Source organism: Vanellus vanellus (assembly GCF_965231255.1).
Source record: "Vanellus vanellus genome assembly, chromosome: 3".
Classification (NCBI taxonomy): domain Eukaryota; kingdom Metazoa; phylum Chordata; class Aves; order Charadriiformes; family Charadriidae; genus Vanellus; species Vanellus vanellus.
Window position 1 is genome coordinate 14,953,708 of NC_138907.1, and position 143,863 is coordinate 15,097,570.

Sequence of the window (143,863 nt, forward strand, 5' to 3'; positions counted from 1 at the left end):
TGCTGTGCTCTTGGATAGAAACGCACAAGGTACCCACGGTGTGCCAGCAAAGCTCTCCTCGCAAAGCAGCAGCTTTTGAGTATACTACAGGATAATAATTTCCCACCCTGCCGTGTCAGGGGAACTTTCAACCACAGTGCCAAAATTCACAAACACCAAGAGCGTGAAAATAAAGCACAAGGAATTTAGGTGCAAGGGGCACCCAAGCTAAAGGCATCCAGTGACTATTCGCATCTTCAGGGTGGAGCTGTGTTTGGTGGACTACTGCTCTGTGGCACCAACCCCACTCAGGTCGAGAGGAACCACTCATGTTGGGAGATATGGTCTCCACAGATCACAGTTCGGTATTAGAGACAGAAGCGGCTGCAGTATGCTCCCTTCTACATCAATTAGCAAGCGCTCTTGATTTCCCAGCAAGCTACCAATACACCCCTACTTCCACCTAAATACCCACCACTGCTGAAACAGCAGCAGTGTCGCTGAGCAGCAATGCCAGACGGCCTCCTCTGTGGGACATACTGGAGCAGGTAGGAGCATCCAGCGAGACCTGCCTTTCTCCCATTCCCACCTGCAGAGGCATCTCTGCAAAGGAGAGAAGAGCCCCTTCCACCCTGCCCCTGCTCTTATCTCAGCACACAAGGACGCATCCATCCCTCTTGGCTACGCTGGTGACAACCCCTTGCTAACACAGGTGGCAGGAGGTGAACCAACACTCAGGTAGATGGTGGTGGCCAAGGCTGGCTTCTTCCCAGCAAGGAGAGAGGAGGGAGCTGCCTGCAGGACAGGAGCCTTCCTCTCCAGCAGGCCTTGCTCTCGTCACCTCTGCTCCTCTTTCCAAAGCCAGGATCAGCGTTGGCGACTGGTATTGCTAACAGAGAGAGGGGAATGCCCGGGGAGGGAGGAGGGTCAGGCACTAGGCAGGCTGCCTGGGTCGCTGCTTGGTGCTGTGCGTTAGCAAGCGTGAGCTGCGGGCTGGATGTCTCCCTTGAAGAAGGCTCCGTGGCTCAGAGGGTCTCAGGCCCGAGGGAGCTGATCGCGACGGTGTGGGGTGAGAGTGAGTGAAGCATTGAAGTACAGCTACTGCTATACACTTGTGGGTCCAGCATGGAAGGCTGTGCTGCAGCATCTCAAGTGTATACTATATGCAGAAGTTACCCAGTCTGTTGGGCTGGCAGAAGAAGATCATTATCTGGCAGCTGCCTTACTTTCCAGGGATACCTGCTTTCCTTTGGTTGCTGGACTCTGAGTCTGGGTTTTTCCTCTTTGTCGTTTTTTGGCCACACCAGGAGAGGGCAGGGAATCTCCTGTTGGCCCCAGGGCCTGAGCTGGGGGCTGAGGTCGGGGGGAAGAAGGAACTCGCTGAAGAGCAGTCCCTGGCTTATGCTGTCGGCAGGGAGAAGGACTTTCCCTCCGAGGTGGCAGCTGGCTTCTGGGGGAAGCACTGGGGTTTCTTGAAGGAAGGACAGGGCTCCGAGGGGATGCACAGCTGGATCTCTGTGAGCTGCTCCGTGGAGGAAGAGAAGCGGAGCTTGGTGAAGGAGGAAGCCGACTTTGTATCTGTGTTGTCCGGCACTCGTTTGGGACACTTCCACCTGGTCTCTGTGCCTGAAGCCTGCAGGGGATGAGAAGAAAGAGGATGAAGGGGAATTTCTGCAAGGGGCTCTTCACTTCTGGCAGGTTTGGCACGAATGTTGCTGGGCAATTACAAGGAGTCTCCAGCACCAGGATGACAGGAGCTATGCTGTGAACAAGATGGGGCACTGGTTTGAACACCGTCTTGTAACTCTCGATGCTGTTAACTAGTAAGTCTTTGCCCTGATCCTCCAGCACCCTCTGGGACACCACACAGGCATGGTTTGGCCAATAGCACAAATCTGGGACCCTTCTTAACATGCAGCATGGATGCAGAACCTCTTTCAAGGCAAGAGATACAATCTGGGAACATGGGCATGAGCTGGATTGCACCAGTTGGCCTCTGATGGTAACTGTGCTGGAAGATAAACCAACCCACAGGGATCCCCTCCTTTCACCCCACATCTCCGAAAGGGCAGAATTTGCTGGACCTGTGGCAGAGCCACAGCAGCAGCTCTGCTCCTTGGCTGGACCTCCAGCCCCAAGGCCCGGCAGAAAAGCCAAACACTGGTGAATTCAGAAGGTCCACCTCTACTTACATCTCTGTGCTTGTTTGATAGAGAGCCAGGTACCTCCAATAAAACCCAACGCACAGGGATGTATAGGGAATTCAGACCATGTGGAGGTGGCCCATACTGTTCCAGGTGACTGCCAAAGCCCATGCATGTGCACCTCCCTCTCTCCAGCTCTTCATATGCTGGCTATCTTCTGAGGCAATCACAACTGGCAACCTCACAGCCTTTGCAGCTCTAATCGCAACAGCCAGGCCAGGTCTCCCTGCAGAGTCATGGCTGTGCCGAGTATGCTGCAAAACTGAGAGCTCAACACCAGAATGATCTGCTATTAGCAGCATCAGACCAAATGAAAGAGCTCGTGGAAGGGAAGAAGGCCTCCAAGCCAGGGCAAGTGAAGAAGGGCTTGGCCCTTTGGCCAGACTGACCCAAAGAAGACAGTGAGGTGGGAATTTCACACACCAGTGGGCTGAAATGGCTGTAGGAAACAGTAATGGACCACACATTCAAGCCAAGTGAAAGGTAAAGCAGTGGGAGTGGAGCGAAGCCCTGGCTGCGCCTCCTTAACAAGTCCAACATTTTGCATTGCTCACCGTTTTGGTCTTACCTATGGGCAACAGCTGCATCCTGTGGGGAGCTACATAACACTGCCATCGCGACGGCCGTGGAGCTCTCAGACTTCACCATCTCTAGCGGTGTTTTCACTGGCGTGATGGGCCGAGGAATTCTGCTCTTTGTGCTTATGGGTCTCTCTTCTTTCCCCAGGAGGGCAGCCTTCTCCTTCCCTGCCTTCCTTGGGATGGAGTCATCAGAGTCGTGAGTGTCCTCCTCAGAACCAGTGGCCGACAGGGTTTCTGAGGCCCGTCGCCTCTCATCACTGGAGGATGCTGAGGAGGAGGCCCCTGAGGCCAGCCGAAGGAGGCGGTTTTGCCTCTTCTCCATCACTAGGCGAGCCAAGTCAGGTTGCTTTGTCCTCTTATAAAGCCTCTCTTTGGCCGAGAGTGAAGTTGAAAGGTCTGAGCCAGTGTCCTCCTCAGAGAACAAAATGGGTATCCGACTTCTATACCTGGAGCCCAGAGGTCTCCTGGGGCCCTGCTGCGGTGTGTTGAGGAGGGTCTCTGCTCGCTTAAGGTGTTCTGCCACCGATGCTGACTTCTCAAGGTCAGGCTCCCTTGTAACCATCTTGCCAGGCTCTTCCAAATCCAGTGAGAGCACCACTTTGTCGGAGAGCTCTGGCTTGTCCTCAGGAGGCTTTGCTATGCCATTGGGAAGCACCAGCTGCTCCCCCACTGCCTCTGAGGTGGTTTCAATGTGATTAGCTGAAAGTGCACAGCTCTCCGTCTCTGCCCCTTCCAGTCCCGAATGTATGCTTCCATTCTCTACCAGCACCAGGTTGTCCTCCAGCTCTTCTTCAATAATAACCTCCTCAAACTGACCCGGAGGGCAGTATTCCTCATGCCTCATCAGCTGGCCGCTGGAAGACATCACATTTAAGTGGGTCTTTTCAGCAATATGAACAAATGTGCGCTCAACTTTGGTAAAGGGGGAGGAAGCTGTAGCCACTGCCACGGGAGGCTTTGGTTCAGATTTAAGGACTGAGGACAGGGTCCCTGGCTCGGATACATCCAGTTGGCTACCCATAGGCTGTGGCCGCTCACTCTGAGGTGTCAGTGCAGCAAGAGTGCCCAGATCAACTTCTGGAGCCAAGTCTGTGGTCACCGGAGACTTTTTCAGATCACCTGGTGAAAACAGCACTAATGTTTTTGAGCCTTCCTCCAGCTCCAGGTCCCCATCAGCAGTGGACGCTCGACCTTTGGATCCCTTCTGGTCATCAGCCAGGAGTGTGGATGGTGCGCACTCCTGGCTGCGCTCTGTGCTTTTTTGACTCAGGTCGCTGCTGGAACCACTGTGCATGTCAATCTCATCCCCTTCCTCCTCCACCTCCTCCTCCTCCTCCTCGTCTTCCTCCTCCTCATCTTCTTCCTCATCTTCTTCCTCCTCCTCTTTTCCATTCATTTCCAGATAAGGTTCCAGAGGTTTGCAAGGAGCAGTCAAGACAACATTTGAGAAATCAACTTTCTTTATACGCTGGGATACCTTAGGCTTTTCCCAGTAATCTGACACATCTTTTCTGAAGTCTTGATAAGGCAAACTTAAAGGCACCGCCTTGGGCAGACCATTCATTTCAAATGACTTCAGCATATAAGCCTGCAAGAAGACAGATGCGACAAAAGAAAAGGGTCAGTATTCACACATAGCATTGGCACAGAAGACATCAGGATGAACAGCAGTGGGAAGCATCAGTGGAAAGCATCTAGTCCATCACGATTCCAAAATACATGCCTGAGCAGCGATCACTTGATCATTCGATTGGTACAAACCTTAGAGAGAAGAGATAAACAGATATTTATCAATGAAGGCAAAAAAAAAAGTGTCAAAGGAGTTCCTTTGTTAGTAGTCTTTAACCTGGACCTAAAAGAGCTGTTTGCAAGCAATTCCTCAGGATTTTTTTCACTGTTGTCTTGGGGGCAATAAGCCTTGTAGCGCTCCTGTGCTCCCCTGCTGGGCTATTTGTCCCTCCCTTCTGCTCCCACATTCCTTCAGCAACTCCTGCTTCTGCAAGTAAGTCATGAAAGCTGACATATAAAGTATCATTGTTAGACTCTGGGGTGTCCAACTATTAAAAGCAACAGGAGGACAGGACAGTTGGTGGAGGCAGTGTTTCTTGAGCAGCAGTCTCTGGTGGCGAGACAGCCTGTAAGGTGCCAGGAGTAGGCTGTGAAATGATTGCAAATAACACTAACAAAAAAGCAGCAGCTCACACACACATGCACGCACTTGACCAAACAAGCAAAAAAGGGCAAAATAAATAGGAAATGCCCATCGACGTATGGCCTAATTAACAATTGGTTATAAATTAAAAACCACAGCAGCACCACTCTGCAAAATGGATTTAAAAAAAAAAACCCAAACACATTAGGTCACCCTTCTATTAAGAGGGCTGGAAAACAAAAGCCTCTCCATAAAGTCAACCAGTCAATAACGCATCATGTTACCCTTGAAAAGTCCTAATCATGAACAGAAGGAATCCAAATATCTGCATTTTCAAGCAGCATTTGACAGCGTCAGAGGATATTTAGGCTACATGACTAAACAAGCACCCATTTAACTGTGTGGGCTACAGAGCTGCCAACAGCTAGCACATTCACCTGGCTAGGGGAACAGTTCTTTTTGTCTTGGGGGGGGGGGCAAAAAGCCCTCAATAGCTTTTCAGTCCAACGACACCATTTCAAATCGTGCTGAAAATTTGCATGTTGTTCTGTGCAGAGCAACTGCCCTATTGGTATGCATAAGAAAAACATAAGATCTTTATGTTCATGTATAACAGGGACATTTCAAACAGATTGATGGGCAGCATCAAGCTGTTATGCATGGTGATAAGTTGCTATCCATTTAATATTTATTTTTATATCTTATAATTAAAACACAGGCTGGGATTGGCAATGCCTCTGGAGTCAAAAGCTGCTTCTCTTCTTTCATTAAAGCTGAAGCCTGGTCCTGAAGGTGGGCCTGTATTAGCCTGATTTGGGCTTTCACTGACCCACTCTACTTTTTGTATTAGGATGGTAGATGTGGAACTTGGACTGGTAAGAGGGACTTACCACCCTCTGCAAAGGAAATTACCCACTTGGTTTCCTCCCTCAGGCATTTCTTGGAAATTAGTCCATTCAGCAGCCAAAGATTGGATGCTGCCTGTTGGCTGGATTTGGTTTTCCCAAGAAATACACCCACAGCGCTATCCCTGGAGTCCTGATCAAACAGACGCGCTTCTCCAGAGGGACTGGGAAGAGGGACTGGGACCTGATAATGAAGCCCTGACCAACACCTTGCCTTGTGCTGAGCCTCCCGCTGGAAAGAGTACCCCATCCCCAACAACCTGTTCACCTGCTGCTCTACTTCACCCCATTTTCTAGATGCTGTTGTTGATGGTACAGTCGGAGGATTGCTGGTTTCTCTCTGCATATGTAAACCTTCAAATCTCCTCTCAGCTCTTAGGCACTTGTGTCATCTCATCTGCTTTTTGATCAAGGAGAACAGAATCCAGTCCTGCACTGCACATCCTATATAGGCCAGAGATACAGTTTCAGTGCCCTGCAGTCCCACCAGCAGCCTTGTCTCCAGCAACCCCTCTTTTCTCAACAGCTCTTTCCCTTGCAAGACATCAGAAGTTTTTCTGAGATGAGATTGCACTAAGCAATAAGGTATGACATGGAGCTGGACAGCGTGTCATTGCTGTAATAAAAACAACTGTTCCTTCCTTCTGCTCTGGTTCTCCTTTGCTGTCATTGAGTTGTGCTGTAGGTGCTTTTCTAACCTCCACGTACTTCCACCTCTGGCTGTTCAAATTTGGTATTTAGCAAACGGACTGCCTTTCTGGCTGTCATTTCATTTTCCCCGTGTGTTTTATATTTCCCTGCACGGACATTGCACCCTAAGCACAACAGTGATTGCTTGACTTCCACCCACCTTTGTGAGACTTGGACTGCTTAACCTGGTGCATATGGGCAGCAGTAAAGTTCCTACATCCCAGTGATGTTGCAAACACTGCAAAAATCAGCAAAGATGCAGTCTCCACTTTGCTACAGCCAGTTTATAACCATGCATTAGAAGTTCCCTGGTCTCCTTGTAACCAGGAATGTGGCCAGAGAGGTTCTTCTCAGGCAGCAGCATGGAGCAGACTCATGCTGGTGGGTTCAGGAGCAGTACTGGCATCCAGCTTGTTAATGTGCTCATCTCTTTCCTGCCCCATGCCAAGTTGTGCCCACTCTGCTCAGATCCCTACAGCAATGGAGAGTGATGACAGCACCTGCTCTGCCTGTATGGCTTTCTGGCGATCTCGCCACTCATGAGGGCATAGAGAAGACCTACAGCTTGCCTGTGCCTATGCCCCCACAGCAGAGCAGTCTGCGGCAGGGCACAGAGCAGGCCCAGGGTCCACCAGAAAAGCTGTTCTCTTGAGCAGCTCTGCACTGACGTGGGGGAAAGGGAACAGTTCCCCGTGTGAGCCTAATCAATTTTCTCTTAGACTGTACAATTTGTTTGTTTGTTTGTTTGGTTTTTTTTTATCTCCCATCTCTTGGGAGATAAACAGTTTAAATGCATTAATTTGTAAAAAAAAAACCCCAACAACAGTTACAGGAAAAAAAAAATCACAATATTCGCCTAACTCATAAACTCAGGAAATGCCACATCTCTTCTACCTACCGTTCTGTTTCAGACCATGCTCTAAACCCTGTGTCAGACCACAGTTGCCACATACCAACAGCTTTACAAAGGCAAACCAAAACACACTTTGAGGAGTTCAGCATGGAGCAGACAGGCTTTGGACCCTGCTAGATGCAGGCTCAGCAAAAGGCTGACCCTCCGTACAATTCCCAGGAGAAAAAAAGAACTCACACACTGTAGAACCCTGTGAGTCAGAGACCACAGCCTAACCCTAGCTCTTCCTCCCAGACCATCACCTGCTGGTACAAATTGCTCTCTGCCTTTGAGGACTTGGGGTCCTGTGCTTCTCGGGCAGGGGGGAAAGCTTCCACCACCCCTTCCGCAGGTACCACAGGTACCAGGGCACTGCCTGCAGCCTCGCTCTCCAGCAACTTTCAGGAAAACATTGAATTAGTAACTGTGCACTTCACACCAAAGCAGACAGGGTCTATCAGAGTGTTTCCACTTCCAACCTGATCCCAGACAGACCAATAGCAATTTGGGTTGAACCACACGTCGCTCTACAGCAGAGACTGCTTTCAAATAGGAGTCACGATGAAAGGCGGAGCACAGTCGGATCCACTGAGCAGCCCGGGCAGGAGTATGTTACTTGCAGGACAGCTACAATTTTGCATCCATCTCCCTGGGGTTTGGGGGAGTGGAGGGGCTGGAAGTTTACCAGATGTTCTTAAAGACCATGTCAAATGTCTAATGGGAGACAGCCATCTACTCACCCTATGCACACAGCGCTGCCAGCCAGGGGAAGATGCCCAGTGTGAGAAACCAAGAGAAATGTGATAAACTGTTTCTGCTGTGTTCCCAGATGTTGAATTGTACTAGCTTAAGTTTAGACAGTTTGGATGCTGGTAACCATCAAGTCAGAGCTCTAAAAACTTAGATAAGTTGGGGCTAGTTGTAACCCGCTGATGTGATATGACTGGACTCAAGTCAGTGAAATTGTTACTAGCCTAAATTTACCTAAATTAAACTCACAGCGTGGCCTTCCCAAAGTGCATGAAACATATCTCCAACAGACACGGAACTTTGTTTCTATTCCCAGATCTGTCTGTCGTTAGTAAATGATAATCAAATGCTCCCTGTTCTACCAGAACTCCTTCATCTCCCTGCCCAATGCTCCCATGTACCCAAGGATGAGCAAAGGACACCTTCCTAGAGCTGAAAAGCAAAGGGAGTAGAAAAACAAAGCAAGAAAGCAAACAAAAAACCCAGCCATCACCAAGGTGCTGCCTTCGATTCTTTAATAAGGTTTTGGTAGTATACAAGCTTTTTTTTTTTCTTTTTTTTTTCCCCGATTGTCTGGATTAACATACATGGATTTAAAAAAGGCACAAAATCCATTGCACAGCTTCTGTTTTGTTTGTTTTTGATGACATTGCCTGTTCATTGTGGTTTCAAGTGTAGGATTTTACAGTACTCTGCAGCATTTACAGCATGGTCTACATACAGGTAATCAATGCATGCTTTTATACAGGAGACAGAATTCAAATTCTCTCTCAGTATTTCTATATACACAATAATACAGTGGTTTTCTTCTGAAAAAAGCTTTAAATTGGTCTTGCATGCTCGGTGTGCCAGAAGAATTAGTGCAAGCATATATTACAGTGTTATTGCAGTACAAAAAGGGGTTGACCTTAGGCTCTAAAGGGATTAGATACAGGAAGAATAAAAAGACTCAAGGAAAACAAGCTTTGGATCCCTTTAGTCAACTACGTCCTTCCAAACGGATCCCTACTCAGTACCGCCTTTAAAGCTACAGCGGGCTGCTTCCCCTCTGTCTCCCTGCTGCCCTCCCCCTGAGACGAACTTCCACAGCTTCTTCAAACCTTCTGTCCCTAGCCATCGATAAGGACTTCTGGCAATTCCAGGAAGCCCTTCTGCTGTGCCTCCCAATGATGGAGATCTGCTTGAAGGGGACTTTCCTGACATCCACTGCTTCAAGCAAACTCAAGTCCTAGAAGATGAAGTTTATCGAGCAAACCAGGAAGTACAACAGGTCACCTACAGCTTTTGTCTCCTCTCAGTAGAAATGACTGCAGAAACCCACATTCACCTCCTACTTGAATAGCAGTTGGTTAAATACGGTTTGGACTCTCTCCTGCTTAGCAGCAACAGAAGTCTAACAGGTGACACAAGGTAATGCAAAGGAAGGATATGCTGGTCCCTGAGATTCTTCATGGGAGCTGGAAAGTCCGAGAAGCAGAAATCAAGTTCCCAACATGATGTTAATTGCTCCATTGGGAATGGGAAGAGGCCTTAGTCCTGAGAGATGCAGATGGCACACAGACAGCAAGAGCCGTAGTCCAGTCTTCCCTGTAACAGCTTTTATTTGGATACTATCAGGACCTTAGCATATCCTGGAAGTGACATTATCCTCTGCCAACATAGACTAAAGCTTGTTTGGGACTGGGAGATCTGGCAGGATTGACAACAGTGAGTGGAAAAAAAACCTAGAATCTGAGTTTCTGAAGTAGCTCTTTCTTCAAACCAGCATCAGATGAGGTAAAAGTAGCAGGGGTCTTAGAGCTGCCAGGCTTGCTTGCAGGATCTCCGCGTTCCAAGATCAGCACCATAAATGTCAGAGAGATGTTCCTCTTTCCAGCATCTTACCATCAAATGCTCCACACTCTTTCCTCTTTCTCTTCGTTTTTCTTTTCTTTTTTTTTTTTTTTTTTTTTTTTAACCGAGGTGAATAGGACAGTCCACTATGCTGGATAAGTGCTCTGCTCCTCCCTATTTGTGCTTTCATGTGTTGTTAGGTTTGTGCCAGTTTTCCTAGCGTCTTGGACGGAAGCAATAGCTCTGTAAAGGTGGTACGCCTGCCACTTAGCTTCCCACCTCTGCGCCCACCAGTGTCTCCAGCAAGAGTCAACGCAGAACTCCCTGTCTGAGCAGACACGGGGACCACCTCATTTTTATCACTCATAAGAGACTCGGGAAATGGCGAGCAAAGTGGAAGGAAATGATAATTCAAAAATTGTTCTAGTCCCTAATTGTAAAGGCAACTTAATAGCAGCAAGAAAGAAGAAGAAGGAGATTCTGAAAGCTAAACATCTTCCTTAGTCATAAAAATAACCAGAAGTCAGCAGTGCTGAAGAAGAACCAGATCTGGCTTTTTTTCAGGAAGGACCAAGCAGAAGGGGCAAGTGTCCCACGGAAATCCTCCTCATCTGACTTGTTCAGAGGAAATTTGTCATTACTATGTTTCACGTTGCCAGATCAACTAATTGCACTCATAATTAAACTGAGAAACTTGTTGGAGTTGTTGGAGGAAGCCCTGGGGATTCTTATGAGGCAAGTGCACTAGATGAGGTAACTGACTTGAAACACTTTGCATATGAAAAAATAAAACCTCCAAACATTAAGCAATTTTCTTCTCAAACACTAAAAGACATGCAAGTGAATGTAAAATGGGGATTGCTCCCAATCCCCAGGTTACATGGTTAGCAGCTTGTTTAAGATGTACATTCATTGTAACATCATTTTTTCAATGGCAGGTGTAATACAAAGGAGTTGCAATACATCAAACAATACTTAGAAACATTTCCCAGAAATTAATCTTTGCGCTTTCTCACGGAACTGCAAATGCAGGTCTGTGTGTTACAGCGACCCAAACACAAAACACATGGTATAAAAATGCAACAAAAAGGAAGGTAGTACCGCACTGATCAGCCTTTACATGTTTTATTAAATGTTTTAACATTACCAAAAATAAGTGTTTGCATACTAATAAATTACGTCCCAAGTGGCAGCACCGTTCCTATCGCTAGAATACTCTGCCACCAGCTGATGGCGAATGGAGGGTTATGTATGCTACAAGACACTGAATTAAGAAAACTGGGCTGGGCCAGGTTGCCGAAATCAGATCTGCAACACGCAAATGAGGCCAGGTGTGCCATCTGAACCAGACACCACCAGGAGACTTGCTGTAACTGATTGAGATTCGTTCCTTGCAACAGCCTTCTGAGCACTTGGATGTGTGCAAAGTGGCCTGTTACCGGCACAGAAACGCTTCTGTAAGGCATGACCATGCATGGCCATTCACATTCCACATGTGGGTCATGAACACGTAGAAATATACATACAATCAGAAAAGGAAGCTCCAGTAAAAAGCATCCCAACACCACCCTGGGGGCAAGAGTGAGATCAGGAAGCACATCTGGCTTACTTTGGTCAGCCTCTCCAGAAGCTGTAATCTCCTCCAGTCACCCTGGGGAGGGCTGGCAACTACAGGGGAAGCAGGTCAAGAAGAAAAGCACCCCATGTTCTCCAGCTGAGAAATATCTGGGGCAATTTATTGACTATAAACACTAACAACAGTTTAGGGGTTTGCAAATTCTCCATGATTTTCAAGGCTTCAAACCTCGCCTGCTAGGAAATACTATTTCATTTGCTTCAGCTAGCCTCTTGAAGCCCATCTGTTACTGCCAAGCAGAACTAGACAAATAAACGATAGCTATCTCCAAATAGTTGTTTCCCATTTGTCACCAAAAGCAAAACAGAAAAGGAAAAATAAAAATAAAAGCTTCTTTTTTGAATAGGTTGGGATAAAAGAGCCCTTTCTTATTCAATGTGAAAGTCGCAAAATGGTCTCAGTTCCAGGTAAAATTCTGAGTGGCATGAATAAATCTCCACTGACAACCATTAATAAAATGTGTCATTCATCTAACCCAGCATTTTCCAATGAAAATAAATTAAGTCTTTGACGCAGCAGTATGTGGCTGTAATATGAATGTGACTGAATACCAACTGAGACTCCACCTAGCCTAAGGAAGAGCTGGAAGACCCACTGGACAAACACAGTTGCTATCTGTCACCAGTCCCTCCAGACGAGCAATAGAAAATTTCCTTATGTTTTCAAGAATAATCCTGTGCCACTGTCAGGCACTTGAAGACACATATACACATTGTGGAAGATGAATTGATGGAGGCGTGAGAGGAAGGACACTAGAAAACAGGAAAAGGACTGAACACATCTTTCCATGCTTTCTGATCTCCAGTCTCACAGTGCATCCTATTGTTGAGCTATTTTACAATGCAGGACTAAACTAGCAATGGTTATATTTTCTGGCCTTAATTTATTTACATAGGAACACAGCACCAGACTTAAATAGTGCATTTTTACATGAGAGAGCAAGTGAAGTTCCTGGCGATTTCCAGTCAAAGAAATGCCTCAACGATACTCATTATATTTGGTATATAGGTCCCACCCACTGTCCTGACAATTTCCAGACCATGAAATAATATTCTGCCTCCCGAAATTCTCTCTGTGCAATCAAACTCTCTTCATCCTTGACACGTTCTGAAAAGGCTTTACTTGCTGCTGACTTCCTCCAGCAGTACCGCATGTCTAACAGCAGGGAAGTGACTCAAAAGAAAAATGAAGCACTTGAGGATTTTTGGGTTAAGAGGCCGTAGGAAGGTATGAGTACTGTGACTATTAGTATCGTTTCTGAATAAACTCTGGAAAGGCTAAATCAAGGTGTTTGCCCTGGTTTCCCATCTGACTGCAGAAGGCTTCTACTACAAAACAAATTATCAAGTCTCTCAGAAGAGGCTGTACACTTTGGGGCAGTGTAGTCAATGATAAAGATGGTACCAAAGCCTGGTGACCTTACTGAAACAAAAGACAAATGAGGTAGTTAAACACTCCAAAGTGAACCCTTTGGAAGAAATGTTTGAAGCACAGAGCTGAGCAATCATCCCAAGGACATGTTTTGTTTCTCATCTTGAAGTGCTCACAGCCTGGAGGAGTTAGCAAAGTAGGTGGATGTTAACCGGCTTTAGTCACCTTTGGAAAAGAAAGGCAGCCCAACAGCTGAGGAGTCACTCAACCTCTCTGCCTCACAGGCGGGCTAGGGAAACTGCTGAGGACACCTTTCTTTATTATCGCTGATCAGTTTGAAACAATAAGCCTCTTTCCAGAAGTCCTGTATGCAAAAAATACATCAAAATTTGATTTTTTTCCCACCTCAAAAAGGAAAAAAAAGATTGTTGACTGGTTCTTAAAGGCACGCTGCCTTCTAATACAACACCCGGGTTTGACTGCTGCAGGAGTAGCTGGGTAGAGCTAGCTGCCAAATGGGATTGCAGAAGAAACATGCAGCTTGTTTAAAACAACAAGATACTTGGATGGCCTAATGCCAGCGGCACAGGCTAGATCAGGGAAGAACTGGCATCATATGCGTCAAAGTGAGGAACACCAATCCTCCAGGAAAAAATCCACCACTCTGTGATAACTCCAGAGAAGACAGGCAACGAGAGGAAACACCAGTGAGTTAAAAGTTAGAATTAATGAACAAAGTGTCAGCTCTGTTGCACAGCCCTGTCCTGTCTGTTTAGAATGCCCTATTTATTTTATTTTTATTTGGACCCCCCCAACCCCTGCCAACTCCCAGGCTGGAGAATGGGAACAGCTGCCTTCGCCAGCCCAGAAGACATCCAGTTGGAAGAGCTATTACTATTTGCAACTGGAGTTGAGACATTTTCTCACTCAGAGAGACCAGGCACCAATTTAAATGGAACATAGAGACAAGCTCACGACAATAGAAGTAGTGTTCAACCAGCTATTTACATGGTTTGCAATCACAGATGGTAGCTGTGTCTTAAGGGAAAGGGCATTGCCAGCTCTCTAAATTTAGCTGCTCATGTACACAGTAATTTGGGGGAGTCCTAAGGATTCCAGGATTTGAAACTCATGAAACTGTCCTGAAAATGGAGGGTATCTTTCATTATCATCTTTGAAATCAAACTGCCTTTAAACAACATAATCACTATTCCTCACATAGACTCCATGCAGAGCTTAGACTGCTCCAAGTGCCAAAATGTGCCATTTTTCACTATTTCCTCCAGGGAAATCACACGGAAGGATGGCAAGAGGCTGATCAAAGTGCTGCAGGGACGGTATGGTGCAACATGAGACACACAATGCATACGGACCTGGTGCAGGGGGCAAGCCTCACATATTCTTGGGAATGGGAAAGGCAGGAGGTAGGGACCCAGGGATGCAGTAAAGATGGGCGGGATGAGATATCACAAATGGAAACGGAGGTAAAGGGGCAGGTCAATGTGTGGAGTGGGACATACACTGGCAACTGGGGAGGAGTTAAAAGAGTTGGGATAGGCAAAGGGGAACAAAGAGGCAACCAGATATAAGACAACTTCTCAAGCAGCAAGGTGAAGATGAGGGGGTTCTGCCTCCTCACCACATTGTATGTGAAGCCTACCAAGAGCTCAGGGTTACAGCCGACTGCTGATGTTCTTGCATCCAGATTCAGATTTAAACATAGGCTAACTGGGAGGCAGCTGAGCAGCAATATCTCTGCTCATGGAGAAATGGATGAGATCCCAGAGGAGAACGTCAGCCAGTGCTGGAGTCAGCAGTCTTATCTGAATCCAGTCTGGAGGCCAACTGTCCAAGTACAGCTTTTTCATCCTGAGCTGGGGAGCTGGCAACCACCAACACCCTCCACAGCTCAGGTGGTGCCTGCTGCCTCCCAGCACTGGAAGGGAGAAGGTGTGCTCAAACTTTCACCCTCAGCTGAGGACCTAGTAACTGACAGGCAGCTAGAGCAGCTTCCTATACACCCTTCAAAAGTCATTTGGATACAAGATTTGAGAGGTGGGCTGACCCACCTCTGTCCTTGGGGACCCCTAAAGAATCACCCCATGAACTACAGGAAATGAGCTGAAGGAAAGGTCTTGGAGTCAACACCTGTGATGTGGAAAGGAAAGCATCAATCCAGGTTGGAAGTCTCTAGGAACAACAAAGACACTTAGCCCAACAAATGCAACTTTTGGGCTAGTTTGTCTCTTTCAGAGCAACAGTCTTGCAGCAGCCTGGACCACAACAATGTCCAGGTTCAAACAAAGAGAAGGAGTGGAAGAGCAAGAGATATCATGAAGAGGTAGCATAGGGATGGGATTATATCACCCATATGGCTGTCTTACAGGGCATTTGTATCTTACATTCTGTCATCATTGTAACAAAAGAGACTTTAAACAGTGAAAGAGGTGATGCAACATAACTCTTCCACTTACCTGCCCCTTAACACTGGCAAAAAAGTATTAGGAATGGTGGACAAAGTCAAGTTCACACCAGGGGCTTTGTCAACAGGGTATATCAACAGGACACTCCTAACGCAGATGCCCTTGTCAGAATAGCTTATCTTTAGGCAACCCCCTCCCACCAAAACCTTCTCTACTGAAAGTGAATGTGTGCTGGCATAACTACATTTACTCAATTCATGCTAGCTTAACCCAAGTATTTACAGTAACATTTTCACAGAAATCACATCTCATTAGCTCCTTCCTGTGGGAAGGAGGCTGGGGAGAGAGTGATAAATTGGAAATATCTCCCATTCTGCATAGAAAGAAAGTGAAAGGAGCCAAGAGACCAAGATATAAAAAGATGGCTTTTGTATGTATATACAAGTGATGTGCATTTGCTCACTAAAGTAGAACATGAGAACCTAGCAACAGCTACCTGTCCTTCTGATGCTAATGATCTCTGTATTGTAAAGGAGTGGCAAATGCTCATTTTGATCCTCATTTTGGATTCTGAGAACAAGTGCTATATACAATGGGAAGTAAACCCAAGAACAACTCTTTCAGGACACAAACCCTGTTCTTGGACCCTTCTGATAAGCACAATTTGCCTAAGAGTCTGAAGCTGAAAGGGAATTTTATTTCACTAATGTTGATTTACACTGACTTACCCCAGCTGAAGAATTTAAGGAACTTATAAAACATAAAAGGAAAAATAACTAGGGCAACTAACTTCAACCCATAGCCCCATGATCACTTTTTGTGTCGACGGCCCTCCATCAGTTGGTTTTTTCCCGGCTGATGGTGGCTTGCCAGTGCTGTCAGTTGTGCAAACGGACAGTGAACCAAAGCAGCAAATGAACCGAAGCTGAAAAATTTCCTTCTCCCTGTGCAGGTCCATGCAGCCACATGGATACTGGCACAGGTGAAAGGGCTGAAAGGGCTGGATGGGATGGGGTGGGGGTAGGTGGGTACCACGTAGAGAATCGGTACTTCTGTTCCCCTAATTTGACCATGAAAGCGCAGCTTTCAATGGGAAATGGCTGCTTGCCACTTCCTTTGAGCTTTCTAGGTTTTTTTTTGTTGGTTTTTTTTTTTTTTTTTTTTTGAGAACTGATTTTGGACATATTTACATTTATAATTGCAGTCATTATAAATGAAACAATAAATAAATGCAATATAAATGTAATCTACAGAAGTTTTTTTAGAATTGCATTGTAACTAGTTTTAATATTAATTTATTACATTTCCATCGATATAAAAAGAAAGCTATTTTCACATTTCTTTAATTTGCCAACTGTTCCTCAACAATATGTGGATTCCACAGTAATTACAGCATTAGATGAAGATGTTAAAAAAAATCTGCAAATTGACTATTTTTAATACTCTTTGCACACTACGGTAACATCAGGATTCCAGCCATTAGCACCAATTAATTTGTTCAGAATTAGATTTTAAAAGCCACATTGATAATGAAATAAAACTTCCCATAAAACCCAGGCAACAGCAACATGTCCAATTGTTCTGGTATAGAGCCCAAATTTGATGGTTTAATAGCATTGGTTTAGAAATCAATATTCCACCTTACAGAATCTGAACAGCGAAGAATTCAGTGTCTTTTAATAATATATTTCAGTGGTTTACCACCCACCTATGTCGTTAAAATGAGCACCTTGGTTCTAGTTTGACCTGTGTTACTTTATCTTCCAGCACCTAGACCCATGTCTTTGCCTGGCAGATTAAAAACCCATCTTAGTGTCTTCAGGCACACACTCCTAACAGCAAACCATGTCACTTTTTAGTTTTGTCTTTTAATGACAGACTGAATTTCTTCAAGCTCATTCTACAAGGCAGGTTTTACAGAATCAAACAATTCTTGTGTTGCTTCTCCTTTTTTAGGTTTTGAAAATCTTTTAAAAATATTTCCATACAAGACTTGGATATGATGTCCGGTAGTGATCTCACCAGTACAAAAGATCTCCCCTCTGCTTACATCTTCATATTCCTGCTGATACATCAAAGAAGAATTTTTTATTTTTTTTTTTTTTTTGCTATGGCAGCATAATGAGAACTTACGTGCAGCTAATTATTTCCCCTAACTCCCACCTCTGTTTGGGAGAAAGCACCTCCCAGTGCGCAGTTTCTTCCACTCTGTGCCTGTGACCTATATTCTTCATACTCCAAACATGACCTTGTCCCTGGCTGAATAGAATAATTAGTTTGAATGCAAGCAACTTATCAAGCGATCCAGATCCTTCTGTAGAGCTGGCCTGCCAGTGTTATTCTATCAAGCCACCCATCTGCCTGTCACTGCAAACTTTCTCCTCTATGGTTTATTTTTTCTTCTTGACAGGCACTAAAGGGATGGAACAGTGCTGAACTAAGGGCAGGAGATCAGGAGTCGTAATGAGAAACGTCCCCACTTGTAAGAGATACCAACATATAAACATATTTTGTTTGGTTAGCTGTTTTTCAATTTATTAATAATTTTAACTAGAAGAAAGTCTTGCTGAAGTCTATATGAATCAACCATCTTTATCAGACTTTTGAACTTAGAACAGTATCGAGTTTACTTGGAAAGAACAGTTCTATGTATAACCATGATGAGTAGCGTTAGATAGATTACTGCCTGTTACATTTCATGGATGGAGCTACGTATTGGCTAGTCATTGTTTTTGCCTGACAACGGGCAGGTTAGAGTTTATAAATACCCAGTTATCACATTTGTTCCCTTTTTTCCCTGGCAAAACTAAAAATTATTTTTTAAAAAATAGAACAATAGAAATTTTCGTTCCTAAAATTGATCTTGAAAAGTGAACATCAGTGTTTTGGAGACTACGAACTAAAAAATATTAAAAGCTACTGACTTTAAATCTACTTCTTTCACAAATTCCATTTTCTCTGGAATCTGCTGTTCTATTAAAGTCTCTACTAAACATGGAAAAAATAACATCAGAGCAGAGTCTACTTAAGGAAATCATCCCTTCTCATGTCACTTTGAGAAAACCAAAGCCTTGCTCTTTCTGGTTTCTGTGCTTGACAAGAGAAGAACTGCCAAATAGGATTAGGCAACTAGTTAATGCAGTCGAAGCATTTTTGGAAATGACCACTGCCTTTTTTAAAAACAAAACTGATCAACAAATTGCAGATAAAAATTTTGGCTGGGCAGTAAAGTGTCCTGTTCACTCATGTTCTTGGGGCAAATCAAAAGAAATTGATGTCAGTGATTCAAGAATGACTGTGGGAAGAGACTGGTCATGCCTATGCTGAATCTTCTCAAGGAGGGTGTGTTGCCCCCTCCATCTCCATCCCTGCACCCACAGGGATGCTCTGTGGGCAGGCAGGAGGCAGTGCACGCCCAGCCTGCCTGAGCATGTCCTGCAGCATGCAGACCCACCAGGCCAGGTCCTATAAGCTTCAGAAAACACCACCCACCCCGTCCGGGGTTGCGCTGTCTGGGGTCGCTTATAGAAGGGTGAATCTGATATTAAGGGAGCCTTAGGCAGGCCAGAGATACCTACAGAGATCAGTATTTGGAAGGAAGCATTCATTGTAACTCCACTGGATACACCCTACCTATGCAGTAATATCTCCACGTCACAACTTTCTTCCAACACTCATACTTATCCCACGCTGTTTTCACATCTGTTTTCACAGCTTTCTATTACATGTTTTCTTGTCTGCATCCTATGCTTATATACTTTCTGCAGAGTATTTTACTTTGGACTCGCACTTTCCTAAAGCCCTTGAGCATTAGCAATGACCCCTTCTTCTTTAACCTTAACATCCATACTGCCTCTTCTCTCAGAAGACCAAACCAAAGGCCCATTTCAATAGAAGACACATACTACATTCACTTTACAGAAAGTCTTCATACAGCCTGGTGTTTTACACTGCCGCTATATTGAGAAGGGCAATGTATCCCTCAAACCCAGGAAATAAGGATACTTATGACAATTTAAATTAACTTTGATCTCCCTTTTCCTCTGAGATTCAAGTCAGTTTTAGACAAGGGCTCCAGGGCTCTGTATACCAAGTGCTGAGGCCAGTTTATTTCTCAAGTGAGATCTGTTACCACAGGCATTTCCAAGCAAGGCCAAGAAGCAGGGCTGCTCTGCCACTGAAAAGCTGCAGGTGCCTAAATTTTCTGGAATTTGGAAACAGCACGATATACAGCTGGATCAGTAAGAAAAGCCCTGCCATCCAGCTCTTGACAGTCAGCACCTCTGGGGGAAGGCAGGTAGATCTGGAGCAGCTTAGGAGTGGAGAGCAGACAAACAGGTCCACTGTCACATAACAGAGGCAAAGCCAGAGAGACAGAAATATGTGGTCACTGTATGGAAACCAAACCACAACAAAAGCAAGGGGATTTCCAAAGCCAAAGCAACAAAGAGATACATGAACGTAACTCCACAAGATGGACAAATCCTGAGGTCCTGCCTCAGGTGAGCTTCCAGTGGGAGTCTGCCTATATCTAGATGGAGTAAAACCGCCTACAGATTTGGCTCAGTGTAAGATACCAACAAAGACACTTGAACCGATTTGCCCAGGGAAGGTAGCGCTTGCTGATACCTTCACGGTCTCTCCACTCCAGTCATAATTTGACAATATTTGTGGCTTGATCGCACATGTTCAGTGAGGCAGCCCTGCACTTCCTACCCCGAGGCTGCAGGACGTGCGAGCGAGTCTCTGAGATGAGCCCTGGCATCCACCTCTTTCACACATCACACGTTCACCATCTGCGTTCTCATCTTCGGCCATGCTGCTGCCCCTCACCCAGGTTGCTGGGAGGTTTAGAAAGGCAGATGTTTTCAGTCTCTGTGGGGTCTGGTTGCAGGGGCTTTGGAAGTTACAGTACCTTAGGCCAGTGTTGTCTGGGATTCAATATTGCATTAAGTGGTGACACATTGTGGGCAGGTGGGATCTATTATTGCATTATGGAGGCTGCTGCTTCCCTGAACAGGCTATGTTTTGTGTGTGAAGCGGGCCCACACCTGCTGGAGCTGGGACCTGGAAATGCGGAGGACGGAAGGCATGAGTCTGTGGTTTCCTGCCGTGAGGGGCATGTGCCTGCGGTGGGGCATGCGCACGGGGCTGCTCTCCGCTGAACGGCTGCGCTGTATGAAAGTGCCACCAACGTGAGGGTAGTGTTCTGTCTCCAGGGTTGAGGAGGAGAAAACGGAGGACGCCAGTCTTCTCAGGGGGCTGTACCTCGGGAGGGAGTGCTGAGAAGGCCTGTCCTCCTCCAACTGAAAAAGACCAAGAAGAGTGGAGGAAAAGGTGTCAGGCAAAGACTTGACTCGCCCCTGGTTTGTGATGCGCATGCTGCAGACATCTTCGCCGGCGGATGAAAAATGCTTTTGCTTTACGCGGGGCTTACTTACTGCTCTGTGTCTATAAATTCCCGGGGATCCTACGGACACTGTGGGGCACCTGCCATTACAGGGAGCCTGCCATGCTCTCCCCAGCCACACGCGGACACAAGCGATACCAGCAGTGTCAGGCTCTGCTACGTCAGTCCCCTCCTCTGGCTCTTCAGGCCACACGCTTCACCTCTCTGTTCCTCTGGTATCACTCATCTTGACATGTCATTACGCTAGTCATACATCTTGCATATAGGTAACAGTCAAACTCTGAACACACTTGGAAATCATGTGTATAAGAAAAGGTGATACGCCTGGTGCTAAAATGATTATATGTATGTAAAAGCGGGGGATTCTCAGGGAGTCTTTCAGTGAGTCTTATTAAACTCGCTCCAGAGATTTGCAAAGGCAACTTTAGGAGCTGTTAGTGGACTTTCCTTTTCTCACACTTACACTGCTGGCCTCCCGATACACTTTTATATCAAGTACCTGCAGGGGGAGTGTTAATGCTTCAAGTTTTGGTAAGCAGAGGACAGGCAGCAGCTGGAAAGGCAGGCAGAGTATAATTCTCCTTTCAGTGAGAAATTCAAAACACAGAGCCACGGGAGAACATGAAGAGAAGATGCACTCTTAGGTCCCTTTTCTGCTTCTGTGATCCTGGGATGGCCAGGAGAGGGAGGAAAGTATACTCACAGAGGACAGCTTGTGCCAGAATGAGATCGCAGTCCCTACCTTCCCTTTATGCACTGAATGGAAGAGAGAGGCATTACAGGAATGACTTCAGATTCTTCACCCTGAAGAAGCTAAGCCCTTCCTCCCCTTTCTACCTCTGCTATGAAACTAGCGCTTTCACAGGGGTCAGCAACCTCAATTTCCAAAACCAGACCATTTTTCCTGGAATTACATTTTTCTTTTCAAATCCATTCCCTTCCTTGTGCTGAATTTCTTTTCAGGAAGTCTCTGCAGGTTTCAAAATGTAATTGGGAAATGTGAAAAGGCAATACCGAATTTTCTTAATTCAACACTGCTCTCCTTACCTTCCTAGAGATTTATGAGAAAAAGAGCTGAACTTCATCTTGTCTCATCTCTTTCCTGTCACCTTCAATATCTTTGTAGCGCTTTGATAGGCAGGTATCTTATATTCCTAAGCATCTGAGAACTACTCAGCTTGTGGTGGGCATTAAATGTGAAAAGCAATTATTCACAGTCCTAAATGTACTGCATGTCACTGCATAGATCAGACTCTCAAATGATAATAATGTAATGCTGTCATACAGAGTATTTGAGAGAGACAAAAGAAATTCTAGACAGCAGCTCTAATTTCTCATAAAGACAACCATCTCTTCTTTGTGTAGATGGAGTAGAAATTCAGTCCTGGGTGCACTGTTTGCAAGCTGCACAACTAAGTATACTGGAATTATTATTATTACTTTCTGCTCCATGTTTGGGCTCAGCATACTATATGATTTCCAGTGTATATATCATCCCAACATGGTAAAGACTTTTCAGATCAAAAAGGATCACTCCAGCTACCCAGATGGACCTCCTTTACAGCACAGGATCAAGGAACTTGCCCAGGCATTGAAGGGGCAAATGGTAACACCCCACCAGCAAATGCACTTAGGTATTACTGCCTCCTGGCTGAAGCTGAGGTTACAGACACACCACCTTCCTGCACTGATGCTCTAACGCTTAAATTACACAGTCGATGCTGGAGGTGCTGCCTGCTTTCATCCCTTTGCCCTTGGCAGCAGACTGGACCACCTTCTGTCAGGCCTGTTTGGACAGGAGCAGTATGACATCTCTCATGTGAAGTCCCACAAAAATGTGATGTTGACAGAGCTCAACATATTCTAAGGAATATAAAATGTAATTAGGAATTTCTACTGAGCTTAAAGTTTTGGTTGTTATGACCTGTATATATATAACAAGCATACATGAGCATTTCTTCTCTCATAGTATCACCCTTTTGCTGATCCTTTTTTCCTAACACATGGAAGGACAGGGATCCTGAATCCAAAGAGCATAAAGGACAGAGGCCAACTCTACATAAATCCTTCTCCATCAGCTGACAAGCTCTTCTCATGTGGAGGGAAGCTGGAGGAGCTGAATGTCAAAGAATCGCATCATCTACAACAGGCACTAAACGCGGTTCAACAGGAATTACACTGAGGGGCAATGAGAGTCTGCCCCTCTTTTGCAAATGCCCATTTCTCACCACTGAGAAATGGTCTCTCACGTCCCCTCAGAGCAGCCCACAGACAATGCTGTAGAAGGGAAAGGAAACCAAGACACACAGCACCTTTTCATATCTCATCTTCCCTGCCACCTTGTTCCCCCAGCCTACCTCCTCTGCCCAGGGTTATAAACCTGACAGCCCGCTGTGTTTTGCTTCTACCCATTGCTCGATTATTTCAGCTCAGCTTTTCTTCTTTCTGCCTCGGAGCCAGTGAAGTTGTAGTTTCCATGCTCTCCTCCTGCTCTCTGTAGGCACTCTGGGATTGCCAAGGGTTTCCCTCATCACTGCGCCAGGGTCTGGGGCCACAGAGGCCACCAGGCCCAAAATATAATCCAGAGAAAGCCCTGCTCAGCTCTCAGTCCTCCTTGAAAATCAGAGTTCCTCCAGGTAACAGATCTGAGGCAACTCAGTGCTCTACACCACATGAACCAAAGAGGCAGTACAGATCACCCAAACCACTAGAACCCTGTCCTTGTTGTGAGGCAGCCCTCTCCTATGGCTCCGTGTCCCTTTCCAAGCAATAATCACCACAAACTCAAATCAATGGAGGAAGAGAACAGCATACTGGGGTTGCTGAAGTGGTCATCCCCTGACCAGCTGTGCTGCTCCCAAGGGTATCAGGTGACATCACAACTATAGCATCCTTAAGATGAGGCAACGATGAAGTTCAGGAGCATGGGGGCACCTGTGGGCTCAGCACCGGAACAGAGAATTTTTTCTTGGCTCAGTGAGGATCCCAGAACAGGGTTATTTTTACAGAAAAAAACCCAATGATTATAGATAAAGTTGGACTCACAGGTGAAGCTGGCCCAGGCAGCCTGGCCAATGTGCTTCTGACTGTCTCCTGTCTTACCCACAGTATTACCAACACAGGTCTTCACACTGAGCATCCTTGTGTGATGTCTCAGCAAAGATGACAATGGTGGGGTATGACTGGGAAGGGCTCATAAGCTTCACAGCTGCTGCCCTCTCAGGGTCATGGACAACTTATTTAAAGTCCATTTATGGCATTCTCCTGGCTGTGGGAGAAATGAGGCTTAACATAGCACCAAGGGAGATTTTTTTTTAAGAGTGATTCTAACTACACAGTTAAGTTGGTGAGGAAATACACCAGAGCTTCTTCACATTAGGACCTTTTCTAAAAGATTAACTCTTGGCTCTGGGAGATGGGACTGTAAGACACAGTGTAAGCAAAAAGCTCCCCGAACACTGCAGAATATATCCAAGAATAGGTAAGGAAGAGTTAATATGATCTCCCACTATTGCTTCACTTTTCTTGTGTTTTTTAGATGTGATATCATTTGGATAAGCTTGTTTTAGGCTGGCAAGTATCAAAATTTTTTGTACAATGCCAATTGCACTAGCAGCAAGGGAGATTCAGAGTCAAGAAATACCTATCTGCACAGACCTAAAGTCAGAAGTAATTGCTAAAACTCATAAATGTATGAGCATTTGTATTTCTTTCCAATGCAGAAGGCAGCAGTAAGTTGCCATCTCTGTCAGGTGTCAGGGAATTTATTCAGCATATTTAAGAACTAAATTATACTGCTAGGTGAGGATATAAATTATTTCCAACAATAACAGCAATCCTATGCCAGGATTAATATGTAAACAGAAGTGCAGGTTCAATCTTTCCACTAATTTTTAGCTATTTCTATAGGTTTATATGCACATTAGTGCATAAGCATAAGCAGAGCTTTATTAGTACATTATTGAAATGCATACATTAAAGTAAACCCTAAGAGCTCTGTTAAAACAGCTTGCTGGGTGCTCATTGCTACACTCAGCAGTGCACAGACAGAAGGGCTTGAACAGGACATAGCATGACAGACCTGTTCTCCCTCTGTACCAGGGCCTCCCATGAGGTCTACGCTCCACTGCAGCTGTTTTCTTGTCAGCTGAAACTGGAAGATATCTAATATGTGAGAATATTTGGGTCAGAAATTCCCCCAGGCTATTTAGAGCCTCCTCTGTACTTGACTTTTCCTACAGCAGTTTCTGCTCATACTGTTCTCTCTCTTACACCCACACAGTTTCACGAGGACACAACCATCCTTCACACTTGCACTACAACATCTTTCTTCCAAGAGATTCATACATTTGAACAAACATCTGAGCTCTAAATGAGGATAACTTGAGGAACTACAGGCTGGTCAGCCTGGAAAGGGCATGGAGCAATTCCTCCTGGAAGCCATTTCCAAGCATGTGAAAGAGAAGAAGGTGACTGAGAGCAGTCAGCATGGATACATGAAGGGAAAGTCACGCCTGATGAACCTGATTGATAGCTTTCTGTGACGAGATGACTGGGTAGGAGGTTGTTTACCTCAACTTTAGTAAGGTTTTTGACACTGTCTCCCATAACATTCTCATAGACAAAATGATGAAATATGGACTAAGACAGTGAGTTGGACTGAAAACTGGCTGAGCTGCTGGGCTCAAAGCATTGTGCTTAGGTAAACAAAGTCCATCTGGAGGCCAGTCACTAGTGGTGTAGCGAGGGATTGATACTGGGGCCACTACTGTTTAGTAACTTCACTAATGACCTGGATGAGTGTACCCTCAGCAGGTTCACAGATGATACAAAACTGGGAGGAGTGGCTGACACACCAGAAGGTTGTGCTGATATTCAGAGGTGCCTGGATAGGCTGGTGAAATGGGCAAAAGGGAATTTAATGAAGTTCAACAAAGGGAAGTGCAAAGTCCTGCACCTGGGGAGGAACAGTATACGTTGGGGGCCAACTGTCTGGAAAGCAGTTTGACAGAGAAGTACCGGCAGGTCCTGGTGGACACTAAGCTGAACACAAGCCAGCAAGGTGCCTTTGTGGCAAAAAGGGCCAACAGCCTCGTGGGCTGCATTAGGAGGAGTGTTGCCAGCAGGTTGAGGGAGGTGGTCCTTCCCCTCCACTCAGCACTGGCAAGGCCACACCTGGAATGCTGTGTTCCGGTTCTGGGCTGCCCAGTACAAGAGAGACATGGACATACTGGAGATAGTATGTCCTGGACTATCTCCAGTGAAGGGTCACAAAGATGATGAAAGAACTAGAGCACCTCTCATTTGAGGAAAAGCTGAGAGAGCTGGGACTGTTTAGTCTGGAGAAGAGAAGGCTCAGGGGGATCTTATCAACATTTAGAAATACCTGATGGGAAAAAGAAGATGGATCCAGACTCTTCTTAGTGGTGCCCAGTGAAAGGACAAAAAGAAATGGGCAGAAATAGAAATACAGGAAATTCCATTTAAACATAAGTAAAAGTTTTTTTACAGTAAAAGTTTTTTTACTGTACACTGGAACAGGTTGCCCAGAGAGGTTGTGGAGTCTCCATCCTCAGAGATATTCTGATTGGATGCTGTCCTGAGCAACCTGCTCTAGTTAATCCATCTTGGAGCAGAGGGTGGGACTAGATGATCTCCAGAGGTCCTTTCCAACCTCAGCCATGCTGTGATTCTATAATAATCCAGAGGTTACTGTCTTTTTGCCAGTAACAAGTAATGACATATATAGGAGCCAGAGAATGGAAGAGCATAGGAGCAGGGGTTACCCATTTGCTCTCAGTTAGTACTCTACAGACACCAAAGGATGATCACCAGTTTTCGGGAGACCAGAATGAGGTCCCAAACAAGGCTTGTGACCTTCGTGTCGTGGTAGTTCTGCATTTGGTGACATTTTTACCTATCTTAAAGACTCAGTTCATATTCAAAGACAAGGAAGATTTACTCACCCACACACTATCTAATCACAGTTTCAATCAAACCCAGAAGAAGCCCAAGCCTGAGCTACAGGAAACACCTGTCATAGCTAGTAAGGCCTTCAGTATTTTCATTACTTAAATCCTTGGTCGACTTCTTATTAATGTCCCAACCAACTGTCCTTCCATCTTGGCTGTACCCGAGGAGAACAGGCTTCTGCTTTCCTTTAGGCACCACGTCATTTTTCCTTTGAGAGTTAGCAGTTGGTTTTGTGACAGCAAATGGAAAAATATGAATGCCACTGCAAAGCTGTGTATATAGAGGCAACTGAAGGATCCAGACATCAAAGGAAGCACAACTAGATACCGTCCAGCCAAAGAAGTCCAGTCTGTATGTACAAAGCTAGGCCCAGAAGTAACTAGAGGATATTTCAGAACACAGGAGCTGTTGTAGTCTGCTGGAGAAGCAAGGCTGTTAAATACATTAGCAGTGATGACCCACAATCTCATTAATTTACCTTTTTTGCCTGTGTTTTAAGTATGTGCAGTGCAGTGATAAGCAGCCTTCATACTGCATCACGCCCAACTCTGCCAGTAATTTCACATAGGAGTACTACATGTTAGGGCCAAGAAGGCATCTCCTTCTTTAGCTACGCTACATGTCAGTGAAGTGTCCCTGCTGGTTCTTACAGCAGGTTCTTACCAGCTGGCTCTTGACATGTTCAACGCATCTTGCAGGTCTTGCACATCTTGAACTGACCAGCCTAATAAAGCGTACAGACAGCAAATTCAGACACAGACCCTTCCAACTCTGCCGATCTTGCCTATACAATCTCTAGATAGTTGAGGCACTTAACATATTGGCTTTACACAGCAAACAACTCCACCTTGCAACTGGATGCAGTCTCCATGAGAAGCATGTACTGCTACTATTCCATGCTCAGCAGGACAGTTCCACTAGTGCCTGCTGTCAATATTTCTACCCTTCTTGTAAATGCTGCAGCTTCATACACCTTAGCAAGGAACACCTTGCCTGGCAGACAAGGATTTGGTTTGATTCTTTTAATATAGTTTCTCGTATTGTTCACGTTTTGCTGCCAAAACTAAGTGCTTTTTTTCTTGTACCTCTCCAGGATCCAGAGAAGAGAAGAATCTGGGCAAGGCCTGAACAGAAGGATGTTTTTTTAACATGCTCCAGTCTAGTGAACACTCCCTTACAGCATAAGATCAAGAGGGAATGGGAGATGGAGTTAGCATCTTCCAGAGGGCAACAAGCAGACTGCACAAACGCCTGCTGTAGGAGGGTACCACTGTGTACATGACCTAAGACTTGCCTGCTCTTTGCTGTACTTAGGGATCCCATGCGCATGAGAGATCTTCATTAACATACAAATACAAAAAGCCCTCAGGAGAACAATTTTATTGTTTCTTGCAGTGAGCATCCTGGGACAGCTTTCTTCTGAATGTCTGAGAAATGAAGATTAGATATGACAGAGGAACTCTGAGCCTAACAGTATATCATGTTTTCCCAGGTAATCTAATAAATTACCTCCCACTAAAAACTGGACTTCTCTATACCTTCAGAGGACCATAGAAAAAAGCAAAACCGAAAGAAAAAAGCTCTCTACTATCTGGAAAAAACACAGTAGATAAAGAACATTTCTGTGAGTAAATACCTGGAAACAATGATACCAGTCACTGAAGTAAGGTGGACGGGACATATGTGCTGGTTACTCTGAGCTTTTTATTAGGTATGTAGAAGAAAGCTTAATTTCAGGGAATTATTTTATGATTTGCATTGCTGCAGGTCTGCCCAGTGCTGATGTGCGATTAGATTAGAGGGCATTCTTCTGCTATACACTGCTGTTGCTGCTGCGAAACTATGTGGAGAAGATTTGCTAGCGACACCCCCATACAACTAAGCGGTTATTAAAAAAACACCGTGGGAAAGCAATAAGAGAACTGGTTAAAGATACACACAACCACAACTGTGCTCTCCTCTTGTCCCTGTGCCAAAGTGGCTGAAAGATATTGATAACAGTGTGTCCTTAGTAGGGGAAAAAAATTACTAGCTATAGGGAGCACTTCTAAGGTGTTCACAACATTTGCAAGCACTGTCAGAAAGAGTTTCACAAAAGCATCCATGCTTGGAATCTCAGACTTCTCCAGCACAGCTGAGGTTTCCTAAGACTCTGCTATGCTAGGCAACAGGATACAGACCCGGGGATCTTACCTGTCTCTGAGGACCAGTAGGTTCAGATTCTCGTCTCCTTTGTCGGATAGCTGGTGCTGAATGTAGGGGGGAGTGGGCTGGACTTCCTGTCTGCTGTTCGTGTTTACTGTCAGATACTGTTTGAGAAGGTCCTTCATGTCTGTGGGAACTGTCCTCCTCAGTCACAGGCTGCATACCCCGACTTCGGCCATCGTGTGTCTTCGGCCTGACTGCAGCATCTGCCCCCAAGCGCCTTCTCTCCTCACCCTCTTCAATAGGTCTTAGTTCCTCAGGCTCCTCATCTGTGGTTCCAGAGGTGCTTGGCTCAGCACCTGGGTGAAAGTCCTTCAGCTCTGTCTCCTTATCAATGATAACCCACTCCTTGCTATCAAAGTCCTCCTCCTCTGCGAGTGGCACTGAGCGGAAAGCATTGCTGAGGGCTTCATGTTCCACTGAAGCAGACACATCCATCCTACCACTTGCCTGCCGGTCAGCTTGACCAGTATCGATGGACAGCATCTGGGCTGGCTGGGAGGAGCATACAAGCCGTGATGGAGAGCCAGGTAAATCCATTCGAGATCTAAAGACAGAACATGAAGCCATTAAAAATACATCAGGTTCGTAGTTAAAGTTAGGGATCATAAGAGTTGAGAGGAAACCTGTAAAGTCCTTCTCACTCATTTCTTGGTACACTTCAGAAAGACAGGCTTAAGCAAAAATATTTCTCTAGAACCTACAATAGCATAAAGTTGTTTACCCGGAAGTGCTTCAGTATGGTCACCAATTCAGCACCTCTCTTCCTTGTAGATGACAGGATGATAATCAACTTCCCTCAACAACATCAATATACTCTTTCCCCTTTGATAAATTCTACTGGTTTGTGGAAAAAAAAACAAACAAAAAACCAAAACCAACACAAACCACCCCTAAATCCTAAGTGTACTGTCTGATTTAATAGCGTCCCTGCTGAGCTCCTATAACCCCTTCAGCTGCACTATGCGATCTCTGTGGTGGCCACTGAGACCTCTAATGCAGACACGAGTTTTTCGAAGACACTAAGAATCTTTGATCCCACTGTGCATAGATACTTTGGAGGAGCAGGAAGGAAACATGGCAAGTATCCTTTTACAAAGGGTAGTATAATGTCCAGTGGCTCACAGTCTAAATAGCAGCAGCTTCTGGAGCCATGCAGAAATACCTTTCAAAGAGGCCCTGGAAGCTCCCTGTGCCCCAACGGCCCTGGCAGCATCTCAGCTGGAAAAGCCAGTGGCGCTTCTGTCTTTCTGCTTCACGGTGTTATGATCCACGCTTCTCACTCAGCCTGCACCTGCTGCTTGCTTTGCTTCTGTCTATCACAGAGGCTAGCAGCTTGCTGCACAAAGCAAGAGTGTCTGATGCCCAGAAACAAGACAGCTGCAGTGTGTTTTACAAAAGGATTACAACAGGGGCCATACAGGAGCCTTGCAGACTCTCCTGGGGAAAGCCCTCCATGTGTGAGAAAGCATGTGGGGAAACAGAGAAGTGACTGACCTTTGGGTGAGGGTTGCTAAGCAAAACTAGGTATTCTTAATACAGTGGAAGTTCAGAGCTGAGATGGAAAGAATTACAAGCAAAAATTATGAAGAAAGGGGAATTAGAGGAGGAGGTGAACCAAAGATTGATGTAGAGAAAGCTGTGAGCAAAACCAAAGCAAAAGCCACCTGATGGATCTGAAAAGAGCAAAGCTGTATTTGTTAAAGTCTTAAAAATATACTATTGTGGATAGGGAACACTAAATATGCAAAAGAAGAATGAAAAATGGCCTATACTGTGTGTGTGAAGAAGAACTGGATTTTAAAGAGCTGTTGCTAGAAAATAAAAGAAACTCTGGATTTAACCAACGTCTTCATCCATTCCCCAGCAGAGGAGAGACTCCTGGAGTGGAAGAATTTACTCCAGAAAGCCAGAAGGATTTCCCAGTGCTGGGAGTCAGGACTGTGTTGTGAAAAGACAAAAACAGAATAAAGAGAAGACTGTGTGGCAGAGTGAGACTGTATTTGCACCATACTTGCTGCAGGCTATTGTGAATATGAAAAAAGACCTTGATTTTAAAAACAGGAGCTGAGGGAAGAAGGCAGGAGAAAGGGATGTGTTTCAGAGAATACATATTTTCTATATTAAGCATGATGCTGAGTAGACAAGGAAGAGTGGGAGAAATAAAAGAAAGAGATAAAAGCATTCAGTGAATATACAGGGCTAGTGTTGCTGACTGTTATAAACGTCTTTTTTCCATTCCTATTTTAAAGAGCCTTTCTTCTGAGCAAGATAAAGAAGAGGTAGCAAGACCCAAGATATATTATTCAAACCCTAAATTATTTCTGGCAACACAAACAATCTTTCCTGAATTACAGAGAGGCATTACAGCTTCCTCCAGCCACCCAGAATAAAACAGTACCTAACAAACTTGGGGTAGTGCTGGGGGCTCATTCTCTAGTTCTATTTGATCCTCCTTCATTTTCAGCTACCGTCTCCTTGTGACTGTTCTCTTGGCTGAATTCTGTCAGGCTTTCTCTGAGAAGAAGGCCTGTCTCTCCCCTACCTCTTTTAGAGTGGCCATTTCACCAGTACATCCTGCAACCACAGTCCATGCCCCGACTTTCAATGGGAAGAGGAAGGCAGGGTAACAAAGGATGTGAAGTGGGTTACCAGCACCAAGGGTTTATGTCTTGTAACACATATGTTCTCCAGCACACAATACTTTATAAAGCTTCTTTTAATTATTTGTATTATTCTTCCTTTTTTGTTTCTTTGCTGTGGATCTGAAAGAAGTTATTCCTACTACCCTCAAAATCAGGGTGTAATGTGTACTTTTCCCATGCAAACAAGCACTATGCTATATGCTGAAAATGAATACTATTATTACTATTAATGAAAAATAATGAAATAATGAAAGATCAGGACTTGCCAGCTAGCTCCCAGAATACATGCATCCCTGTATGCATCCTAACAAGATCCATTCTTCCCTCCCACCACAGGCCAGCCAAAAGCTTTGTGGCTGTTTATATTATCTCTGATCTGATGCTTTGCCTTCCCTCTGACAAATGTCCTTCCTTCCCTCTATGGAGTTCTTCCTATCCAGGGACAGGATGAAAATCATTCCCACTAACTCAGCTTTTTAACAGACATGAGCATCTCATCAGAAAGATTACAAAGCCCAGGAACACCTCCACCCAGAAATGAACTTCCAGTGCCTGCTGATCTAATGATTATGTTGGTCTCAACAATCAGTCTTCAAGACACTGCTAAAAGCAGTAGGAGGCTACAGAGGGTGAGCAAACCTTCTTTCATGTAGATCTGCTTTGCCATCAGCAGTGGAGAGGCGTTCAGACTCAGGGCTGTTCACACGGCGGTATCTTAGGGAGCGCACTTGTGCGGTAGGGGACTCCGGAGGCACTCGGACAGGGGAACTGGGGCAGACACCATTTCTCTGCTCCTCTTCCACCATGCACTGAGTCTGTAGGGGGTAAACACAGAGAACCTCAAAATCTGATCAAAGACATTGATTTCCCATGCTTCAGTGTTGCTCTGTGCTTTCTTCCAGGATACAGTTTCAGCTGCATTTTCACAATCTACACAAGCGATGTTTGAAAGAATGCAAGGGCCCATATGCCCTGGCAATTATCTAGTATTAAAACAAGGTATGGATTTTAAATCAATTAAAGTATTTAACATCTTTACAAGGTGGTCTTTGCATTTCAATAGTTGATCCAAAGGAGTTATCATGGGCTCACCTACTCCATACACAAACTCTAACTGCTTATTCAAGATGTCTAAGAGACCTTGTTTGTCAATATTCATCTATGCAGCATCCAGACATTATATTGCAATGTATATACTTTTACTTCTCATGAACTTGATACGACTAAGCCATCTCCTAATTCCCAGGGTGACTTGCAGGTTTTTTTCGGTTTTGGTTTGGTTTTTGAATTTTTTTTTTTTTTTTTTTTTAAACCTTGGTCCTCTAAACAAAGTCCTCCAGGACATATACTCACCCACAATATCTGTAAGAGCTTTCCACAGACCCAAGGTCATGCAGGGACCTGAACATGCTCATGGACACTTGTGAGCATTATCTGTGCATACTCTACCAGTATATGTTTTATGATTTCATATGGCCCTAGTGAATTTGGTTTTGGTTGTGGTTTTTTTTTTTAATTTAGCAGCAGACAAAGGAGCAAAAGCAGGTGACTGTAATACAGCTGCCTTCTGCTTTCCACTGTTCTGCTTCCCCTAGGAAGAAAAAAACTGCTTAGGCAAAAGCATAGAGGCAAAATGGCCAAGGGATACAGCAGCAGCCTAGGATTTGCATTCAACCACATTGTGCTGCCAGCTGTGCAACACCAGCTGCTACGCACTACTTCTGCATGGGGATGTGCATTGAGATGCCAGTACAAGTTGCTAGTATGGAGAGTGTTTACCCTTCTCTGCAGCATGCCCTACATTCACCTGTCCTCTGTTAATGCTAGAGCCTCTGAATGCAAGCACGCTGCTCAGTAAAATGCTGCTGATCAAGACAGTTGCCTTTGTGCGTGTACGGTGTGTACAGCAAGTCAGTCAGCGTCCATAAATTAGGAGATCTAAACCATCCAGGCTGGGTTTGGAATGCATAACTAAGGAGCCTTTGCAGCTAGGGAGAGTGGAGGAAAACTTGCAGGCATTACGGGAAATGCAGAATAGATGATAATGATTTAATCTGTAATCCATTCAGGCCGGGAGAAGGTTAGTGACAAAGGAAGGTCAAATGTGTTTGTGAAAGGAGCAAAGTGCTGATGTAATTGTAGGGTAACGGGCAGCAAAGAATTTGGGGGAAGGTGTGAGAGAGAAGGAAGAAGCTTCTGAAAAAAACACAGAATGAGAACTTTGATCCAGTGGAGGAAGGAGAACCAGAAGGAGGATTTAGAAAGGTCAGTGACAGTAAGCAAGGAAACTGTTCTTAGCACAGAAATGGAAGAAGTGGGACAGAAGGAGATCTGAACTGTGAACAGAGAAATAAGGATGACCTTAGAGGCATTGGGGAAAAAAAAACACGGCAAGATCTACTCATCACCCAAGTACAAAGAGCAAGACAGGGAAAGCCAGAGTTACTTCTAGTGCTGCAAGTCTGGAAGATGAAGGATGGTGAAGCTGTGAATAGCAGAAGGGTGTTTTACACACCAGCTGCCCTTGCAGTTCTGAAAGACACAAGGGAAGCCTGAGATTGCAAGTAGAGGTGAAGCTGTGCCCTAACATATCAAATCTGCAGCCTCCTTTTTTCCTCCATGTGGTGACTGTGACTTAAGTAAAAACTGATTCTCTCTCAGAGAACGGTCTGACTACAGATAAGCAGCCTAGCAGAGCGAAAGGACAGGCAAGAGTCAGACTAAGGATAACAACCCTCACAGAGAGAAAGGACAAACTTTTTTAGCTTTGGAGAGCATGATGCCCTGGGCTCTATTTCATAGACTGCTGTGTAGCTACAGAGCTTGTCAGAACTGAAGTGCTCATCGCCACGCTGACTAACTCTCTAAGCTTCTTTGCCAGTAAACTGAGAAGAAATAGCACATCCCTTGGCAGGAGAGTCACCTGGTCACGCTGCGGGTCTTGTAGAAACCTCTCCTGCCTCTAGCTGCTGTTATGACAGGGCTCGTGAATGACAGTGCTGGGCACCTAAGACATGATGTACAACTAGCATGCAGAAAGGATATTTAGGACTCCCTTGTGCACGTCTCAGTCTCACTGAAGAGCATCAGGGTACCTGATGGTTCAAAGGAACAGAAAAACACATAGTATTTACCAGGATTTTTCTGTAATACTCTTTTTTTTTTTTTTTTTGTGTGTGTTGTGGGAACAGAACTGTCCCACTCTACCAGGCTTATCTTATTTCACGTGCCTTGAAATAAGAACTTCTGTGAATGCATGCAGTTTACCAGTGAGAGATGAAGAACTTAGTTTATAATTCTCAGTACTGGGGAATGCCACTGGTAATGTTCCATACAAATCCCATGTTGATCCAAATTATTTGCATTGGAGAATTTTAAGCAAGTTAGATGAGATTATTTCTTGTCCATGAACAATGTTTTCTAGTAAGTTTAAGGATAGTGGCGATATCTAAAGAGCTGAAAGAAGGACTAACTCCATGCCAGTAGGGACTGAAGTGAATTCTGGACATACCCAGAAGACTGGTAGATTTAACATGCTAGTCCACAAATGTTCATTAAAGACAGGTTTGTGAAGCGAATCCAATATGCCATGATAATACTTTAAGTCTCTTTTATGAAGGTTTCTCTGCTAACGGATTCGATACGTCATACCATGTGACATTCTGATTTTTAAATAAGAAAGATCAACACAACAAATGTTGATTTACTTACAACATGTAAGTTGACCTAATAAATAAACTAACTGGTAAATTCTCATACTTAACATTTACTATGGAATCATCATTTAATGGGGATTCCTCCAAGAAATTAGGTAACACTTACAAGAAAGGACTGAGAAACAGCTTAGGAATTATGAGGAAAACCAACTGAGGTATTCACTTGATACAAGATAAAAAGTCTAATATGATCTTGGAATGCAGAAATAAGAGAATATTAAGTGATAGTTTCTCTCACTGTTCACAGGGGTGAAACCATCATTAGATACTCTTTATAGATTGTGATACCCTTAGAAAGTTAAAAAATTGGAAGAGAAAAATTAGTGATGATCCAAGATGTAAAAAAATATGGCTTATGAAGAAATCTCTGAAGAAATTTAGTTACCCAAGAGGCTAGGACACAATAAAATTGTGGTCTATAGTTTCCAAACCTGGGACATTTCTGATATTGTATCAGCTTTGCAAGGACTAGAATTCCATTGCTTGAAGTATCAAGATCCTAGATAACGATAGAACGATTGTACGAAAGAGTCACTCTAGCATTATTTGCCCCAAAAATGTCATTTGCATGAAAATCCAAATTAATCCCAATGGCTTTTAGTCTGTCAAAAAAATTGTTTGTAATTTCCCCCTTCCACAGGGAAATTCCACACTGCTTTTTGGGCTGCCCTATGTGGGATGCTACATCAGTGATCTGGGCAGCTTCTAGCAGTCTATGAATCCATTGCTCTAAATCCAACAGCAATAGGTGATAAATAAGTGTTCTTTACTTTGCTGATGCTGATCCTGAGTTTGTTGCGATTCACATCTGTCTCTTCCCAAACTTCAGCCTCATTGAAAGCCGTGTTTGGAGCCTGACCAAGACCTTCCGTTGGCCGGCCTGACAGGATGGGAGGAGCATTCTCTTGGTCACTCAGATGTTCACCCTGTAGGACATCCTCAGTGTTCTCACGAAGCAAGTCCCCAGGTACCGGAGTAACATTAACCACCCTATGGAAGAGACAAGAAGAAAGGTAAAATTATTAGTACTTAAGGAAGGAGGCCTATCACACTGCCCCACGGAAATTCCTCAGCAGCTTTTAGGGTATTACCAGGTTGAAAAAACAAGCAGTCCAGCATTATCCCAGATAGGACAACCTGAAAGAGAACAGGAGGATTACACCTAACATATGGTCACAAAGACAGTGTGATGAATCAGTGAAAGCATCTTGGGACCCTTGATATGCAGGCTGCAAACTTTGTCAGAAGTGCCCGTTACACAATATTTAGCCTAGAAGAAACTTCCCCAATTTGAGGCAAATGAGGCTTAATAGGCCTTATAATTTTTATCTTCTATAATCATAGAATCACAAATTCATAGAATGGTTTAGGTTGGAAAGGGCCTTGAAGATCACCTAGTTCCACTCCCCCTACCATAGGCAGGGACACCTCCCACTAGACCAGGTTGCTCAAAGCCCCATCCAGCCTGGCCTTGAACACCTCCAGGAATGGAGCTTCCACTTCTCTGGACAGCCTGTTCCAGTGCCTCACCACCCTCACAGTGAAATAATATTAAGCTTTTATCTTCTATAATATTACTAAGGATTATTTTTATCCCTTAATGTCAGCCCCCTCAAAAGCACCAAGACAGACCACTGAACTAAGCTTTATCAACTTTTGTTTGGACTCATTTCCATCTGAGTACCAAGCTCTGTGTACTGTTGCACCACTGCATGAAACACCCTGTAAAGGTTGAGGAGCTGTGTTTGAGGCATGACCAGTGCATGCACACTGCTGCGTTCAACTCACTATCAACCACAAACCCACCCCACAGCAAGGCAACAACTGCCTCACAGCACGTGCTCTCACAGAAGCTCCAGCCATGTGTACTATATAATGTGCCAAATATAGAAGCATATGGGCTCCATCAATCCTGGCCAAAAGTCTCCAGACATCCATTAATGTGACTCCAAACCACGCACTCAGGCCCAGTAGAAAATGTGTTTTCATGACAGCAAGGGTCTGAAACAGGGTTCCACCACCTTAGAGATATGTTTATATATATGTAAAGCCATATCAAGTGGTGGCTGCCACGCAGCTCCAACTTCCCAGGTTCATAATGCCCTTGAAATCTTTCAAAAATGAACTTGTTACTGAGGATGTCCATAATCTGACCAGCGCAACTGCAATACTCACCCAAACATGGCTGCTGTTTGCCTAGTGTTTTGCTGTGGTGGAGTAGAGGTGCTAGTGGACAACAAGATATCTGTACCAGCCTTCTCCCAGTCAAAGGCTTCATTTTCAGTGATGCCTCTTTCTTTCATGCTGTTCTCGAAAACGGACATGATTAGCTGGAATAAATTTACAAAAACAGGTTACGTTAAGTAGCTGAAGGTGGTTCTCAAAAACCTGAAGTATGAGCATGAGGACCAAGTGCAGCTTATAATACCCATCTTGCTTATGAAAAGTACCAAGAAATGAAAACTAATGTCATAAAATTGTATCAGTTGTTTCTCAGGCTGGTTTTGGCTTGGTAATGGAAATTTCTTTAAATCTACAAAAGAAGTGCATGCAACATTTTCACGGAATCACGGAATTTTCAGAGCTGGAAAGGACCTCTAGAGATCATCTAGTCCAACTCCCCTGCTAAAGCAGGATTGCCCAGAGCACATTACTCAGGACTGCATCCAGGCGGGTCTTGAAAATCTCCAGAGAAGGGGACTCCACAACCTCCCTGGGCAGCCTGTGCCAGTGCTCTGGCACCCTCACCGTAAAGAAGTGTTTCCGTGTATTTGAACGGAACTTCCTGTGTTCTAACTTGTGCCCATTACCCCTCGTCCTGTTACTGGGAACCATTGAAAAGAGCCTGGCTCCATCCTCCTTCAACCCACCCTCAGATACTTGTAAGCATTAATAAGGTGTCCCCTCAGCCTTCTCTTCTCCAGGCTAAAGAGTCCCAGCTCTCTCAGCCTTTCCTCGTAAGGGAGATGCTCCAAGCCCTCAGTCATCTTAGTTGCCCTGTGCTGGACTCTCTCCAGCAGTTCCCTGTCCCTCTTGAACTGGGGAGCCCAAACCTGGACACAGTATTCCAGTTGTGGCCTCACCAGTGCAGAGTAGAGGGGGAGAATGACCTCCCTCGACCTACTGGCCACACTCTTCCCTATGCAGCCCAGGATTCCATTGGCCTTTTTGGCGACAAGGGCACATTGCTGGGCCATGGATAATTTACTGTCTACCAGGACCCCCAGATCCTCCTCCTCAGAGCTACTTCCCAGCAGGTCCGCCCCTAGCTTATACTGGTGCCTAGCATTCTTCCTCCCCAGGTGCAGGACCTTGCACTTGCGACTTTTGACACTGATTTGATGAAATCTTGCAGTTGACTTGTTACTTGAAGTCAAAAGGCTTAACTTCAGCTCAGCTTTCCTGTAGATTAGACATATGCAGAATAGTACATTTGATATGTTGAGTTCAAGGGCTGCCAGGAGACATAAACACAACAGGAAAACACCATCCTAGGATGCAGACTCATTGCAATATCTGGCTCAAATGCAGCTTGGTCAGGAGCCCTATGATATGCTTATGCACAATGTGGGCTGCCACATTTGGCTGCAAAAGAAAATAAAACCGTAAAAGGTGTGATAAAATTTTCCTTATAAGATGGCAGGTACAAATGCTCATGCTGACATGGTTTATGCTGTTTGCTTTCTAAGAACAGATATTGTTTAGAAGAGAATGAAACTATAGGCAACAGTGCTCCATGCCCGAATGCATTATCCAGGGAAATCTGATGTTCTGCTGTCAAAGGGAAACTGGATGCTATAGGCCAACACAGGCATATGTGAGGTTCCGCATTTCTAATAAATTTATTCAGCTAAATAATGCAGAACTGAGAGGATTGAGCCTAAAGTCTATACGAATAGAGAATATGGTGACAAATACATTTGGCTTATGGCACAGAATTAGCGCTAAGTTATGAATAAAAATTACCAGGAACAAACCCCCTATTTGCATTTATATTTCGGTTCTGTTTATCAGCGTGATCAGAAGGCCAGGAGAGCCTGCCATTTCCTACTGCCTTCCACCAAACTATAGTAAAACACCTATTTGCAGCTTTCAGTTGAGACATCGTTTTCCTCTTTTTTGTGACCTACAATGCTAGCATTAGGTCCTCCACTCCTGCAGCAGCACTATGCTTGATTAAAAGAATTGATTGTTGATTAGGCCAAGTAACAGGTAACACCTCTTCAGAGAGTGGATGTGACAAGGCAGTGGTAGCAGCTTCTTTGATTTGAGAGGGATTTTACTGTTGTGACAGTTTAATATGATTGTAAGCCTCGTGCCATGATGCCCCCTTTCACCTCTGATGGAAATGGGAGTTGTGCTGCTGCTGTCGGCAGGGAATTTCTTGTTCAAAACTGAATGCGAGTAACTAAAAGGTCACAGTCTTGCTTTCAGTAAATGCATTTCTGGTATTTAGTAACCTTAGATGGATGTTTTCTCATGAATTTGCCTAATTACTTATTGAATACACAAGCTTTTGGACTACACCAATCTTAAGGCAAAGAATGCACCAATTATGTGAACTATCTTCTTTGCTCATTCAAATCTGGCACCTGCCAATTTCATTTGGTAGTTCCTCATTTTCATATCCGAAGAAGCAGAAAACAATCATTCTCCGCTCACTCCTTGCCATTCTGCCTCTTATTTTAAAGATTTCATGTACATGTCAGTCCTCTCTTTTTTTCAGTGTACTGTCCTAGTCTAATTAGTCTTCCCATATCTGGAAGTAAATCTATCTCTTGCCTCCTTGTTACCCTTCCCTACAACTTCTCTGCTTTCAAGATACCCTTTTTGAGATGCAGGAATGGAACTACACACCATCACCATATAGAAGAGTATGCTTCACACAGATTTACATGGTAGTATAAGGATGTTTTCTGTTTACCCTCTAATACCACTCTAATTATTCTTAGGATTATATTTGTTTTCTGACTGCTACTTTGGCAAAGATTACTGTCAAATGTCTTTTAGAAATTAATACCCCGCATCCTCAAAGACTCCTTTCAAGAACTCCATGCATTTGTAGACAGATGCCCTTACAAAAGCCATACTGACTGCTGCTCATCAAATCATCCTCACCCATCTGTCCACTAATCTCAGTCTTTATCACAGTACATCACAAAGTGTCAGGGACTGGTATCTTCTGAAGTCATTTACAAATAGGTACTGCTTTTGCCACCTTCCATTCCTTTGATACTGAAGCAGTCTGAAGTAAGAAACCACACGCTAAAATTAGAAGTTCAGCTGCCTTATTCTTAGCATTCCTTCATGCTGTCAAGGAGCCATTCAGTCAAACCAACTCTTGTTACTTTCTGCTATAACTTCTTCTGTAATGCTTGCATTTGACTTTGCAGGCCATTCAGGATTTTACGGACCTCTATTGTATTCCCTGTAGGGTCTTTTTTTCCGCAGGCTGAAGGACACTAGTGTCCCCAGCTGCCATTATCAAGCTATTCCATGGTCTTATTGAGTCTTGTCAGCTTTCTCTGAACCCTTTATACTTCTGATGAAAAGTCAAAGCTTTACAAGGAGGAAAGAGGAATGGGAAACTGCACAGAACAGTCCCAACAACGACCACTGCTCCCAGAAGTCACGCAAAGAGTTACTGGATCCTGTCTAGGGATCCTCTGCCTGCAGACACATATTACTAGGGACCAGAAAAGCTTCCACAGTCACTGCAAGCCTCCAATACTGACTTGCCTTCTGCTGGGCCCAAGAACTGCTAACTTGGCAGAGCCAGGAGGAAGATGACAAGAGACCGCTCAGTTACATAGGATGTCAGATAAGGAGCACAGCAAACTAGCACCTTGGCAGGTGGTGCTACAGATGCAGAGGACTGGAACTCAGAAGATCTTTAAGTTGCAAGGGAACTCAGGCAATCACCTAGTCCACCTCCTACTCAAAGCAGGGCTTACCTTCAAAGCTTGCTCACTGTCCTGTCAAGTTATGTTCTGACCCCTGATGGGATAAAGAAGAGGCTCAACATGTTTCTCTATTAAAGATGTTCGTGTCCATGAGGACGCAAAGCTTAATTGCACATTTTGTAGTAGCATACCATGTTTTGGGCTGATGCTTCATAGAATGAGAGAGAAGCAGCCAGTTGTGCAGAAATTACCATTAAACTGTCATGAAACATCTTACGAAGTGCCTTCTCCTGGCCAAGGTTCAGGACACGAATCACCATCAATCCTGAAATATCAGGTGAAAAAGGTTCCAAAACAGTAATGGATTGTCCAGATGGTCCAGCCTTGAATTTTTCAGGGCTCATCTAGGAAGATGGAATCTTTCAGCACAAACCTTAGGTGTGGCAACTTGCTCTTTATCAAGTTTCTAATCTGCATGGTAATCCCCAACACAGTATTGAAGAATAAATATTAGGCACTCCTCTTAAGTGGCAGGGGTTACGTTTGACAAGGTAATGCTCCTGATACATGTTTGTAAGCCCTAAAGGGGTGCCTGGGGAGAAAACACTAAGCCTATGATGGAAGGCTTCCAATAAGTTGGCCAGCATGAGAGAGCTCAAACTGGCACTGGTTGTCCACAGGGAATCTTTCTCAAATGCTCTGACAGTATCTGGTATTGACTGCATCTGAAAGGAAGAGCTCCATGTACAAAGCTCTCACCTTCCTACGCCTGCTCTGAATGTGTACAAGATAGCCATTCTCTTATACAATCACAGGTAATTGTGACTTTTTCTTGGGACAAATGCAATTCACAGTCCACCAGCTGAGGGAAGCTGATGGACTCCCAAGCAAAGGCACCCCAATTTCTATAATCTTCCAGGACCAAAGGTCACCATTCCTTTTCTGATACTCATTGCAAAAAGATGGATCTTTGGGGAGAGAAGCCAGTCACCTCCCCAGCCATACCTAAAACTATCCCTCTACCAGTTGGACCCAGAATGCAACTGTAGTAGGAAAGATTTTCATGCACCTTCCTTGCATCCTGTCTTTATTATGCCAGGGAAAAGGCATGTCTCTTGCTGTCAAATGAGTAAGAAAACCCCAAAATGTTGCTCTAATGCTCACATCCTCCTGCTGTGAAAGTGCTAGAAGTTTGATCCTAACCATGAACCAATGCTGACAATGATCCATTAAAGGGACAGACCTGATGTCAGAGGCCATGAACCCAAGAAGTGCAAAAACACAAGGTGTATGTAAGATCCATCATGTGACAACTCAACTGTATTTTATTTTACCATCATTTTCTCCACCAATGCCTGGGTAAACTTGTGCCATCTATCCATCAGAGAGCATTGGTCTCCAGTCATACTTGAATGGTTTCAAACTGGAAGAAGGTAGATTTAGATTAGGTATTAGGAAGAAATTTTTCACTTTGAGACTGGAACAGGCTGCCCAGAGAAGGTGTGGAAGCTCCGTCCCTGGAGGTGTTCAAGGCCAGGCTAGATGGGGCTTTGAGCAACCTGGTCTAGTGGGAGGTGTCCCTGCCTACGGCAGGGGGGTTGAAACTAGATGATCTTCAAGGTCCCTTCTAACCTAAACCATTCTATGATAATCATGGTTGCTCACCAGTGAATGCATCATTCCGCACTTCAAAATGATGGAGGTAGGACAGGAAGGATTTTACCAAAACTTCATGCTACTGCAAACAAAGCCAAAGCTTTACTTGGTACATGGAGATGGGAGCAATTAAAACTGCATTGCCACTAGATAAAACAGATGGAATATTAGAAAGTCTTAGGGATGGAATAGAACATCATAACTGCAGTTTATCACTTCATGGGCTACATACATCTTGAACATGCGATGCTGGCAAGTCCCCACTTCACAAGGGTACAATTGGACAAGCTTCAGAGGAGGACACAAACCAAAGGTGTGAAAAGGTTGCCTTCTGGGCAAAAAGAAAGTAAGTAGACTAGGATCCTTCGGTGTGGGCAAAAGAGTAACTGAAGAGCAATACCATGGAGGTCTGTAAGATTCTGTGTGGCTGGGAAGCAGGAGAGGGGCTAGAGACTAGTGTTCACGGTTACATCCAAGATGTGGCATTAAATAAGGCTGGCAGGTGGCAAGTTTAGAACAAATAGAAGAAAGCAGTTCTTCTCACAGCAAGCACTTAAGCTGTGGTACCTTCCTGTCACATGGTGGATGCTAAAGGTTTAAATGAATTCAGGAGGAGACTGAATAAGTTCATAGAAGACAAATTCATTGAAGGTTATGAAATCATAGAATGGTTTAAGTTGGAAAGGACCTTGAAGATCATCGAGTTCCAACAGCTTGGTATCATTGGTAAACTTGCTGAGGGTGCACTCGACCCCACTGTCCATGTCGCTGACAAAGATGTTGAACAGTACAGGTCCCAGTACCAACCCCTGAGGAATGCCACTTGTCACTGCTCTCCACTTGGACATCGAGCCGTTGACCGCAACTCTTTGAGTGCGACCGTCCAGCCAGTTCTTTATCCACTGAGTGGTCCACTTCAGAGACATTTGTCCAAATACAGAGACATTTTTGGCTTCAGAGATTCTTGAGCCTCAAGGATCCTCAATCCTTGAGCTTTGAGAGTTTTCTGGGGAAATGCCACTGAATGCTCATTCTTTTCTAATCTTCCTACAGCCAACACTGTTGGAGACATGCTACTAGGCCAGACAAACCTTTTCTCCAGCCCAGTGAAGCTGCTGTTTCATCATAATTTCTCTCAAAGAGGAGAACTCAGAGGTCGACTAGAGCTGGGTAGCTATCATGGAATCATGGAGTTTTCAGAGTTGGAAGCGACCTCTAGAGATCATCTAGTCCAACTCCCCTATATGAAACACCAAACCTGTCCAGCTACAGGACAGCATTCAGAGTCATAATTCTCACCTGATGATTAGCATACATCTTAAATTGAAATACATTAAAGAGCGAGGCAGACAAATGGTGAACTGTAACTTCAAACTATATTCATATATGTTTTATTCTGTTTCCTTATTTCTCATCTTGTCATTCTAATTTTTAAATAAACCATGACTTTATACATTAGTAGACATACTTCCCCAATTTCCTTTATTTCCCTGAGGCTCTGGTACTGGTGAAAAATTCAGATATCATCTGATATATTTTTTAATCTTTCACAGCAATAAATCCATATAAATCAATATAAAGACATCTCTGGAGCTGAGATGTTTGGAGAATTTGCTGGCTGGAATAGGCCTCCAAGTCAAGCTAGAAGAATCAGTGCTTGGTGGCAAGCTGCAGGTGCCAGACTTTTGTGGGGAGTTCCCTTTTGGAGACTTCTTCCCAGAGCTGCACCTGCAAAAAACTGAAGCAAAGATGCATTTCACAGCTTCAGACAAATTCCCTACTGTGAAAGAGCTGTTTGTGATTTGTACTGCACTAAAATTGTCTGGAAACATCTCCTTCCCTTTCCATCTCAAGGATGGCTTTTCTTTATTATTAGGACACAATTATTTTAAACTGGAATAGAATATAGGAGGATGTATGTTCAAAAGGAGCTTTGGAGACCTCTAATCCAACCATCTGCTCAAACCAGGGCTAACTGCAAAGTCAGATCAGGTCTCTCATCCACTCAATTTTTGGAAATCCACAAGGATGGAAATTCTAGAGCTTCTCTAGGTACCTGTTCCATACTTAAGAACATTCATTCTGATTTTTTTCCCCCCTTTAGTCACAACTTCCCTTGCTGCCTCTGAGAAAAGTCTGCCTCTATTCTCCCCACAACCATCCTTGAGGCAGTGGAAGACAGCAATCAGATCCCCTCTTTAACTTTTCTTCTCCAGTCTAAACAAATCCAGCTCCCTCAGCATCTCCTCAGTCCATCTCCATCCCTCTGTAGCCCTCCATCTTTGTGGCAAATGATATTTTTCCATAGTACTATCCAGAAAATTTTGGCCTCCCCCTCCCCCCCCCCCTTTTTTAAAAAGTTGTGGTTGCTATGCTACAACACAAAATACAAAATCACTGTTGGAGAGAGTTTGCTGGAACACCCTCCCACCAATTTTACTACTCATTTGATGCACTATCTACAGGAGCAGGCACTCATAAGACTGCACAGATTTGCTAATAAAGTGTTGTTTTAATCACTCTGGCTTTAATGTACACAGAAAACTACTGATAAAAAAGGGACACAGAATCAAGTTGCCTCAGTTATATTGTGTTAGTTGAGCTACTGTAACTTATCACATACATGCCGATAGCAAACAGTGAAGTGAAAAGTTAAGATGAATATTAAAGAAAGAGATAATAATAGCTAAGGCCTATATGAGTCTGCAAGAAAACAGAGGTGTTGGAGTGCACTGTTGAGCTGTTGGCATACGCTCTTTGCAGACTTCGGCAAGCTCTGCTGAAATTCTGCCACATCTGGAGTATCTCAAAACTTTTGTGTTTTAATGAAAGCCAAAAGTACTTTGTTGTTTGAGAAGAGCTTTCTGATTTGGAGTACAGGATTATTTTGGACAGGGTGGTGGAAGAAGAAAAAGCTTTTGAGATGCTGAAGAATTGTACAGTCCAACCTTTTTCTCCTGGTCCTAGGAAAGGTATTCCACAGCCAGATATGAACACATGCATGGAAGTGTTAGAAAACCCAAATGCCAATCCAGAGAGCCATGCATCAGATTAGTAACAAAGAAAGGCTCCTACCTGATAGTCTGGCTTGGTGAAGTAGTCTAGGCTTGCAATATGATCCAGAAAAAGGTGGAACTCTGAAGGCATGTGTTTTAGCAGCATTCGGTGTTCATACTTTTCTTTTATCATGCCAACCTGCTCCTGGAAAAAAGAAAATATCTCAGAGCCAAGAATCTCTTCTATTGCTTCCTATTCATACAGTCTTATTCCTGGAATACCATCTATTCTTATCTTTCCTGGAACACGGCCTCTTCTTAGACCCAGCAGTGTCCACACACTTCTCCTGTTTTGTGCCCCTAGCAAAGTGAAGTTGATCACTGCAGGCAAAGGTCAAAGGGGAATCCTGAGTCAGAAACACTCTTCAGAAGCTGTCCCTTTAGCAGAGCCTTCTGCACAGGTGACCTATTTCTTTCCAGGGATTTTATTCTCCAGCACAAAGTATTTCCAAGACAACATGAACAGTTAGCTTTATTCTGTTTAACTTTCCAGTTGCAATTCCCATTTGGCTTGTTTGGCATGGCAAAGCATTATCCTACCCCCTTTCCAAACGCTCTGTTTATTTGTCAAAAGGACAGCTCAGCCCTTGACTTTATTCTTACAAAGCAAACAACAAAAGTGTAAAGTCAATTGATCAAATATGATTAACAATGTGCATAAGAAAATGTCTAGCTACTCCAAATGAGACAAGCTCCACACTGTGCATCAGAAGACACAAAAGCAGGTTAGCATCTTGCAGCAAGATGTGATGAAAAGCAGGCTCTGGCTTTACTTCAGCAAAAAACTGCACTGAGCAGCAGGAGGAATAATAAGAGTCACAATAATAAAAATGTAGCACCCTGTCTTAAGCACAGACACTAGATTTCCTACCTTATCTTTGATCTTTCGCCATGGAAGCTGACCAACCGCAAACTCCACCAACATGTAAAAGAGGGACCACAGATCATCATGTCTACCCATCTCCTGGAGAAAAGAGAGACGAAGACTGAGGAGCAAAGTTCCATGCTGCTCAGTAGTCCAGGTGTGCTCTCCAGATGAGCAGGAAGAGAAGTCATACTTCCCATTCGATGCTTAAAGAAGCCAGATTATAGACTAAAGATGCAAAATCAAGCATTTCTTAAACTTGGCAATATCAATACAGACACGTAAATAACCCCATTTTTCCCCTTTTTGTGAATATATTAGGAAAGAGATTTTATCTATACAACAAAGCACAAGTTTTCTATAGGACTCTCTCTCACTGAGTATACAGGAGTGCAATACTTATCAATGGGATGTGGAACAACCTATAGTAAGAAGAAAAAAACCCAAACTGTGTGTCGAAAGTCTTTGTTATTATTGTTTTTAAGCTAAATATAATTCAAATTCTTCACAAGACAGCATTTAGTCAAGGACTTTTGCAAAACACTCATCATCAAGCACCACAACAATTTACAGATTTATAATATTTTATTTTATAACTCTCCTCCTGGTCTAGCAAATGGGAAACTGAAACATGGGGATTAAGGCTGAAACTGTCAAAGCACATGAAGCCATTTTTGATGCTCAACATCCAATGTCTAGAACATGATTTCTCAGAATAGCATGCATTATACAGCAATTTTGTGTCTAAATATACCTTCAGCTGATGCCAGCTACTGCTGGCACTATTCAGCTCTTCCAAAAATCATACCTCAGGTTCCTCAGTCTCTGCCAGCAAATAGTATGAATTCATGATGGCATTCAACTGCCCTCCCCATATCACACTTTCCACCTTCTGAAGACAATAACTTCCCTAAAAAAACACTCAAAACTTCTTCATACGTCACAGGTCATTCTACAGACTCATCCCAAATAAGGCCATAAACCTGGAGGCAATGCAAGAGGGCTGAGAGTTTCCATCTGGCAAGCACTTAGCAGCAGAACCAGAGGACTTAGTTTACTGTCTACAAAAGAACATTACTGAAATAAGACAAACGAGTGTTTTGAGAAGAATGTTGGATGAGACTGCTGGAAGTGTTTAGAATGAAACAAACCAGACACTATGTAAATAATGGCCCTTTTCAGGGAAAAATAAACCTAGCTTTCACTAGGTGGCTCTTTGCCTGAGAGCATGATGTTAATATTAAAAATTCCAGGTGGAGAATGGATTTGGGAACCTGGCCCTTGGTAATTCACAGCCAAGTTCTGCTAGAAACTGGTAGCAAGCAGCCTGGCACTTAACCCTATTTCCACTTTAGCGTGTTTTGTTTTGTTTTTTTTTTTTTCCTTTTTTTTTTTTCCTTTAAAGTGTCTGATAATGCAATAATTACAATTAAGGCTGGCAACTAGAGAGGATACAATAACTGAATCATAATTTTGATTTTACAGTCAAGAGCCTTGACCACCTAATGGAATTCATCTGATATACTAACTTCTGTAGGTAACAAACCAGAACTCACGCCTCTTAGTCCTCTGCTCCTGAAAACAGGTTTCTGAGGAGAAATCACCTTGCTGTTAACTCCTTATAACCAAAAAATACTCACTCGGTTTTTGTGTGCATTCACCGAAGCGTAGCGGACCGTTCCTCGAAAACCAGCAACATTGCGAGGCTGAAGGAAGACAACAGAAAATCTCAGAGACAGAGCAGATTACTAAATCCCCTGTGCAGCTAACACATGAGAACTTATCTGTACTGTTATTTCATATGTGCCCAAGGGACACAAAGCTGTTACTGCCTTCATCTGGTCTAGTAGCCAGCTAAACAGACAGCATTCTCCAATTCTGCATTTCTAGAAAAGCTTATTTTACAGAGAGGGCAAGGTGGTTACAGTGATAGGTTAGAAGAGTAATAGTCTAGGCAGAGAGCTAAGAACTTTATCCAAGATCATATTTTCCTTTTTGAACTCCAGGTCAAGGGAAAAGCTAGTAAAGAAGCGCAAGCGCAAAACCGAGTCATGAATAACATGAGCTAAGCAAAGCCTGAGGGCAGCCTGGTCAGGACAAGAACAAGGATCCCCTACTCTGACACAGGGCAGATGACCATAGGCATTTGCTGACACTGCTCACCAACATCCTCTGTAAGACTTAAACAAAATAAGAACCTCTGACTTTTAGAGTTCTTACTTTTTTTCCCCAGATTCTTCTCAGTATATCCTGAACCATGTATCTTTATTTTCTCTTTCTCTGATTCTCTTGTTCTTTGTGTCCTCAGGAAATGAAGGCTTGATATAGAGGCCTTGGGAAGAACGCAGTCCTCCTGTGACTATTCCTCTGAGCTAGAAGCTTTCTTTGTTCTGGGGGGCTGAGCAACACTTCCAACTCTTTCCACTGCTGCCTCCACAAGAAGACCATGTGAGTTCACTTACTGAAGATGTCATTGTTCTGAAAAAGTTACATTTAAATAATGACATCCACCAAATCCTTTCAGCTTAGCTAGAAGCACCAGAGTTAACAGCAGTGCTTTCAAATTTCACGTGGCAAAACCAGGTTCAGGCCCAGACATCTTCCACATAATAAAGCTAAGCTTGGGCAAAGAACTAAACATACTCATAATTAAGATCCTACTCCTGCAAAAATCAGAGCAACAACTCTAATTGGGTAACTTGTCCCACTTAGGCCAGCTGATTCATGTTTGTTCTTTCAGCTGTGCCTATGCTTTCAGAACTAAGCCTAAAACTCTGTAGCTTTATTCTAGGGCACCTTTCTGTCAGTTTAAATACATACAATTCAGTTGCTTCCTTTTAGGTATAGGGAAGTCTCTCCGAGTTTCAATACTCTCAGAAAGAATAAAAGTTCAAACATTTTTTGAACGAGTTCACCAACACACACCTGAACAGTGTGTAATGCTGCTCTTAAGTTACAGTAACTCCAAGCAAGCAAGCAAAAAAATCCACAAGTCTGTCTTATAACTCCTTTATGTTAATCAAATACTCCACAAGGAGAACCCATATGCATAGCCAATGCACTCAATACAGCATTTAATCTTGCAGTACACAAGCTTGAGCTATAAGCTACTTATTTAGCAGCAGGTAATAGTCGAGATATTGTATTCATGACCATGTACCTCATTCCTCCTGGAGCATACATTTAGGATTCCCACTGACAATTGACTGCAAAGTATTTTTCAGAATTCCAGTGAATTCACTGAAGTGATTTCCTGAAAAGCATAATACTGGCCACTGGAATATATCTGTTGGAGTCAGCCATCATCGTAAGTGTCCTCTACGTATTCTAAAGCAAGAGGACATGCCTCTCTTCTGAGTGGAAGCTAGCATGTTTGGACACCTTTAATGAGCCATAAAAAAATGAGTGCATTGAAACAACTCTAGTGTGTAACCCGTAATGTTTTCAGAACAAACATTGTTCAGTGTTTGCAGTCCATGGGAGTTTGTCTTTCATGTTCCTTCCCTACTTCAATGTCTTCAGTTATCAACCGTGTATGTACTGAACCAAGTACCACATGTGCTGGTTTCAGTATGGTTAGCAATGTCTCTGAAAATCTTTTTAGATCAATACTTACTATTTCTGGCACACAGGCTATCTTTGCAGCCTTTGATTAGCTCTATTCTGAAACCATCTCTAGGCAGTTTGCAAATGTATTGCCCTCCTCTTTCAGAAGCAAACCAAAAGCCCAGACATCTTTTAACTGTACAACTGCCCCACAGCCAACATGAAACAGTTCCCCAAGTCAGTCCTGCAGCTGAACCCAAAGGGCTCTCTCTCCAGCCCTCTCTCATGCGGTATCTCGGCAAAGGGAGAGCACTGCAACAGAGCAAGTCTTTGCAATTGCTTTGACAGGACATTAGAGCTTTGAACAAAATACGCAGATGCTAACTGTGTTAACAGCATCTTTTTCTCATAAAGGTTTGACCTCTTTTAACCATATTTGACTGTCCTGCCAGTCACACGGCAATTAGTCATGCCTTTTGACTGCGTCACTAATCACTGCAATCAAATATTTCCATGGCTGCGGAGATACCTTGTTTTTCATCCAAACAAACAGCCCCTGCCTGAGCATTTATTGTAGCACATGCTGTATATCCAACTATTATTGACTTTTCTTCTGAAATCATCAACATTAATTTTCCAGATGATTTCTTTACACACTTCGTTTCTTCCAGTTAATGAATTTCACTCCACCACTGCATTGCCCAGCAGTGGAAAAGAGCCTAGATAAAGCATCTTTGCTGTCCAGACCAGTCCACATTTGACACAGAACTAAATTTTAACAGTTAGGAGTTTCAGACTATGGAATCACATATAACCCAACTGATTTGAATCCCCCAAATGACACAAAGGTAATAAGCTAGCAAGCTGAAATACAATTTTAAACCATACATGATTTATTTTTTAATTTTTCCACATCAGTATTACTATCAAAAATGTTACTCAGGGTAAAGTATATCTCTTCCTGCATTCAGATTGTGTGTAGCACAAAGCTAAAGTAATTTATTACACAGAGCTGTCAGGGAGATGACAGAGATATGAAATATATTGCATTGTGTTAGCAGATTGGTTTAAAATGAGTTTTAGCTTGGGAGAACATGTTAGATCACTACCACAGAGCAAAAATTATACTCTGTGTTCCTTTCAATATATTAGCAATGTACACTACCTCACAAAGACAAGGATGAGGTAACAAAATCCTGTACAAAGTGGATGCATTGTTCCAAACGGTGCTCTTTTGCACCCATCAGCTTTTCATCATTCTCCAGTTCAAACACTCATGATCAATTGTATTTTAAATGCCAACACCGTCTCCTTTATGATTCACGTGCAGTCTGTCTTTCCTATATATGTTTCCTTTATTTCAGAGGTGCTTGTATGTCCTCATTTAACTGAATCCCTGCTCCTTACACCACGTTCATACATAGAGATTAAAATTTTTCGTCTTGCCTCACTGGTCCCTAGATTGATATTTTGAATGTCCCGGTTTCCGGCTTCTTTCCTAAAAACTTATATTTGGATGCCAGTACTCTCCTCCTGCTGGTCTTATGCCTGTGGTACTCTCATGGAACATGACCGCTGGTTCCTTCCCAGCATTCTGGAAGGCTGTGCAAACACCTCATGAGATCCACCACCTTTGACCCTGGCAGGCCTGTTGTCATCTAGGATCGTTAACCCACCTCTCCCGGAAACAGGAAAAGGATTTCCAGCAGTAAGAAAATGAAAAGGAAGTTAGCGCAGATTGAAGAAAAGGTGGTAAGGGGAGAGATGAAATGCCACAGATCATGGGAAGCACTTGGAGATACATCTTGGATTGAAATAACTTGTTGGAAGAGTTGTGATAAGAAGGAAAAGTGAAAGGAAGCTTTAACTGAACCAAAAGGAAGGATCTCTGTGACTTCTAAGAATTTCCTGCTTCCATCAGTTACACTTATAGGGGAGATGCAGCGATACACATCTCCACCTCTCCTGTAGAGACAAATTCCGTGCCTCTTACATGCATTTTGACCTGCTTATTTAAGCAGCAGCACTTTGTAGAATCATTAATGACAGCAGCATATTTTATCCCAATGGGGAGTCAGAAATGAATAGAGGAAGTTGGAGCCAAATGAGAAAACTCCCCTCCCCTTGCCTCTGAAATCACAGAAGTAACAAAATCACAGTCTCTGGCACCACCCAAATGTCTGCCAGGCCCTCAGGCAGAATCCCAAGTGTTCTAGGCCTCTGCATCACATTTAGGTAGCTGTCACGATCCTGCTGAAAAACAAACATATCATGAGGGAAAAAAGAAAACCAGGTGTAATTCGGACTTCCATATATAACAAAAGCACAAAACAAAATGAAAACCCAGAAGCATGGTGATGGCTCACTCACAACTCATAGCAGAGATGGTTACGAGCAGCGGATGGGAAGCCAACGCATCAAACACAGCCTCAAAAGAAGAGCCCAAAAGAACTGTAAAACAGAGAGAAACCCAAAGAAAAACATGATAAAAAACAACAAAATGAGAAAAAAATTAAACAGAAATGAATTAAAAAACAATTTAATATTGTATCCCTCCAGAAACCTGGGTCTCTTGTTTAGTTGTTGCCATGTCTGAGCATTCTTCCCAGGGCTGTTGGCCCACGCTGTATTCAATTTCATTTAGACACAAAGTGTTGAGTGAGCCTGTGTGGTTTGTGAGTGCTCTGTAAAGTGGTGAGAGGGGTCCCTCTAGAGACTAACTTCCCCCTGCTCACATATCACACCTAATAACATAAAAAACAAAGTTGAGAGCAGAGATGCACACAGCCTAACCACAGGTCAGTTGTATGGTTCTACCATGACTTTCTTCCCTAAAATTATCTGATACCTACACCTCCCTTCCTCCCCCAGTCAAACTGATCTAATAAACAGCAGGGAGATTTGCTCTTTCTCATCTCTCGCCCTTTTCCCCCAGAGCAAGTTCTAACATTAGTGCATAAGTTCTAAAAATGAAGAGATGTCCCCTTCTCCATTTGAATTGTCATGGGTTCCCACTAAGATATTTGGCTTGTTTCTGCACCCACTACCTTGCTTTCTCACCAGCAATCTCCATACAATCACTGGCTTGCCAACTTTACAGGCTTCACAGCTGCCAACTTCATCTCCCCCTTCCCTGATGACTGCTGCAGTGCTTCACCCAGAGACAGAGGGGTCTCCGCTGTCTGTGGTGGGATGCAGCATAGTTGTTTGAATGAAAGTCAGTGCTGCTTTTGGGTCATGTGAGCAGCCACTGTACCTTAAGATGTGAATTGCACAGTATGGAACCACGAGGGCCATCCTGATCAGAGGGAAGAGCTAATATTATAATATATTATTTATAAAAATATATAAATATCATATATATTTTATATATAAACTGAGGAAAGACCTCAGCTGAGATACTTATTCCAACAGAAGTCAACTAATCAAAAGCAATCAACCCAACAGAGTTTCTTATTTGAGCCTCAGTATTCCTCTTCCCTAAAAATGTGCAAGTCCTAAGAATTCCATAGATTTTGCACAAAATTTAGTTTTGAGAAAGCTACTAAATAGCTTCCTACTATTCTTTCCAAAGCAAAAGACCCAGAGGAGATGAGTTAAAATGCCGTCTTTCCTTCTTTACTTTAGGATAATTCAAAATTTCCAATGGATTTTAACATTAGAAAAGACCAAGGTAATAATTTTGTCTTTCTGAATAATGTGCGCCAGCCGTGTCATCAAGCAATTCCTGCACCAGAACTTGTGCTGGAGTTGAGGATGCCTTTCTCACATTAGAAACTGGGCTAAGAATGAGCATTTTTTTTAACAAAAGCTTATTCCAGCTCTAATCCTATTATTCAGTTATCATTTGATTTTTTAACAAGAGAATTTTGGCCTCAGAGCCACACTTATTTCTTGCATGCATGGTCCCATAGGGGAACAAGTAGCACAGAATGTCCCCATGGAAAGCATGGGGAGTGCTAAGTAAGAAAGATACGTTTTTCGTGTGCTGTAACACAGAGCAGGGGAAGCACTGAAATTGAGATGTTTTGGAGTGTGTTGTAAAGTGTTAGTCACATCTCATTTGGGATTTACAGCTCATAATGCTTTCCTGGAGTCAGATGGAGAAGACAGTCCTTTACTACCAAAAGGAAGAAGACAAAAGACAGCTGGGGCAATCACTGAGATGCAGCAGAGCTAAGTTCAAATCTCTCCACCCTTTGGACAGACATGAAAACCACACCTCCGTCCTTCCTAAGCCACAGGGTGCTTTGAGATGCAAGTCTAAGAATATCCATGTTGGAAAGGATCCCTTTTGCACAGAATAATTGAATATTTATTACCAAGAGAAAGTGTATGATGGGCACTCTGTAACCTGGCAGCTAATGCACTTACCTGATGGAGGGAAGACTTGACCTGCAATCCAACTCAACACGCACTTGCCCAGGGAGTGAAGCCCCTGTTCCCTCACCACTGGACACAGCAATGGTTTTCTGTTTCTCTCTCTGTAGTCCAGTGGGAAGAATAATCATGAGCTTCAGGTGGAACAGCATTGACCAGAGGGAACGACACACTCAGACACACCGTATCCCCCCTGCAGCTTAGCAGTAAAGGTACTCGGAAATGGCAAATGGGATCTTAGTTCCCTGCAGGCACACACGGGATTTGACCTGAGTTGTGCTACAGGGGTGAGGGAGAAAGGAAGGACAAGAGCTCTAACCAGAGAGCTGCTACATAAAATAAAACCTCCAGCAACCTGATGTAGATGATCTGAGATTACCCTCACTGAACCAGGGCTTCTAGGGAAGGAAAGCAGAGAAACAGCTAGTTGTAACAAGATACAAGAGTCCCTGCTTGCTAATAGATTTTCAAATCCACCAGCTAGTCTGCTTTTCATACATTTAATTTCAACTACACTAGCTGTCTGCAGTTGTAATGTTTTAAACCAGAGCATGAACTCCGATCTCAAGTCCAAATTTGCTAATCCAGCAATGAAAGTAACAAGAACCTTTAGGTAATTTTCACGATGGTCTGTTTTATAACTAACCCATTCCCACAGAAATGGCATTTTCATAATATATTAAATGTGCAATACTTTTTAAAGACATAGGTCCTTTTTTTTTTCCTTTTCCCAACCTCTGTGTGAACCAATGCGACTACGCTGCTCTTTTAGCCTTTTCTCCAATTACCTTTTTTACAATACAAAGTTCAAGACAAAACTTATATCCCTTCCTAAGCGAATATATAGTACTCTGAGTATTACAGCTCCACAAATCTGTTTATTCTACTGCAAAATGTTCATCTCCTACGTAACATTACAACGTTACATATATTTCAAGTACAAAATGTTCATCTCCTACATAACATTACAACGTTACATATATTTCAAGTACAAAGTAAATATAAAAGCTACTGGGCTTCTACGTTTGAATATTTGGGGTCTTAGGATGTAGGAGTTAACATCCTTTGCGTTATTTTACAGTTCAGTTTCCAGTGGAGGTAAAACTACTTAGTAGAAAAACATACCATAGTCTCCTGTTCTAATATCTTGTTCACTGCAGCAAAGTTTATTTTTAACACTATGACCAGACATTTAGAAAATAAATACCTTTTTCTCAATTAGCTGACACATTTCTGCAGCCTTCATCATGCTTGTCTAAACAGGCTATGCACTGTCCTGCCTACAACATCTTCTTTCTGCCCACTGACTCACAGAGCCGCCCTCACACACGTACAGTATCTTCAGCAAGGCACTGCAAACTACTGCAGTGCAGTCTGAGCCACGAGGAGACCGAGATCTAATCAATGGGCTGCAGCTGACTAAGCTAAAAAAACGCTTGCTGAGCATAACAGCCCAGCAGCAGATCCTGCAACGGGAGACAAACTCCCGGAAAAACATAGCCTCTCCTTTATTTTCAAATAAATAATTAAGACCAAGCTGCTAAACCCTGGACCACTTTCAATTCATATTTGTGGAGCCACAGGGAATGTGTTTCTGAAGGCAGAGTGACGCAGACAGAGAAAAAGTGTAATGCTTTCTGTACTGCACGTCAGTGACAAAACTAGCAGACCTGAACAGAGACCAGTAATGATCAAGGAGTTATTGTCCAAAACCTGACCTACATTAGCACAGAAGACCTTCATGACTCAGAACACCTCCACTATACAAGCATATGCTGTTCATCATATTATCTAGATAACAATATTTATGTTTATTATCCCCTCCAAGTTCCAATTTTCTGCTCAGCCTTAGTTCTCCATATCAAACATGTTCTACTTGTCCAGCTCTCTGCTATAAAAATTAATGCAAGATGAAAATTTTAACTTGTGCACTTTCTATAAAAGATACTTCCACAAATTTAAAATAAAACCACTCTTCAATTCATTCCTCAGTTGCTTAGCTCTGTTGTCTTAAGATGTCCATCAACACTGATTCCTTATACTGCTGCATGGCAAAAGTGGGTTGTACAATCAGGACAACACAGCGAATAAAACTGCTCATATCTCAACCTGAACCAGGGCAGAAGGTTTGCATCTAGAGGAAATAATAGTTAAATTCGTAAAAAAGCCCTCTGCATCCTCTAACACCAGATTTCTTACAGGAGGTCTTGGGATTCACCCCAAAATGGACTTTTAATGGGGGGGGGGAATCACAAAGAGAAAAGTACACTTGTTTCTCAGAACAGTGCTCTCTGCATCTGAAAGCCTTATTAACTAGAGCTGAACTAACAGATACCCTCCACAAGCCATCTCTTCTTAAGCAGATCTCCATGCCTTCCATGACTGAGAAACACATGGCTTGAACTTCAAACCCACTTGGATGGGAACCCTTGTGCTGATAACAAAGCATATAATACATTGGCATAACCATATAAAAAACCCCTGTTTCCTTGCCACTAAAGTTATACAATAGCACAAATCCTGTGAAGATCTCATGGAGAAAAAGGTATTGTGGGGTGTGGGACGGTGCAGAACATAAGCTTGAAAAACAAGGATAGTGGACTTGGATGAGGTAATGAGATTACTTTAGGTAAAGGGAAAGAAATACTGCTTCCTATATATCAGTAGCCTGGCCAAAGGTTAGATTGGTCAAAGACAACACTGCCCCAAAGCTACTTCTATTTCCCAATTTTCTTCTCCAATGAGGCAAAAAACAGGGTGCAAGTGTTCTGCAAGAAGACCACTGATATGGAAGAGAACACCAGTTCTTTCTTTTACCTCAATTTTTTAAATGTTTCTAAACAGATTTTAGATTTTCCTGCTGCTGGGCTAATTTGCCGGCATGCAACCACAAAGTGAAGCCACTGCAAAAATCTGAGAGGGGTTACAGAGTAAAGGACCCTAAAGCAAGCTCTTTTAATAGTAGATGGCAGAGATAACCTGTATCCACAACTGCTGCTAGCATCACACTATGACCAACACAAAGAGAAGACTTGGCACGAACAAGGCCAATAGATAGTCAATCTCCCTCAGATCAGTCTAAAGTTTTCTCTCAGATATGCTACGAGAACTCTGAAAAGACATCCCCATCTCATCAATGGTCACAACAGTGATCTCCGATTTGTGCTGAATTCCTTTCCCGATGAATTCTAATGTTTGAGCACCTTCTTGAAAGCTGTCAAGTATCAAATCCATGTTTTCATGAAGCTATTCTGCAACATCAAGGTGTCACTTAGTGATACCCATCAGCTCAGAGGCCATTATCATACACGTGATATTAGAACTGTTCTCTCCCCCACCCCAACACACACCATGAGCATCACCTTTTATCTACACAGAATTTCACCTGCCATTCTACAGCCCACATCCCCCCCCCCCCCATTTTCTATAGCTGTCCCTTACCTTTACCGCAGCACACTCTGTCCCATTGCTGCTATTTAGACCAGTCTCTGACCTGCACGCACAAGCTGTATTACTGTTCCCAATGCACGCTTACTACCTGTGGCTGCAAGTGATGCCTCATGAATAAACGCATCCCTTTATTGGTTTAAATTTATCACCTCTTTCACTGAATATCTTGTTCCTGTGTAATCAAAGAGAACAGAGGCGCTTTCATTCGCTTCTCAAGACTTTATAGTATTTTACAGATCTTTATAAAATTCTTTTTGTTCATCTTCTTGCCCAGGTTATAATCACAATCTTTTTGATCCCTCTTCATGTGAGTTTGTCATTACTGTCTTCTGAATACTGTTTAGAGCTGCAATACCTTCTTTGAAACTGGATGGGTGGTACCTTATGCATCATCAATGTTATCTCATCTAGATTTGTATAAAGGCACCATAAAAAGCTTTCTTCATCCTATTCGATATGGAGACCATTACAATTCCAACACAGTCTTGATGCATCTTATCTGATAATCTGCCTCCAGTCCTAAAGAAAGTGCTTCTGGATATCCTACAGGTAGGGTACGTGTAGTTGGGCAGATGCAGCCCCCTTGCATTCTGCTTAATCTAGCATGTGCAATACTAATTTTTAAATGGTATAATGTTGGTTCAGACCCTATGCACCGGACTGAATACTCAAAACTCTCCTAAAAAATAAAATCAGTAGAAATGTGGGTAGCTGGGATGTAATTAGGAAAAGTCTGCATGGACCACATGGTCCATGTGCTGTTCCAAAACTATGATCTCACTAGGATTACAGAGACTTGGTGGGACAGCTCGCATGGCTTGAGGGCTGCAATGTGTGGAAAGAAGGACTGGGAAGGCAAGGATATGCATTAGTGCAGGAGTGGCTTGAACGCGTGAAGCTCTCCTTGGAGCAGGTGATGAGACAGTCACTACCGATGGGTAAGTGATCAGCAGCAACTAACACAGGTAATGTAAAGGTAAGCATCTGCTCCTGACTGCCTTATCAAAAAGAAAAAGTAGATGAAGCCTTCTTTAGACAACTGAAGGAAAGCCTTTCAATTGCAAGCCCTGGTACTCATAGGGGGCTTGAATAACTGTTGTATCTGCCTGGAGAGGCAATGTGGATCCAGCAAGTAAAGCAGTAAAGCAGTTAAAAAACCAGCAGTAAAGCAATCCAGGAGTTTTCTGGTGAGCATTGAGCAGAACCAGGAAAACAAGAAATAAAGGTTCAGTGTCACAAAAAAAGGACAACACAGAACAGGAGCAGTTTCTTCTCGCCGGCATTACATCATTCTCCCAAAGTTTGGAAGTCCGAGGTTCAATAACCTCCTCTCCTACAGGTGTTCCTGCATTCACACCTGACAGCAGAGTACCACAAACATCATGTATATAAGCCACAGGCAGAACGGAAGCAGGGGTATTGCAATCTCTCTCACCGAAGCTTTACAGCTTTGCACCAAGTTAAGACATATGCCCTAGAAAAGGGACCTCAGGAGTCTCACAGCCCTGGAGATGGCCCTGTTTACCATGACTAAGTAATTTTTCCACTCTCTGTTTCTGTAAATATATAAGCATTGAGCATCAAAATATGTTACTAAGGGTAATGGACCAGGAATAATTTGTGAATTATCACTTCAGAAATGGGAAATCCCAGGTCAAACATACCCCACTGAATGCAGATCACAGACCTTAACCAGTATGTGCTACCTTTCAAACAGGAGAGAGTGGGGCTTGGAGGGGCAGGGAGGAGCATTGAAGAAGTGAGCATCTTCTCTAGCAGTTTTGTCAAGCTGCCTGTCTTTTCCTTCATTTCCCTGTCCTGACAAGCATTTGAAAACAAAACCCTCTGGAAAGACTTTTTTTTTTTTTTTTCCCCACTAGCAGTCTGTCCTGTTTATCGTAATAGCCAGAGTCCCTCCTGCTAGCCAGGATGTTGACCCTGATCAAAATGATAGAGATGCTGACAGTAGCCAAAGTAACAGCCTTCAGCCAGGCCTTTAAGCAGTTCTCAACACACAACGGACACCAAATGGCTACATAAGTGATCCACATCTGCTCTACCTGTCCGAAGGAGTAACCATCAAAGACTGACTTCTACAACCCTCAGAGAAATACCAAGTAATGAGACTGTTGAGAACAGCCGAGTTCACTTGATTTCTAACAGAGGGAAAACTGTTGCTGATGCTTTCTTACACACCTACTGGCTCCAAACATCTTCTGTCTTTATTGTGCAATGTGAGTTCCTACAGACTGTTATCCAGGAGATTTTGCAACATCTGGCAAGGGGCAAGTGGTAGATGGGTGAGACCGTTCCCATGAAAGCAAATCTGTGCAACAACAGCTTTTCTTGAAAGAGTAGCATTTGTGCTAATATTAGCATCCCAGATAAGGTAGATCAGTTTTGTTTTCCTAGAAGCACAGAATAAATTCAGATTCAGAATAAATTTGGATTTAGTTCAGCCAAGTCGCCCATAACTTTACAAATACCAAGCAATCAAGTTGAACTGTCAAGTAGCTATCCTCTGTAAAAACATACAAACCAAATACATCGCACTCATCAGAAGCTTAGCAGAGTAACAGCTCCCTAGGTAAGAGCCACTGTGGTAGCCCGTGAAAGAGGGTCTGGAAAGCCAGAGTAGTAACAGCCAAGGATGAAGGAACTAATGCTCAGTGAAGATCACGGACAGTAGAAATGATCCCACCTCAAAGCTTTAATCAATCTCTAGAAAATCAGAATAAGACCTTTTTGGTGACGGCCTATCCTATCTACCTACTAAGGAGCTCCTTGTCTTTTCAAATAAAAAAAAAACCAACCAACCATTCTGTTTGGCATCAGTGAATTGCACATAAAAAAAATACATAAAATCAGTGCCAACAGCTTTCTAGAGGATTTTGCTCCACGGAATTACTCGCTTTTCCCTTTTTCAAAATCAAAGGTGTTTTCAAAATAGAAAAGTGGCCAAAAAATAGAAGGAAAAGCTAAGTTAAACAAAACAAAGCCACAGCATCCTAAAGGCCAGGCCCATTATCTGTATTACTAGCAAATCATTCAGAATCTTTCTGAAAAGCTGACAAGCAAGATTGAGGTTACGAATTTCAGAGGATGTGAAAACAGAAAATACTTTTTAATGGTATTATTCATAAAGCATGACTGGTTCTGAAACTGTAGGAAACTGCACAGAACCTGCTTGAGCAGAAAGCATCTGTAAATAAATGAATATGACTGAAAGCAAAATTCAGACATGCTTCCAGAAAAAGAGAAAGCAAGCTCCTTCCCCTATCTTGTGTATTGTACCTCAGAACCAAATCACAAAAAAATAGGCTCAGGATGATCACGTTATAAATCTGGGAATTGTATTCTTCATAGATAAAGGTACTGAAAGAGAATGGAGAAAGAAGAATCTACCTTAATGGCTTGAAACAATCTCTTTGGTGAAATAAAAGATAAAGTTCTTAATTAAAAGAAGAAAAAAAGCCTACAAAAAAAAAGAAAATCTCATTTCACTTGTCTTCACACCATCCTTCAGCCACATCTCCTTCCTGAACCTCAGTGCATTATTTGGGCAGCAATCACACCATGCTTCTCCAGGGAAATGTCTCAGTCTGGTAAGTGGGACTCAACAGCGGTATCAGGCAGCAGGGACAAAAAAGGATCAAACAGCCCAGTGACTACAACATAATGTTAAAAGGGACTGAAATAAATATTTATGTATTTTTTATTGTATCATTTTTGTCAAAAAGCCTCACCACCTGAAGTGTTGCATAGGAGAACAGGCATACTAGGTATATGAGACTTTACCCCATATGATCCTCCCACATCCCAAACAAACCAAGACTTTTTACCACTTTCAACAGTGCATACTCCCACCCCGCTGGGGATCCCTGTGTCTTTTTTCAGGAAAAAAATATGTGTCATTAGTCCTTCTATGAAACCCATCTATGGCAAGCAAGCAACTAACCACCAGAATGACCAGAATTAAGACTGAACTTCTCAGAGTCTTGTGTCCTAACAAAGCCCCACCTCACCCACACCAACCCAAGCAGGACACAGCTTGTGACACACAGCTGAAGAATCTTTTGCTCTAAAAAATACCAAGGCTGGATGTAGTGCTGTTTCCAAAAACAGGACCTGGGAGTATTCTCTAAGGATGTAGCAAAATAAAAGCAAAATAATTTGAAATTAGTGGGAGAAAGGAAAAAAAAGAGATGATCCAAAAGAAGAGACATTTGGAAAAAGTAGTTTCTTTAACTGTAAAGAAAGAACAGCGTTCAAACAGTGATACTTGAAATACAGATATAAAACATAGGCATTTCACTGAAACAATGAAGAAATTTTGCAGAAGACCAAATAGCCAGTTTAAATCCATAATGAGCTTGAATTCTGACTGCAGAAAGAGGAAAGGAGTGAGGCTGCATTTTGAAAAGGGCAATATGGAGAAGGGTTATCCCCAAACTAAACAGCATTGACAAGAAAGACCACTAGTACATAGTGTGTGTCTGCATCTTGTTCTTAAAAAGACAACCTTTGGAGCTGCTCCCATCTACAGCTAAAAAGAAAGGCCTTGCAATGTCCAACTGAAAAGACATATAAAAAAAGAAGAAAAAGTATGAGAGAAAAATCCTCCAGCTCTGTTCATCTGCTAAAGACACAAAATCTGCTCACTGATCTTTGCTTTCTTCCTACTCCCCAACCATATCCTGCACTACAGAATCTCTGAACTTAGCTCTCACATTGTCAACATTTTCCAGAACAACAACAATCTTGCAGATGGAAAAGATGTGCAGACCAAAAGGACCTAAGCCTAGGATGATAAACAGAGATTGTCTGAGCCCTCTCTGCTTGCACTGTTTTCCAGAATAAATCTAGGAATGCTCTGACTGATACCTAGAGCATCTGAAGCTTAATGCATCCTCATAATTGACCTCAGATAACACAGTGCTGGTAAAAGGACTGAAGATAACACACATGTCACATGGCGCAAGTTATGTCTCCTGCCCTTACCTCCCCTCCCAGCACGCATGCTGAAATACTCCTGCTAAGAAAACTGAACAGGAGGCAATATACATAAAACCAAAGCCAGGCAAGGGTGAGAACAGCATTACAGGTTGCAGTTCACAGTACAATCAGCCTCAGAGATCAGGTCATCCTCTCGCTTCTAGCATTTTTTTCATAAACAGCTTTAAGAACGCACCGACCTGGTTCCCCGGATCACACAGAACTGAACTAGACCAGTCCTCTGGGACTACAGGAGTTACATGGCCAGTATTAGGCTCACCCTCTTTGCTTGGCCATAATGTACTCAGTAAGTATTCCAAGCCTGTGGAAAACATGACTATCCTAAAGGAAAAAAAAAAAAAAAAAGAAATAAAAAAAGCCACACACCTTGTAAGACAAAAGCAAGCATCCCTTCTTAGATTCCCAACTCAGTTGAAGTCACCTGTTGCTTCTCACCTTGCAGAAAATGCAGTCCAATATAATGACCAAGCATAACAACCACAAAACAAACAAAATCACAAATGCTCTCCATGCTTAAGCAGTTACAAAAGTGGAAAAAAAATTACTTAAAGTTTACTTACTGGCCGGACTTCACCAGTAGTGTTGGTATACTGACGGGCCAGACCAAAGTCTAACATGTAGCACTTCCTGTATGTTGAAGGTAAGCGGCCCATGGCAAAATTGGACTAGACAAAGAAAGAAAAAAAAATCAATTTGATACCAGCAACTTGGTTAAGAGTGGCCATTTGTTAACAAAACTTTGCCACATGCCTCTGGTGGAAATATAAGATGCATTTTAAACATCACGATTAAAGAATCATGCAATGTTAAGAAGTTGACTTTGCAGATAAGTGACTGTGGAATCTCAAAATAACTAAAATTCACATTAGCTTAGCTAAATTTCAGCTGCTATGAGAAAGACCTACATTTGACACCACTAGCTCTGCAGTGAGATCTCCATCACTTGCATAACAGGCTAGAGTTATTGTAGACAAATGCTCAGTTCGTGGTTCAGCTGCTAGCATGCATTATTCGGCCCTAACTCCCAGAATGTCCATCCACTGTATTGCATTACCTAAATTTATAGGAACATTCAGACATCTGAAAAACACTGGGTTTGGCTCTTAATAAATAAACTGACAACAAGCAAATGGAGCCACTCTTTTATAACCCCTATCTTAAAGTTGTATCCTTTACCATAACGGATGGCTGCTAAAGGATTTGCATCCAGTCACATTAGTGACTGATTTTCAGCTGAATCTGATAGCCAAAACCAGCCGATTTTAAAAGCAGCAAACGATTTTGCTGGAAGGAAGATGGTCTCAGGGATGGTGTACAAACAAGTGTTCAGGTCAAGTCGTGAGGAGTGTCATATTGACCCCCAGGGGTCAATACTTGGTCCAATTTTGTTTAATACATTCATCCATGACCTGGATGAGGGGACAGAGTATATCCTCAGCAAGTTCGCTGATGATACCAAACTGGGTGGGGTGGCTGACACCCCAGAGGGCCGTGCTGCCATCCAGCGTGACCTGGACGGGCTGGAGAACTGGGCAGAGAAGAACCTAATGAGGTTCAACAAAAGCAAGTGCAAGGTCCTGCACCTGGGGAGGAAGAATGCTAGGCACCAGTACAGGTTAGGGGCGGACCTGCTGGGAAGTAGCTTGGAGGAGAAGGATCTGGGGGTCCTGGTAGACAGTAAATTATCCATGGCCCAGCAATGTGCCCTTGTCACCAAAAAGGCCAATGGAATCCTGGGCTGCATAGGGAAGAGTGTGGCCAGTAGGTCGAGGGAGGTCATTCTCCCCCTCTACTCTGCACTGGTGAGACCACAACTGGAATACAGTGTCCGGTTCTGGGCTCCCCAGTTCAAGAGGGACAGGGAACTGCTGGAGAGAGTCCAGCGAAGGGCAACTAAGATGACTGAGGGCTTGGAGCATCTCCCTTACGAGGAAAGGCTGAGAGAGCTGGGACTCTTTAGCCTGGAGAAGAGAAGGCTGAGGGGACACCTTATTAATGCTTACAAGTATCTAAAGGGTGGGTTGAAGGAGGATGGAGCCAGGCTCTTTTCAATGGTTCCAAGTGACAGGACGAGGGGTAATGGGCACAAGTTAGAACACAGGAAGTTCCGTTCAAATACACGGAAAAACTTCTTTACGGTGAGTGTGACAGAGCACTGGCACAGGCTGCCCAGGGAGGTTGTGGAGTCCCCTTCTCTGGAGATTTTCAAGACCCGCCTGGATGCAGTCCTGAGTAATGTGCTCTAGGCAATCCTGCTTTAGCAGGGGAGTTGGACTAGATGATCTCTAGAGGTCCCTTCCAGCTCTGAAAACTCTGTGATTCCGGGAAAAGACTGGCTCCTACAGCGAGGCTGGGAATTATTGCACCTCACCTAGGCAGATGACCAACACTGTGACTTTGTTTCCGACATTGGAAACTGTGCCCCAGTATTTTTGGCAATTGCTCAGAAAAGATTAGAAGGATTATTTAGCTAATTCAAAACATGAAATAGCATGTATTCAAGTGATGGGTCATAGAGCAAGACATACTTTCTGAACCCCTTTTATAGTAATAATTGGTTGGACTCCAAATGACTCAAAATTAGATTGCTTTGTCAAGTGATCTTGACTGGTACAAGTATGACTGACAGCTGCTAATCCACCATGGAACAGCCTCTGCCAATAAAAACTAGTTTGCTATGCCCTTAAAGGAATGACAATACCATATTAATATTCTGTACTTACAGAAAATAGCCAATGTGCAAGACACTAGGAGTGTGCAAGGAGGCCTAAATGCCTCTACTGAGATCTGCCCACATTCAGACTGTCTTTATTGACTCAAGCAGAACAGACAGACATACAACCAAAAGAAAAATTTCCAGAACAACATACAGGCTTGATGTCACGATGCAGAAATCCCACAGAGTGAATGGCTTCTATTGATTCCAGAATTTGTTTGCCTAATCGCAGCGTTGTGCTCAGTGTGAAAGTCCCTCGAGGTTGACTCCTTCTGAGATCTGCCAGATTTCGGCCCTGAAACAATCAATAAAACACTTAAACCATCACACTACAGCATAGCATTTCACAGCTGCAAGTTCTAAAGTGCATCCCCAAAAAGCAGAAATGCTAATCAGACAGGTGCTCACCTTATGTCTGCTTTATTTCTTGTATTTGATTTTCCAATACTTCATTTTAACTTTTAAGTGATGTATGTGCTGATAAGAAGATACCAGACCATTATCTTGGGAAGTGAACTGATGTACTATTTGGGAAATAGGCACAGCATGGACAGCAGTGCCTCAGACTCTATGAGCCCAGCATCCCCCTACTGTTAAAACCAGACCAACATTTTACTGTTCTCTGAGCCATCTAAAGATTAAAGCAGTACAAATATGATAAGCAGATCATGAAGCCACTATCTGTTACAGCTCATAGAAGCAATTTCATTAGAAACTCCCTAGCTCACGCTCAAGTCAGCATTGTTGTGGCAACACCAAAATGCAGAAAGTTATAGACAAGAGAATCATATCCAAAATCAGGAGAGGAGGATTTTTCCACTGACTTAAATATATAATAATAATAATAACTTAAAAATACTTTAAAAATACTTATTAAAAAATTGGTAATTTACCTCCAATTAATTAAATTTCTAGGGCAAAAATGTCTACCAGCTGTATGTGAAAATAAAGACAATTTAGGGAGAAAAAAAAAAAAAAGACAGACTAAACACTAGGAGAGTCACAGTGTTCTTTGATCTCTGCCATCCCAGCTTTGTCTATACCTCTTTAGATTTGTAAAGAGAAAGAAGGTAAGAAGGTGTTAAAATTATTACATTCTGTGGCAATGTGCCCCTCTAATCCACTGAACTAATGCATTTATCAACTGATCAAAAAGATTGTGAGTAAGAGTCAGAGGACATGCATCAAGAACGAAAGTTACAGGAACACGCTGATTATCACTATAACATAGAATCTCTTGGCTCTGCTTCTGCAAAGACATACATGCTTATAAAAAGGCCAGATGTACCGAAACAAAATTCACAACAGAAGTTATATAAAAGATTCCAAACATTTGATGAGAAAACACAGATTGCTCTCCAAACCAGTGAAATGCCATCTATTCATCCACCCATTTCCAGTTCTCAGGTTAGTTACAGACATGAAGGGGTTAGCTGCAACTGTCTCTTTTAGCGTGCAACTAGTCTCTCAAATTGGTTTGACCCATGCTTCTCTTCAGGGCTCCAGTCCCTCGAACCACCACAGCTGATACAGGTCAGCTAATACAGATACAGCCAAACCACAGCAACTGGCCCAGGTTTGCTCCTTATCATGAACAAAATAAGACTAAGCTACTTCTCTAGTGCTTATCTTTTTTAATTTCTGTGACAGTTTACTAGAGGCAGCACAGATTTGCCATGGATATCCTGACAGATACGGGTTACTGAATTGACAGCAGATCTTTCCACTGTAAAGTGGTTCCTTGGACACCAGCTCTCTTATCCAATGGTAGTAGGGAAAGGCAGATTTTTTTTTCAGAGCCATACACTGAAATATGCCATCATTTCTCCCAGCTGGTTTGGGATACAGTCTCAGACACCTGCTGTCCAGAAACAACCCAAGGCAAGTGACTATACAATGCCGCCCCCAGGAAAAGACAGAAAATAAGCATTATTTTCCAAATAAACACCATCAGGCTGGCTAAGAAACAGAGCAGATGCAATGAGTTGCAAAGCTTAGAGTGGAGGCCTCCGTCCTAGTGACTGAAGAGAAAGGGAGAATTGCAGTACACAACAGTCAGGGACACATGATAAACCATGTCTCAGCAGACCTTGAAGCTGAAGGACAATTTTTAGCCTGAAGAGTGATGGTGCAAAACTAGCTAATGCTTTACGTATCAAAGTCCTCATTTGCAAATAATGAAATGATTTTTAGCTCTGCCTGCTCTACGAGCTCAGCTACATAGTCAAGAACAGGCTAGAAAGTAAGAGATTCTGTGCAGAGAATTTTTTTCCCAAGATATAGTCATCTTCATCAGCCTTGTTAAGGACAGGATTGTGTGGTTAGAAGCCTTGTTGTTCCATGAGCTCCAGATGAGCCCTTTCAAGAATCATATTCACACTCACACTGCAGCAGCAACAGCGATAGCCAGGGCTGGTTAGAAAGCAAAAGGTTTTTTCTACCCGCAACAGCAGCTGGGATGCCAACAGTGTGTAAAAGGCAAACCCAAGCACCAGGAATTTACTGGTTTTATACATCTGCCTTCCAAAGTAGAACTACACTCCAAAAGAATCAGTTTATTTTAAAGAAGTACTGGGATCTGCTGGTGTCTATTTTACTTCATTCACCATTTGCTAATTAAAAATAACCTTCCAGTTTATGCAGCAGCTTACTTCTCATTACTTAGGGCTTCAATTTTCTTACTTTCCTTCAGCATGTTCTATCACCCAAATTATACCTAAAGAAACATGACATGGGCTGTAAGCTCTTCAGGGGAAGGGGTAGGCTTGTAATGTATAATCATACAGTGCTTTGCACAGCAAAGCCCTGATCATACAAATGGCAAGAGAAAGAGAGGACAAGCTCCCTGTCAACTGTTATGTCAGGTGCTGAAACAGGCCAGCTTCAAAGGCAACTGTGTCAGAAAGAAACACCTTTAGTTTGAAAGTGTCTCCTTGTCCTTAAAGGCCTTTCTTCCATGTGTGTTTGACTCAGCTATCTCTTCCCACTTGCTCCCCTCCAACTCTTTCTCCTGTGACTGTATGCTGTAAAAGAAAGTTGCTTTCGTCAAAAATAAAGCTGTTTTCATGACAGTACCATCATATTTGGGCTCTGAAGTTCTAACTATATATGTTTTCTTGGTGAAGTTTCATGCTGAACCATGCAGAGGTCCCTGCAGCTCTTGCTGTTATTGTGGCTTCTGTGGACGCCCATGTAAGACTTCAGCTGGCTAACTCAGATAGGAGTAGCTGGCTGTCTAGCAGTGCAGTCACCATATGCTAGCTACCCAAGTGTTTACCCATATTGACTTAATATCAGCAGTGTTCAAACAGAAGAAAACACTTTCACAGCAGAAGCAAAGCTACTGCTGAGCTTGGTAGAGACAGGGGAGCCAGAGATCATTCCCTTTCATAGAGAAGACTGTGCTGCTGATGTGACACCACTGGCTCCCACCGCACTGAGCTCTGATACAAAACACATATTTTGAATGCTGCATCACACAGCTCAGCAGGAGCTATTTCAAACGGCTGCCACTGCTGCATGATATTGTGGGTAGCTCTTGTGAGCATTCTGAATTGAGTGCTTTTCCCAGAATATGGACAGAAAGCCATCTTAAACAGAAGAGTAGAGCCATGAAATATCTTAGCGCATCTTGACAACTGCAGCTACCCCAAAGGATATCACAGCAACACCACCACTTCTCACTGTCTCCCATTCCACCCACTTTCTATGTACAACAACGTCTCTACACCAGTGCTTGGCCTTATTCTCTCACTGTAAATCCTTCCCTGTGATGCCATCTCCATGGGACAGGGGGGAGAGCAGAAGCACAGAACTCACCTGAAGCTGCATGACGACATAATTAAATTTTTCATTCCTTCCACACCCAATAAATCTGCAAACATGATCCTTCCCTGAAAAGAAACAGAAACATACAGAATGGAACATAGGATAACAACCCTGTGATCATGATTTTTAGAAGAGGTTTCTGATCAAGGGCTTGTAACCGTAAGTGGCATCAGGCAGAGAGTTTTGTAGAACAGACAGATTTAGTTTCAACTTCCCAGTCACATAGCTCAGGAGAGTACTGAAATTCAACAAGAAAACTGCCTGTGAAATAGCCACAAGTGGAAATCAGTGTCAGGGAACCTCAAATCCTCAAACTGACACAGGGCACAAGCAAGAGTGTGACAAACTGCAGTTTATACCACCACCATGTGCATGCAACACCACCACAGCCACCACCATACCTGAACTAAACCATGGGTAACACACATGACCACATGGTTTCACAGGTTCACTGGCAGCACACCTAAGCTCAGCACACCAACTTTACTCAATAAATGCTGACTTTCACATGCCATCACTACACTTGCCTATTAGCATTGCCTACCCTGAAACAGCTAAACTAATACTACTTCAACACAAACTCTGATTTTAATAGTCAGAAACATATGGATAAGAAAGATGCTTATGGAAAAACTCCATTGAAACATTAAAGCAATTTCATAATAAAAGTTGGAAATAAACCCAGGCAATTTCATGTTGAGTTCTGGCATGGTGTTAGAAGTACAAATTACATCCATTCAGGCAAAATCAAAACCAAATAGCCACTCTGCAACACTCAGCTAGTCCTCTATGTTCATTCTCTGTGGTACAAAAGTGCTGCTGCAAAGTCTACATTTCATTATGTGGCACCAGGCAGGACTTATCTTCAAAAAAAGAACCCCAAATAAAAACCAAACCACCCCACAAAAACCAACCAACCAAACAAACAACCCCAAATCCAAACAAACAAACAAACAAAAGAACACAAACCATCCCAGAGGGAGGAAAGGTTGACCTGTAATACATTTGTGGTGGTGTGTTCTCTCTATATTAGCAAAAGGGGAAGTATGATGCATATGTTCCTCTAATAGCAGACTACTGATAACGGAGTAAAGGTTCATGCACACTGCAATGGTGAATATTTGGTTTCTGGTGGAGTTTCTGAGCAGGGAAGAGGGCGAGCATCATTGCATAGCTTTGCCCTGTATTTCTTTGTAGCACTTGAACAATGGTGATTTTAATTATTTTTAAACCAAAGCTTATTGTTTGATACTTCCCAGTTTTAAAATATATATATAAAAAAATACAGTAAACAGTAATGTAACACCCTTGGGATCCTGCTATTGCTCTCATTGCGTGCACCATAGGCCTGGGGCATCAAAAACTGTTGGGGACAGCAAGATGTGACAGAATAGGGACCTGGAGGACAGCAGGAGACAAAAAAAGCAGCTTTCTCACTGGAGAACCAGAGCAACACATACAGCTGTGGAATATGGAGCTCCATCCCAGGGCTCTCGGTAAGAGCATGAAGAGCCCGCCCTCCAGGGCCCAGCAGCATCCCACAGTAGAACACCCACACCCTCTCTCCTACCACAAGGAGATAGCAAGGCTCCTGGCAACAATAACTGGAGGGACAGAGGCCTTGGCTACTCTTTACACCCTCTGGAAGAACAGGCTTAAAACAAACAAGCCAATCAATCCTAGTATCCACCTATATCTGGTTAGAAAAGCCGGAAGGTTATGTGGCTGCAGATCCTTCAGGTCTCTGGCACAGACTTAAGGACATCATCCAGTTTCAGGACTGAGTGTGCAAGATCATGCTGAAACCATCAAGGAATGTCATAAGCCTCCAGATTTAGAGATCAGGAAAGTACCCTCTTCAGCATACATCGGGGCAGCCTGCATATTCTTCCTTGATCCTTTTTCTCACATACCAAGTCCATGTCCTGTGTGTGCCCACGAGTACTGGGTGCCACTGGTTTCCTACTATCTGCAAATTCAGTGTTGATTTTTACATACAAGTTTTTGGTTTCCTGAGGGAACTCCTTGAGACACTGTCTGGATGTAGCACATGTCCCAGCCTGGGCATTACCAAGAAGGCATGTGTGGGACAGCAAGCCTCAGCTGTCCCACACATCTTCCTGCTATGGGTCCCAATACAGATGGCCATGCTGCCCACCAACCAATGTGAAGGCAGCCTTAAAGCCAGATTTGTGGCTACCAGGTCAACATATCTGGATAACATCAGCAAGAACCAGTTATGTTTCTTTAGGAGCTTGTGATACCTGTGTGCTTTAGCAAACTGGCAATCTACAGAGGTCTCAGACAGGATGGACAGGCCAGCGCAGGTCCACGCTCATCACAGACCCGACTCCTTTAAGTCCATACAGATTCACACAGACCAGCCTGGCTTACTCACAGACACACTGTGAGTCCCATTTTGCTTTGTTTTGCCTTTCAGAGCACCAAGAGATGGATATTGAGGTAACAGCCAAAACAATGACCGTTTCCACTGGCAATGAGAGCTACTGTATGGTAAAAAGGGTAAATTACTCCAATTTTTACTTGCTTTTATTGTTTCAAATAATTGCAAAGCACTGATAGGCAGATGTCCTGGTTTGAGTGACAGGATTAATTTCTGTCAGTAATTTTACTTTTCAGTAAGGTCTCATATAATGATTGGGAAAACTGCACTTTCAGAAGACTCTAGTGTCTGAATTTGTGAAAGTATTTATTTTCTAGCTAGCTATGGTGTGTGGGTTTCAAAGTCTCAGTGTTTTTGAGCCTTGCCAGGTGCAGGGATGAGGAGGAACGAGACCTGGGAACTTGACCCAAACTGGATTATTTCATACCATAAACGTCACAGTCAATATAAATTAGAAAGTTTGCTGCGGAGTTTCTCTCTTCCTTGATGGCTGTGATCCTCAGAAGCTCTTGCCTATTGCCAGACCCCTGAGCCCTTTCCTTCCTCCCAAAGCTGTAGTGCTCGCAGTGTCCAACTTTTGCTGTTCCCTGCTAGGAGTGCACAGCTTCAAACTGATGATAGTGGCCAAGTCATAATCCTTGTATATTTTATACTGGTAAGGGGATCTATATTGGTTCTTTAGTGTTATTAATGTTAATTATTTAGTCTTATTCCATTAAATCTGTTTAGATTTCAACACTTAGGTTTCCTTCCTGGGTGGGAAGGGGTCATCAGGTGATAGAATAATTGTCTGAATGACAACAAATTTTTATGGGTTCTTCAAACCATAACACCAGGACACTACGTGCTTTTTATTGCTGTAAAACTATGGAAAAGAACACTAAAACCCAATCCTCTGACAGGGGCACCCTGGCCAGCTAAATCAATCATTTTAGCCAAACAGGAGTGGTAGTGTCCAATACAGTTGATTGCGACTTAAGACACATCCCTGCTAATTTCATACTGCCTCTTCTGAGTATATTCCTAAAACCTTATTTTTATAAAAAAATAAAAATAAATCTGTTTCTTCCATAACATTATTGTTTTCTGGATCACAAAATTTTACAGAAAGAAAAAGCATTCAAATTTTTAATTTATTATATTTGAGAATTGTATGCATATTGAGGTAGACAACGTGTTACATGTTCTGCTTGCTCTAATTTTTGAAAATGATGAGCTGACTGACAGTTCTTGGTGACCCACATGATGACCAACATCCCTAAACTGACTTGATTTCATACTGAATCCTCCTTTCCAGCCTAAAATGGGCTCCTACCTGGACCTGTTGGTCTTAGGAATTTAGGCTCTCCCATCCACTACTCTGCAACACAAATAACACCAGGAAAAGAAGAAGAAAGGGAGAAGGGAAAATCATGCCAATTCCTGCATGAAACAAAGGGAATATAACAGAGTGTAGAGAACGCAAGTGACATTTAGAGGTGGAGTATACACAGCCAGCTAGTAATATTGATGGGATAAATGCTTGCAGCATCAACCCATCTGGGTTTCCGAGGCTTTTACTCATTTTTCAACTGAAGGAGGCACCAGGTTGCAACTGTTTGCTCTCTCGGAAGAGTTCATGCCATGCTGAAGTAGCAGATGGAGACTGACAGTCAGGCGTGACTACGGGATTCCTGCAGACCAGTCCTGAGGCTGATCAGAATTATGAAGCCCATAAGAACTATCATGTTAATAACCTCCTGTGCAGACAGGATGATGGGACTGTCATACTTTCCTTCAAGGCAGAAGAAAATAGCTCTCTTTCCTCACATATGCCCTCCTCAAGCATGAAGATCATAGCAGAAAGAGCAGCAAAGCATACTTAAACAAAAAAAAAGTAAGAAAAGGTAAAAAAAGAAAAAGTTTTTTCAAGGTGTAGTATGGGGAACCTCACAACCATTTTACTGCACTAACTGCCAGATCACACTTGCCCCTTTGCTAGACTGTTCCACTGAATAGCCTCTCTGATATTACAGAAGACCACAAGCTCATACTTTAGAAAATATGTCCTATATCTGTATTTGTTTATTACTAAAACAAAGCAATTATATTCAAACAAAGTAAAGGAACACATTAAGAGATTATAAAGAATTTTGGCCTGTTAACTAACTAACATAGGTTGGAGGAATAAGTCAGCCTGATGTTCATAAACTCTGATCTGGGAAAAGTTTCAGAGAACATGTGGTTTATTTTTTCACATGCATTCATTTTTCCAAGTATTTAGTTAAGGCAATGTTTTAATGTTCACCCATAGAAGAATATTCTTTCTACTGCTGCCTTTAAAGGCACTAGAATGAACATTATAATCTCCCATATAATACTGGGTAAGAGATACAAATATTTCAGCTACTGAGTCTTCACTATCCTTTTTCTGAAGGAATTTAAAAATTTCAGTCAATAACCATGTCCTCCTACACAAAAATAACTTCACGTATCTGGAAGACCCTTCCACCCCAGGATAGATATTCATCACCTTGTAGAGATGTGATTAAAAACCCCATGTTCATACTGAAAAACTTTCATTACATGAAAAGCTTTCATTACACAGCACTTTAAAAAATTAAATGATGATCCTTTTTTGAGTGTATTTTTCCACATGGATCAATTTCAAACTGCTGGAAACCAATATTCTTTCCAATCTTCTACTCCTTTAAGTTCTTAAATATTCCTAATGTATTTTCCATACAGCAATGCAACTAATTAAATAAATAGTAAGAAAGAAATATGTGACAATATTGTTGCAATCTGAAGTGGGTTTTTTTTGGGGGGGGGGTGGGTGGGGGGGGTGGGTGGGTAACAGACTCCATATTTCCTGTATTTTCACCTGCAGAAAATAAGTAACCACTCTTCTCCCCAAAGGAGTTCAAGAATTTAAATCTTTTAAATTTATGTTAAAATGATTCATCTCCATAGATGAGCTGTCTCATTGCTAACAGTCCACCCAAAACACTGAAGAAACTTCTACTGCATAGATTATCATAAATCTCATGGCAATTCTTGTTACTCTTATCACTGCTACCTTACTAATTCTTGCATTTCCTCTGCAGTACAAGACCAATACTGACATAAAAGTTCAAGTCCAGCAGCGGCCACCAGGATGGTTGCAGGAAAAGGAGAATGTGGCATTCACAAAAAGCATCGGAGAACTAGGTTTGTTCAGCCTTAGGAAGGCAGCAGAGGGGGATCTAACTGCTGGTTGGAGACACCTAACAGAATAGTGCTGAGAATTTCTCAAAGGTGCACAGAGAGGTACTGGACACGAGCTGCAACATGGGAAGTTCCCATTATGTGTAATTTCTTTTTCACCACGAGGGTGGTCAAACCCTGGAACAGGGGCCCAAGGATGCTGTGGGACCTCCATCTTTAGAGATCATTCAAAACTTCACTGGAAAAGGCCCTGAGAAACCTGATCTATTTCCTTCTGCTTGAAAGCAGGAGGTTGTATTAGAGATTTCATTAGAGATTTCCAGAGGTGCTTCCCACCAGCCTAAATTATCCTCTGGATACGTCTGTGTCAAACACTCATTTTTCTTTAAGGCTTGCCTCTCGCATCAGTGGCAACCTCTGACCTCTCTAATCCCAAACTCAGCTTAATTCTAGAATCTTCAGCCAAATTTCTTTTTATTCAGGTAATACATGAAGTATCAACACCAATAACGGTACACCGCTGGCCAAAAATAACCATCACGGCACAGCCATCCAGCAGCTCAACCCTAAAGACAACCACATAGGAAAAGCCCAAGTGCTTAGTGATATAACTTGCTTGAGCACTTGGCACTGCCAGGGTCTCAATTATATGCACAGTTGTGGACATCTAGTTATACAAGTGCTCTCACCAGCACTTGGAAAGCTGCAGCTATTTCTCATGCTCTACATTATAGATATAATATATATTTTACAGCTATCCTCTTTTTTTATTCACCTGTCAACATCAGTATCAGGTTTATCAGCTTATCACAAGTTTCGTATTGTGGGGGTATTGAATTCACTTCTGTACAAATATTCTAAAGAAATGGAGGATCCATCAGGACTCGAAAATGAAATGAGAGTTATTTTCATCATCTTCTAACTTTACTTGGAAATGGTGTCTGTATCTTGGCAAAGCTGACTAGCATACAGTTTTCTTTCCATTGCTGTTAGCAAGTTTCATCTCTGGCCAGACAAACTAGCTGACTTCAGGGACTTGTCAACTCAGCTGGAAACAAGGAGTTTTGCACATGAAAGAGAACAAATTCTATGCTGGAAGTAAGGCTTAAATAACTATATTATTCAATAATAACCAACTAGGATTTAATCAATTGGGTTAACCTTGCTAGTACTTCCATAATAAATGAATGAACTACTGGATATAAAACCAAAAGGCTGGTCATTGTCTTCTAATCAAACAGTAAAAGGTAAAACTGGCTGACCTTGAATGGCGTAATTTCCTCTATTTGTTTCTCAGGACCACTAAAAACCTTAGGATGAGCAATTGATAATAGATCCCCCACAGGGCAAGGCAGAATAGCAAAGGAACAAGAATTCAACACAGCCTCAAAAAAAGTGGGTTTTAAATCCTCTTTCATCCATCCCATGTCCTTCCCCCATCCCGTGACACCATGGTTGACACAGAAAACATGTGGCACAAACACCAGCTCACTCAAGCATCCTTAGGACTCTTCCATGTGGAAAAATGCAGTGCTGGGCAGAGACTTGAGCTACATCAAATGTCAGAATCTGCCACCCTGCAACAGCCTAAAAGCCCACCAAGGATAATTTACCCCGCTCTCCAGCCTTTACAGATAGCTTGGCTACATCAACTTAGCAAAATACTGCAGAAACATATAAAATGTGTCGACAAAAGTAACAAACTGAATCACAGAGAGTTAAGGCACTCACAAATTCAAAAAGAAAAGACTAGGACTGGCAAATGAGAAAAGCCAAGCAAGATCCCCTTTCTTCCCTTATTTTGTTAGGAAACCCTTACCTGTTCAACCCCTGGCAGTAAACAGGGAACAAGCAACACAGACCTGCTTCACTATCTGCTGTAATAAAACCAGGTACTCAAAAACTACAATGCCTGTGACCAGGCTGCATCTTGCACAACTACTCAATATGCAGAAGATCTCTGCACTGCAGAATAAAATTAATCAGTCCTACGCAATAAGATCGGTCACACTGAAAAGAAGGCATTTACAAAGAAAATGACACGCTGAAGAGAACTTAGGAATATCTGGCTGCTGAGCGAGGTCAAAGGCAAGTACATGGGGCCTCGTAGCCTCATACCAGGGCAAAATCGCCCCTGCGGATGAACAGAAAACAGTGCTCAGCACCAGAATAATCTGGCCATTTTAACTGACAATCTGACTGTTACGCTGCTCCAAGGAGAATCCCAGCAAAGGAAACAGAATGCTGTGGCTACATCCATATTTTCAGAAGCCTGTGGACCAGAAGGCATCTGAAGTGCATGCCTTGTGAGAGATCCTTTTGCACCGTCCTAGTCTCGCAAGCCCTGTGAGTGCTCCCAGAGAGACCTATCAAGAAGTGGATAAGGACGGGGAGAATACTTTTGAATTCAAAGCATATGCTGCTGGGCCTCTCACAGCCCCAGCTGAGCACCTAGAAAAGACACAGTGCCTGGTTTGGCACGTAAAGATGGTTTCCACACCCCTCTCCAGAGGCCTGAAAGCTAGAGAAAATAATCCACTGGATTTCATCTGGGATACTGGTTTACTGTTTCTGCAATTAAGGCTGCTGTTGGAAAGGCAGACTGACACTGAGATAGCCCAAGCCAACCACCTCAAAAGCTGTGCAAGAGCTGTTCTAACAGAGCTGTTGCGTTTTGATTAACCTTAAAGACCTCAGAAATGGGAAGCAGAGTCTGGGTAGTATTTCCCAGGTGCTCCTTTGCCACCTGAATGTTGCTCCACAGCAAATCCAGGGTGGGAATAAAATCCAGGGAGAGCAGGCAGATTTGTTTTCTGTCTGTATTCCAAAGGGTTAGAAAAGCATTGATGATATGGAAAAACATCTGCTCATCTAGAAGCAACAGGACTCTTCCTGTGACGTGTTCAATGACAGGAAACCACCCCACTTTTTCTCCCCATGATTCCAAAGAACAGGAGTCTCAGAGTCCCTGTTTATAATAGCAATGAGGTATTAAAGCAAGCCCCTATACTGCCTTAAATCATTGTAATTACCATGTGCCAGTGTTGTTCACAGAGTGGCTTTGGGTCACATAAACTTTTCTGAGCAAACAGTCCCAGAAGCCCCATTTCAGGTGCATACCAGATAGTCCCCAAATCCTGAAGGAGGCAGTCCAAACCAACAACTGGTCCCTCAGACAGGGGGACTGGATTAAAACTAACCCAAAGGAAAATCCTTAAAACACATACTGTTTATAGTATAGAATCCCCAAGCCATATATGCTGGAGGCGTATAGGCCTGAGCAACTGCTTCTATCCACTGACCTGCTGGTACTATACTGCTCACTAATGTAGACATAGCTTAAGAGAGCTTAATTTGCTCTCTGGATAATTAAGTTGCTAGTTCCCTTAGCCATACAGATCTTATTTCTATTTGCTTTTTAACATATGTGATCAAAAGGCTTGTCTACACAGCAAAACACTTGCAGATACAACTAAACCAGCATCCTTCTCTGCTGGAAACAAGTTGTATCTGCAAGAACTATTTTGCCAATGCAGCTTAGGCTTGGTTTCAAAATGCTTGACTGCAAAGTAGAAAAGTCCCAATAGGTTAAAATTATGTGCAAATGTAACAATCGTATACAAGTATCTCACTAAAGATAATTTTACAGTAGTGATTAAGGCAATAAAATGAGGGCTTGGCACTAAAACAGTATTCTTCTGACAGAGAAGCTGTATTCATGCAGAAGTTAGCTGTGCAGATGTGCCAAACTATCTCTGAAACAGTTTCTGAATTTGTTATAGGTAAGATTTATCCCTAGTAGGGCAATTCTCTATTAGCTGTCCATAAAATAATTTTTCTTATTATCTTTTTTCATATTGTTACTTTGATTTATTATCCCTATACTTCCCAACTACAAACACACATTTCTTACTGCTGTACACTATGAATTTTTCATAGATTTCCATATTGCTTGTTACTTATATACATATTTCTCTCTAAAATGTGCAATAAGAATCTACTACTGCAAAAGTCTACTCTCTGATGTGGTTCCTGGGACTCTCCATGACACCCAGTAGCTGGGAACTGCACAGCAGCCTTTGTCAAGGAAAGAGAGTTTTCTGATCCTTCAGGTAAACATAGTCCTGCTTACTCTTTCATCCACGGAAGGGACAGATATGCCAGAGATAATCAAGCCTGGCAGAAGTGGTGAGCAACTCCTGTAGTCAGGCCAAAAGGGTTGCTCAGGCTGGTGTTGATAAATAGCAGAGGACTTCATCCACAGCAGACAGTGGGCGAACACATGGTGCGATCTCAAGTAAAAGAGAGGTCCAGTGTTATAATCTCACAGAATCACAGAATCATCAGAGTTGGAAGGGACCTCTAGAGATCATCTAGTCCAACTCCCCTGCTAAAGCAGGATTGCCTAGAGCACATTACTCAGGACTGCATCCAGGCGGGTCTTGAAAATCTCCAGGGAAGGGGACTCCACAACCTCCCTGGGCAGCCTGTTCCAGTGCTCTGGCACCCTCACTGTAAAGAAGTTTTTCCGTGTATTTGAACGGAACATCCTGTGTTCTAACTTGTGCCCATTGCCCCTCGTCCTGTCACTTGGAACCATTGAAAAGAGCCTGGCTCCATCCTCCTTCAACCCACCCTTTAGATACTTGTATGCCATAATAAGGTCTCCCCTCAGCCTTCTCTTCTCCAGGCTAAAATGTCCCAGCTCTCTCAGCCTTTCCTCATAAGGCAGATGCTCCAAGCCCTTAATCATCTTAGTTGCCCTTCGCTGGACTCGCTCCAGCAGTTCCCTGTCCCTCTTGAACTGGGGAGCCCAAAACTGGACACAGTATTCCAGTTGTGGCCTCACCAGTGCCGAGTAGAGGGGGAGAATGACCTCCCTCGACCTACTGGCCACACTCTTACCTATGCAGCCCAGGATTCCATTGGCCTTTTTGGCGACAAGGGCACATTGCTGGGCCATGGATAATTTACTGTCTACCACGATCCCCAGATCCTTCTCCTCCGAGCTGCTTCCCAGCAGGTCCGCCCCTAACCTGTACCAGTGCCTAGCATTCTTCCTCCCCAGGTGCAGGACCTTGCACTTGGTTTTGTTGAAGCTCATTAGGTTCTTCTCTGCCCAGTTCTCCAGCCCGTCCAGGTCACGCTGGATGGCAGCACGGCCCTCTGGGGTGTCAGCCACCCCACCCAGTTTGGTATCATCAGCAAACTTGCTGAGGATACACTCTGTCCCCTCATCCAGGTCATTAATGAATATATTGAACAAAATTGGACCAAGTATTGACCCCTGGGGGACACCACTGGTTACAGGCCTCCAACTAGACTCTGTGCCGCTGATCACAACCCTCTGAGTTCTGTCCCGCAGCCAACTCTCAATCCACCTCACTGTCACCTCATCTAGCCCATACTTCCTCAGCTTCCTAATGAGGATGTCATGGGAGACAGTGTCAAAAGCCTTGCTAAAGTCAAGGTAGGTGACATCCACAACTTTCCCCTCATCCAGCCAACCAGTTCTAACATCATAGAAAGCTATCAGATTGGTCAAGCATGATTTACCCTTGGTAAATCCATGTTGACCACTTCCAATAACTTCCTGTTCCTCGACGTGTTTGGAGATGACATCCAGAATGAGTCGCTCCAATACCTTCCCAGGGACAGAGGTTAGACTAACCGGTCTGTAGTTCCCTGGGTCCTCCTTCTTGCCTTTTTTGAAGATTGGAGTGATGTCGGCCTTCCTCCAGTCCTCAGGCACCTCTCCTGTTCTCCATGACCGTTCAAAGACGATGGAGAGTGGTCTAGCAATAACATCCGCCAGCTCTCTCAGCACTCGCGGATGCATGCCATCAGGGCCCATGGACTTGTGAATGTCCAGCTTGGCCAAGTGGTCTCTGACACGGTCCTCCCCAACTGAGGGAAAATCTTCCTCTCTCCAGACCTTCCCCTTTGCCTTCAGAGTGTGGGATTCATGAGGGACAGCTTTAGCAGTGAAGACCGAAGAAAAGAAGGCATTCAGTAACTCTGCCTTCTCTGCGTCCTCCACCACTAGGGCACCCATCTCATTCACCAGTGGGCCTACATTTTCCCTAGTCTTCCTTTTTCTATTGATATATTCAAAGAACCTTTTCTTGTTGTCTTTAACTGCAGTGGCCAAGCTGAGTTCTGAGTGGCCATCTCTAGTGGCCACTGGTTCTACAACAAGGTATAGTTGTCTGAATGCCACCACATGGTGAGGATTTGGAAAGAGAGACTTGTTTTCAAATGGTGACTCCTCATGGAAGAGGCCTGGCTTCATAGAGGATCCCATCTGCTCGTGCTGCAATGATGATACGGGTAAAATCAGGCACTGTGGAGGGTGCAGGCCTCCTTTGACCAGCAAGGACAGTAATATACATTGTGATACTGAGGTCAACATTCCTAATGGTACCAAAAAAGAGTTCCCCAAGCAAGCCTACCAATACACACTGAGAAAACACCTTTGGTTCAACAGTGCCACAGCCCTGTCAGAATAGGGGAGCAATAGGACAACATAAGCCAAACAGTGCTTGACAAAGATGAAAAGTAAATGTTATCCTGGGGTGCTCTGATTAGAATTGGCCAGATATAGTAGCACCAGACAGAATGTCCTAAGCCCTGCAAGCCCAGCCTGAACAAGAAAATACAGCAACTCTGTGGGACCAAGAGGTTTTGATTTTCACTAAAATAGCCCATGGAAGGCAAGAAAAAGACAGAAATTTTGCTGGAAACTTTCTGGGCTAATGGACAACAATAGCATAACAGAGTGTCAGCTTATCACCTGCTTAAGCAAGAAGCTTGGTAAACTAACTTCTCAATCCTGTTTCACCCAAAGCCTAAAAGGGCACCATTGCTGGTGCTTCACAGCCCCAAGACAGCATAAAGATTTGGAAGGTTGGTCACAAGAGGATCTACAATCCTTGCAAGTAACAGTACAAGTCAGAAAGAACTTTGCCTTTGGCAAACACATTAATATCTAAATAGATAAAGAAAAAGCACTATACAGCTAGAAAAATCAAATCAAGTAAGAGCAGATCAAAACTGGCAGTTGAGAGATACTGAAGTGGCAGTGATCTCACAAAGCCAAGCACAAGTATCACAGAATCATTTATGTTGGAAGTGAGATCATCTAGTCCACTCTCACTGTGCAAGCACAGACAGCTAGAGCAGGTTGTCCAGGGCCACATACAGTTGGATTTTTAATATCTCCAAGGATGGAGACTCCACAACCTTTCTGGGCAACCTGTCCCAGTGTTTGACCACCTTCACAGTAGAAAACTACACACAGCGTTTATTAGAAGGTATAGAGACTATCTAGAAAAGTCATTAACTGGTTAGTTCCCCAGTTGTTTTGTGTGGACTGCCAGTGCAGCAAGGACACTGTGAGGGACCTGTGACTGTGTTCCTTATGTGGCTATTCCAGAAATTCTGACTGTTGGCAACTGCCTGCACTCCAAATTGATCTATTATACTGAGCAGTCAGGCTGCACTGAATCAAGTCTGAAGTAGGTCTGCAGTACAGGCTAATGGCCAGCCTTCTCTATCCCAAACTTTGTGAAGCTCTAGCAACTTGCAAGGCACTGATCACAAGCTCTGAAAAGAGCAGCAGCAGTCATTTAATGTTGGTGCAATACCTAAACAGAAAACAAAGCTGTACTATTTAAAAGGGACTATAATGTTAAATTCTACCAGAAAAGTACAGAGGAATTTTAGATGACACTGTTCCCTTACTTTTCACCTTGGAAACCGTGAACCAGCTATACCACCTATGGTAATACCACCAACTTCCTCCATCCACCAACTGTTCGGATAAAGTCAGCACGTCCCTTTCTGAGATGTTTCTCACCTCTTTGCAACAGCTCATAGTGAAAACATACACAATACACGATTCCCAACTCTCTCAACCTTATTTCTTATTTTAACTTTATCATTTATTTCAGTAAGGCATTTGGGGATTAACCTTGAACCAAAAAAGCTAAATTCTTCACAGAACAGCTTGATTTATAAAAATATGGCTGAAGTGATTTGTCATTCTTAAATGCAGGATAGCTGATGCATAGCCAATTCTGCTTCTTCAGTCTTTTCTGTCCCTTAATATTTACTAACTGCTTTGCCAAGGGACTCTCTTAATTCCACACACCGCCACTCCCTCTCCCCAATTGCCAGGATCATACTGTGTACAACTGTGGGTGTTTTTTCAAGCATTTGGTATTCTCAACTGTTTTCCAGAAATAAACATTGATGGCAAAGCATAAGTATTAGTCAACTCCTTGCACATTTTCTGATGCTAGTTCTGATTTGGTGACTTCAGGTCATGCTTTTCAAGCACTCCCTGCCCTGGATGTAACACATATTGACACTAGCCAGCATAACAGCATCGTCTCTTGATATTCTCATAATCCACCGTTCTATACGGTCACACCCTCATTCAATTCAGAGCAGTTCCAAGTGTATAACCAAATGCAAAAATCTAGATCTCTGCCTTACTTGCCCTCACTGCATTGCTTTCAGACCTCAGCCACCTGCTCTGCTGTTCTCCCGGAGCTCTCTATATCCAGGCCTTTCACAGATCAACAGCAAGCTTCTTCCTAATGACCTGGGTTGATTTCTCCTCTGTTTTGGTTCTCTTTACACAGCTCAGCTGCATCTATTACAATACAGCATATTCAAAAAAGGCCTTATCAGTCCTCCTTTTAGAGGAGCTGAACTGTGGAAAACTATTTGACCTTCAAAATAATTCACTCACTTCTACCTAGAGGCTATGTGTCACAAACATTGAGCAAACCCTGTTTCACAAGACCTGCAACAGTCTCACCCTCTAATTCAATCATATCTCTGGAGGTTTTATGTAAGGGCAGAGGTATAGATAGTGACATAGGGCCACAACACCATCTCTGAAGCATGAGCCCTGGTGATAAGGATACTACTCACTGCTTCATGGGAAGGTGTTACCTCAGCCCAAGTGGGAATCCTGCAAAAAGGAACATCCCTTCAAAGGCATATTATACTAGAACATGTAAACTGTACCTGTCAATAGCTGGCCTTGCCTTCACAAGGAAATCCATGTACAATGCATGCTTCAGCAAACAGCAGTTCTCAGTACCTCAAAGGCAGATTTGGAAATTCCTTGTCTACATTCTCCCTTAGTGATCAGTTTTTAGTAGAAGCCCCCTCACTGTTCCTTCAGCCAGGAACAACTGCAGCAAGACTGCTCCCTTACACCCTTTGGTCTTAAACTGTATCTCATCAGCACTGCAAAAGCCTTTGGGATACTGGCTGGCTTTTTTCACCCATTCTACTAGTTCACTCCCCAGAATGACTGTGACTTAAAAGACTTTAAAGACCAGCACAGCAAGTTTTAAATTTTAGACTTATTTATAGTTTCATCTGAGCAAACAGAAAACATCATCCTGGCATAAGGCAAGTCCCCCTTCAGTGTAATTTCTTAAGTGGAAGCAGGGTTGAACATGAGCCAAGGAAGGCTCCCATTTTGCTGCTTCCCAGTCAGTTTGAAACCTGCTTATAAGTTTTGCCAGGGTCAACTATAGAAATCGATGGTCCCAGGGCTGACTTCCACATCCAAACCAATATAAAGCTGTGTTAGGAAAAATTAAAAATAGGCATATCATTTAAATTAACATAATTCAAATCCACCACTTCCAAAACTAAAAGACCTAAAATCATTTCATACTTTGCCTTCAGGACAATCAGGTACGTGAAAAATTAACTAATTGCCAGTTTCCCTACACTTCATGTTATCCACTTTTTGCACTCATCTACTAGTCAACCATTTTACTTGGGAGATTCCGTCCTGCTCACAGTGCTATAGTCACAAACATCATCCTGGGCCTCTGGGAGGCATTCAGCTAACCTCATTTCTTAGTCCAACGCTGCTTGCTCTATTCCTTATTGTCTCATCAGTACCACTCGACTGCACAGACCAGTGTACCACTAGTTTTCAGTTCAAGTCTCCTCACTGTTCTTACAGCCTGGCAGACAAAAACAGTCCCTGTAGCTGGAACTCACTTGAGTAGGACGCTTTGCAGAATGTGATAACTTTGAGCTGAATGACTTATTGTAACTTCACATATAGGTGGAATCTGAAGAGAAAATTATAAAGAACACTTGCAACTTTGGATTCTAATTGTTAACACACGCAGTGACCTTTAGCACTTCCAAAGAGCTTTCTGCCTTACCTTGCAGCTTTTTCAGGACAGCCACTTCCATCTTGAGAACTTGCTTGGGCTGCTGGGCTGATTCCACCTTCAAGGCCACATTCTCACGGGTCAGCAGATCCATTGCCTCATAGATCTCCCCAAAGCCACCGCCACCAATCTTCTTCAACTAGAAAATTACAAAGAGGTTTGTTACAATGTACATGAGACAACATAGAATTGGCTCTCATAGAGCCAGGCACTAGCTGCTTTACTGCAATAAGGAGAACAAATTCAGCTCCCAATCTGTGCTGTGCCTGAATCCCTTCACTGCACAGCTAGGCAGAAGTCCAGCTACCCACTTGACTGTGCTATGTATAAATTCTTTGCTGTAACAACAAAGAACAAGCCTAGCAAGTGATGACATGTGATACATTTAAAAGCAAATGATAACGCCTATTACCTCAATAATGTTCTTGCCAAAATTCAAGGAAAGACCCTTCAAGGAGATAGTAGAACCACTATCCAGATCACGGTAGATAAAAACTGTCATTCCCTCTCAACAAACACATCTCTGCAGTAAAACACAACCATGGTAGCTGGAACTAATGCTTTCAACAAATAAGTTAAATGAAGTTTACATCTCATTCACAGGATTTTAAATACAGAACAAAACATCCACTGGAATATTTTATAAGATGCTTGACCTGCTCTGCTAGTGAGGTTACTTCAGTGCCGCATTTCAGAGAACTGCCACCGGCATTACCACAAAACAGTTACGTAAAAGTACAAGTACAGCTCCATTGTTTCTCATTCTATCTTTCTCTTTTTTTTTTCCTTTTTAATTTTAAACCACACCAAATGATGCTTTTTGTGTCTCTCAGCAAAATTAAAGACTGTTTCACAATAGAAGAATATCACTGCTTGGAAATCAAAACAATTTAAATTGACATAAACTCAAGGTTAAAGATGTCTAAGTTTCAGCATATTTGATATGCACCCACTAGAGAGATCGCCTGCCTGTTCTAGAGTAGCCACCCACTCAGAGAGCAAGCTGGGATCCTCTGCCTTTCCTGGAAGGCGATTCCTTGATTCTCCTTCTGCTGAGCCTTGACAGCATATGCATATATAGTTATACATACGCACATATAAGACAGACTCCTAATGTGTTGCAAGTGTCAATGTCTACACTAGGAAAATTATTTTATATTTGTTTCTCTTAGATATATTTAAAGCATACTACGCTGCCCAGGAACAAATTCATGTTTACAGCAGAGCTAGATCAGGGCTCCTTTGATCTGCTTAGCACTTGTTCATTGAACATAGCTGCAGTCCTTCCCTTCAGCATTTTGTGTTCTCTCTGTTCACAACTGCTCAGGAAGCCCTGAGCGTTGCTTCTTTCCAACAGCAGCAATGACACTTGAAAAGAAAAAAAAGTTTAGATCAGGAAGACAGTCAAACATGTATCTTACACAACGTTTAATGAGGTTTAGATGATACTTTCGTATCTTCTACACCACAGAACACCTGTCTTGTGCATCTGTCCAGTTTGCTGAACAAAGGGCCCTGCCTCTCAAAGGCTAGTTGTTTTTTTTTTTTCTTAAGGTGACCCAAACCATTTGCTTTTCTGGCTCCCAGGTCAAGAAGAACAGCTCTACATGAAGAGGTAGTACTTTCCATATTGACAGCCTGACTATTGTCTCCGAAGCTATGTCTTGATAAACTTTTGAGAGCTGCTGCCCAGAGACACCCTTCTCCTTTAACTTGTTATTTTTCCTCACAACCTTCCACTGGGCTAAACAGGCATATTCATACAGTAAACATCCCAATAACTAGGTCACCACATATTATTAATAAATTATTACAGTGGAGCCCTATTTCTACTTGGAAATTCACACTAAGCGAGCTGGCTATTAAAAAAAATCTTTCTATCAAAACAATGCTACATTCAGCATAGCAACAACATGCCAGCTAATACCTCAGGATTCAGTACACAAGATCTTCTGTTGCCTGACGTATTGATGACACAGAAGGAAAAGGGAGAGGGGCAGTAAAAGCTGCAGAAGGCAAAATGTTTAGCTGGGATCTGGAAGGACTCTGAGCAAAATTTAAAAAGTCTCAGTGGGAAATTGGGTAACATAATAAACAAAAGTCAACAGTAATAACTATAAACACAACATAGTTGGGATGGAGGAGAAACATAGGCTACCCAAATATCTCACTGGATTGCAAATTCAGGAAATGGATCTGGGGAGAAATATTGCTGACCTAGCACAGATGCACACAATTATCCTTTTCCACTCACTGGCCTTAACAGGGACAGCTCCTAAATCCACCACAGTCGTCACAAAGCAAAGCTACTACAATATAAACGGAACAACACAATAATATGATTAGGATAGCAGCATTATGAGGATCTGTAGGAAGGTCTAGTCATGTGCAATGCACAATATCAATCGCCTTGGTGCTAGAGGCTCTCACTAAGTTAGGAGTGGTTTGTTTCAGGATGAAGAGCATGACCAGGAGCATGGAAAAACTAAGGATGGACTAGGACTGCTACCCCAGAAAAAGCAAAAGAAAATCAGAGAAGCAGGTTCAGGAAGAAAGGTAGAGGTATTGATACTGCTCACCTGGGAAAACAGCCAAATCAGAGGACCCATATAAGTCTACAGAGCAACAAATGCAAGATGAAATATCAAGACCAAAGCTTCGCTGAATCAGAAAACCAGCCACAGACAACAAATTGGGTCAATGGCTTGATGTCCAAGTGGCATCCCTCAGGGGTGGGCACTAGGACTGGTGCTGTTTAACATCTTTGTTGGTGACATGGACGGTGGTATTGAGTGCACCCTCAGCAAGTTTGCTGACGACACCAAGCTGTGTGGAGCAGTCGACATGCTAGACAGAAGGGATGCCATCTGGAGGGACCTGGACAGGCTTGAGAGGTGGGCCCATGCAAACCTCATGAAGTTCAACAAGGCCGAGTGCAAGGTCCTGCACACGGGTTGGGGAAATCCTGTGCACAAATACAGGCTGGACAAAGAATCAATTGAAAGCAGCCCTGAGGAGGACTTGAGGGTATCGCGTGATGAGAAGCTCAACATGAGCCAGCAGTGTGCACTTGCAGCCCAGAAAGCCAACCGCATCCTGGGCTGGATCAAAAGTAGTGTGGCCAGCATGTTGAGGGAGGCAATTCTGCCTCTCTGCTCTGCTCTTGTGAGACCCCACCTGGAGTACTACATCAAGTGTTGGGGTCCCCAACATAAGAAGGACATGGACCTGTTGGAGGGAGTCCAGGGGAGGGCCACGAAGATGGTCTGAGGGCTGGAGCACCTCTCTTACAAAAACAGGCTGAGAGAGTTGGGGTTTTCAGCCTGAAGAAGAGAAGGCTCCGGGGAGACCTTACAGCAGCCTTCCAATACCTAAAAGGGGTCTACAGGAAAAATGGGGAGTGACTCTTTATCAGGGAGAGTAGTGATATGACGAGGGGTAACAGTTTTAAACTGAAAGAGGGTAGATTTAGATTAGATATTAAGAAGAAATTCTTTACTCTGAGAGTGGTGATGATCTAGAAGATCTTTAAGGTCCTTTCCAACCCAAACCATTCTATGATTCTAAAACCTATTTTATACACACATTCCAGCCCACAGATGCACCTCACTGTCCAAGAGCCCTCAAGCTGCCTCTGCTTCCTCACATGCTTTCTCACCCTCTTATAGAAATTATTCTCTGGCATAGTTTTCCCAGCACACCAGATGGTCATATTCATTATTACTAGCATTGCCATCCTTCTTGATTTTTCAGCAACATCCAGAGGCCATCAACAGCCATTTCCTTTTCTTTGTTGCAGAGCAAGTTGTTATCTTGCAACTCAAGGTCTTGGCTGAGATCAGGGGCTTACCACATATGCATTTCTTCATTGCTTGGGTACTCTGTAGAAGTTCACTGTTTAAGGTGAACTCAGCACAGCCTTCTGCTGGACACAACGGAGTGATGGGCATATGCCACTCAAGAAAATAAATGAATAATGAAATCATTAATCAGAAAGTCAAGAAAGAGAAGGGAACATCTCACGAGAATCACTTAAGCGGTAATCATGAGTCACCAGCCCATGCTAAGCCTCACTGCTCCGGGAACATCCTCTTCTCATCTTGTTTCCTACCTTCCATCAGACCATTTACTGTTAAAGACTGGGATACAGGCTGAAAACATGAGCAGGATTAATTCTACCTAAATGCATGAGCCTATACACAAGCTGGGTGTCTGGGTTTCCATTACAGCCTGTGGAGTCAAGTGAACAATTCATCTGATCACACATGGGTATATATTTGGACTTGCACGTAGGCAACTAAAATTAAGCAAGCTACATCTCAGACATTACTTCAGTCCTTTCAGCATCCCACTAATGGCCACATGACCATACAGCTCATTGCAGTGCTTCTTCCATATTCTAAGAGGTTTCATGCCACATTAGGCCCTTGGAGTAAACTGTTACTGAAAAGCCACTCTACTTGACCCCGCAGTGGGGCAGTCTCCAACTAGGAGGTTCCAGTAATTCCCCAAACTGAACCGTCCCTCAGAACTACCAACAGAAACGAGCCATGTCCTGATGGGAGAAGCCACTCTGAAAAGGCCCCCTGAATATATCAGTAGTTACCCAGGATGCAGATGGCTCCCTTCAAAGTCTCCTTTAAATATCCTGAAATATTTTGGATTTATCCTGAAATGACTCTTGCAGCACAATCCTCCAGAGCCTATTAAAAAAATCCAACACACAGCCTTTCCACTAGACAGAAATCAGCACTCACAGAGGGCCAGTTCAAAAAAAAAAAAAAAAAAAAAAGGCAACTCCCTCCCCCCCCAACAAAAATAGCCTTGAATTACAAATTCAATCTTTTATTCAGCAAGCGTATAGGATACCACTCCTCTAAATGAAGTCTGCCTTCCAAGGATATGATATAAAGACTAGACCTTCCCAGGAAAATGCTCCATGACCAAGGCACAAGTGGTTCAGACTCAGGATCGGTGGCAAAGTCAGGAACAAGTACATGTGCTCTGAATCCAGAGAAAATGACCAAACCGAGAGCCAGCGACCTATGGTGAACTCAGCCAGGGTCAAGGCTGTCACCCACAGGCTTTGAATGTTGACAAGGTCAAACAGTGACTACTGTGACTGCCTTTTAAGAGCACTTGAATAGTCAAGCCTGCAACTCCTGCAGCCCAACTCAATGGGTACTTGATCCATAAATGGCTACCAGCCCTCATCTAACTTAACAGGTAAAGAAGAGGGGACCTACATTCACCAAACTCTCAGAGTCCACTCAACTTGCTTAGGATGACTGAAGTTATACTGATCTCAAGGGAAAACTAACATATATAAAACAGACGTGAACTGAGAAGCCAATCAAGGAGAAGTCAACCAGCCCCATTCTAAATCATCTGAAGACCTGCCAAAGCCCGCTTAAAAGCAATTCTGCACAGAGTGAGACCAAAACAGGCCCCAAGACTGACAAAGAACCTTCCTTGTCCTAAGTTCCCTCTTGGATACATAAATAGCCTTTGTGACCAAGACAAGGTGAATAGTCCACAAAAGTTTGTGTGGCTTCCAGCAAGGTTTCCAAAATAAACAGAGGAAGGACAAGTGTAACCAAAACTTCACTTCAAGAACCTCAAAAACGTGAAAGAAACCAAAGCTTGGATTGCACCTCACAAAACAGCATACATGTGTACAACAGTCACCACTTCTACTCAAAGCACAATGCAGAAGCTGCCACCATTGTTTTGCTAATAAGTCTCAGTTGTGAATCCCCAATGCAAAACATTTAGGTGCAATGAAGAGATATATCCATTCAGCCTTAATATCTATATCTAGTTCAAAGCAAGTACAATTTATGTTTGACTTTGTTGCCTCCCCTGAACAAAGCAGTTCACATCATTCAGAGCACATGTGGATCAAGTCACCCTCTGGGGTCTCACCAAAAGACACATGGTTCCAGCACTGTCCAAAGTTCATCCAGTCAAAGCACCAAAAATATCTGCAAATAAAGAATGATGACTCAAAAGAATACTTCTTCATATCCAAAAGTTTTGATTAAAAGCATAAGCACTCTCTGCCCATGCCTTTCTCCAAAAGCAGGAACTAAAATATCATTGCTGTCAGACAGCCAAAATTTACTGACTTGGAGCGACAGGAAAACGAACTACAACAGGCTAACTGCAGAGAACTAACATCTTCATTTGTCAAAACTTTGTCAGCCAGCATATAGGAGGAGAGGAGAAAAGGAATTCAAGGAACACATTACACCAATCTAAAATTAGAAATTGGCTCAATATTGGAAGTATGCCAGCACTAAGAACTACAAGGTTCAAGCAGATGCCCAGCCAGAGACAGCCACAATGGGAGGACAAATTACACAAAAAAACCTTCTGGCAGCTGAACCCCAGCATCACATAAATATGCCACACACCTGCTTGAGCAGGATCCATCACTCACAGCAAATCTTGGACTGTCTGGCTTGCACGCTATGGGTTAGATTCAGAAAGGTCTATGACAAAGAAAAAAACCCGCTACTACTGATGTTACAGCTGTATGCTCAATCTACGGTACACTGTCTTTTTTATCTATGCTATCCATTTCCTTGGACCAGAGGTAATTTTATATTTTTACCAGATTACTTCGAGCCCAATATAGCTCACAGTTCTGACTGGTCCACACCAGTATCAAGCACAGCAGGGGGACAGGCACAGAAGGCCTGCCTAAAGGGTGTGCATTTTTGGGGGGCAGAAGTGACTGTTCAATGAAGTCTCACAACACACAACTCAACTAGTACAAGGCCAAAGTCCCAGCTCTGCTCAGAGCTGGGAATCGGAATTTCTCATTGCTATTTATGCCCTCATATGCTATTATGCCCTGTCATGTAATTTCTCAGGGCCTTCAAGTGGGGTAATGACCTCACTGCAGTACTGAAGACTACTGTGAGCCAACATTATAAAACATAAAAGGCTATTTCTCTAGTTGGAGGTAGTTGTTGACAATATACCTACACATTTCTACATTTTCTATGCAGAGTTAGTGGATAGAGCTTCTAGCAGTCCCCAGTCACAGATTCATGCAACAATGAAGTCACTGAATCCCACATTTAGTGCTTCTAACAAATTTAAAATGAGTTTGAAGTGTTCCCCTATGAGCATAACTGAGCATATTTTAGGCCTTATTTGGGCTTTTTGGTGCTTTTAGGAGTTCTGCTGTTTCCAAGATCGAAGTTACTTTGTTTAGACTGTGTTAAAAAAATACTCCCATAATTTACAGAAGTTTTAGCACTCCTGTCTGTGAAAGAGAAACTCAAAGTTTGATGAACAGTAGGAACGGTACAAGGCAAAGCTAGCTAGGGTAAAGAAGAATGAAGAAAAATGAGCAACAGTGCACTTGAAGCAATGGCTTAGCATCAAGAGAGCGTCTAGATTCAGCTTTGCAATGAACATGCACCAATCTGACCAAATTGTAGGCTCTGAGGAAATTTCCATTTGTGCAGGGAGGGTCAGATAAAAGCTGCAAGGAGTATTTTCTAAGAAGTCCATAAAGACAGAGCATGTTTCAAGCCCTACACTTCAGCTAACCTGCACATGTATCATCCTGCCAAACCAAGTATGCGTGCTCCAGCCCAGAGAGCTGCAAGAGCACAGCAAGATTTTCCTTCAGCTGTGCCAGAACGCTTTGGGAGGGGGATAGGGGTTGTCTCCATTTTGGTATCTAATCACAGAGAAAATTGAGATTCTCCATCTGCTCTCAGGAAGTACGGAGAATGAAGAGCAGTTTGAACCGCTCAAATATAAATAGGCTGTTTGGGGATAGGCCACACAGAAGAGTGAAGGCTGTGGAGAAAGCAGGAGGAAATAGCTAGGATGGAGAGGCAGGGAATGGGGATGTGACAAGAACAGAGCAAGGTGGAATTGTCCAGGGCAACAGAGACACAGGCACAAGGCAAGTCTAATGAAAGGATAATATGTTGTCTGAAGCAGGCTGCTGAAAACAACCTACCCACAGCCTGGGATTGAAGCGAGTTCAGAGTCCCGAGCGTCTTTAGTCCTCTGCTCTTCACAGCCCACTGCAAAACTCACAGGGCAGCTGTACCACAGGTAGTTAGCACAGAGAAACTACTGAGTGCTACTGTGACAAATCACTTGTCGTTCAAACTACCAAGGCTTCTGCTGTGAGTTCAGACACTGCTGGTAATCCAAGTTAAAATGGACACAACGGCACACATGGGATTTAAATTTTTTTTTCCAGCTTTTTAAAAGCAAAGCTTTTAAAGCCAGAAAACAAAGACTCTCAGAAAACACATACATAATTTCAAGAAGTATAAAGGTACATGATCCTTTCGGGTATTCTATTCTAGTTTAACTGAGGAGAGGATATAATGCTACTTCCCCCACCATCCCAGAGACCTCACTATATGACTAAAGAGAAAGTCTTATACATAAGAGGAACTGCATCCTCTGAACAAATCTGGTGGCAATGAAACACAATTCGGAGGATGAGATTGTCCCCACATCTCTACCACAGCATTCTTGCATGGTTCTGGTCAAGCTGCTGAAATATTTGCTCACAAGCCATCACCAATCATGTGTTCATCTGCTGGGTGCCTAAGGCAAGACAAGACAGGTCCAATCTGTAGAAGTGATGAGCACGCTTAGATGCCCATGATGTCTAGCGAAGTTGTGCTTTGGTCATAAATATTAAGCGGTCTGTAAAAAATAATAAAAGTGAAGATCTAACTAAATCTGAAACCCTACCTGTAAAAGTAAGCTAATAGTTCTCTCTTGATCACCTGGTAAAAGCATGAATAAAACAAAAATAAGTATACCTGACACAGATACTACAGCAATAAGAAATAAAGTGCTGAATTTAAATGGCAAGCTCACGCCATGAATTTAAATGGATAGCGAGATCTGCAGGCATACAAAGAGTACATAAAAGATGAAATGGCTACTAATTCAGTGTACTCCATCCAACTTGCACAACAGATGAGACAGTTGTCCCATGAAGAACTAAAACTTTTAACATGCGATGATATAATTTTAGAATGTATCCTAATAAATTTACACAGAAGTTGTACCAACAAGCTAATTATGGAATTTCTGAATTCAGAATTAGTTGACATTCCAACCTGTACCATTTGCTTTTACAGTATTTATTGTAATGCAATTTATTTATCAGCACATCTGTACTATTATTCTTTGCCACAGTAACTTGAAATCTAAGTTTCTTACTAAAACATGACTCAGCCTGCTGCGACAGTCCAGTCTTACCAAAAAATCCTTGGCAGGTTTAGTCTTCTAAAAATACTAGACAGTCTAAAAAACACTACAGCAATATTAACCATTTTTTTTGCAGTATCTTACTAACACAGCAAAACATACCACTCCACTTGTTGCTTGCTGGACCCCAGGATTAACTAGACAAGTTTCTATACTACTATAGAAGGAGATCTGTTTGGGCCACCAAAGGAAGCGCAAAGCCAGAGCTACTCACCACTTTCCAGCGATCTTTGACCACATAATTGGCCGGAAGAATGTCGACCTGTTCCCCTCCTCCACTCATGTTTGGTTCGTCCTTGATGACTGCTGCTAGGCACTGCATTTGCCAGCCAGAGAGTATTTTAGTAGCTCCCAATTTAAATGAGCCATTTATCTGAGGAAAAAAGGAGTGGGGGGAAGGAATGACAAAATTAGTACAGGTCACAGCAGAAGTCAATGCTACATTTCCACAGGTTTTGGTTATGACTAATTCAGAACTGCTGTCTTAGGAAAGAAGGCAAACTCACCTTGCAAACACCTGAGCTCACTCCATGCATAAACTTGGCAGATGCAACCATGCTTCAAGTCAGCAGCACAAACCAAAAGGGTGACAATTACCAGCTATACCATGCAGGAGTCCAGTGCTCTTGGGCCTGACAGCCAACAAGTCAAAGAGAATCTAATGCCAAATGCTGCAAGAGTTGTTATTGTTACCAGGCAAAAAGGTCTTGCTTTAACAGAGCAGCTGCTACATAGGCAGTTTTTACGGTTTTCATTGGACGACATCCAATACAAATCAGAAAGGTTTGCCAGGTATTGCATTCAATAAGCCTAAAAGCATCTGAATAGGGTAGAAGGGTCTTTACAGAGCCAGGATTACAGATACTATCACTGTGATGAACAGCCAAGCAAAGAAGACGGGGATGGTTAGAAAGGGCTTCAGCCATGTATAAATTAGTCCTCCACATAGCATACAGCAGTGCTAAAAATGATCAAATTAAAGTACAGAGAGAGATCTTGTTCCAATGGTGTTTGCATTCTACCTCATGCCCCTTTTTCCTGCTTTTATAGGGAGCTCCAGATAGCCTACACTGAAATGAATTTTGTTTTGAGGTTTTTTGGTTTTAATTCTACAAAAATGACTTTCAGATACACATTAACTCCACTTTCCTGAGAAAAAATTAATTGAAACAGGACTAATAAAAGATCTTCCTATTGCATTTTGTCTCTTCCAGTTAGATATTTTTCTGGCTTTAGAAGTAGGCCAGACCTTTTATTAAGCATGAAGCTTTTATTAAACATTCTTGGCAGTTCTATCGTCCTTCCCCCCAAATATGAAATATTTTCCTTCCTAAAAATGAGTGTTACTGTAGCACTCTGACCAAAAACTTAAATAAGATTAACAACATAAATACCAAATTAGGAAAAAAGACTAGAGCTGGTCATTCAACCATCACACTTCTTCAGGCCCAAAAAAAGGAAAAAAAGTCACCAGTGAATTATAAGCTCAAGTAGAGAAAAAAAAAAAAATCTCATTCCGTAGCAATAAAAGGACTGAGAAGGAAGGATAGGAAGTGACCAGCATGTAGTGTGCACAAGGAAACAGCAGACAGAAGTATGTCAAAGTGCAAGACATAAAGGATGATCAAACAAAATATGAACAAAAGATCTTAAAGAAATCTTCTCAAAAGATCTTCACAAAAGAAAATTTCATTCCAGATATAGATGATAACTACATGGAAAAAAGGAGCAGCAGACTAATACAGTAAGAGGGCTGCTGAGGAATGTTCATACAATCAAACATCTGCTAAAGTATAATGAAAATGATAGAAGAGAAATAAGAAGAAAGTGGATATTAAAGAAATTCAGAAGAAAGGTGCTGCAAAATGCTCCGAATTCTCATAGAAAGAGTCCTGCATCTGTATGGGGTAGCAGCCCTTTCAGTCATCAGGTATTGAAGTGAGAAACTGGAAAGCTTTCCAATGAGAAAGTACGTGCTGTGTTTGGCAGCACCACATTTGTCCTTCTTCCTAATGAGCAAGCCTAATGCCGTTTCCAGGCTCCTTTATGCTCACCAGAACGTCTGAACTGACCATCCCTAAAGCTACCAGCGAGCTCTGCGTATGCTGTGCACCCAGCCTCCCGGCACATCACTGCAGACTGCACAGGAAAGAGAATCCCAACAAAAATCTATAAGGCTGGCTTTTCTTCTGTTATTTAAAGAAAAGTAATTTAATTATAGGCCATCCCAAACCCTCAACACTGCAAAAAAAAAAAAAAAAAAAACAAAACCCAAAACCCAACATTAAGACACAGGTACAGAGACAGGTATCCCCTCCCTACTCTTGACGGTCTCTTGGCATCACTTCATGAAGTACAGCACAATGCAGGCTCTGGATTGCAGGGGATACAAAGGCAGCTAGAGATCCAGGACGTGGGGTGGTAGTAGCAACAAATACAAGTAGAAAGAAGTTTAGGAGTTTTCCAGAAAAAGTCAGCCATGCACTGTTTTTCACTTTGAAGCAAAACACCTAAAAAGGACGGTCCATGATGTACATATTAGCAATGCACAAGCACAGTAAGATTTCAGTCCAGTGACTACTGGTGGAAAGTAATCCCAAGGAATAACTTTAGAGGAGAGAAAGAGCACAGAAGTCTATGAGCGCTTAAAGCTAGGCAAGGTAGAACTGCTTTCCCTGGTGCACAATTCCACTTTTCTTTGTTAATGTTATAATACATGAGTACAAAGGTAACACATTTGTTATTTAAAGAAGTTGCATAAATCTTCATTGGCTTTGAAATAGAACAAAATCCTCCTGGGCATTACCATAAATAGCAGCCATTTGGCAATACAGAATTACAGAACTAAGTTTATGGATATGGTCTGGTACAGCCAGAGTGATGTAGCCAAACCCAAAGACAATTTAATTACAGCCCAAGACAAATTTCAAGCTGTTTTAGATCACAGTAGCAGCTCAAAGCAGTGTTAACATATCAAAAAATTGTTCCTGAGGCAGTATTAATACTGCAAAAACATGCTCGGGCCTATGGACCAAGTGTTCGCCAGAATAATGCTGAAGCATTGCCTACACCCATGGCAAAATGTAAGAAGTGTTAACCTACATCTCCAGAAGCATCACAAAGAAAGGGCAAAAGAAGGGATGAAAGAATGAAGTTACCTTTGTGCAGAAAACATAAGCACATTCACATGGTGCTTTTAACTTACGCATTATTGCAATTACTTCTAAATCAGTAAAATATAGTGTAAATATTGTTTAAATAGCATCAAAGCCTGCAGCCAGACCCCCGCTAGAGCTGAATTTGCTAATGTAGCTACAGAAGGGAGGTGGTGAAGCATGGTCAGTGGGGAAGAGGTAAGGCACTACCGTCTCTTCCCAACGCACAGCAGAGCGCATCATTTCTGCATGTTAAATGTTAAGTGGTGTTAAGGGGAACTGGAGGAGAGACTGAAGGACTATATCTCTCTTGAACTCCAGTAAAGCTGTTCCCAATTCAAAGGGTGACCAAGCATATGAACTTTGACATATCTGCATCACTTTTAACTGTAAAGTGTACAGACCGTAGAATGTAGAGATACATAATTTTGAAGATAGTAACTGAGTAGACAAGAGCTTTCAGATTGTCTTTTCCTGTGAGAAATGTACAGGTTGTCAAGAAATGATTGTAGCTTTCTCCCATGAAGACAGGCAAGAGAGCTGAGCAATCCTAAGATACTGTAAAACTGGTTTCCTAGAAATAGCAAGTGAAGCAGAAACGAAAGCAGCTGTGAGAAAGAAACAGTGACAGCAACAAGACCAAATCTCATCTCTTGGCCAACCTCTGCATGAAGAAGTGTGAAATCAGCTCTTACATACTGCTATCTCTTCCAGCCCATACCAGAGAATCTTTATAGTTTTAAAAATGTAGTCTTGGCCTTTAAAAAAAATGAAATCCAAAAAAAAACATGTTTAAAGCCACTAATAAGCCCCACTATATATTCTGACACACTGCTCTGGTAGCTGTTCCTTCTATTTGGCATCAAGACAGTTCCAGTCAATAACACTCATGGACAAATGGTCTCCTTATTTTTAAGGCAGTTTACAAAAAACTGATGCACTATTGCAGCAATTATTCAGCCAACATGAAAATCAAGACCCAGCAAGGAAGCATGACTGGGATAGGCAACAGTAACAAAAATAGGAAGAAAGTCAGCAAGAATTTCAGTGCAAGGCCTGATGTTGCAATTAGCGTGGCAGAGTCTTACATCAAATGCATCTGCCTTGTTCACACGTGTGTTCATCAGGAGGCAAACTAGACCAAGCAAAAGTAACTTCATACAAGTTGTTAAGCTGAAGAAATCTTCGCTGCAGATGCTAAAAGCTTACATAGATTCAAAAAGTGACTTGACAAATTCACTAAAAATAATAATAATAAAAAATCCATTAAATAGTTACATACAAATATTCCATCTTTAGCTTAGGAAGCCTTCGATTCACAAATCACTGAAGGTGGCAAGAGCATTCTGTGGAGTCATTTTATACGGTTTCCTGCTTATATTCTCTACCCTAGATATCCACTCTTGGCCAACTTAGGACGAGATACTAGTCTAGATAAGCTGTGATATGACTCAGTATGGCCAGACTTGCGTCTTTATCAGTTACTTTCTCTGAAAGTAGCATGTATATATAACATATATGTCTCCTTTATCCTTTCAAGGAGGTCAGAGACTAAAAAATAAAGAATCAATCAAAAAGTCTCATATACATAACCCAATTACCTATCTTACAGTGTTCTCATTCATGCAAGCAACATTTTAAACAACTTTACTGGAAAAAAATATTTTCTAATTTTACAGGATCTTAGCACTCTTAAAATTAAACTTAAATATGGAGCATTCCCTGAGGAAATTCCTAACATATATATGAGATCTTTCCTATGTTAGCTTACTACAGCCTCAATATACTGTGGTAGCAGTGCTCAAAATACAGCCAAACTCAAACAAACATCAAGTTGAAAACTCATCAGACCCAAGGTGGTTATTAAACAGCAGAACAAAGCTATGGAGGTCTGTCTCTCACCATCTTACTAAAGGTCCTGGATAATCTTAAGTGTCTTAATCTCACTGTGGAGGAATTGCAACATCCCACTTTATTTCAGGACACATCCTCACCTCTGGAAGCCTACAAATTAGAACAATTAGAACAAGTGAAGTTTATTTAGACTGCTGTAGCCCATGACCCTCTTTTTACTTGATCAAATTCCCCACCACGAACATGGGATCCGCCTTAAGAGTGGATCCCAATTGCGTTTCAGAAAGGTGATGCAAACTACAGCTTTTTAGGTGAGACAAAGCTGAATATCTGCAAAACCAAAAGAAGTAACCCCAGTAAACTGCAGTCTACAAATCACATCAATCTCCCTGTCCAATACTTAGATGGGAGGAACAAACAAAAACCAGTTGTAAATAGAATTTAAGCACGAGAAATCCCTCACAAAACAAAACCCCCCTTAAATCTTTGTATAAGTAAGTTGTCCCATGCACTAGCATTCTCTTATTAGGGTAGAAATGCATATGACAGTACAGGAAACACGTTGATTAAAAAAAAAAAAAAAATACAGTGCACTGGACTAACAGCCCCTCAGCCCTGGAATACATCATACCTCCTGCTAAACTTGAAACAGCAATTAAAAACAAGTCATACGCTGTTAGGGTAGGTCTGACAGCAGGAGCGCGAAAGGTTCTGTATTGTTCCTTGAAGACACATATCTTCATTGCCTGCCTCTGCTGTAGCAAACCCTGCTTAGAGAGCAGGCTCAATTCCTAGCAGCTGCAGCTTAAAGTCTCCTCTGTGACATGTTCTTCTCATAGACATGCAAGGGCATCAGCCTTAGAAATTCTGGGTTTGCTATTCACAGGATTTCATTTCTGGAAAAAACAAAACATCTAAAGGTGAGGTTGCAAGATACTGGGACTGTTCTTCACCTTTGAAACGTTTATGACCATTAAGGAGTGATGTAGCTATGACTGGGAAAAACAAAAAACCCAAACCAATCAAACAAAAGAATACACACCCCAAAAAAAGCTGCAATCAAGACAGACAGGTCCAGATTCTCTGCTAACACGAGGCTGCACTGAACAGAACATACATAAACATATTAAATACAACAGATGCACCTTGACAGCATTACTATGGCTACCTGGTTGCACAGCCAACTGAATGTAGTATTGCCTGCACAGTGATTTACAAGTAATGGCATACGACCTCAGCAAAACAGACAAAACCCCCAAACACATAATTTCATACTGCCAGAGACTGTAGTCACATACATCACAGAGCAGTCAGACACACCAAAGATTTCTGTGCCAAAACCACCTATCTACAGGGAGAATCAGCACAGTTAATTATGACAACAAATCATTAGGAACGCACACCAGATAAGCACGCCTGCACTACTGGCAGTTTATGTGATCCTAATCCTCTCCAACTACATCTTGGCAGCAAAGCTAAAAAATTGGGAGCAGGAGAGTTTGAGAGGAAAGTCCATTACCTTCCACCAATCTCCCTGACAGAGTTGCGCCAATTTTTGATCCAAGCAGAAAATTAAATCCAACACCAGGAAATCCCTCTAATGTCATAACCAGCTTAACCTCTACTAATTTAACAGGCAAACACCATGGTCTACTTACAATAAACATTTAACTGCAGCTTAAGTATATCTACCTGCAAATTCAATACAGATTACTACTTGCAAAGCTTGAGCTGTCTGCTGGTAGCCAAACCAAATATATCTGAATAAAAGCAAGAACTAAGTAGAGATTATACTTATGGTATCAGACTTAATCTACACCTAACACTACCAGAAACACCACACAGAGGTAATGTTTTAATCGCCAGATCCTGCACCAGTTTGTTTAACTGATCCTTAACTGATCCTTAGGTAATGCAAAGTGTCGCTCTTCGGCAGATCCTCTCCCTTGTCCTTGCAGAGTGCTTTTGTGGGGAACCTGTCATTCATCTTCCTTCAAACGTCGCTACTCTGAGTTGCTTTTCATAGCTGGGGTCAACAGTACCTTCCTCAAGTCCTTATTCTTGGAGAATGGTATTTTACCTTGAAAAATCGACTCAGCCATACAGAAAACTGATAACATCTGTTGCTCAATGGTCTTGTATATCATCTACTATCTTAGGTTATTAAAAAACCCACAGCCTGAGATCAATCATTTTAAACCAGGGAAAATGGTGCTCATCTTACCCATTCAAATCATTTTATGATAGACACAGTTACCACAGAATCACAGAATCACAGAATCACAGAATTATCAGAGTTGGAAGGGACCTCTAGAGATCATCTAGTCCAACTCTCCTGCTAAAGCAGGATTGCCTAGAGCACATTACTCAGGACTGCATCCAGGCGGGTCTTGAAAATCTCCAGGGAAGGGGACTCCACAACCTCCCTGGGCAGCCTGTTCCAGTGCTCTGTCACCCGAACCGTAAAGAACTGTTTCCGTGTATTTGAACGGAACTTCCTGTGTTCTAACTTGTGCCCATTGCCCCTCGTCCTGTCACTTGGAACCAATGAAAAGAGCCTGGCTCCATCCTTCTTCAACCCACCCTTTAGATACTTGTATGCCAATTATCAAGGCATACAAGTCACCACATACAATATCACCACAATTATCAAGGATTAAATAAACTTGTCAAAACTCAGAATTTAGGAACACAACAGGAAGTTCCTGAGTAGAGATTTGGTATTTTCATTCAAATTCTGGAAGAGACAGTATTTTGCAGGGAAAAAAAAAATATCACATATTTCTAGATTTGCTACATAGACTTCATGTTGCCAAGTGTTTTCTGAAATTTAATAAAAATTAGCAACTGGAGCAACTACCACTTGCTGCACTGATACGTCATATCTGACTAACTGAGACTAAGCAGGACAGAAATTTTCCAGTTTTGAAGCCCGCTGCTGGTCACAGCAGAGATTCTGTTTGTAATTACACAGAAGAGACTTCCTGGGACTGACAGAAACATTTTATCATGCCCACTGTTAGTCACTTAAATCATCTCTCTACAGCCCTTCTGTAACCACTGTTCCCATTTTTCTAAGGAACTCTCCCCCCTACTTGCAGCGTGCCCAGGGGAGCATGTTCAACCTTCCTCTGCCCCAGCAAATCTAAAGTTTCATTCTCTGATCTGCAGCCTCACCATTTTTTAGTTTTCAGACAGCTGGTGGCTTGCCTGAAGGTGATGTCCTCATGGCTGACCCACTTTTTCTTCTACCCTTGGGAAATCCCAGTGCATTCTCAACCATATTCATCGGTTCCCTGAGTTTTTTTTTTTTTCTCAAAGACAAAAGTCCCCAGAGGTGTAAATCTTGGATTTAGATTGGAAGCTCAAATTTCAGTTCTAGAGGAATTTGTTTCCTTTGTAGTTAATATCTAAAGGTAGTATTAAAAAAAACAGTAACATCAAGGCAGATAATGGCTATGGCCTGCACCTCTATGCCTGAACATCTTAGAAAGATATATGAAAACTCTTGTATATGCAAGCATGGTCTGTTTAATTTCTTTCTGCACTACTGTGTCAGTTTCCAAGGAAAAACAGTATTGCTAAGACTATGGAAAAGTTTTACAAGCTAGTCTGGACTGCCTCTATATAAGCTACTTCCATGAGTGTCAATGATGCCATCTAGTCCACCACTGTCAGCATCTGCTTGCATTCTCCCATCCATGTCTTCATATCTGTTGAGTTAAACAATTCTATGACTTAGGCATGTGTCTTCTTCTATCAGACCTTATACCAGTTCATTGGACTTGACAGAAAAATCCCTTGAGTATTAGTCTCCCGGGGAAAAAAAATTCCTCAAAATGTATTCTTCAGGGCAGATTCATAGTAATAAACCATATTTGTACTTTGATCCTTAATTTGCCAGTGCTATGCCAGGTAACTGGATCCTGAGAATTTCCTATTATGGAACACAGATGGTCAGAATTTGTTTCTATAAAAAAGCATCATAAACCTTATGTCATATTTAAAGGCAAAAATAATTTCAATTCTATTCATAGCTGTAATAAAGTAATGGAAAACTAAATTTTGTATCTGAGCTGGCCAAAGCTCATAATGATTTTTCAAACTGATCTCAACCTGAAACGTGTAATTGCGCATTCTGTGCTCAACTTGCCAGAGTAAGATGGCTACCAGCAAATGTTTCTAATAATACTCCACAGACAGAACAATTACTGGTTCAAGTCCAGCCTAGGATGTTTGAAGTGGGGAAAAAAATGTATATCATTTTATCATAATCGGAAACACAGGTAGCAAGGTTAAAGAAAATCTGTTTCACAGAATCACAGAATTTTCAGAGTTGGAAGGGACCTCTAGAGATCATCTAGTCCAACTCCCCTGCTAAAGCAGGATTGCCCTAGAGCACATTACTCAGGACTGCATCCAGGCGGGTCTTGAAAATCTCCAGGGAAGGGGACTCCACAACCTCCCTGGGCAGCCTGTGCCGGTGCTCTGTCACCCTCACCGTAAAGAAGTGTTTCCGTGTATTTGAACGGAACATCCTGTGTTCTAACTTGTGCCCATTACCCCTTGTCCTGTCACTGGGAACCATTGAGAAGAGCCTGGCTCCATCCTCCTTCAACCCACCCTTTAGATACTTGTACACCATAATAAGGTGTCCCCTCAGCCTTCTCTTCTCCAGGCTAAAGAGTCCCAGCTCTCTCAGCCTTTCCTCATAAGGCAGATGCTCCAAGCCCTTAATCATCTTAGTTGCCCTTCGCTGGACTCGCTCCAGCAGTTCTCCGTCCCTCTTGAACTGGGGAGCCCAAACTGGACACAGTATTCCAGTTGTGGCCTCACCAGTGCAGAGTAGAGGGGGAGAATGACCTCCCTCGACCTACTGGCCACACTCTTCCCTATGCAGCCCAGGATTCCGTTGGCCTTTTTGGCAACATTGCTGGGCCATGGATAAATTACTGTCTACCACGACCCCCAGATCCTTCTCCTCAGAGCTACTTCCCAGCAGGTCCACCCCTAACCTATACTGGTGCCTAGCATTCTTCCTCCCCAGGTGCAGGACCTTGCACTTCTTTCACAAAAGAAGCAATAACCACACTAAAAATACCAGCTTCTGAGTTTCCATAAACTTGAAAACAGACTGCAGAGACTTACGGGATCAGATAGCTCCGAGTCCTAATACCCAAATGCCTCCTGCCTTTTCCCCCACATCAACTGTCACAAGAGTAAGAAAATACCTGACTACCTGCCCTTCGCATTTGAACCTTTTACATTTTCTTTTTTCCCTGTTAGCTCAATGGACAAAGCCCCTCAAGCCTCATCTCTGCTTGATAAGCAACCACTCCCGATTCTTTCTAGACACAGAGAACAGCAGAAAGAAAACGTGCATCTTCCACAAAATGCTTCTAAATACAACAAACTCATGCTCAGACATCTATGAATAAGTCATATAGGGCCAGCATCCATGTCTCAGGGTCACTAAAGAAGCTGGAGCTGAAAAAAGGCTGAAAGATACCTTGCAGCCACCTGAAATAGAAACTCTTTAAAATGCATTTATCTTATCCAAAAGCACACTGAAAAGTAAGTGAATGTCATGTAGAAGTATCTCCCTATGATGAAAATTTAAGAAACTGAAAGGCTCTCCCATTCTAGCTCATCTTCTGCTAGAAGCTGAAGCCCGACAACTGCAAATTAGTTTTTCGTGGGAGTTTTCCTTAAGGACAGGACCTAGAACAAGGGAGGATGGTGGATTCTAGATCTCTTGCTCTTTTCAGATCAAGGCTTGGCACCTTTAAAAAGGTATGCTTTAGCTACTGCAAATTTTACTAAAAACAAAAACTACAACAAAAACAAAAAATCACATTTTTGGGTGCTTAGACACTAATGAATTAAAGTTGAGAATCAATATGGAAGCACTGTTACACTGGATTACCTACATTCCCTCCTCCATAAAGCCTACAAACAAATGCTGGTCCTGGATCCACAGCTTCAGGTTCTTGGTTAGCCAATCCAAAAACCTACCTGGAATGAAGAGAGTTTCCTTCTCTCCTGCCAGCTCTGAACTCCTGCACACAGGATTCCACCATGGGCCAGTTCAGTCACTTGTACCAGCAGAAAAACTAGTCCTCTTCCTACTAAATAAGGTTGTTTCCTTGGCTTAGACCTCCTTGAACTGGTTAATTGCAGGGTCAGTCAAATGCAAGTGCGAGCACAACGGAGGAGCAGCACCTCACATCCATTTCAGCTTCAGTCAGGCTGTGCTCCGTGTTCGTCTCCACAGCAGGAAACCCTCAGCCTTCCATAAGATCACAGGATTCAACCACTTCTGCTTAAAAGCAGTGGAGTAACTCTGCCTGAGGCCAATTTTTTTTTTTTCCAAGGAAAGCAAAATTTAAAGAAACTGGTTAGTTTTGATAATTTACTTGCATAACCCCTAAACTAGTAAATATTAGAGACTAATGCAGCTAGATTCTATTTAAATAATTCAAGACATAATTGAACCACAAAGCTCTAAGTCTCCTAACACAATGTCATTGCAAAGGTGACTTCTCTGATGGAGGTACTTCAGCAGGCAACACGCACCTTTCATCTTCATGACATGAGGGAAACAAAACACACAATTTAATAGTGTCCAATCAAAGGGAGCATTGCACTGATGCCTATATAAAGGCAAAAGTGTAACACAGCTACACCATCCCCTTGTTTGAGTGAGCAGAACGTGTATCAAGAATTTAAGCTATACGTCAAGAAGACTATGAAGTTCCCAGTCCGTAACTGTAGAAGTGAAATAAAAAAAAAATAAAAAAAACTTAAGCTAAGAGAAGAGGGAAACAACAGAGCTACCTACTGACTGCTCTCCGGTACCTCTAAAAAGACTGGAAGCTGGGAAGCAGGCAGCAGAACAATGAGACTGCTTTAGTCTGCTTCAAGCGCTGCAGGTACAGCTACCTACCTCTGACCAGATGTATGCACACCACGCACTTCTCAGAAGCAATGAGAAGATTGAAGACCTCAGAAGATTGAGGTCTACACAACCAAGTTCCACATGGAGAAGGTGAACAAGAAATGACCGTTCACCGCTTCTTCCAATGTGTTAAGGAAGCAGCAGCAGGCAACTCTAGCAGGTGTCATGTTTGAAACAAATGCAAAGCACAGAGGAGTTGTGCAACGCCCTGCTGGAAGACACAGGGAAGGTTAGCATTTACACCGAGTCCAAAGAACCGGACAAATTCACAGGAAAAACAACTACCAAAACCAAAACCACCCACAAAAAACAGCCAGCAGAGGACAACTGGATATGATGACAAAAATCTTTGACCAAAAAAATCACTGAACTGAAAACGACTGAGCGCTGACAGCACTCTGGGAAAATGGCACTGCCCAGCAGCTCCAACCTCTGGCTCCCCCTTGGGCATTCAGCATTGGTCACCGTCACAGGTAACGCACCAGATGGTCTAATTCAGAACAGCCATTTCTATATCACCCCAGGAAGAAGCCGGCAAGCATGATCCTAATGGCTTTCTATGGTATAAAGGCCAAGAATGATAGCCTGGGTGAAACCGCAAGTTCTGTAACTTCTGATGCAGGGTAGGGAAAAAATGGGCAGAATTTTAGAAGAAACAACCCCCCTCCCAAAGAGCATTTTGAGGGTACATGATATTTAAATGGGACTCAAAAAACCAAACAGATTAAATAGGTCTCAGAAGTAAGGTGGAGAACTAGGACGTATGGATTCAAGGGAGAAAATGGAGGTAACATATACCCCAGGAACCTGTTAACAGGGTGGTATTCTCCGGTGATCCAGGGAACAAGGTACACAGACAAAGGCCACGTCGCTCAAGGGGAGGAATAATACTACATACTAAAGAAAAAAAATAAACTCAAAGGAGATAGGCTTGATACAATTCATTTTTCTAAATGGAAGAAATGTATTAGTAAAACTACCCCATCAGACCAGAATAAAGCAGCAGCAGTGATGTGCCATGGGATAACAGAAAGGCTGTGCCTTTAGGAAACAGGCAGCAATCATAGAATCACAGAATGGTTTAGGTTGGAAGGGACCTTAAAGATCATCTAGTTCCAAGCCCCTGCCATGAGCAGGGACACCTTCCACTAGACCAGGTTGCCCAAAGCCCCATCCAGACTGGCCTTGAACACCTCCAGGGATGGGGCATCCACAACTTCCCTGGGCAGCCTGTGCCAGTGCCTCACCACCCTCACAGTGAAAAACTTCTTCCTAATATCCAATCTAATGGGAAACTTTTGTTTCCTTATGGATACCAGGACACGTCACCAAGATGAAATTTTAAATAGTAACTTTGTAACTCAACGGTAACTCAACAGAAATATATCACTTTTAAGAGAAAAACAAAAAAAGTCTTTGGTCAGTGCAACTTCTGCTTGCTCCTTCAAATTGCCTGATTTTAATTCTAATTGACTTATTGTACAAATAAAAAGCCTTTTAAAAATAGAAGATGTGCGGAAGATGCACGCAAAAGAAGAAAATAGCACGAATTCTTCCAAGTTAAATAGGGTATTTTTTCTTTATTATTTGAAAGAGATGAAGCAAATTCCTACAGATAAAAGCTACATATTTTCCACACATACCTGACCAGAGGCCAGCTGACCAGTCTGCTGGATGACAAACAGACAAGAAATAGAAAGGCTGAATAAAGATAAGAAAGAAGATGCCAAGGATTTTGGGTTGTTGTTTATTTTAAAGAGCTCTGCAGAGGATCTGGAAAATCAGTCTTACTTCCACATCAGACGTGTTCAGAAAACTGAAAATGAAAAATAAAACTAACTAGCAGGCAGAGGGGAGAAGTCATGATTTATAGACCTATTAGGAAAGGCTAGGTGCTTTTAGGAAGACTCAACAAGCAAACAGATAGGGCCATATCACCAATAACAATGTCTCTGGATAGCCAAAACCTTCTGGCATGGTATCAGACCAAAGGCCTTAAAAATTAAGATGTCCCAGCATAAAACTAAAGTTTCTCTAAAACTAATAACTGGCTAAAAGAGAGGAAGACACGCAGGAATGCATAGCTAGGTTTCATAACAGAGTGCTGTTACCACTGGAATGATGCACCTTGTGTACATACAAAATCATTCAGACTAACAAATAAAAAGGCTGAAAAACTGCAGACTGCAACACCGAGAAGGGTGTAACTAGGGCAAGCGTGTTATAGTGTCCTCTTAGCCTTTCCTAACTGGTCACCGGTAGAAAAAAGACGGGAGCAATCTGAGGTTTTGGCCTGAGCAGTTGGGTTTATAATCCTATAATCAAAGTCTTTTCACTAGACATCAACTTCTCCTTATCCTTTTTGCAATCTTTTCATATCTGATTGGTAGGCCACCAAAGCTTTCTACACATGCAGCCTCCAGGCTGACGGTGAGCCTCCCAATATTTACTGTCGCATGGACAGCAAGGAATCCACTTCCATCTGTCACGGCTGACACAATCTCTTTCTTAAGGCTAGGCTGCCCCGTTTCTCCAGAGAAGAGGAAATCTGTGCCCATAAGCATTCTCTCTGCTCCCCGTTGCGCCTATACAGCTGGAGTCAGCCCATGATCTGCAGTGTGCTCCTTTCATATTGTTCACCAAATTAAAGATGACATGGCTCGACACCAAAAAGAAAGGGTTTCCAAGCACATCGTATTCGATTACATCTACAGTCCATCACGCTGTCAACGTCTTCCTTCTCAACTACAAAAAAGAACCTTTCCCATGTAAACAGCTCTTGAGTAGTGAAGACTTAATGGAAAACAGTGTGGAATTGGGCAAATACAAAAGGCATTGTGAGCCTAATGAAAAAACCTAGTGTGGCAATTCCCCACCCCCCTCACATCAAGTCTAATACATTGATGTATCTGCTGGTCTCCAAAATCTGGAAAAGTTTATGTGAAAAAACACTTGATACATTTGAGTTCCAAGTTACATTGCTATTGCTAGATTATTTTCCATATCTTCTGGGATAACTGTTGTGGGTTGCAACAGTGTGATATACAGGCTGTGTGTGGGCACTGTTGTGAAGAAGACCAAGAGTTTGTCCTGCATGACAAAGAGGACTGCCATTGCCCAGTTTGTAGCTGGTGCAACTCTTACAGGCAAGGAAGTCTCAATTCAGGTTCATTCGTGGGGTGTAAAAATCACATCAACTCCCTCACCTCCCACCTTTCCTTCCTAACTCTTCAATAAACGTCCAATAGATTCTCCCAATCTTCCTCTGCCCTAGGGAGGGAGGCCTCACAGCTGGCCTTCCTTATTCCTCTCTCCCAAAGTAATCTTAACATTTATTCCAACTGGACGGTGTCCCACAATGACATTTAGGAGCATTTCAGGATGTTTCAGGGCAAGACCCACTTTTTAGTTATTTTTGATGGAAGAGCGGAAGGGAAGCACTAGTCATGCCCATTCTGTATCTTATTCAGTAAACTAGCAAAGCTTAAACACCCTTTTAGCAAATGCTTCTGCAGTCACTCCAGCAAATACTGGGCTGTGGCTTGCAACGATCAAAGGAGAAGACACTAACAAAGCAAACAAACCCTTAAAAATGAGGGAGCAGTTTACAAAGCCCCTGGGGAGTTTAGAGAAACATATTCCTCTATAAGGCCCTATTTCCTGTCTTCTGCTCTGTTTTCAAAGTGAACCAATGTTACTGGAAGGTCATTATGAAGCTCTGGCAAATGAATCTAATCTAGGACCTTCCCAGGATGGGGAGCCTTCCTGCAGAGTTTATGTGGACCTTGCACATCGATACATGCATAAATAAGACCAAGGCAGAAAACTGACAGGACGCAATTGAAGACATGAGCCCACAGAAAGTCCCGTAAGACAGTAGTGGGCTACCTAATAAGCTATAAAGTGATGTGGCTATCTTTCTGTAAGAGAGCGCAAGAAACAGCATGAAGGGATCCCAGCACTAAAGATAAAGAAGAAAAAGGGATTTGACTCTTTCTGGATCTGTCTGATCACTCCTGCTTTGGAAAAGAACAACTGTTTTGATCGGAGGAGGGTTCCATGCTGCCTGTCGCAGTGTAGATACACTTGCCTTCACCAGCAAACGTTGGGGTTGGGATGGAGAGGGAAGGAAATCCACACATGAGCCACCAGCACCACTGCATTAGCATGAACCCTGTAAGCTGGTGAAATAGATTTCCTAACACCAGAGACACTCCTTTCTGGAAGGCCAAGAGCATTGATGGGCATCAGACTTTCCTCTTGCTAACTATTCCAAGAAAAATAGGTTAGGCAGGTATCCCCAAGACTGATCCTGATAAAACTGTCCTACAAGGGAATGATAATTCCAGTGTTTTTCTTTGCCAGTCAGAGAAGAGGAACTTCGTTCATTCCTGAAGGAATGAGATATCATAAAGCATACAAAAGCACACAGAACACAAAAGAAACAGCAGTGGACACCACATAGACCACTCACTTGCATCTCAAAAGTTTCTAATAACAAGCATTCTTATGCCGATGTATGTGTTATGAGCTGGATGATCACTGGCACACAAAGGAAAAAAAAGCCAAAACATTATCACAATTCCTAACCTGCTCCTCTTATACCGAGAGACAGTCTTAAAAGAAGCTGATACACTGAAATGTGGTGAATAACAACTAGTGAGACAGTACTTATGCACACTGCCCTTTAGTCACAGCACCTGTATAGGCACAGCACCTATGAGCATTAGTGTTGAGGGAGCATTAGCACACCCTATCTCACATACAAGGAAGTTAAATTTCACTCATACAAAGAAAAAGTTCTCAGGCTGAAAATCTTTGTTGTGACTCACTGAGAAATCTGTTGCTAAAGGGTAGCATTTTCAGTGACAGTACAAGGAATATAAAGAAAATCGCATGCAATGGTAAAATTAGGAAAGCTTTCCTTCTATCAGTCAAATTGTCTATACTTCCTCCGTGCAAGCCTAAGGAAATTCAAAAATATAGAAGAAAGATTTTAATACACAGCTGGTTCGGACCACTCAGAAACATGATACCAACAGGTATTGAAATCCCCACGCCCTAAAAAACACAGAGGGTCTTGAACTTGGCATACAAGTAGTTCAGCAACACTGATGGAGTGGTAGCATCACTCCAGCTCTTCATATAGCATACCCGTTCCTCATCAAATACAAAATGCACTTCAAGGTCATGGTGTTCATCTTGAAAGGTCTCAGTGGGTCAGACCCAGCTTACTGGATACCTCCTCTCCGGGCGGGCAGGGAAAGCACAATGACCACAGTCACATTCACCAACGCAAACGTGGGCGCCACGAGCAATAGGGACACAACGGCAGGAGACTTCAAGCCAAAACGCTGCAGAAGACACGGCAACACACACAGGAGCACAGTCCCCCGCCCCGCGGAAGCTAACGAGGAGAAACTCCCAGCCTCCCACCTCAAACCCGAGCACCAAAGCGCTACCCCCAAATAACACAATGAAAACGCTCCCTCCCCCCCAAAAAAAGCTACGGAACGGGCTACGGCTTTCTGGCGTTGTTCAGTTGAAGAGGCAGCTCGTCTCCTCGCCCCGGCAGCAGCCCGGCCTGGCTGAAGGAACCCACACCCTCCGTAGGCTCCCCGGCCCGGCCGCCTTCGCACCTCAGCCCCCGCCCCGACACCGGGAGCCGGGCGGGCGACGGAGCCACCTGGCACCGCCCGGCGGGGGCCGTTCCCGCCTCGGCGGAGCCTGTCACGGCGTTGAGGGGACACGGGCACTCCCGAGCTCAGGCCGCCCCGCCGCGCCCCACACGACGCTGCCGTCGCCCGCGCCCCTGCGAGGACACCGCCCGCCCCTCCCCCGGCGGGCACCCCCCGAGCCGAGCCCCGAGCGCCGGCACCCACCGGCCGGGGCAGGCGGCGGCGGGGCGCGGGGAGGGAACCGCCATCGCCGCCGCCCCGGGTCGTCCCCCACCCCCGCTCTGCCCCTCACCTCAGGCGGCCCCGCCTCCCCCCGCCGAGGAGGTAGCCGCGTCCGCCCCTGCACTGCAGCTGCCGGCACACCGCCTCCCCCCCCCCCCCCCGGCAGATGGTTCGCCCCACCCCGGCCCGCCTTCTTATTGGCGGCACCAACCCGTCACTCCGCTTCGAGCCCGCCCGGCTCCATGGGCATGCTGGGAACCCGAGTCCTCCGGGCGGGACACGGCCCCTTCTGTAGGCGGCACAGGGCGGCGGGGCGAACTACAGTTCCCACAGTGCCCCGCGCGCAGCCCCGGAGCGGAGCGGCCCGGCCCGGCCCGGTGTGGCCTGCGGCCCCACACCTCCCCAGCCACCGGCGGGACGCCCCCTCCCCCGCCAATTACCGTAACGGCCGCCGCGGCCCGGCCCAGCCCGGCCCGGCTCACCTGGCCCTGCCGCCGCCGGCGCCTCCCGCTGCGGCCGGCGTGGGCAGCGCATGCCCTGCGCCCCTCAGTGCGGCTCGCCGGGCTCGGTGCCGCCGGCCCGGCGCGTTGCGGCTGCGGCTGTGGGGCGGGCCGGCCCCGGGCGCATCCTCCCCCTCGGAGCCGCGGCGGGCGGCGGGATTCGCCCACAATGCACCGCGCGCCGCACCGACAGCATCAGCCTGACATCACCCGCGGGGCCGCCCCCGCCCGGCCGGGCACGCCCCGGGCCCGCCCCGCCGCCACCGGCAACTGGCAATCAGCAACCGGCGTGGGGCAGGGCGCCGCACCGGCACCGGGTACCGCACCGCCGGCACACGGGGCTGGGCGCTGCAGGGCGCCGGGACGCGGGATGCCGGGCACCGGCACCGGCGTGGGGCTGGGCACGGCACGGCACCGCCATGGGAACGGCAACCGGCACTGCCGGCACGATCAGGGGCATTGCCGGGACGGGGACTGGTGCAAGGCTCATCTCTGCGCTGCTGCCCAGGGACTGGGACCAGCACCACCAGTATGTGGCTGGGCACTGTGCTGCCCAGGGATTGCACCAGCACCACCAGTACATAGCTGGGCACTACGCGGCCCGGAGACTGGGACCGGCACCACCAGCATGTGGCTGGGCACTGCGCTGCCCAGGGAATGGCACCACCACCAGCAGTATGTGGATGGGCACTGTACTGCCCAGGGACTGGGACCAGCACCACCAGTACGTGGCTGGGCACTGCATCAGCAAGGACTTTCTGGAACAAAGCATGTAGAAAACCAGTGCAGACTGTGGTGGTGCAGGAGAGGAGCCAAATGGCGAGGAAAGTTCAGTGTTAATGAGTATCAACAACAGCCCTGAATCCCTTTGGTTTGACATCCAGCATTGAGTGGGAAACTCTAGAGAGTGGGACAACTGATGGCCTGGCCAGGTGCGATGGAGTATGGGCACTAGCAGGGAAGGGTACCCAGAAAGAGTTTCCAGAGGAGAGGGAAGCTGACACTGCGCTAGGTACCGGGCTCTGAGCAGTGCCACTGAGGTATTGGTTCTCTGATGCCAAACATGACGTGCCCTGCGTGGACTCTGGACAGACAGCCTGGGGGAGCACCAGCCGCCCCTGTGCCCACAACCCTGCAGGGTGCTCCTGCAGTGTGCAGTGCCACCGTGCATGTGGCAGCTGTGCCTTGTGCCATGCGTTGTGCCATGCACTGCAGCCGGACTTCGCACGGCAGATGCCTGCGCCCTCCTGCTTCTTGGTGCGGGGCTGGGTTCCGTACCTCGGTCCCATGCCGCATGCTGCACCCGGGCAGGCGCTGCGCGCTGCGTCTGCCTTTGCGCTCAGCTGGGCGCTGGGTCCCCAACGGCCTTATCATGAATTTATTTCACGCATCTTGAAACGTTCTTGGCAGAGAAAGGCATTTCTGGTCATGATTTTTTTTTTTTTTTAACACTTACAAGTGTTGTTTGTACTGTGTATAGCAAATGCAAATCTTTCAGGCAATTTAAGGGAAATATGTGCCATCTCGTGAGTTAAATGTTTGCAGGACGCTGCTATAATGTTAGAGATGGTTTTTAGTCTCTTTACATCTGTCTAAAAGCACTTTAGTTATCTGGATATTTCTTAATATTGTTTTTCTCCCTTGTCACTTACTGGGCATTTATTGCACATTCATAAATGAAAGTGCAGCGAATCTTTATTTTTCACACTGTTTAGACCTTTATTTCAGGTGTGGCTAGATGTGAGCAGATCTGTCAAAGATTCATGCCCCTGATTAGCTCGAGTACTCTGCTCCTTCAAACCCACTGTAGTTCCTGCTGCTTTGGACCCAAGGTCCATGATGATCTGTGCCACCGAGTTAAAAGTGGTACCTGAACAACTGCATTTTAGCTTTATTTCATCCCTGCTTTAAACCTCCCTCTGAGCATTCTCCTCTGCAGATGGAGCTGAATAGGCCCACAAACCCACTGGAACAGCCGCCTGGGAACATGTCCAATTTCATCTGCAGGCCCAAATGTATCTGAAAATGATCAAAAGATTTTTATTAAAATCTGGGTTAATTGTGACTTGGGAAGATTTCTAACACAGACCAGTGTGTACATGGCTCTCTAATTATGTTTTTGCCTGGCCATGCCTTTCTTTACAGGGCCAGATATGACCTGTGTGCATACCACGTGGGAAGACTGCTGGAAAGTACAGCTGGGAGCAGAACAGTGATAACCAAGTGGCAGTCATGGATTTCATCATCTCCTTACTCCCCTCTTTAGGCCATTAAGGGAAAAATAGGGGGACGAGCAATTGGGAAATATAACTCATGTCAAATACCTGCTTTGCTAGAAAAGATCGAAAGGCAAAGCAAAGCAGTCGGAGTGCATCGGTGTGCATGCCCGTAGGGTAGCTGTGCCTGGGAGAAGGGCACAAGCAGAAATCCCCTGATATCTTCTCTCTCCCTGTTGGCGCAGGACGGATGCTCTCCAGCCTGTCTCATCAGAGAGAGCAAGAGGTGGTCTGTGGGGTAAATGCAAAATGAGCCCATGGAGAGTTTCTGTGGGTGGAGGCTGCGGCAGGGATTAGCCTGCCTGGTGGAGTCCTGGCTCTAACTAGGACAGCTTCAGCTGAAGGCTGAGGCTTCAAACTATCTCCCACCGGCCAGAGATGGATGTGGAAAAGCTGGCCAGGCTTGCTAGGATGCCAGGTGCTCCTTAACCCAGCAGGGATGAAAATCCTGTGCCCAAGCCTGTGCTCAGCTTTTATGCTGTCAGTTTTAAGGCTTCCACGCCGCATGGAGTAAATCTTGTACATGTTGGCAGGAATCAAAGATGAGGCCAATAACTAACTGCTGGTAGCAGTAAGACAGGGAGTAGAAAGATGTGGGAGGTTGTGTTTTTTGGTTTTGATTTTTTTTTGGCTACAGCTCTGATCAACAGATATCCGCAGCCAAACTCACCCCCTACTCAAAGCACTGCTGGCTTGGTTCGTCAGTGCCTGCCATGGTACCAGCACAGAAGACCCTTCATATATGCCAGGGGCTGCAGCTATTCAGCAGGTGAGCCTGCTAGCTGGTAAAATCTCTTGCAGGGCAGTGAGGTTGCCTGGCTGGACCAGGAGGCTGCAGCAGGGGACTTGGCTGCAGCAGGGAATGACTTCTTCTGCCCTGGTAGCCACAAGCTTTTGGGAGCTGCCATAAGAGAGGTGGCATTTGTAGATCATAGTAATTGGACTTCTCCAGAGCTGGTAATGCCAGCATCGTTGTTTGGACTCCATAATGCCAGGAGGATCTTCCAAATGGAGACACAGCTAATGCAGGAAGCAAGTCCATAACCTGTATTTTATCGAGCACCAGCCTTTCCTGGCATGCTCTAGTGCCGTACTTAATAATGGGAATGGCTGGAACACACCTTGGTTCTCAAAAGTCAACAGCCTGATGCCAGCCTTCGCCACCAGAAAGTCATAGCTGGGATAAGTAGGCATCGCAAAATCTCAGGGACTCATCTCCCCTCTCCTCAGCTGTCTCAGAGGCAAGAAAGGAGATTTGGGATTGTGCTTGTCTTGCCCAGCAGCCCCACTGAATGGGGTGACTTGGTGGCCTCCAGGCTGGATTACATCTGAGTTGTGTTGATCATAGAATCATATCATAGAATGGGTTAGGTTGGAAGATACCTTGAAGATCATCTAGTTCCAACCCCCCTGCCATGGGCAGGGACACCTCCCACTAGACCAGGTTGCCCAAAGCCCCATCCAGACTGGCCTTGAACACCTCCAGGGATGGGGCCTCCACAACTTCTCTGGGCAGCCTGTGCCAGTGCCTCACCACCCTCACAGTGAAAAATTTCTTCCTAATACCTAATCTATATCTACCTTCTTCCAGTTTGAAGCCATTCCCCCTTGTCCTAAAATGATGACGATGGTCATGGCTTTCTTTGAGGAAAAAGATAGTCAAAACTTGAGGGTGGGGGTGGTCTGGTGAAACATGAAAAAAATAAAATTGGTGGTAGAAAAGGAAAATCAGCCTTATGTGGAAGAAAACCAGAGGACACCATTCCCAGAAGATTTCAAGGTCTGCAAATGAAGCAGCTAGCTTTTCAGGCCAAAGAAATGAAATTCATGCTTAGTTTGGGGTTTTTTTGACAACTCATTTGCTTGTTTTGTGAAAAGCATTCCTCTGAAATCCTGGGTGGGGGTGTGGTTTGCACATAAGTAATCTCTGACAGAAAATTTTTGAGCAACCCTTAAACAAACGAAGGGAAAGCCGAAGAGCACTCCATACTCCTGTCTGGCACCAGGTGGCACAAGTGCCGCTGTTGGGAACCTGGCACTTCGGCAAACTGAAACATGGGCATTCAAACCACAAGGAAGGAATACAGAACTGTATTGGCAGTGCGGTAATGTCAACTTTAACAAGGAAATTAAGAGAAGATTTATTCTTGTACGCTACCTATAAAACACAGCTGAAAACGTCAGAAGTGCCAGAAATCGAAATCCTGATAAAATCTGTATTTAAGTAGATACAGTGTCTGATGATATTTCTAGGATGGGAAAAATTTATAGAAAACACTAATTGTCTCTACCACTGCCAGAACAAGCTTAATCTCAGCATAAGAGTAGGTTCAAGTTTTTAATGTTGAACGTGAAATGTGCTCTGTCAGCCCAAACTGGGGTTGTGATCAGCGGCACAGAGTCTAGTTGGAGGCCTGTAACCAGTGGTGTCCCCCAGGGGTCAATACTGGGTCCAATCTTGTTCAATATATTCATTAATGACCTGGATGAGGGGACAGAGTGTATCCTCAGCAAGTTTGCTGATGATACCAAACTGGGTGGGGTGGCTGACACCCCAGAGGGCCGTGCTGCCATCCAGCGTGACCTGGACAGGCTGGAGAACTGGGCAGCGAAGAACCTAATGAGGTTCAACAAAAGCAAGTGCAAGGTCCTGCACCTGGGGAGGAAGAATGCTAGGCACCAGTACAGGTTAGGGGCGGACCTGCTGGGAAGTAGTTCTGAGGAGAAGGATCTGGGGGTCCTGGTAGACAGTAAATTATCCATGGCCCAGCAATGTGCCCTTGTTGCCAAAAAGGCCAATGGAATCCTGGGCTGCATAGGGAAGAGTGTGGCCAGTAGGTTGAGGGAGGTCATTCTCCCCCTCTACTCTGCACTGGTGAGGCCACAACTGGAATACTGTGTCCAGTTCTGGGCTCCCCAGTTCAAGAGGGACAGGGAACTGCTGGAGAGAGTCCAGCACAGGGCAACTAAGATGACTGAGGGCTTGGAGCATCTCCCTTACGAGGAAAGGCTGAGAGAGTTGGGACTCTTTAGCCTGGAGAAGAGAAGGCTGAGGGGACACCTTATTAATGCTTACAAGTATCTAAGGGTGGGTTGAAGGAGCATTGAAGGCTCTTTTCAATGGTTCCCAGTGACAGAACGAGGGGCAATGGGCACAAGTTGGAACACAGGAAGTTCCGTTCAAATACACGGAAACACTTCTTTACGGTGAGGGTGACAGAGCACTGGCACAGGCTGCCCAGGGAGGTTGTGGAGTCCCCTTCTCTGGAGATTTTCAAGACCCGCCTGGATGCAGTCCTGAGTAATGTGCTCTAGGCAATCCTGCTTTAGCAGGGGAGTTGGACTAGATGATCTCTAGAGGTCCCTTCCAACTCTGAAAATTCCGTGATTCTGTGAAACTCTGGGAGTGAGCTGAGTTGGCGCTCAGGTAGTTGGACACCTCTTAAGGATGCCCAGATCTTGCCGCTCTAATATGAGTTTTCAAACTCTGTGCTGGGAGGTTGGATCAAACTGCCTAAGAGGATTAGGTTCTTCATGCCAGCAAAGACCTGCTATGGTCAGGGAAGAAGCTCTGTGCTACCTGCTGTAAAATCTCACGGCTCATTGCGGAGGGTTTGCACTATAGTCAGGCTTAAATCTGGTCCTGAGGTTAAGATGGAGGAAGAAGTGTGGTGATACCAAAGCCAGGAGCTCCACGTTGTGGTAACGATGATGCTCGCAGGGCTGCTGAGCAAAGCGTGGATGTGTACCCACTTAGAGAGGCTCACCCCATTTCGAGCAAAGAGGGGACAAGGCTATGACATGTGGTGGCGGTGCGCAAGGGCACAGCGTGTTGGCCACCTCCCCAGGTGCACCAGCGCTGGCCGCGCGTGAGGGCTGGCCGTGCCGTTTGAGGGCCGTGCCACCAGCTGTGCTGACTTGGGGGTCGGTATCCAGGCGTGCGTGTGGCGATGGACAGCCGCTGTTGATGGGAACAGTGTGCCCGCGCGCGCGAGAGCGTTGCTGTGCGTGTGCCCCGTACCTGCACCTGTGGCGACGAGGGTGCACCTCTGCCTGTACGTGGGTGCCGGTGATGTTCCCAGGGCGGTATACATCGAGGTGTATCTCTGCAGGTGACTCCGTGGGTGCCGGTGTGTGTGTGTGGGTTGCTCCCAGGGCTGCGTGGACGCAGGGGGGTGCATTTGGGCAGGTGTCTTCTCTGGATGCGTGCTGCGGGTGTTCTCAAGGCTGTGAGGCTGCAGCCGCGTCTCTCTGGGTGAGGGGCCCCCCCGGGCCGCCCTTTGCGGGGGGTGTCTCTGGGTGCGGGATGCTCCCGGGGGTGTCCCAGCCTGCGGGGGCCATCCCGGGGCCGCGCCGGTGCAGGGCTGTCCCTCGGGGCGCTGCCGGCTCCGCCTCGGGGCGCGGGGCTCCACGGGTGTCCGTGGGGACGGCGGGTCGCCCCGCCCGGGGGCAGCCCCTCCCCGCAGGCGGTCTCTCCCGGCGGGCGGGGGCCGTTCCGCGGTCGGGGGCGGCGCCGGTGACGGGCGCGGCGGGGGCCCCGACGGCGGCGGCGGCGGCGGGCTGTGCCCCATGGCGCTGGCGGCGGCCCGAGCGCGGGTGCTGCGGGCCCTCAGCCGCCGGTTGCCGGCGGGGGGGCTGCCGGTGGCCGCCCGGCGTTGCTGCAACGAGGCGGGAGGTCCCGCCGCGCTACCGCCCGGCGAGTACGGGGTCTGGCGGGAGCGGGCGGCCCGCGACCCCGCCGGGTTCTGGGCGGAGGTGGCTCGGGGGAGCCTGAGCTGGGACAGCCCCTTCCACACGGCCTGTGGGGACGGACCGGGCGCCGGTGCCGCCGCCCGCTGGTTCCTCGGCGGCCGCCTCAACGTCTCCGGTAAGGCGTCCGCCGGGCCCGCGCATCCCCCGACGCCCTCGGGAAGGGGGGGGGGGACACGGGGTGCCCCCACCGGTGCTGCCCGCCGGTGGTACCCGCTCCTGCACCTGGGGATGGCCGGGAGGTTTCCCACTTGGGGTAGTTTTCACCCAGCGCCCCTCGTTTTGCGGGGGGGAGGGAGTTGGGGGAAAAGACGAGGATTTTGGTGGGAGGAAAATCTGCCGGGAGTTGCGACACGCTGGGAGGCGGGGGGAAATCCAGGGTTATCCCTGGCTGAGCTTCTTGCTATGGTGCCACTTCCCTGCCGGCCGCCCGTCGGCTTCTGCGGGAAGCCAGCTGCAGCCCCGGCGCTTTCTGTGTGGGATCCATGTGGGGCGAAGGCCCTGCCGAAGGGATGGGATGCTGCATCCCTGGTGCCATGCTGGCAGGGATGCCTTGACCTCGGCTGTGCCACCCTCAGCCCCGGTGGCTGGGTGCTGCTTGGTTCTGCTGTGGGCTCCGCAGCGGCGATGAGAAGATGGAGCCAAAGGTGGTGGATGGTATGAATCGCAGTCTTTTACGGGGAAGGCTGCAGCCTCTTTTCTCTCTTAAATGAGGAGCTGGGTCTTTTCTTTCAGCTTCACCACTTACATGAAGGAAGAGAAAAATTTGCCATGACCGTACTAACTGCCTCTTGAGTTTCTTCCTGGCCATATCTTGCCTCTTCCGTGCTGTGACCCTGCTTCATCCAGTGGGATAAGCCCTGTCCAGGGTACAACTCGGTGGTGAAGTCTTTTAACAGGGGTGTATGTTTCTTACATTCATTTCCCATCCCTGGGAGAGTGCCTGAATCACGGGTTCAGTAGTGCAGGAACTGTAACATCTCTGGCCACCTTTTTTCACAGCAGAAGGGCAAATCATCCTCAGGTCTTCCATAGAACATAGGGGAGGGTCTCCTCCCAGGAGATGATTCCCAGCAGTGGACCCCAAATTGATGGAGGTGTGTGTACAGCCCTGCTTCCAGCACCCAGCAATCAGAGGGGTTTTAGCCAGACTTCTGTTTTCATTGATTCCCGTTGAAAGGAAGATCTTGGCTGACCACAGAGGCTTTCAGGGATCTGTTTCTTTCTTCTGTAGAGTGGGATCAACACCTCCTTCTGGATCCCATGTGGGTCAGGTGTCTTGAAATCCAGATATTGTTGGGTCTGATTTTAGATCGTGTCTTGGGTCTGGTTCTTCCGCAGGTACTAAATGCCACTTAGTTTTCTTTGCATAGGTAAAAAGAAATTGTAGACCGCTAAAACACAGATGCACAGGATTAAACAGTTTTTCTGGTGCTGGTTTTCTTCTTTTAAAGCACAATGAAGATGGTACTCGGCCACGGCCGAGTGGCTGATTTCCTGCTAGGAGGCTCTGGTTTTGTCCCTTGATCTCTTGATGTGAACACTGGTTACAGAAACGTGGCAACAGTTCAGGTCCCTGATCCAGAGCATCCTGTGTGCCTGTCTCCCTGCACAGCTGGACTGCAGGCAACTGATTCATCTGCTGCTTTGTGCTTAGGGAGACCTTGCGGTAGGATCTGGGGGTACTGTGAGCTTCAGCACTTTTGGGTTTATTGCACTGTAACTCCTGGCCAGGAGAATAACCCGACAAACTATTGCACTTCCAGCCGGGGCAGCGGGTTCTCAGCAGCACGTCTTACCAAAATGAATAGTTTCCAAGCATTGAGGAGGCATGAAAACCTATGGAGAAACCATTAGGGTATAGTAGTAAGGGGAAGGTCACTAAATTCTATTTTGTAAACCGAGCAAAAGGCTCTGGTAAGCCTAAGATCAGGAAGGAAATAATAGCATTTGGCCAGGGTTCACCTGCCGGTTCTTAGTGTGCAAAGAGCTAAAGCTATCACTTGGCTCAGCTGGGGCTTGCTGCAACAGGAATTCCCTCTGAAGGCTAGTACGGCTGCTCACGAGTGAGAAATGCTGCTTGGGCAACGAATGCCCGTTAATGTGATTTACTGTAGTGTGGCACAATACGTGAGGGTGTTGCTGCAATGAGCTTGGGAGGTGGGAGTCGCTAAGGGTGGCGGACCCAGCCGCAGCGGATCCAGTTACCTGTGGACAGACGGCAGAGGAAACCAGTGTGTAACCGCTTAAAGCATTCCCCATCAGAGCTTTTGTCCTCCCGTATCGATTAGAATGGCCTAAGAAATGGCTCTACGATCTCCTTTATTTTTACAGTATTGCTGCAGGAATTTACACTGAAAAGTAAAAGACTTTAAACGGCCGAGGAGCTTTTTTTCATACTTTTGAGGTTGACGGTTGTTCTTGTAATGAAATATGCTGAATTCTGAGGGATTTCTCTCTCTGCGCGCCTTTAGGGGCTCATTCCCACCCTCCATGTGGTGGTATAAATCAGCTGTTATCACAGAACAGCCGAAGCTGACGCCTGGGCTGCGGGTTACCTAAACTTCACAAATTGTGACAGCAATAGGCTGCTTTTGTTGCACTTAATTTACCTGGAAAAACAAAATCCTTCCCCATCAGCATTAACGTTTCCAGGAAATACTATCTGAAACTCGGCAATTATTTTAAGGGTTTTCTCTGAGTTATACAGCGGTGTGCCTGCCTGGTTTTTATTGAAATAAAGTAACTGCCTTTGGAAGATTATAATGAAATAAGTAAGTGTAGTTTAGGCTTGGAATTAATGCTGTACAAGATTAATTTCTAACCGTGAGGCAAGATGCTACTGGACATGCAGGCAAGTTTCTCGGGTGGATTCTCTCTAAGTTTCTTCAGGGTGGGTGCTCTGCCCAGGTCCACTTGAGCAGCTCACGTAGTTGTCAGGTTTCCTCCGCCTCAGGTTGTCGGGGGGAGAGATGCACTTTCAGAAGGTAATTTTATACCTTTAAGTTTTAGGAAGTGTAGTACACAGCTTGAGATGTGTTCATCTTTCCCCGGTGCCTGGTAACGCGTAGATGTCTACTCTGTGAGTTTACCCTAGATCCTAAAGTTTTAGCTATTTTCAGCTAACTGAGATTCAGCGCTTCTTTTATAAAAATGTTTCACATGAGCTTTAATTAGAAAATTCAAACGATGCCGTGCTAAAAATGCAAGCTGGGGAAGACGGTCTGTCAGATTCATGTAGCAAAGCGCTCTGGGGAGCGAAAACATCAAGAGTGTCTTGTCTTTGTGGTGCTGGGAGCAGGGCAGAGATTTGGGCTGGTTTAAGCTTAGCCAGTGGAGCTAAGCTGAGCTGAATCAACTGAGGCCTCTCCTGGGGATGCCACCTTTAAGGCAGTTGTACCAATTAACCATAGTATTTGCATACTACGGATACGGCAAGGGGCAGCTTTACCAGTGCTACAAATGCTATCACTCCCAGTGTTATAAATGAGTGTGTGGGTAGCCAGCTAACGAGTGATTCATCTTACGCTAGCTTGCTGTTACGTTTGACCAAGCTAAGTTGACAGAGCACCTCACGTACGGTCAGGCTTTGTTTAAACCTCTGCTTTCTTACAGTAAATTGCTTGGATCGACACGTGGAAAAGTTTCCGAACAGAGCGGCTTTGATTTGGGAGAGAGATGAGCCTGGCACCGCAGTGCATGTCACATACAGGTATGGCACCTTCTCACGATGCTTTCGGATGCCCGGCCATGAGGTGGGGCGGGGAGAAGAGCTGCTTCTCTGAAATCGGACCTCTGTGAAACTCTGCCTTCTTCCAAGGTACGCCAGCACATAGGACATGCAGCCGTGGCGCTGCGGCTAGGTTGTGGTGTCATGATGAGATAGCTCCTGAAAAACGGGGGCATGTTCCCACTGAGAAATGATATTCTTCCCTTGGGTTCTTCATGGAGAGGGTTCCCTGATCTTAGACACTTGTGTCATAAACACACTACAGGGTGGGAGGTACAGTGGATGTAAGTTAGTGACAGCTACTGGAAACTTCAGATTGAGATCTGGCATCATCTTCTGGTTATGGTGCTAATCAGGCCTGCCTGTAGGTTCCCTCTCTCTAAGTGGGGGCTTTTAGAAGAGAAAGGCTTGTTTTTTCTCCCTGGCTTATGTTCTCACCTGCCAGTTTTCTTTTTGCTCGTTAGAAGTGTTCATGGGAAAATTTCTGTGAGCAGCTTTCGATTTCAGCACAGCAGCAAATGTCTTGGTGCAGACATCTTGTGTTGATGGTCAATAGAACGATACCGAGTCCTGGCTGGCGGGGACTTGAAGCTCCCTGTGTTCCTCTTCCCCATCCTCAGTGCAGTTTGGAGCAACCTTGGGGCAGCTCCGAGTGATGCCGACTTGTAATTGCTCCTCTAGATTGTAGAGTTTGTGAGAATAGGGCAGTTTTCAAGCGTGTTTCTCTTCTCCCAGCTATGTGCCCTCATTTAGGAGACAGGCCTGTCTGGAAAAATGCCTTTTACATCATCTGTCTCTCCAGTGAGAGTTTTCCCAAACTTGTACGTTCTTCAGTGCGTGTTTTAGGGAGCCACATGTTTGATCTGCTGGATCAGAAAGCAAAGGAGACATAGGAAGTCCTGGCATCTGACTCTTTTACAAAATGTTTTCTGTAGCTTGTTGATAGTTGGGATTCCTGGAGCTCCTTGAGCCTAAATAGGTTCTGGTGGTCTGGTTCACCTCCAGGATTTATTAAAGCTCCTGAAAACATTACTAATTGGAGTGAGGAAGCTGGTCAGGAGGGAGGAGTGGGTGTACAAATAACTTTGAGAGGTTAGTGCTCCATGCAACAGAAATAAACGCTATCTGATACAAAGCTGGGGAAGAAGTGGATTGGTTTTGATCTTGGTATTGTTATTTGACAGGCTGTTTAGGCATGTTATGATATAAATGTGTTGTAACCACTTGGGTAGCTTGCCTAGATGCTTTGAGTTTTGTTTTTGCCATCATGGTGGTAGAAAAGGAGATGAAATCGAAGGTTTCTCCCAGAATTTGGTGTGGTATATGTACTTTTACCGCTCTCTTCGTACCCCAGGCATGAACCTGTGGGTAGGTCAGAGGTGGGGATTGTGCTGTGATTAACCTGAGGAGGAGAGCAGCCCATCAGATAGCACAGCCTCATTCAAGGCAACTCTGGCCTGCCCCTTAGACTGTGGTACTTGAAATGGGCCGAGTTGCTCCAGACCCTCAAACCACCTTCTCAGGATCTCTGGAGATACAAGAAGGCCTTTCTGAACAGCAACAAAACTGTATTTTTTTTCCTGGCCATGCCAAAATGTATTTGGAAGAAAGCGTATTTTCAGCCTGTGGATTTGTCATTGCTGTGGCTTGAAGACAGGTAACCCACATCTGAAAACTGAATCCCTCTTTGAGCAGCCTTACAAACGTACGGTAACTAGCAACCAGAAAGAAGAACGTCCAAGTGAAAGACAAGTTGGCAATTTTTATTATTGAACTTCTGCTTGTATTTGAGAGCCATGTTCCTGTTTCTGCCTGATACTCTTGGTGAGATGTGACTGTATTTGAGTGACACGGTTTCTCAAGAGACTTTGGTCCTACGATGTGGTAAAACAGGTCACTCGGTGCTCTGCTTATCTCATTAAGTCAGGAATAGCTTTGTTGAAAACAGGGATATTATATGGGTGTGCACGCAAGGAAAGAATCAAAAAGTTTTGCCTTTTCTGTGATCTTTGGGCTGCATTTTTAAAGGTTTTAAATGGGTTTTCCAAGGTGTGTTGGCACTGACCTCCCTTTGAGGCTGAGCTTAGTTGAAATCTTTTTGCAGTAGCGCCTTGTTTTACCTAGAAGTTTTTTGAGGGAAAGCATATCAGAAAAAGAGGTGGCCCAGAAGCTGTGATGCTGCTTGAGTAATCCTCCAAGAGCCTTCTGTAGCAGGGTGGTCTCTGCACGCCAGCCTCAGCACAGGACAGCCCCAGCGTAAAGAGGGAATAAGGGGGATGCTGGATATCAGGAGGACCCAAACTCTGGTGTCTGTGCCAGAGGAGATGTGCCCGTTTCCTGAGGATCGGGATGTGCCGTTAATGGGGCGGCAGCTTTAAAATTGTGCGCTAGGAAGGTAAAGACTTTAATTTGCCCGCTGCCTTATAGGCCAGCCTTAAGGAAAGTCCTGGAATCTCAGCTGAGAGGTGTCCAGGGCTTACGTGCAGAGAAGTACAAGGCACCAGTTTTTTTTTGCTTTATCTACTTTGCAAAGCTTGCTGCTGTGAGCTTCTTCTCCCTATAGATAAGCTCTGGGTGGCACAAGGAAAGATGTGGGTGCTCTCCCTTCTCCTCTGGGGAGCTGTCAGGGGCAAGAAAGTAGCTGAGCGCTGGCCCTGTTCCCATCGCAGCCTGCAAAGGAAGCAGTTGTCTGTCCAGGAAAAGGGCTGGAACAGGCTTCCTCCTCCCCAAGGAAGGGAAAGGCCTCGGGCAGTGGGACCTCCTCCATGCATTGGCAAGAAATGCAGCTACATTGGAAAGTGCTGTCCCAGCTTGCTCGTCCTTGGGAGGAATAAGAGCCTCCGTTTGCCTCTGCCGCCCCACTAACTGCCTGCCTGCAGCTGGCAAACAGCTGGTGGGACCCTGCTGTAAGTCAGCCTGCATCCCTGTGCACGCTCGTCTGCAAGGCGGGTTGTGTTTCTGCAGCTGAGTTCAAGTGCTCTGTGCAAGGAGAGGAGTCCAAACGTCCCCTTATTGGCAAAGATAGACACAGCCACAGGTGGAACATTTCCGTTTTGCTTGAACGCTGATCTGCTGCCCTTACGAGCTCAGTTGTGATGATCTTTTTCACTGCTGAGTTTTGTTCTGTCTCTCCAACTGCCGCAGATCACCTTTTCGGGAAAGAAAGTTTCCTGGCCCCTCTTGTGATTTCCCCCCCCCCCACCCCCCCACCCCTGGGGTTTCATTTTTATCAAGTAGAAATTCAGCTAAGTTTCAAATTATCTCCCATTTTGAATGGGAAGGCAGGAGACTTGCCTTTTTTACTGCTTTGTGACAAGAGGACATGCAACCCTCCTGGGATTTGGTGGCTGCAGTCAGCAAAGTGGGACGGATCATGCCAATCTGTTATCAAGAGATCTGGCTCTCTGGAGGCCAAACGACCATAAACTCATTGGTAGGGCAGTGGCGAGGTAGCGGTTAACCCACAGGAGTGTGTTGCTGTGAGCAGCCAGCTGAATTTATTGGCAGAAGGGTTCCAACCTGGCTGGGAGTGTTTTCTCCTGCTCTCTGGACGTTGTCAGGGTGCAGGAGCTTTGAAACCTTGCAGAGGAATTCTCCAAGGCATTGCTGAGCCTGGGTTTTAAAGGGCACTGTATTATCAAGTGCTTTATATAAGCAGGTGGAGTTGGAGGCTGGAGCTGTTGGGTTGCAGCCTCTGTAAGCTCAGCAGCAGGCAATATTGAAGACAGCAGCTAAAGTTATGCCAGACCTCCCCCTGTACGACATGGGGTTATTTATTCTCTTGGGTGTTCCCTTGTTTACGATGATCTCTACAATTTAGCCACCTGTGAGCCAGGATTTCCTTGCACTGCGAAGTCCTGTGGATATTGCCAGAGGGAGCTGTGGGAAGAAGTGGGCAGCAGTACGTGTTAGCTAACCTGTTTTTGCAAAGTGTTGAAGGCTGGGTCTCAACAGGAGGGTTTTAATTTATGAAGGAGCTCACTCCGGTGCAGAAAATGTTGCAGGCAGAGGGGATGTTCAAAATGCAAAAAGTAGGGAGAGGAAAGCAGAAGATGGGGGATTAGAAATTAAGGTCCTCGGTAGCTTTTTGTAGGGTCCTCTGTAGCTTTTCGTAGGGTCCTAGGTAGGTGGGAGAGACATGGTTGGACATCTTCATTAGCGACATCAAAGCTATGCCTTTAACAAGCCAACTGGTGGTCGTTCCTCAGGCTGAGCTGAAATGGTTGAAATTGTATTAGAGATCACAGTGAAGACTGTGGCTGGAAGCCATGTGGGTACCCACCGGACTGTGCAGTGTGGAAGGTGTTTCTCATCGGCAGCAAACTCTTTTCTTCCTTTCCAGTGTTGGCTTCTGAAGTTGAAGTTGCAAGTAAATCTTGCCCAGGCTTTCGGCTTTCCCCATCCAAGGCAGCTCCGTGACTTTTCACTTTCTTAGCTGAAAAATGTCACAAGGGGTTTTCCTTGCCTCGGGTTCAGGATGTCTGCAGGAAGGCTGGACAATTGTGCGCGGCTTAACAATTGAACTTACAGCCAAAAAGCCTCTTGTTGAGCTTTATATTTTTAAGTTATTCTCACTAAAATGGAAAAAATGATGAGTTTTCCTTTAGGTGAAAAAAGCAAACACATGTTTTTTTTCTGTTTAACAAAAAGTGAGGGAAAGAGAGGGTTAAACTGAGGCACTGTCACAGAAACTGCAGGGAGGGGTGAATAGGTTTCTGCATTATCCTTGTGGCCAGAACATTCACCCAGGAAGGAGGGATGGGTGTGAAGACCTACTGTGTCCCAGGGGACTTCAACCCACCCTCAGCGCTGTGATCTCAAGGTACAGAGGCAGGATTCAAACTCTGCTGCTCCGCAGTAGTTTGTGTACGGCAACAGCTAGGAGGTGAGATATGAGGGTGTCGGGCTGAGAGATGCCCAGATATGGGGTTTTTTTGGAGGGTTTTATGTTTCAATTAATCTGTTTGGGGCATTTGACCTGAATTTTCAAGTCGTTTCAGCCTGATCCAAACTATGGTTCCAGGCAATAAACTGGTCGCTGCAAGAAATACTCAGCCCAGCTGTAGTGCTGAGACAGCAGAGAACATGGCTGGTGCTGAACCTCCTCAACAGGCACTGTCAAAGCCCATATATGACATTGAATATATTAGGAAAATATCTAGAAATGCTTTGTAAGAGGCTGCTTCCCAGAGAAGGTCTTGATTGTATTTTTTTTAAATGTAAAAAGAACTGCCTTCCTTTGTTTAGAAAGCTGCAGGCTGTCTTGCTGTGGTGAAAGATAGCATCAGACTTCTTGGGGAAAATGTTTCTGCCAGGCATCCCTAAAATGCGTCAGAGAAATGCCATGTGTCGGTGATGGGTTTTACCGGAGTCGTTGTTCTAGACATTGAGCGATGGGCTTTGGAAACACATGCACCACTATATCTGGGAGAAATATGGTCTGGCAGTTTCTGAACAGAGATGTTGTAAAGATAGGGAGAGAAGTGTTGAGTCTGTTAGATTAAACAGAAGTAGTGGCCTGAGCAGTGATCTGCTGGCTCTGCGGAGGGTCTTGCGCTTGGAAGCGATGCTGTGATAACTGAGGAGATGCCTGCATAAAGGGTGATGAGTCTCTAGCAGAGAACGGTGTTAATGCTCAGTGTCTTGTTTATGGGCAAAAAGGAAGCACACCTTCTATAGAGAGAGCCAAGAGTTTATTCTTAGTATAATTGAGCCCTTAACATTCCAATCTTATTAGTCAAGATGTAATTCTTACAGAAAAAGAAAGAAAGAGGTCCTGTTGGTTACCACTTTTGTCCAGCAGCAGGTCCACATTTCTTTTACTTGTCATTCACAGCGTGGGGCCACCAGTGCCAGCCTGGGCTCCATCACTTGTCATCCCCCGCCTGTTCTCCTTCACACCATGTCCTGTGCCTCCACTTCTCTAGGCCTCTTGTCATACCAAGCCTGTATTTTTTTATACTACCTCATTATGCTCGGGTTGTAAACCTGTGACGGTAGCATAAAAAGATAAAGCAGCATAAAAAAAAAAGATTAGCCATAGTTACCTGGTCAATTAGAAGAATTGCTGTTGCAGCTAGACCAGCTGAAACAAATCTTCAAGTAGGTCAAGAAGAGCTCAGACAGAGCGAGCATCGCAGGCCGCGTTCCCGAGACCTTGCAAACTCACTGCGAAGCCTGTGACATGTTGCTTGCCGCGGCCGTACCACGTTACAGGGCTGCAGGGAGACAACAGGAGCAGACTGCTCTGTCCCTGAAAGGTTTTCCAGCAGGTCGTGACGTGAAACAGCTACGTGAAGGGCTTGCTCCAAAGCTGATGGAAAGCGGCGGGCAGTGGGTCAGGAGAGCAAACCCCAGAGCGGCTCTGTGACAGAGCAGTTGTTATGAATGTGGAGTCGGGGGGGATTTATGTGCAACCCAGCCTCTCCCTGCTCACGATACACGCTGGCACGGGGGGAGAGCCAGCTCTCTCCACAGAGCTCTTGTGCATGGCGTTTAAAGACTGTCAGTGTGTCACCTGTGCTGTGAGCTGGTGTGTCACTGGGGCAAGATGGCACTTCCCTCTGATTTTGGAGGTGCAGGGTTGGGATGGGTAACTTCATGGGAAATCCACGTTCAGCAGCTATCTACCCTCACACCTGCGGTACAACGAACGGGTCGGACCTGTCTGCGTTTTCAGTTGGAAGATAACGTTTTCTGAAAGCGAGTCCAGAATCTCCTCCGTGTGTCATGATTTTTTCACCTTCCCTGCCCACATTCATTAATGGGCTTACCACCTCCCCTGGCTTGCTTTGTTTTAAAAGCACATACCATAGATACTGTCCTTTCTCCTGTGCAAACGGCCTCACCTCCTGGGTCCAGCAGGTTGCTGCTTCCCCATTTCTCAGCTCCACCCTCATACTTTACCCGCTGGAGCGGCGTCTTGCTGCCCGATTTGTTCTTTCATTTAACCTCAGCTCTTAACGAGCTGCTTTTGCAGACTGTTGCGCCATGAACTGACTTTGCAGTTTCCGGGCTGCCCCTCTCTGGAGGGACTGGGCGCTTCCGCACGTCGCAGCACGTTTCCTTCTCCTGCAGCAGCTCTGCTGAGGATCCTCCTGTTGTCTGCCCGGCTTATAGGCAGAGAGCTGGGTGTCCCAGGACCCTCTGCGTGCCCTGCGGCTGTGTCCGTCTCCGCTGGTTGCCTTGCCTGGCTCTGCTGAGCGTAGTACCCGCCTCCGTGCCGTCTGCTTGGGCGGCTGCATGGAAATCCTTTGGAGTGCAGGGAGGCGGCATCTCCGTGAGCATCACCTGGGGTTTTTGCCTTTTTCTGTCTCCTTGTGGTTTGCAGAAGCAGTGCATGTCTGCTCTGAGCTTCTGGCCTCTCTCTGCCCTTCACTGGCAATGGCTGAGCCGTTCCAGAGCAGATGTTTTCCCTCCAAGCCTCTGCTTCCTCTACCTTTCCTCTGTACCCCATGTGTCAGTGCAGGCAGAAGCTAAGTGAAGATGCCGTCTTTTGCACTGTCTCCTCGGCTTCAGGGTGACAGCATCTAGCTCTGTTCAGCATCTGATGTATGGTTTCAGTAGATGTGCCTTGCTACCAACACACCTCCAGGGTGCGGACAGGAGGCAGATCCACTGGCGTTGGATGGCATAGCCTCTATGCCATGGGGCAGTGATGAGCTTGAGGCCAGAAATGCTTTTGGCTCTTCTAACCGTGCGTGATGGAGGGGCCGCGACGCCACGCTTGGCAGCAGTGGCAGGTGAGGAAGGTAAAGGCCATGGTTTCCTCCTGCTCAGTTTGCTTGGATCTGTACCACCCAGTTCTGCAGTGCAGCGACCCTGCAGAGTGCTCGTTCCACCCTGAGACGTGCCTAGGTTAAGTACTGGAAATGTGTAATCTGCTGGTGTGTACTAATTGCCTGCCTGTTAGATAGCAAAACGTGCGCGAAGGAGCAAGGCAGTCAAGGGGAGGACTCCTGACACAGCGTTCCTGCTAACTCCCTTTCTTGAACTGGAGGGGAAGCCCGAGTTGCTGCTACAGGAGCCAGAAAACACACCTGATGCTCAGGGATTTGTGGGTTTCTTTGTTGGAGTTCTTGGCTTCACCTTCTCTTTGCATTTGTGTCCGTTCCCCCCTGTGCTGCACCCCCAAGGGACCTCCAAGGCCTTCCTATCTCGCCTTTGCAGAGCACAAAGTAGAAAGCTGAAGGTAAAGACTTGGCCCTTCTTGTTTATCGGCTTGCTCACACACTCTCATTAAGCAAATGTTAAACTGGGGTTAATCGTAAAAAAACCCCAATGAGAGCTTCTGCCATCAGGGTCACCGAGTCCTGAAGAAGCAAGGGAACCACGGAGCTGCTCAGAAAGGATGCCCTTGGCAGCCAGAGCTCTTCTGGCACTTCTGTTCCGGAGAAAGAGACTGCAGCTCTGAAAGCACTTGGGTATTGCACATCGCAGATAAGTGTTTTTTATTTTGCTTTTTTGCAACTGCCTGTCTGAGGCTTGTTTCACTTCCTGTGCTCTGCAGTTAAGCAGCTCAGTTTGGTTTTGGCTCTAATATTTATCCACATTGAGATTTTTCTCTAGTGCAGCATAGGATGAATTCTGGACCAGAGAATGTGCCCTTTTAGGCCAAGGCACACAAACAAACGTTGGGTGGGAATTTATTATTGCACAGAGTCGCTCAGTTTATGAACTTAGTAAAAGTAAGCAAAATCATACTTCTAACAGATTGCGTGCTTATGTCGATAGCAGGAACGTGCATGGTCATAAAGTGCTTGGGAAAAGGTATTGAATGTTGTGCTTCAGAGTTTAGGCTGATCCGTAGCTGTAAGGGATTAGGAGGAAATTCATTCCAGGATAAAGCCACTCTGTATCTGCTTTTTGCAGGGTTGTGGTCTCTGTGGTGGCAGCTGTTGCCAGCTACTGCCAGGGAGTAGGCACTGAGCTCATCTGGCCATCTCTCTGAGGTCCTCTTCTTCAGGAGTGGTCTATTCACTTGATGCTACAGGAATAGTCTTCAAATAAATAACACAAAATGCTGTGGCTGGGGTTCGAGGCTCATTTTCTTGTCTTCCAAAAGATGGCAGGGAAGTGGTGTCCCTCCAGCCATCCTTGTATCTGCCTTCGTACTTTCTCTATGGCTGTGTCGCTTCGCTGCCCTCATGGTGCAGGTGGAGTTTTATCCTAAAAAAGTAAGATGCCAAGTTATTCTCAGCCCATGGTTTTGTTATGACATTTCCAAAGTGCAGCACTTGGGCTTTGCCTGTTTCCAACTTGCGTTGGTTTAAAAAAAGAAACTAAACAATTTTTGATGGACCAGAAACAACATTTCATTTTATTTGCAGCTTAGCCACTGGCTGAAAACAGCTTTTGCTTATTTGTATGTTTTTCACAGCTATGGCCAGTTCTGGGAAATAAGGATACATTGGTAGGTTCATGCTTTACAGCTTATTATGGAATGCAGATCCCCGAAATTCATTTGTTTGTTAACAGTTTTTGGAGTCCCTGGTGACATAGCTTACAGACCCCTAAGGATTCACATGTGACAGATTGAAGATGAGTGTGCTAGGGAGTAGAAGATCTCTCTCTCTGCTGGGTCTCAGTACTCAGCAAGTTCCTGAACCCAGAGGACAATTTTTATTCCTGGCGGACTCTGGGAGTCTTCTCCTCTGAGCTGATGATTGGCACCAGCAAGGGATGCTCTGCTGTCCCGTGTGATGGTCACCTCCTTCCTTGGCATGAGACCACTCCTCACCTGCCACAGTTATCTGTCGTCTTCTCAAAGCCCTTCCACTGCAGACATGCAGAGCTCTTCGGTTCATGACAGCATCTTAGTCCCAGGCATGCCTGTAATCGTGTTATCCCCCGTGCAGGCATCAGAATAAGTGTACGTGCAAGTCCTTGCCCACGAAACTGCTTTTTTTTGTTCCTTAGGGGAACATTTCTGCTATTAAGTCAGAACGTTGCAGCGGCAGGCCCTGTGAAAAGACCTTTTGTTCCTGTTCTCGGTGTTCCCAAGTTTCTCTATGCAAGAGTGGCTGCAGTTTTACTTGGAGCAGTATCTCTGTTCTGCGAGGCCATTGCGCTCTGTGGCATGGCAGGGTGAAGTGACAGTGAAGGAATTCAGGCTGCGGGTCATCCGCCTTTGATGAGAGTCTTGTAAAATCTGCCACTCTCACAAGTGTCTCGGGACTTCTCCTTTTCTTCGTTATGCATGCAAATGTGTTGTTTACCCTTGCAATTTAAAGAGAAGCGAGTAGTTGTGAAGCACTTCCAGCAGTTCCCCAACATAAACAGTGCTGGGAGTCTTTGGACAACGGCTTCCATTTCATCTTGTCTTTATCCCATTCATGTTCCGAGTAGCTTCTGTCTGAGCCTTGTAGATAAAAAAAGGCATCAAGGATGGCTAAAATGGACACTGACCTGTAGAAGCAGCAGGACAGCCGCTGGGTTGCTGTCTGCTCGACCCACGCCAGAGCCCGGCAGCTCCGGGCAGCGCCTGCGGCTCTCACTCGCTCGTCCTTCTGCAGCAAGCGTGGCTCTCCATCCCCCTTTTCTTCTCTCCCCAATGGCAGGAGCATTCTGGATCTCACCACACCCCAGGCCACCCTTCATTAAGATGCAAAAGCTGGCGTGCCCTATACTGCTGAGACAACAAGGTCCACAGGGTGATCGTGATGCCTCGCTCGGTCCTAGTTCATCCTTTCTTTTGCTCCCCCACGAAAAACAGGCCGTGCTGTCGCATGACAATGTTGTTTCTGTGCCGCAGGGAACTTCTGGATCTGACTTGCCGTCTTGCCAACACCCTGAAGAAATATGGGATACAGAAAGGGGACAAGGTGGCCATCTATATGTCTGTGTCTCCCTTGTCTGTGGCAGCCATGCTGGCTTGCGCCAGGATTGGGGCCGTTCACACTGTGGTCTTCGCTGGATTCAGCGCGGAATCCTTAGCTGGGAGGATCATGGACTGTAAGTAGATGCAGACTGGGGAACAAACCCATCTTGGACAGTGCTCCAAGACATATCCCAATTCTGTGTTTCCTTGGCAGAAAGAGAAAAGGTTCATTCTCGGCTGGCAGGATAATTCACTCTCCTTTGCAATGTACTGTGAAGAGCATTTTCCTTAGTGGCAGATGCAGTATCCTCTGGCCTTAAAATACTTTATAAATTGCTTAACATTCAGTCTGCGCTGGGTTACTGCCAGACAACAGTGAAGCTGGAGGGAAAACCAGAGCTTAGGCATGGGGCCTGATTTGTTCTTTCGCAGTATAATCGCAGCGTTTCTTTGATACTCCTGCACAGTGCTAATTCTGCAGTTTCGATTGTGATACTGTGATTTATGTATAGCACTGGAGGTATTGGCAGCCTGCCCCCACTCTGTTAGCGGTTGTACCAACAGACGGAGACGTTCTTAGCCCAAAACCCTTGTAGTGTAGTGTGCTTAGGTAAAAAGTAATGCTAAAAATACCAACAGAAGAACAAAATAGCAAGTGGTTCATGTCCTAGCAGTCATATCAGTTTCTTTATGGCTCGTGCGAGGGAATAAGTCTCACAGCAATTTTCATGCTTTTATTTTTTTTCTGTTTTAGTAGAGTTAATCTACAGAGAGCAAGTACATGTTTTAGTTACCTCTCACTTTTCGCCACTTGTTTGGAAGCGATGGGCTAAAGAGCCATTTCTCTGCAGCCACAGCTCTGTAGTTAACGTAGTGTGGTACAGTCTGAAGTGCTCTGCCAGGCTGTGGCTCTGCTGTGGCTGCCAGGAGGTTTCTCCTCAAGGTACGAGTGACTTTCAGAAGGCTGCAGGTACCTCAGAGCAGGGTAACACCTCCGAGAGGCTGCTGAGTTTGGTGCCGTTCACTTCAGTTTGCAACAGACAGTTATACACAGTCCTGGAGAGAGGATGTGAAAGGGTAAAGAAGGTGCTTGTTCACTAAGGTCGTAGGAAGTCTTGCACTGGTTTCAATATGTGAGCTGTTAGTCTGGAGCAGCAGTATTCACTATAACACAGGTAACTGGGAAGAAACTGTTCTGCATGTTGGCTTTGCTGGGCAGGGATTGAGGCATTTAAATTGCAGTGAGTGGTGCATGGGCTAGACATTGGGAAAGACTTTCTCATGTTCATGGTAGGCATTGGAGTGGACTGGTGGGAAGTAGTAGAATAGCTACCACTGGAGTGTTTTAGGAAGACTGGACTGACAGCTGTCAGAAATGGTTCAGCTGGAGCAGACCCTGCCTTGGGGTTGAGGAGATGGACTAGATAATGTATGGAGGTTGCTGCTACTCCCAATCTCTGTGGGTCTCAGGTTTTAAAGTATTTTTGTCTGTGATGCCAACCGTTTTTGATTGATAATTCTGTGTATTTGTCACACATGTTGTACCATACATCATCCCCAAAAGTAATGAAAGCAGGGTGCGCATACTAGCCTGAAAAACAGGCTGGTATGTCTGCTAATTTTTTTTCTTTTTAGCTGGATGCAAAGCAGTTATCACCTACAACCAGGGAGTCAGGGGAGGCCGAATCATAGAGCTCAAGACAACTGTGGATGAAGCTGTGAAGAACTGTCCAAGCATCGAACACGTCTTTGTGGCTCAGAGGACAGATAACAAAGTCCAGATGGGTGACCGTGATGTACCCCTTGAGGAGGTGTGTTGGTGTTGTTAAACCTTGCCTATTTCCCCTGATGTTTCTTGAAGTATGTGATGTTTACTGTGCTTTTACTGTGCTGGGGGAGAGAAATATGCTGCACTAGTAAATGTAGGGCTCAGCTAATAGAGACCTCTCTGAGAGACCCGATGCAGAACATACATGCGAGAGTCTTGCTGAAAGTATAGATCACGCACACTCTGATATTTGGCTTTGGTCTTTGATCTGCTGCGGGCTACACTGGGAATCGGCAGCCAAGGAAGATCAGGCGGTCCCCGTACTTTCCTCGCATATGTGAGCCGAGCCAGAAGGCTATGAAGCAGCCGCTGCACTGCAGCTTGGCCCTCTAATGTAGCCGCACCAGACCTGCCAGCAGTGACTGGCTTTCACACTGCTTCTGGAGCAGGTTTTCAGTCTGTGCTGCTCTTCCCGTGCTGCCACGGTACCCTAGTGGGCTAATGGGTAACGGCTGTGTTGCAGCGAGTGCATCTGTATGTCCCTGCAGTCATCTCACTCTGCAGACACCCACTGGCACTCTGGATAACTCCTTATAGGTCTGAGTGTTGGCTAGATCGGCTTTCTCTCCATCTGTGCCTTTTGGACCTGACTTCTGCAGATTAAAAGGAGATGCCCCTTATGGCAGCTGGATCTTCATCCTCAAATGGATTGCCTGTACTTAGTGTCTTCTGGGATTGTGAGTTGAAGTAGCTCCATCTGTCTAATTCACCTCAGCATGGGCAGGGGGTACGCTGCTCCATTTTAGTAGTCTTGAAAACAGTGCTGAGATTTAAGGAATGAATGTTTCCTGAGACCCAGAGTGCACTGGCGCCATTGCTGCTGTTGTTACACGGTGTTCAGACACTCTGTTCTGGTTTGTCATATGCACTCTTAGACTGGACACTGTTGAAAGGCAGTGCAGAAATAATCAAGTTCCTGGAGAGACTTATGGACAGTGTCATGGTTACCCCATGATGGGAGGACAGTGATGGCTTGGGAATATATAGAACCTCTGCTTCCAGGGGAGGAAAACAGCAGTCATTTTAATGTGTTTAGCTGGTACACACGGGACTGCAGCCTAATGCAGAAGTAGTTTTATCAGTTTGCTGGCAGCAGTAAACAGAAAGTACTCGTCACAATAATGCCTGGAAATCACCCGTCTGCAGGCAAGATCATTCCTCAGGAGTCCCTGTGCTGGTCACATGAGATAGGAGCAACTACCTCGCTAAGTTAAACAGAGAAGGTGGGTTTTATACGGAAATTGTCTTACTCCTTCTTACTCCACAAAGCACATTCTGATGATTTTCCTTAGTCTGCAAACAGCCTGAGGCGCTTTGGTGATGCAAGAGCTGAGCTCAGCCCATTGTCAGTTGTAGGGTCTGAAACAACAAGAACAAAACCATTAATGCTGTTAACTCTGTCATTACTGATCTTTACAGCAGTTGTGCAGTCCAGCTCGTGTACAATGGCTTACTGCAAAATTTAAGCTCATGTTGTAATGGAGCATATTAACTCTTTAGTTTCAAAAACTGGCAAGTCAGCCTGAACTGACAGTGCGGGAATGTCACAGTAAACACCTGAGATGGGCAGGAGTGCTGTATTACATCTGACCCTATCAACTCTTCATATTTTACTAAGTTTTGTTTGTCAGATACTTATAAAACAATTGGACCTGCAGTTGGTAGTGTTCACTTGTAAATATAGCATGTTTACATTACAGTGTATACTTGTAAAAAGGCGGTACCTAGAAATCTCTGCAAAGAGCCACCTAATAACCCATGCAGGAATCATTATTCATCTAGGACAGTACAGAGCTTGAGAGATGTGAGCCAGCTGTGCTTTTTTTACAGCCATATGTTGAGCATCTGGAACACGCAGTGATCACTGAGTGTAATTAAGTTTGTACACGCATAAAAAAGGGTTCAACCTCTTCCTGAAAAATCTACAGTCTGGGCAGACAAGCCCTCTGCTGCTACAAGGTGCAGTGACCACAAGCATCTCTTTCAAAGCACGTTATTTTCCCTTCCTCTGCTGGACTCGGCACACAAGCTGGGGCAAAAAGTTTGCTCTGACCTAGTAGTACATTGCATCCTTCCCTCCCACGGTTCGGACCGTAGGGGTGAGGAGAGGATCTCGCCCACCTGGGCAAACAATGGAGTATGAGGAGAGTGAGAGGTGGGAGAGTAAAGCACTCTCCTTCTCATGAGTAGAAGCAATTAGAATTTGAGGATCAAATGGGCAGGGCAGTCATCCACTGCTGGGGCCAGGGAAGAGAGATGAATGCATAGTTTAAGTGTAGCACAGCAGTTTTAAAAGGAAAAGGAGGGTCCTAACCCGTGTCCAGTCAGCCTTGCTGCTGCTGTCAAGTGTGGATCATGTTTGCAGTCACATTTTGGTTTTCTACTAGCAGCTTGCAAAGGCTTGAAATGCAAGCTATGACCTACCATTTTTTTCCTGAAATGTTGTTTTATCTGGCAATTCCCCTTGACTTCTGTGCCTAGCAGAGAGGCTAAGTGTTATGCGTCCACACAAACCTTTCCCCTACGTGAGCACATAAAGCCGATGATACATCCATGGATGCTTCTGAGAGGGCAACAGCAATGGTGGTTCTGGTCTCTGGACACTGCGGACATGCTTATAGGTGGAGTGTTGGTTGGCTCCATATAGCCAACCAGTCTTTCTGTCATTACCACGTTTTGTTTTTTTTTTTCCTTAGGAAATGGCCAAGGCAGCTTCTGTATGTGCTCCAGAAAGCATGGACAGCGAAGATATGCTTTTCATGCTGTATACCTCGGGCAGCACTGGGAAACCCAAAGGAATCGTTCACACCCAGGCTGGATACCTGCTGTACGCTGCTGTCACGCACAAGGTAACTCAGCTGCTTCCTCTGGAAAAGGTTCACTTACGTTCCGACAGTACTAACGAGAGGGAGTTGGATTGGGGGGGGTTACTGTATTTTGTGTTCGCTGCCCAATTTGCTTACTGGGCATAAACAAACTGAAAAATGTCTGAGAACGTGTAATTAATCTTCAGGATTTGTTCCTGGGGAATACAATACTATGCAAACCAGAGCCTAGAGTTATGAAAGGAAGGAAACTGCGGTGCTGCTACTTTTGCATTTAAAATGTGCTAGTGTTGCAGGCCAAAATTTGCAGACATTAAAGTGATGCAGCAGAGCTGATTCTGGTAAGTATCTTACTGGCATTGGTAATGTGAATATTACCATAGTATTTTGCAGTGGGATGCTGGCCTTTTTTATTTCAGAGAGGGTCTGGACTCTTAAAACAACTTCTTTGCATAGCGCTTGTTTGAAGATCAAAAATTACATTCATGCTCTGTGCTTGCACCTTTGCGCTGCTTTTCCGTGTGATCTAGGCTAAATGTAATAACCCCCCTTCATGAAAAAAAAAGTCAAGGCACTGCTTCTTGAAGCTTCTGGTCTCAGCTGTGCATATGAAAAGGTAACAGTGAAATGTGGAGAGGTCTGCAGTGACAGATCTCAATCTGACTTTAGTGGTATCACCCTGTTTGTAATCACGCACAATTCAGGCAGAGGTTTTCTTTCTTTAGGCTGACAGGGTTGAATTTTTAGATTTGAATATGTGAGTGTCAGACTTCTCTGCATGAAGGGTAGTTGTTATGTCAGCTTTTCTAAGTGACAGCGTAATCACCAAGGCATCTCTCTCTTTCTTAGTCCAGAAGGTAGATCCTGCACCCTGGTGCAGACATGCAGGGAGGGACTGTGTGCAGCTGTGGTCTCTTTAGTGGTACTTCAGAGCCTGACAGGGAAAGGCACTTGCAAAGGTAAGGTGAGAATTAACTCTCCCAGGTAGAGGGATCAGCTGACCTGTGTGGCCTCTGTGGTCTTCGCATACTCATGTGTGACACTCTCGTCACATACTCATGGGGTTTTCTTTTAGTTCTGATCCGCTTTCTTTCACTTAAAACATAAAACCTACTCTGTCTTATGAATCAGGACCTCTTCACCATGTGGTAGAGAAGTTAGATTTACAGTGGGAAGCATTTTCCATAACCAAGACAAGATAATGAGTTCTCCAAGATATTTATCTTGAATTTGATGAGCAGAGAGAGGGGAGCATCTGGAAAGCGATACAGTGATAGAGAAGCTGAGCAGCTAAGAACGTTTTTCAGAAAATGTTTCATGGGCATGTGTTAGATTCTCCAGCTTTCTCATGGAAACCTGTTGGTATTGGTGAGGGGTCTGAGCCTCTGAGGCGTACAGCCTCCCTGTAATTCAGGGTCAGCTCTCCCACATGGACTGCCTGGGGTAGGCAACGTCAGGTATCGAGGGCTCTGAGCTTTGGTTGTAGTATTGTTGCTCCAATCTGAGCAGCTCCTGGTACAGCCATGCTCCCTGTATGTTTGCAGAAGCAGTCGGGAGCCTGGAAGCCCTGGTACTGGTCCCTCTGACTTGCTTCCTCACCTTGGGATGGCCTTTGTACTGCTGTGTCCCACGTGCCTGGCTCTGCTCGCCTGGTGCGCTCTCTTGCTCCCACTTGGATGTCCGGTCCTGCACCTTACCTTTGAGCTCTGAGCCTGCCAACAGAAAGTCAGCTGGCCTTACATTTATCTTTGCAGTATGTATTTGACTACCAGCAAGGCGATGTTTTTGGCTGTGTGGCTGACATTGGTTGGATCACGGGACATAGCTATGTTGTGTATGGACCACTCTGCAATGGAGCCACCTCTGTCCTGTTTGAAAGCACTCCGGTGTACCCTGACCCAGGTGAGGAAGAGGTGGGCAAAGATTTGGCTAGACGTGGCAGTGTGACAAAGGAGATTTAGAAACCTGTTTGGTGTGATCTGCCTGCTCAGGGGAGGTAAGCTCCGTTTCTTTGGAACATGTGTCTACAACATTCAGGAACATCTGTGCATCCAGGGTGAAAAAATAAAAGTTGCCATTGGTTTTGCTCTATATTCACAGTAGCCACAGCTTTAACTGTGGCTGTTAACCTTCCTGCTGAGCATTTGCAGCGTTATGTCAGTGCTAGACAGATAAAAAGCCTGTTTGTGATCTTGCAGGTCGTTACTGGGAAGTGGTACAAAGGTTGAAAATTAATCAGTTTTATGGAGCACCTACGGCTATACGCCTGCTGCTGAATTATGGAGAAGAGTGGGTGAAGAAATATGACAGATCTTCCTTGAAGACCTTGGGGTCAGGTAAGGGGCGTGAAATCTTCTTCTGAAAAAGACAGGGGGTTCTAGCTGGTGAAATTAAGGTACTAGAGGAGCTTGGCTGACCAGATGGGATGAGGTTAAAAACAGATGATAAAGCAGGCTTCCCGTCTGGCTTATAAGATATTTTCCCAGCAGAAGGAGAAACAAACTGAGGTTGGGGCCATTGAGCCTTAGTGTGATTGCCTGTTTATTTTGAAGGATCACATTCTTTGCTAAAAAGATTTATCCCATGGTAAATTACGTCACTTTGAATTTTACTGGCCTAGGTGACCTAAGCAGCATTTTACTGCATTATTTAGGATTCTAGAGGTACTTTATGCATGACCTGCATTGATTAGTTACTTTCAGTGATATTTATTGCTTGCCTTTTAGTCTTTTTGGAAAAAGTCTGTCCTCGGTTCCATGAGCACATTGCAGTCTTTTGCTCATCCTGGCACATACGCTGTAAGCTTTCTGCTTAACGATTGTGCATCCGGTGTGCTGTGCCCCAAAAGGGAGAACGAACTGCCTGCTAACCCCTGAGTCTCAGGCTGCTTCCTTTCTTGTTTCGGTCTAGTGGGAGAGCCCATCAACCATGAAGCTTGGCAGTGGTTCTACCACGTGGTGGGAGAAGGGCGCTGCACCCTCGTGGACACGTGGTGGCAGACAGGTAAAAGGCGTCCTCGGGGAGCGTGGGGGGCCCCGACCCGTTGACGGGTTGCTGGTGGGTAGAGGAGGATTGATACATTTCAATGGGATCCAACGAGTCTTTCAAAAAAACCCCACTTCCTGGCATTTTGATCAGCTTTTGAAAGTCACTGGGGAGTTGCAGCACATAATAAGAATGTGCCAGTATATAAAACCAATAGCAATGTTGGGTTGTTGTTTTTTTTTTTCTTTTCCCCTCTAAATGTTCTTTTGATATTTTGAATGCTGGAAAATCTCAATTGGTTCTAGAAACAGGAGGCAGAGATTGAATTTCTGGGCAAAGCTGGGAGTAGGCAGCTTGAATTGGAAACCTCATTTTCAATTACTTATCCAGCTGTACTGACCTTGATATGGTCTTATCATGAAAAGGCATTTATAGCACCGTATAGCCACAATCTGTACTTAGGTGTGCTTTGTTTCCCTTCCTGGGAACAGTCAGAGGAGGATGGAAAGCTAAGCTGTGTATTCAAAGGGACCTAATGCAGGATTGGAAAGGAGTGAGCGGAGGCTTGCTGGCTCTGCATCAGGTGGGTAAGGGACAGTGGCTGTCACCCAGCAGGGCTGCCTGGGAGCAGCTTCTCCCAGAAGTAGTATGCTGTAGTTTCTTTGGCCCTGCACCTTCGGAACCTCAAAAAGGAGTGCACTTCTGTTTTGGCAACATGCTTGGCCCAGCTCTGTGCATCAGTTAAGACTTGTTTTCCGTTTGCAACCTGCTGGATGTAGATGTTTAAAGATAAAGTTGTCACTCTGGTCATCAAATGATGAAGACTGGCTCTTATAGATCCCTGTCCAGTTGGAGCAGAAATGGTCCCTGCTTCCTGCCCTCCCTGGCCAGCAGCTGAGAGAGGCCACAGCACTTCCTTCCAGCTGGGGCTGTGCGGCCTCGTGGGGTCCTGCACTTGAAGGAGTCCTGCAGCTCCTTCCTCAGCACCTGGTCCTCTCCTCTAGGCACCAACATTCAGGAGTTGCTGAAGGTGGCTTGCAATATGTCTTTTCCAAGTCGTGAACCACCAGTTTGCCATGGAGCCGTGGACTTAAAGGATGCAGCACAGCTGCTGGCATTCGACATCTGCTGAAAAAAAACCACCGTACTCTTAAATTTCTAGCTGCCATTGGGCAGAATATTAATTCCCTTTCCAGTCAAGCTGCTCCTGTTTTCATCCTTATTCCTGCTAGCAGGCTCTCTCCTCAGGATCCTTGTGGCCCATCTCAACAGAATGAATTAGCTTCTGGCACACAACCAAGTTCCATTTAATACAGACCAGACTTGCAGACTCTTTTTATTTTCAGATTTGAAATAAAACAACCTCAGAATTCAGAGCAGAGTTAACAACTGTCTATTTCAATTACTGATCTCTTAAACCATCTGAGTT

The 143,863-nt window shown here is 44.6% G+C and overlaps 2 protein-coding genes across 2 annotated transcripts in view; one reads left to right on the forward strand and one right to left on the reverse strand.

Annotated features, from left to right (window-relative positions):
- Window positions 1–1,185: 1,185 nt before the first annotated feature.
- TTBK1 (tau tubulin kinase 1) lies at window positions 1,186–95,412 on the reverse strand (the record flags this gene model as incomplete). The annotated part of the gene is made up of 15 exons (XM_082480464.1): window positions 1,186–1,612; window positions 2,752–4,352; window positions 28,993–29,551; window positions 32,289–32,464; window positions 36,136–36,355; window positions 37,541–37,695; window positions 46,000–46,125; window positions 46,852–46,944; window positions 48,486–48,551; window positions 63,798–63,902; window positions 66,108–66,248; window positions 69,773–69,846; window positions 85,580–85,727; window positions 95,070–95,228; window positions 95,362–95,412. The coding sequence occupies 15 exons, from the start codon at window positions 95,410–95,412 to the stop codon at window positions 1,186–1,188; spliced, it is 4,101 nt and encodes a 1,366-aa protein (XP_082336590.1).
- A 24,655-nt stretch (window positions 95,413–120,067) lies between these two features.
- ACSS1 (acyl-CoA synthetase short chain family member 1) overlaps window positions 120,068–143,863 on the forward strand; it is a gene marked incomplete at its 5' end in the record, with an annotated part of 33,183 nt that continues 9,387 nt past the window's right edge. Inside the window, 8 exons of the mRNA XM_082481877.1 lie at window positions 120,068–120,365; window positions 123,863–123,959; window positions 134,731–134,930; window positions 136,432–136,607; window positions 139,321–139,473; window positions 141,204–141,351; window positions 141,648–141,785; window positions 142,360–142,452. Coding sequence (XP_082338003.1) covers window positions 120,068–120,365; window positions 123,863–123,959; window positions 134,731–134,930; window positions 136,432–136,607; window positions 139,321–139,473; window positions 141,204–141,351; window positions 141,648–141,785; window positions 142,360–142,452 — 1,303 coding nt within the window. The remainder of the gene's footprint in view (window positions 120,366–123,862; window positions 123,960–134,730; window positions 134,931–136,431; window positions 136,608–139,320; window positions 139,474–141,203; window positions 141,352–141,647; window positions 141,786–142,359; window positions 142,453–143,863) is intronic.